The sequence below is a fragment of the Nyctibius grandis genome, chromosome 7, assembly GCF_013368605.1.
Source record: "Nyctibius grandis isolate bNycGra1 chromosome 7, bNycGra1.pri, whole genome shotgun sequence".
In the NCBI taxonomy this organism is placed as follows: domain Eukaryota; kingdom Metazoa; phylum Chordata; class Aves; order Nyctibiiformes; family Nyctibiidae; genus Nyctibius; species Nyctibius grandis.
The window spans coordinates 8,857,576-8,974,603 of NC_090664.1; the positions used below are offsets into that span (position 1 = coordinate 8,857,576).

The following is a 117,028-nucleotide window of genomic DNA, read 5'->3' on the forward strand; positions in this document are numbered from 1 at the left end:
ACAATAATAGCAACAAAGAACTCCCAGCATCCAGAAAGCATGGCAGAGCTTAGGCTCTGCCACCAAGGCAGTTGTTCTGGAGAGATTTAAATGTTTTGAAAGAAAGCTCAGCAGGGCAATTGCGCAGGGAGCTACTAACAGGCTCTGTTTCAGCCACAGCCTGCGGGTGCTGGGCGCTGGCTGGGGATGCTGCTTCAGGGCACGACCTCCTCAGCACTTCTCCATGTGTTCCCAAGCATGCACATCCCATAGTCCACCGCTCTGTTGCAGGTGGTTCAGCCCATACTGGCAGGCTGTGAAAACTGAAGCCCGTGCCTTAGCAGCCTGTTAAAAGGTGTCTCCAGCAACCTGCACTCTGGCCAGCTCCTGCTCCCCTCTCCGGCAGCCACCTCAGCCATTTTGAGCTCAGTGATGGCTCCTTGTCCTATGGAAATTCAAGCTGGGAGCTGGAAGCTGTCACCATCCAACCTCACCCTCCATACTGCCGTTGCAGCATGTTGCCAAACCCCAGCCATGTTCGCACTGGCCACTGCATTCCCAGCAAATTCTCCCTGCATCCTTTCAGGGAAGTCTTAGGGGGACACATTACCACAGCTATCTTCACTGTGCACTGGCTCTTTGGAGTCTGGACAGACTGCAATATTCTCAAATGTGTCTGTTCTTCAATGGATTATTTGTGAATTTCTTCAACAATTAATTCTTGGTCTGTACCCTGACTCACTGAGTGCTGTACCTCTCAAGTAATGCATGCTAATGATCATCTGCTCTGAATTTTGTAGCTAGTAGTAGTGAAAAATGAAAGCCCAATATTGCCTATTATACTGAGGCTACAGTCAGATATTAAAAAAAAAAACGCCAAAATGACATCTGTTGTAGCCAAAGTTCATATATTCCTTCATGAAAATTCAACTACATTAAAAAAAAAAGAGACTTTGCAATAGATGGAGGATGATTCATGCTTAAATATACAGCTGAATGCCACTCAAAATTCTCTCTTTTCCCTTGTTCTCGCTGTTTTGTGAGTCCAGCCAGGGAGGAACTATGATCAGTGCTAACAAATCTCTGTTTTCTCACCTTGCCCTTCAACATTTCATCAGAGATAACGGTAAAATCTGGTGTTCTTTTGACGTCATGCTAATAGCATTCCCTGGCTCTCTTCTCCTCTCTCCAGCCTGCTTTATCTTTCACTGCTCACCAAATCTTCACATGAAGCTAATGTTTAGCTGCAAAAATGAAGTGTATGGAGGATATGCATGAATACAGAAAGTAGCAAGACTGTCACAGAGTGGCCCTTTTTGGAGAAATTGGCCCCATTTCAGTGGTTAGTGAACAGCTGCCTCCCAGCTGAGATTTATCAGCTAAAGACAAGGTGATACAAAATCTAGCAAAAGCGATAGAGAGCTGTGAAAACTGGAGGGCTTCTTTCTGGCTGTACTCTGGAAGTGCCTGAGCCTGGGCATTTACATCCCAGTGAAGGATGCCCGGGTGTGTATGAGTAGCAGACTTGCTCCCAGCAGCTTCCACTGGGAAGAAAGGGGCCTCTGCAGTGATGGGATGATGCTGCTGAGTGCCAACTGGTAGAATACAGCAAAGCTGAAGCCCTGAGACAAACACCCAGACTGATGTCTGGCACAGTCTCCCATATCCCTGAGCTGCAGAAGTAGGTCAGAAAATTAAGAGAGAGATTGTAGCGTTTCTATCTGAGTAGCAAGTGCTTCCTTGGATGATCCCCAATTTACAGCTGCTGAGTGTCTTCCCATTTCTCTTGGTCACTTCAGTTCCTTGGTCGCTTTGGCTAACATCCAAAGCCAAACTGGGTGTCCTGCTCCACCTGTGCAATGATGCAGGCTGAGCTGGAAGCTGGAAAGATGTGCTGGACCACAGGAGGAGGGAGGGTCCCACTGCAGCCATTGCTATCTTCCTTTTTGAATGCCTGCAGCAGCAAAATGAGGTGGGACCATCCTTCCACGGACTCACGTCTCCATTACGCGTTTCTGAGGACTATAATTTGCTGTAGTTCAGAATTAAGCTATTGCAGTTTTGTGGGGGAAGCTTAGCTTGCTAAGACGCCTGCACACCTCCAAGGCAGCCACAGCTGGATTGTCAATGAGTTGGCGGCATGTGAAACCAGGTTGCAGGAATGAGACGGGGAATGTGACACCCATGTAGGTATCCTACAGAAACCGTGGGAGAAAAACAATGGGGCTGGGACCCCACAGACACGGAGAGAAGCACGCAGACATGAAAACCATCCCTTGTTGCCCAGGGGAGTCTGGGGCTGAGCTGCGTTTTGTATGAGCTTTTTAAGATCTCACTTATATTACCACTTAAACCGGGAGGTTTTGTCTGGCAGAAACAAAGCAGCACTACAAAATACCTAGTTTTTTCTTCTTATTATGTCATCCAAATTTCATGTACCTGTGAGTTTCACAGCAGAGCCAGATCCTCGGGGAGGATGCCTGAGCAGGATCCTGCGAGGCTCCAGCCTGGGACCACGGTGGTGAGGGAGGCCATGCCAAACATGTGGTACTGGGCAAGGCAAGCAGGATGCCAGCCAGGAACTGTGAAGACTGCTTTGAAGTTAAGTCCATTTTTTTTTGTCCTTCTTTCATGTCTCAGGATGTTCTGACTTCTGAGGTTTTTATGGTTGCTCTGGTAATTGAATGATTCTCTGTGGGAATGAAAATGTTATTTACAAAAATTCCTTGTGAAAAAGTGACAATTAACTGCCAGCAATTTTTGTAATGCACACTGCAATCATAGGTACCAGAGAACTGATTAAAACCAAGGGCCACTCCTGCAGATCCACGGGGAAAATCACTCATGGCCTGTTGCAAATTGCAATTTCGCATGCTGGCAGCCCACCAAAGCGCTCGGGCTCACTCCTGGCCAATAAAAGCACTGGAACAGGTTATTCATGTGTTTCTGCACTAAGGTTTGGTGTTAATGGGACAGGATGTTCCAATAACCTTTTAAAAGGTTAGACTAATTCAGTTGTTTGGGTTTGCAAGAGCCAAGCTACATTAGTCCAGTTATTGGGTGATAAGGGAAAGGAGGCAGCATAGAGGGGAGTGGGGCGGTGTTTTAAGGTGTTTTCATGAGGCAGTGGGTATAAAAAGACATATGAGCTGACCAGTGGGGTATTCAGCTTTCTGACAAGGGACCAAGGGGACAGACACCCGCAAGGCTGTTGTCTCTCCTTGGCATTGCCAGTCCCTGAGCCAGGCTGCACCTGCTCAGCGCCAGTACTATCATCCTGGGATGAGAGGGATACGTGGGGATGATAATTCAGCTGCAAATTAGATCTTCGACTGCACAGCATTTTTTTCTGGGTTGCTATTTTTAATTTAGATACTCCCACATGTGTGTTTGGTGGATTAGAGACATATGAGAAATAGGAGAAGGTGGCTGACGCAGGCAGGTAGCAGAGCCTGGGGGTGGTGGAGGTAGAACCAGTGCTGGCCTTGAGCAGGACTGGTACCTCCTTCCTGCCGAGGGCAGCATGGGGCTGAGCACCTCTGAGTCCTGCTTACTTTGGTGGGAGCTGAAAGTGCCCAGCACTATTTACTTGGATTTACACCCCTATGTTGTCAATCACAAAGAAACAGCAGAGGTGCCCATACAGTTATAGTCAGGGCTGAATGTCAGGGGATCTGGGTTCAGTTTTGAGGTCTGCTACTTATGTCCTCTACGCAAACCTTGTAAGTCCTCTCTCTTGTAGTTCCAGATTCATTAGTGGGAAAAACACTACCTCTGCTTCCTTCGGTCTGCCTCACCTAGTTATAATCTCTGGGGAAGAAACCATCGCTGCTTGTTTATTGCTATACAGGATAACTCACAGGGGAGCCTCTTCTGTTGTAAGGCAGCATCTTCCTATCATATTTTTTAATCATGAACATCAGGAGGAGAGAGTCATCAAAATGGTTTAAGAGGAGAAAGGTTTTAGCTGCAGCAGCTCAATGAGGAGATGAGGGACTGTAGGAAACAATGGGACAGAAAAGCTGCCAATTCGGGCAAGAGCAAAACTATCATTATGTGTTCATCTCTGTGAGAATCCAGATCTCCAGAAGAGACTGGCTGGCATTTTGATTTGTACACTAGTTCCCACAGATTACAAAACCAAAGATCAAAGCATAAAGGAAATCCTGTCATGTCTGAGAATCTTTTTCCCCTTGCTGTGTATACAGTGTTTTCCAATAAATTACTTTAGATGAGAACTAATACTAGTAATAACTGCTTTTACAAAGTCTAGACTGCTTTTGCAAATCCCTGGCTGGTAAAGGCATTCATGTGTTTCTGCGGACCCAAGGAAAGCTTTGAAATTTAGAGTAGTTTACTCTCTTCTTGCTAAGTTATATGGAGTCTCAACTCTTCAGCTGTAAGTCACTGGATATGGCGAACCTCTTAAAAATGAGATAAGAGGGAAGCAAGTATTTGAAACCCAAAAGTGAAATAACTAATGTGAGATCATCCTGTAGACTACTGCCCGGGCTGGGGAAAGCATCCATGTTTCTGAGGCATGGTGGACTGTGCTACCCCTTCTCAGCATCTAAATGAAGAGCTTTACGTAAAAAAAGCCATTTAATTCTTTCTCTATTTCTTGAACTTTGTGATCAAGAAAATCCTGGACTATTGCTTAATTGCTTGATTCCAGATCAGGAAAATCTGCTGCTGCTCCCAAACTTTGGGGGAAAGGAACGGAAATAGAAAAAGAATCTGTATGAAGAAGCCAGTATCCTTCGCAACAGAAATTTGATGACTGATGTTTCACAAAGCCTGGTGGTCATTTTAACCATGTGATATCCAGGAGATCAGAACAAAAAGCACTCTCAGTTACCCTCAGTTCAGAAAGTAGGTCATTAGCCAACCAGCTAAATGTCTAATAAGCTCCTTTTATCATGCACCTTTGGCCTCCCAACTTCTGGGATAACATTGCGCGCCAACAAGTACACACCACATGCTGGCTTCTCACACCAACATTTTACCAAGCTACAATTTTAAAACACAAAACAACATGCCAGGCATACAAAGGTTTCTCTCTCTTTCCTAAAACATGAATTTAATCTCCAAAACTACACTTGTCTGCAGCCCCCAAACAGCAAGTCTACAGCACTGAAACGAAATTGGCTCAAGATAGGAACCCTTGGAGGCATTAAGGCAGGAATGGATTGCTTTATATCATTAGAAAGCCAAGACTGTCTACTTTCCTAGGGGATATAAAGCACTCAGTTTGCAGCTGGTACTTCACAAGATACTGAGCCATAGCACTGCCCCAGAATTAGCTTTTGCATATGCATTGCAGAACAATTTAGAGATTCTAAACTTTTATCAAAAATTGAATTCCTTTTCTTCTCTCTAATAACATGTCTAAAGGCATGATGAAGACTTCTTATACACCTTTTTACCTACCTAATTCTCTGTCACTCCTTCCATATTTTTGGAAAGTTGTTGATATGTAAGTTTTTCTTTCTAGTTGGTCTTCTCCAGTTTTGTCGAAGCTGAGATGGATAGAGAAGCAGCCATTAACTGCCTTTCAACCTGTAAATAAGCTGTAGTATAGTCACTTGGTAGACTTCTATCAGGAAAGCATTGACGTTTGATTTCCCACCAGCAATTTGGTAAGTCATAGACTTACAGCAGCCTCTGGTAATCATCTCTCAACACATCTGTGCAGCCAGTGTCTCTGCTGACTCCTAGCTCCAGGCTTCCTCAGCACACAGAGAAGCTCCCTGAAACTCCATTGCATTAGGAAGACATTTTGGAGACATCACTCAACACCCTTCGTCAGCATCACTCCAGGTCGTGGAACACTCTCAGTGCGCTAATGTACATTTTTGACACTGGATGCATGGGGGTGCCACCACTCGCGCAGGCAGTGTCACTGCTCCCCAGTATGCTGTGAGTCCCAGCGTGTCCTGCAGTCCAGAAGCTGCTGCTGAATGATTGTCTCCAGTGTCCTGCGGGAAGAGTCCTGTGTTGGATTAACACCTCAGCTCCAAGCAGGCAAGCGTGGGAGAAGCCCTTGGTTAAGGACGAAGAGAAGTGAGGAGTACTTCAACGGAAGCCTGAAAGCGAGTGAGAAGTACTCCTCAATTTTTCTATCTTTCTTCATACAAATGATTTTTTCTCCACATCAGCAAAGCACTTAATAAAGAAAAGGTACTAAAAATGCTGGATAGGCCTTAAGAAATCTTAGCATTGGGTTCACATAAAAGCAGTGCTAATGTGGGCTGGGATTCTAGGTGTCAAGCTACTTTCTAATCTTAACTCCTTTAGTGGACTTTTGAATGTTAAAGAGTAGAAAACAATATTTAAATTAGCATAATGTTAACAGTATAAGTATTTGGTTTGCAAAACATACATAAAAACTGCAAACATTAAATGCTCTGCTTAGACTTGGGAATGTTAACAGGAAAAAATACGACCAAAAAAACCTTTAGAAGTAAGAATCAAAAGTAGGAATCTGACTGTATGGGCTGTATGTACAGAGTACCTGAATGGTGTTTTGGTATTTTGTCCACTTCATGCAAATTCTTTTTCACAAGTTCAAGCTGAACTAAAAAAAAGTGGAATTTGTCTCCTGAAGCAACCCTGTACTTCTCACGTAGGACACGACACCAGGACACACAGACAGGTCACCTCAGCATCCCTGTGGGTCTGCATAGCTGGAAGCAAAACTTGCCTTGAATTCCAGAATATAACTTGGCATTGTTGAGTTTATTTGTGGCAACAGAATCTAAAATGAACTGTACTCTCTGAAGAGACTTCTAACTGTTGAAGTTGCACTCATGTAAAAAGTCTTATATTGTTGAAATAAAACTACTTAACATTTAAAATATACTTTCTTTTTTTTAGATATATCAGATAAATCTCAAACATCTTCTATTAAGAAGCAATATACTCCACTTTCTTATACAGTTTTTGTGACATATTTTCCTATAATTTTAGGTACAAAGAGAAAATGAGTGGCAGGTTTTATAATATCAAATCCTGAAAATGAGGTGTTAATTGGTATTTAGGAATTGCAGTCCAGAGCATTCAGTCATCCTATTAGTTATCTAATCATTGGGAAGCAAGAGGATTTCTATCTGCTACCAATGGATTTGAATATGCATAAAGCATATGCATTGTAGCTAACAACCAAGACCATTCTATGTAATAGACTTAATATCTCCGTAGTCTATGTGGCGTTAAATATATCTGTTTGATAGTTGCATTAATAAACTAACAAAAATAGCAAAAAAGGACAAAAGTTAAATCATAGTAGATGATCATGAGGAAAGACTGCCAGACTTCAAATAGCATCCACAATGCTTTACCAATCCTATTTTGCTTCCTTTCCAAAGAACATTAAATTAAAAAGTCCTTTAACAGAACTCAGAGCTGCAGATAGTGCTAATGAAGAATATAAGTTATCTGCAATTGCATGAGACAGCAGAGGTTCGTAATAGCCTGATAACTTTCCCAGATGTAATATATGCAATATCCTAAAGCAGCACAGTAGTCTCTCTGCTGGACTGTGAGCAGGCGTCTTCTCTCCCCTGTGCACAACCTCCGGTAGCTAGTTGTGCTTGTGCTGGTCCAGCTTGGGCTCCCCCAGCTAAATACCCTTCCCCATTCTCAGATATGGTCTGAACCCTTTCTGGGACTTGGAGCTCCCAGCCCAACTTGTTTCCCCCCTCTGCTTTGCTATTGGGCTGAGAGTCTGACTTCTGACAGCAGGTTATTAGCAACTTCACTTCTCCTAGGACTTCCCATTTGCCATCTCTTGTGTTTGTTGATGATGGAGTCCTTACTGTATCAGTAGAGTGCAGCACACAGATTTGGACAAAACATCACACTCAATCTTTTGTGAAATCTCTCACACTCAATTTATCATGCTGTTCTTATGCACTGTTGGCTTTTCTGCAGATTTTCCTCCCTGTCCCAGCATCACAAGAAGCAGCAGATTGGTAAAGGACCATAAAATATTAATTTTAAAATGCAGAGATGTCCTGCAGCCTTCACATCTTTACAACAGTCCCCCATGCCCAGAGGGCACAGCTGAGCAAGGTGTTGACAAAAGCTGTCCTAAGGGAGGCCAGCTCCCTTTCTTCGGCTCCTTCCCTAGCCAACAGAGAGAGCAGGGGTCTGACTTAGGTATCTTGCATTGCCAATGGATGAACTTTCCCCCTTATTGATAAGCCTTCCTCAGCTAAAATAGTCCCTGGTGAACACTGTCCCCAGCCCCATGTCCGAGGTGGGCTCCACAGGGCCCTAAGTGGGGCTCCCACATGTAGCTCCTCACTGGCCCGGGGACAAAGTGACCCACACAATCTGGCTACCTTAGGTATAAAATGGGCATGATGTCCTGGCACAAGAAAATCATCTGTTTGTCCTTTGCTGCACTACCTGCTTTATCACCCCAAGAGTAAGGAGCTCCCACAGCTCAGTTGTAAAAAAATGCTGATAGGGAACAGCATTGAGTCACCATCCATGACCTTCATTCCTGGGCTTAGGTCATTCTTGAGTGAACAAGTGATTTTCTTACATCAGTAGAGTATGAATCAAGGTATACCCCGTGCTGAAGTTGCATCTCCTTTGCTTGAATCTGCTTTTTGCGCCAGGAAGGCACGGAACGTCCTCTCTTGCCTCTCTCTAGCGAGTCATTTCAATGGGAGTAAGGAATGCTGAGTGAGCTTATCCGGTACATCTGGTACGCCTGCAAGCTGTGCAGGCAGTTCTGCTGAAAAATGTGCAAAAGAACCTTTCCTCTGTTGAAACTTAAATTTTCATTTTTATTAAAGCATAATGAGTTTTGAAGGGGGAGCAGAAAGTGATTTACAGAAATGCCAACTTTGCGTACATCTATGAGACCTTCAGGTTTCCTGCTGTACTGTAAGATGGATAGCACACCTGTATCTGCCTTACTTCGTGATTCCAAGCTAATTGCTAGTGAGCAAGGCTCCCATTTTAAATGTTACTTCACAAGGTAACTGAGAATTTTTCTGGGGAAATAAGGACTTGAGTGACCAGTTACAGTATTTCAAGAGGCCACCTGCAGGCCCTGGCTCTCCACAGAGATCATGCCACATCATCTTTTCTGTTAATGGGTTGAATTTTGTCCTAAATGTTGCTAGAGTTATTGGAGAGGGGAGGCTGTTTCCATTCCTTCGGAAGGTTGTTAGAGGACCTCTCTGATTCAATAGTGAGAACCTGCTCTTGCTTTCCAGTCTAAATGTAATACAGTTACTTGGGTTTTTTTTATTCTTTTCCTTAAATAGCTCTTCTCTGTTCCTGGTATTAGGCCAACCAATATATCCTTAGAAAGAAATCAGTATCCTAACATAGCCTTTATTTTTTAGACTAAGCAGCACTTTATGTCATCTCTCATATGACATGCTTTGTGGTACCTCTCTGCACTGGTTGCAAATTAATTCATCTTCCCTACAGGAATGTGACAGCAGTTGTGTTGCAGATGTGCATTCATCCGTGCCTTGTACAATGAAACTTTCTCTTCTGCTACAAATGCCTTGTCTGATGTATGCTATGAGCATGTACACCTTCTTCATGGCTTCATCCCATGGTCACCCTGTGATCATCTACAACACCCAGAGTTCTCTCTGCTTGAGTCATCTTTGTCTCCCTTAGAGAAGAAATTCCTCGTTAACCCTGAAGTGCATGACCTGACATTCTGTTCTAATCAAACAATTCTTCCCATCTACCTGTCAGAGTCAGAAAAGTTTTAATATATGATAGTCTTCTTCCCTTCATCTTCAGATTTCAAGAGCACACTGACCTCATATGCAAATGTAGTTAACAAAAATATTACCAGCACTGGTCCTAAAATTGATCCTTGAGGAACTCTTGCAGTAACGTGCTTCCTGACTCTTCTCTTTTCTTCCTTTTCCTCTTCCCTTTTCCGTCAGTCAGTTCTTCCCCACCTTTTGTGTTCTTTGTTAACCTCCATCTTCTTTTGCTTCATTAATATTTTCCCATTTAGGAGTGTATCAAGTGCTTTGCTAAGGTACAAATGAGATTTAGCACATTTTCTATTTTGGAAAATCCATTACCTCATTTAAGGAACGCTATCAGATTATCCTTGCACCATGTTCCCTTGGTAAACCCAGGCTCCTTCTATCTTGTTTTCTGTTTAACTAGAAAGAATAATTTAATCATTCTTTCTCTTTCGTAATTATACTATGTATAGAAATACAGGAAAAAAATGAGGCAAATGACATTTACTTTCATCTGGGGCATAGTTGTATGTATATACGTATAAAACATGCTTATACTTCTGTGTATGTGCATATGGATGTTATGTGTTTATATATATACAGAGACAACACATATGCATACATGTAAATATGTCTATACAACAGTTTCCAAGCTGCACTGAGCTTTTTAGTAAATACTAGCATTTTAACTTTTCCATACAGTAAAGATCAATTAATACTCATTAATTTTAAGACTTCTGGATAATTTCCTCCTATTGTACTCCAGTTTTCCTTCTGGAGCCAGCTGACAGCCAACAAGACAGACCCAGTGTGCAGGATGATTTCACCCAGTACTCAGACTGTTTCCTGCCGTCAGATATCATTACGAAGTTTAAGTGCAATCTAATTGTTGGATGAAGTTTGGCTGTCAATGTAAAAAGTTGTTTTAATAGTCACAGTGCACAGAAAATGTCCATTCACCGCCAACTTTAAATATGAGGGCCTGGCTTTTAATGAAAGAAACGTCATCACACGACAAGATTTTAACTAATGGGTGTCTGTCTTGTTATTCTTTCTTGTCTGACATGGTAGCATGTGCTTTTGCAAGACACAAATTTACTGTGAAAGAAGGGGGGGGAAGAGGGGCACGGTGCCTCTCTATAAGGTGTCTGTCCAGACAGATGAACTTCTCCGCAACATATATACAGAAGTTATGTACCATATCAGCATGGCAGCCTTCCCTAATGACTTCAAGCAGCTGGAATTGCCTGCCTCTTGGTGCACAACTAACTTGCCATCTCAAATGGCAGACTTCAAAAAAGAGAGAATGAAAACCCAGGTTTCCAAAATTTGCATTCCCATCTATATCTATATATCTATATACAAGGAGACATAAAGTTCCCAGATGCATCTGAGTTGCGGATAAGTTAATGACAATATGGTATCACCATAACCAGAGTCTTCCAGCTTATGAGGATTGGGCTCTTAGCCCCATGACTGTAAATTCAAAACTTTGAACAGTCTTACAAACAGCTTTTTGCCAGATTAAAAGCAAGAAACATAGAGCTTTGAATGCTGCAAAGGGGTAATTTTGCTCACCACTGTGTATAACTAGCTCCAAACAATAGCAAAATTGTGCTAAAGTATTACAAGATGGCAAAGACTAAAATACAGCACAGATTACTTTGCTTGAAAACTGGACTTTTGATGAAAGGCAAAAAAGCAAAAGTGCATTGATTTGGATATTTTCTCCCCACCTACATGCACATACCTACTCACAAGCTTTAGCCTGAATCAGTAAGAAGCTGCAAACTGTCACAGACTCTGGTCTGATACCTTCACGTGGAACAGCGAGGATGTGCATTTTGAGTTCTCTACAAACACCCAGCACAATACACGTGCTGCACAAAATCCCCTCAGAATACGGCTCACCTAGGACTCAAAATGGACTCAGTCCCATGTCCTAGCTCCGGGCCTAGGGGCCAACATCAGCCTGCTAAAACAACGCTGGTAAATACAATTCCACTAAGTCTGGTTCTTGCATATTTTCAAAATCCTTCCGTATCATTCATGGTTTAATGAGTGACACAGGGACAGGCACAGGTTCATGGATTTTCCAACCGGATGGGATCATCCTGGTCACCGAGCACACACCCCTGCATGGCAGGGCAGGGTGGGGGGGCGCACGGAGGTTGTTGACTTCTTATTTAGCTGATGTCTTCTTCCATTGACGCATAGTGTAAGTTCTTCTTCATTTTGCAAAACAAAAGAATGACTAACCTGTGTTGGTTTGGATGACAAGAACCTCCTCTGTCATCAAGGCCAGTCCCTGGCTGGAGCGGGCATCAACTGTATCATGTAATACCTGCTCATGAGCAGGTTAAGCTCCACTCCTAGTAACGTGACCGGTCTTGCCCAAATCCGTTTCTTCCTATCCCAAAAGTATAAGTCTATCTCTTCTATCTGTTTCAAGAGTTTATTCTTCCATTACACACAGCACAATATTTGAGTGCTTTTTAAATAAAATCTATTGCAAAAAAGAAGCTTCTATTGATCTTCATGGGGTCATTCAGAATTCTTCCATTTGAGATCTAGGCCCAGATGGTGGACATGGCTTTGAGAGGTTATTTTTTTAATTTAGTCTATTAATTTCTTGCTTTTTTATATTCTCAAGTGCTATTCTTTACATCCCTGCAATCCAATCACCTGGATTTTTGATGTGACCTTGCGTTTTAAAGCAAAAACACTAAATACATGTATATGTAAACAAAGGTAAAATGAAACTCAGAAGCAAAAGCCACTCTCAAGGAGTTTAATGTAAAAAAACAAGCAAACTCTTGAATTACATGAAATGGGGCTGGGATTTGAAGAATGCAGGCAATAAAAACTATTTTGTATTCCAAACGCTGGGTTTTAATCCTCTTTTTGTAGGAGGCTGGAAAAATACTAGTCATGTTGTTGATGTAGGAGCGAAAGAATAAATGCCAGGAAACACAAGCATCAATTCTGGTAACTATCAGCAAAGGCAAAATTATATTTGTATGGAAATCTGGGAAGCATGCCTATTTAAGTGACAGACAACTGTGGCACTTCTGCACATTTCTCATACAGGAACTAATGAATTACCTAACTACTTAATCATCTCCAGGCTTTGTGTTGATTAACAAAAATGCTAACAAACAAGTTAGTGTAAAGGCTAAAAAAGAAAACAGGGGAATATTAGCCTTATGGAAAATAGTTTACTCCCAAGGTTATTATTAAGGCAAATGCAAATATCATTATATCATTAATTTCCCAGAATGAAAGGAGACTGAGCAAACAGCCCAGGTTGACAAGCAAAACCCACATGGGGAAGGCGGGGATCATGAGAGAGCGGGGTAGGTCCTCTGTTTGGAAAAGTCTGAGGTTCTCTTGTATTCATCCTTTTACAATATACCCCACCATTTGTGGGGTTCATAGTTTGATGTTTTGGCTTAAGTCCCTGGCACATCTGGACACTCTTGAATGTAGAAATTAAAGAACAAAGCAGAAACATAGTAGCCTCTAAGCTTTCTGTAATTTTCAGTGATATCTCAAGCTCCTTCTCATTTAAAAAGAGCGTAATTGACCCTGGTCATTTTCTCCAACTCTTTTTCTGTTTGTCATACATATAGCAGGTGAATCACCCTCCTTTCACACTTGGCCAACCTTCCACCCATCCAAACATGCGGACAGGGCACCACAGGCAAGAAAATCTGGCCTCCTGTTGCTGGATGAGGAAAATATCTTGGAGAGATTAGCAGACTTGGATGAGACCACAGAAAAAAGTCAGTATCAGATTTTGGAGGAAAGCTTTGGTGTGCTTTTGGCTGTCTTCTTCACACCAAGGATTCATTGCCATTTCTAGGACTCACTGCTGACATGGGATCTTGATGTTTTTAAAACAGAGATGCCAAAAAATTAGTGCTTAATAGACAGGCAACTCACTACTGCTCTTACCATGAGCAAGCCAATAAACAAGCCCAAATGCCAAATAACAGTGTATATCTGCATGTTTTTTGATCTTCATGGATTATCATACTACCCAAAATACCTCCTTTCTTTCTGAGTATGTTTCTAGTTGGTCTCAGATTTTCTTACCTAGTTTTAATTTCTGTTTACAGATAATCTTCCACCTTGTTTAGCTTCATCTGATATTGGCTGCCTTCCTCACTATCAGAATCCAGACAGCACAATAAGCTTCAATAAAATCAATGGGAAAGTGACACAAATTAAGAGTTCAATATATTCTCAGAGTAAATTTCCAGTAGTATCTTGACAGAAGTGATCTTCTACATGTCCTGAAGTAAGACACGATTCAAACATGTGTCGAATGTTCTTGGCGTGTTTTTGTTAGCAGCTCATCAAAATCATACCAGCAAGTCCTCCCAGAAGAAAATAAGGAATAACAGAAAATTATAGTTTTTGTTTTTTAATTTTTCTCCAGTTTATTTTTGGAAATTGTGGGTGTAAAGTGGCACCTATATCCAAGACTTGGCACAATACTGTGCCTCCACCCACTTATAAACCCCTCTGGCAGTACCCATTTCAGCAGCATCACAAGCTACGTCTGACTTTAACCAAGACCAGTTTGGGTCGTTGCATAATATGGCGCACAGAGAAGTGCTGGAGGCTCCACATGGGCCCAAACTCAAGTGCTCCTGAGCTATGGCAGGTCTGCATTTGTGAATAGCATCCATCTAACTTCTTTGGAGGCATTTAAGATTGCGAATAATTTAGTATTAATCTAAACAGATTATCCTCAGCTTCAAGCAAATGAAATACATAAGTAGATTGTCAGGATGAGAAAGCAGTATTTTAGTGAAATAAACAGATTAAAAAGATAAGACAAAGGTCTGACTACTAAATCAGCTATAATCTTGATGGCAGGCCTTGAGAAATATAGGTCAATATGTTTAACGTTAGATACTTCAACAGCCCAGAGATTTAAATGTATTTTAAAATCATAATTCTAAATTTGAGACAGTGATTGGACTTTCAAAATGTCTTCAAGACAACATAAAGTAATCCTCTCGTTATTTTGCTACCTCCACTCACTCTGAGCTCTACCATGTTGTCCCCGGTTGAGGTGAAAGGCATTACACACACAAAGTAAAGAGGTTTTCATTTGCAAACAAGGACAGCCAGTTCTTCCATGTGAGGTCCTGTCTCTTTGGAAGTGGGAACCTCTCTGGTGCCTGAGCTGAATCCAACAAGGATCACGAATCAGAGCTGAGAGCTGTCATAGCTCACAGCCCACCATACGAATGAAAATTAAATTCAACAAGGGTTCATCTTAATAAGCCAGGCAGGAATTGGATACACTGCTCGCTCATCTGTCTCTCTTTACCAGGCAGTAACCCCCGCGGAGGGCAGGGAGACAGCAGGGTCACAAGCCCTCAAATGGCTCCACTTGAATCAGGAGAGCTCAGGGATCAGGGCTGTTGTGAGGAAAATCATCCTTCAACATGAAAACACATCCCAGCTGGTCACAAGCTCTCGTTTATCCTGGGGCAGGGTCTCAGCCGAGGACCACACTGCCTGTTCCCCCAGTCCAGGAACTCACACAGCAGCAAATTCATAGAGAGATTTGGGATGGGGAGGTCTGTTAGACCAAAGTCACCATGGCTTGCTGAAAGGGAGATCAACAGGAAAGCAAAGCAAAATTATGCACAGTCCTGGTGAAACTCTATCAGTTTATAAGCAGGGTAAGCATTATTGCTGCTCTCAGTTCATTTTTGCGGTGAAAAGGTTATAATTTAAGCATACTTGACAGGTACACACAACCAAGCAGAAAGCTTATAGTCAGTAAATACTTATTTTTAGTCATATACGAAGCCCCTATCTCTAGAGTACAAAAAGGTTCACTTTACTGTAGGCATTGCATTGCATAAACAGAGTGTGTTGGCTTAAGCTCTGATGGAAACACAACAGTGAAGCAAAAGGTTTGAAAAGGAAAAGAATCAACAGTTGCCAGTAGCAAAGGGGCACAATCAACAGGATAAAAAAAATGTATCTCTTTTTCCTTGGAGGCTACCACAAACTGCTTGCAGTAATTAAAAACAACTCTGAACTGTACAGTGTTGACAACAGGGTAAGATGTTGTTTTCCAGACAGAAGTAGAATTAATTACGCTGCTCTACATTGTCTTTATTGACTTCTGCTTTTTTTTCTCATTAGTCAAAAAGACATCACAAAACAACTATTGGCTTTATTTCAGAATCTGCCTCTTAAAAAAATTACAGAAGGGAAATAAAATTATTGTAGACAAAATGCTACTGAAATTTAGCCCTAAACTATATGGTCACCTCGCAGAGTTTCTGTATATGCTGTGGAGGCAAGCAAAGTTAATAAAACACTGTGCAACTTATATAGAGATTCAATCCCAGTTCATTTAATCTTTTTATTTACTGTTGATCTTCCATGTTTACACGTTAAATATCTGAAATACAAAGATATAGTCACAAATTATTGCCTTACATTCCCCAGCACAAGATCCTTCAGACCCTAAGGAGTGCTCTTATGTGTTACGCAGGTAACCAGCCTGCTTTCGTCCTCTGTCCTCCTCAGCAAACACCTATCGAAATGTTTGCAGGACTGAGGGGGTTTCAGAGCTACCAGGCAGCCATTCCCAAGGCGAGGACTGCCATCTTGGTCAGCCCTTCTAGCATGTAACAAGGTCTACAACATACTGTCCAGACTGATATTCGCGTCTTGAAGTAGGAGAATTAGAATTGACTCTAGATAAAGGTCCTCATTTTCCAGACAAAGTGACACCATCAGATCCTGTTCTCCTGCCACCTTCTCTAACTTCCTCTGTGTAAAATCCATCAACGGGAATGCCTGAGGATTTTAGAGCTTGAGTGACTTTCTGGATCAAAGCAGTCTTTCCAGCCCCTGGGGGTCCCGTGAGAAAAACGTGCTTGGACATGGCGGGGGGCTGCAGACCCTATAAATGGAGAGCACGTGCTCTGTCTGAGGTGGGGTGCTGTTTGCCCTTCTAAAATGCATAACTGTACCTACAGCCATGAATTAAACCGGTTGCTACCTACCTCTAGTAGGTTAGTAACTGTCTATCACTGTTGAAATACAACTTTTGCCCTAGATTCTGCAGGGCAAGTCTCCAAGGCAGGCTCCGAGGGGATCCCGGAGCCCTTCGGAAAGGCTGCTGTTTCGGAGGGCCGCCCTTCCCTCCTGTCCTGCCTACTGTGAGGCTCCGGGCTTAGAAACACGGGACATTGCCTGCAGGTTTGTCGGCTTTCACACCGTTTGGTCCCGGCAAACCAGGCACCCAACTCTCCAGGGCATCGGCTCGGCTCAACCTTCCCGCGCCGAGAACTGAACCCGCGACCCGCCCCTCCGCACGGCCCCGCCCCCGTCAGGGCCGGCTCCACTCGGCGCATGCGCGGGAGGCCGTGCAGAAGCGGTGCATGCGCCGTACGCCGGCCCGCGCCAGTAACGAGACCAAGATGGCGGCTCCCAGGGCGCGGAAGGGGAGCTGAGGGGGTGTGAGACGCAGCAGCGGGCTCCCGCGCGCAGGTAACAGTCCCCCGGCGGCGGGCGCGGGGCTCGCCTCCTGTCAGCCCAAGGGCTCTAAGTGCCGCCTGCCTCTGCTTCTCCTCACGCTCACGCCCGGGCGGCCTTTTCCTCCGGTGCCTGCAGCCGTGCGCCCCTCGGCGCTTGCTCTCGCCGCTCTGTGAGCCTCGCTGCCTCCGCCGTGCCGCTGCCAGCGGGGCAGCCCCTCGCAGCCGGCTCTGCCAGCGGCCCTGGCCCCGCAGCACCCCTACTCGCGTCTCCCGCCTCGCCGTGGCTGCTCTCCCGCTCGCTCTTTCCCGCTGAGGGAGCTGCCTGCTGCTGTGCCTGCTTTTCCAGCAGCCGGCACCCGCACAGGGCTTTTGCTAACGAACTGCAAGGAGGAAAAAGTGTAGGGAGATTTTTGTTTTCTTTTTTTTAATTCAAATTTGAGCCGCAGGGGGAAAAAAAAAAGAATTTTAACTGTCTGCCTAACTTGCAAGGTGAGTGAATGTGCTGGCCATTACCAAGCAATTTTCAGTACATTAATTTAGTAAAGGCTCTCTCCTGTGTGCTCATTGCATCTTTCCAAAGCAGGGTCTCAACCTTTGTTCCTCTGTCAGTCCAGCCCACTCTCCCCCAAGAACAGAGGTTCTTGGTACACGCTGTAGAGGTGGGCAGTTTGGGCTTGTAGTGTGCTCCTTCAAAGACCCACACAGCACTGGGCTGGGATGCGCATAAGAGGGGTGGGAAGGGGCACCCTTCTTGCCTGCTCCCATGCACGCAAGCCTGGAAAGGCAAAAGCACTTAGGGCTGCATCTCTTGCATGTGCTACGTGTCCTCACTTGGCCCAAGGTGTGACTTCTGATCATCGCATCTTGTGCATGAGAGGGACTGGGAGCAGGAAGGAGACCACAGATCTCTGTCTCATCCTGGAACTCCATGTGTTTAAATGAGCTTTGCTCTAACACTGTGTGACACAGGCTGTAGCCCCTTTCCCACTCACACCCACTGCTCTGACCGCTGCTCGTGTGACCTGTAGGGACTGAGGTCACCCAGATGTGCCATGGCAGGCGTGACGTTGGCAGATGGGCTTCTTTTGAGCTGTACACAGGCGTGGGGTCTAGCTTGTGTCTTTCCTTTCTGTCTTCAGTGAAGGATTTGCATGTATGTAACATTCATGTTTTAAAATATATATATTTTGTAAATCAGCAATGCTGAAATTGGCCAGCAGTAAGAAAGGGAAGTGCTTCTTTCTGTTGTAAAATAAATTGAAATAATAGTAATAAGTAAGAAGGAAATAATTCATAACAATAAGCAAAACAGTAAAGTACTGAAATGTTCTTGCTAATTTTGAGCTAAGTGAAGAAGTGAAAGGTTATGGAGGAGGAGAAATTAGGTGTCTCCTGAATAACTCACATGCAGCTGCACTGGGAAGCCTGAGTTCAGCCCTGGATTTATTATTTTTACAAATGAGAGAGATTTTAGAGATTAGCAACAAAAAATTCAAAGTACTGGTGTGACATGTAAATGAAAAAGTGTTTAAAACAACCTATTTGATAAGTAAGAGAGAAAACGTGCAGTTCTGTAGATATGTAATGATACAGGCAATGAGGGCTTGTGTATGCGTATGTGGTGAGTGTTAAAGAAGTGTAACTCCCACTAGCTATATTGGGGACCTAATTTAGGTGGTACAGCAATTATTTCTACTGATAATGTTGCTATCATATGGGAAATAAATAAATAAAACTGTTTCTTATACAGAGTTTCTCTACACCGAGATTGTATTGATGTAACTCGGCAAGAAAATTATGAACTGACTGAAATTGGTAGCTTGGTAGAGCAGTCAAGTTTATAGGCCAAAATTTGAAATAAAAACCCAGCCACAGAGGATAAGAAATATTGATGTAAATAAAGAAACCAGTATTTTAAAAAAGGAATTGGGGATGAAGGTGAGGAAGAAATCTCAGAGTAGGTTTTTTTTTTTAATGCCATATTCCCTACTGTAGGAAGTAAAATTGGTAAATATCTTACTGAGACTGATTCTGAACTTGTGGGCTATTGATCTTTTTCACATCTGAGTAGTTTTATTTTAGAAGCCTCACGCTAAAGCATACGAGGAGTTCTTTTTACCGTATTTCTAGTTGAAAGAGAACTGGATTGCTTTACTTGCTTGACTTGTTAAATTATATCTTGTCTGAACAGTGTAAGTTTCTCACGTAGCTCTTGCAGGAAACTATACTGATGAGGAAGCCCTTAGCAAAATAGTCAATTTAGAATATCTAGTTGAAATCTACTAATTATAGTCCTCCTCGCCCATCTCTTTTCAGTGATTACAAGTTCAGTAGTTTTACAGGATAATTTCATCCAACTTCCTCTTCTCCCTATTTCATTCTAAATTTTTACTAACACCCTGTTAGCCATCTTCTTCTGTTCAGGCAGCCAAGTTTCTTGAACCTTCTGTTGACTGATCCTGCTTTTATGGGAGATTGAATACAAGAATTGTATCTTATCAGAAAAGAAACCTAACAGAACGGTTTTGTCCATGGCAAGGGCCACAGTTGGTTCTCTTGGCTAACAAATAAATGCTTTTATAATTCAAACTCATGGGAATAAAATGCAAGTACCATGGAAAATGGCCAAGTAATCTAAATCAAGCTAAAATATGTTTCATAGCTACCAAATTTCTCTATAATCATAATAACCACTGAATTCCTGTTATATATTGTAGACTGAAATACGTATTTTTCTCTTTTTCAGATATCATAACCTTAAGAATGCAGTCGGTTTGTCAGAGAGTTGGAACTTGTTCCTTATGTTTGAAGAGACAGTTAAATGGCTTCCTTGGATTAATTAAATGGCAGAGAAGACTGGTTCCAGCCTGCGTCAGAACTATTTACAGTGAGACGGGGAAATGGGAAAAAAGCTATGGGTTGGAGACAAGAAAAAGAGTTGAAAATTGGTGGCTCCCAAGAATAAAGGATCAGTTCTGCAAAATTTCAGAAACTGATGTAAGCATTATGAGAAATTTGGAAATTACATATTTGATATTTTTGTTTTCTCAGAGTGAAATTAATTGAAAATTACTTAGTACAGTTGGCTTATAATGACGAGATGTATATTACATTTCAGGGGAAAATACTTTTCTATAATAGCAGATTATTAGAAACAGTTGATGAAATAGATGGGAAAATAATTTTAAAATCTTGAGGAAAAACACAATCGGCAAAGTATGAGCTTGTAATTTTAGAGTGTTTAAGTAATCCTTTCTTCATATATTATACCACATCTAGGAATTAATGATTTAAAATATTAAAAGAAACATCTTCTACGTTTATAACTTTTGTAAACAATTTTCTAAAGATCTTGTTCCCAATGGTTATGACAAATCTACTACACTGTACACTGTGACTCGTTAAAATCTGTGTTAAAGGAAGGTGATTTTTTAAGAATATTTTTTGTTTTACAGTGTCTTAGGAATAATAAGTGACTTGCAGAAAAAAAAGTTTTCCCATGCAATAAAAGATCTTGAAAACAATTGTAATCTCGGTCTCTGACTCTTTTTGTCTTCACAGGTATGCTCAGTCACATAGGTATAAAAACATTTTTGTGCCCCTTAGTGTTAGTTTGTTCTTTTTTCCTAAAATGTTACCCCCTCTCCAACAAAAAATTGTTTCTGTCAAAGAGAGAAAAGGGGCTTGCTTTCTCTGAGGAAGAAAACCGAGATGAAAATGGTGTGTATGCATACATGTAGCAGGGAAAGCATTAATTTAGGCTTGTGTCTTTAATATCTGACAATACATGTATACATAGGTATCATATATGTATCATACATATGCTAAGTTCTAAACTGTATTTTTAATGATAATTTCTTTTTATCCTTATAGTTGAAGTAAGTTTAATAACATCTCATATTAAAAGGCAAATAGTGTATAGCGCTGCAAGGAAGTATTCAGATTATTTCTAATTTTGCTATTATTGGACAAAAGTGATAAGAAGTAATATTTGATAAATATGAATAGAGTTTGGTTCAGAATAGTAAAAGTTGCCCAGCATTATTAACATAGGAAAGATAATGTAGGAACTTATCAAGCATGTATCAGTGATAAATTCAATGGTGAACAAGATGTATTAGGAATCATTGATGTGAGAGAGATAATGTTTGATTTCTTTGCAACTTTTGTCAATTTACTCAAACCTAACTAAATGAAATTTTTACTTTCTTTTCACTATGCAAGATACTGCTTGTAAGATGTCTTTGGGTCTGAGCATACGTAGTGGAACTGAACAGTTTTGCTTCAGTGGATGTTCATGCAGTTGGCAAATGATTGAGTTAGTCACTCTGTGAGTTACCGCAGTTCACCTGACAAAAAAGCAACTGGCCCTGAGTGAGCTCCATGTTTGTTGTAAATACAAAGTAAAATGCTTATTTAACTGTTAAGAGGATAATTTAATCTGTCATGTTTTCATTTTTTGGTGGGACAGATTAGGAGCACTTAGATAATCAGTGACACATGCTGTGGTAGGGAATGGTGATTTGTTAAGCTGCAGTTAATATATCTTTTATTGAGTAAAAGTTGATTGAAAACAATTTTCAAGTGTCATATAAATACCAATATAAATTGATGGTATGGCAGCAAAGTCTGGTATAACATCTCTGTTTACAGCCCCAAAGAATTTGATCCTGGGAACTTTGTCAGTGCTCACTTGGATCAGTTCTGGCAGAACCTTGTGTCTTTTCATGGTGCTGTGTAGTTTATAATGTGTGCATGTATTTATTTAAGTGAAATGCTAAGTCGTGTAGTTATAACTTTCTAAAAATTTCTTTCTAGAAATCAAGACCAAAATTTTATGTGCTTTCTATGTTCCCATATCCTTCTGGAAAGCTTCATATGGGCCATGTTCGTGTCTACACCATCAGTGATGCAGTAGCTCGGTTCCAGAAAATGAGAGGGATGCAGGTAAGAAAAGATTGGCAGTAGGACTGGGTGGGTTTTTATGTTTTAATATCACAGTTGGTCAGGAAATTAGTATTTTCGAAAATCCATGAAGGTGAAGGCTTGGTCAGAATATATGCTACAAATGCATAGATAATGACCTGTAGAACTTTGAATATTGAAATTTGAGACTTTTTTTAAAACAGAGTCACAGAATTGTCTTGTCTTGGTTGGAAAGGACCCTTAAGATCATCGACAGGTGGTGTTCAGAACTCACGGTTGATAACACAGTGTTAGAGGCTATGTCAAATGATACAGCTGATGCTATATCAGCCACCTGAATCTATTGATGTACTTAGGCCTCGCTCATATGTACAAAACATTGTCTTCTGAGGGTGCAAGTCTATGAAGTAGGCTAAGACTAACTGCTTGCCACATCTGCAAGGAGAAATCACACTTTCTGTTCTGTGTTCCTTTGTTTCCCAGTCTACCCCATGCCTGCCATCCTTTATCCCTTGCTTCCTTCTCTCTCTGGTAGGTAGAAGGTGTAGCTGAGAGCCTAGTCCCTGCGGTCTACGGGTGGGATCCTAAGTGGTGTTCCGCAGTAAAGACTGGCGGGAAAAATCTGAAGGATGTGAGGAAGGTGTGGGAGAATCGTGGCCTGAGTGACAATCGTATATTAAGGGGAAAGAAGACATTTGGTAGGGGGAAAATGCTAAGAATCTGGGAAACAGTAGGAAGGATAAATATGGAAAGAGAATACCCAACTTTAGAGTAGGGAACAAAAGGAAAGAAATAGCCGTAGACAAGAATCCAGACTCAGAAAGGAATCCTCTCTAATGTATGAGAGAAGGAGCAGTTCAAGAATATAGGAATCAGACCCTCAAAAAGAGTACAGAGAAGATGAAATGGAGAAATAAATGTTACTTGCTGGTTGTGGTACTAAGTGCAATTTTGTTGCTACAAGTGCTGCAGAAACTAGTGTTTCCTGGATTTATCACCATCCGTGAGACTCTTAAAGGTATTGTCACTGAATTATTCAGTGTGCTGCCTTTCCAAATACTATGTATTCTATGCCAATGATGAACGTACCGTGCACTGAATATGTGCTCTTGCTTCACAGAAATGCATTCTTATGCTTTTAAAATTACAGGAAAAAGAAATAACTACCTTAGACTTTAAATGAGGAAAAAAAAAAAACCCCAGTGTCTGTTGTAATGCTAATCTTTCCTAACTCCTCTGAATGACCAGAACTTAGATCTCATTAAAAAAATTGAGCCAACTGGGCTCTTGAAGGGTCTTTTGATTCTTGCTTGATGTTAAGACCGCTGGAGATGTTATTTCAGGCCATAGCTCGTCTCTCATCAATAACAGTAGAGATATCCACTAAATTTCTATTCAGAGAGGTAAAAACATGCTTCCTCTTCTACTAGCTAAAATAAAGTGAAAATAATTGTCTACATCCAGTAGGATGCTGTAGGTGTTAGCTTGAATACAAGGAAAGTAAGCACCTTTAGTAGAAACCTTTGGAGAAAATGAAAAGATAATATAATTGCAGTGAAATATAAGAGCCACTATGAAAGCAAGTTTTTATTTCCACAATTGCCTGTTTTTTCCAGAAAAGTTTTGAAAGTCTTTTAAAGTTTTTAAATCTTGCACTTCAGCTTATTTTTACATTCCATGTAAAAATGACTTTGATCTATTTATGACTAAAGGTGGGCAGCCAAAGAATTTAACCTTCATGTACAATTAAGAGACATTAGAGATTTCTCAAATGATTTTCTGAGTATGTCAGACTAAGAGCTATTGTGTTAGTGATGTACATTAACTTGCTGGAACTTATATATACCTTAAAAAACCTTTTCTTTATTAGCCATGCTAATTTCTCCATCACTTAGAATTAAAGTCTATATAATTTATTTTCTCCTTGCAATTAATTTATCAGCCTCTAGATGTTTTCTCTGGCCATTGTCACAGTTGTCCAATCTGTTAAAGATTTCTTTATTGTGATGGTTATATGCTATGACATGGTTATGTCTTATCATACATAAAATTTGATATACACAAGAAAAATGTTTTTCCCTGTATTCAGGGACTTACTGGAATTCTTCAGTACATAAAAAGAAAGAATGCTTTAGAAACAAAAAATATTAGTATGCATAATTTTGAAGTTATTCTATTGATTTTTTTTTTTTTTAAAATTTTCCTTTTCTTTCTGGAAATTCAGCTTTAATATTGCATGTTTGAAAGTTCAGGGACTGCTAATTTTTCCCAAGTCAAAATTCTAAGTAGAAGTGAATGCATTTCAGGTATTCAATGCAAGTTTAGGATAAGATTTTTGAGTGGTAATTGCTTCCATCATTTCCAAACTAACAAAAAGGAAGAGTCATTGAAAATAATCTTGGGATCTATATCTCTACATATGGATGTAGAACTGACCTTGGTTAGCAAGTCATAAAACTGTGCTAGAAGCAATACAGGTAGGTTGAAAGTGTTTGTAAGGCAATGAGGAATTATGGGCTGTTACCATGAAAAATACAGCAAAAACATTCAGACTTACAGTTCCCAGGGAGAACTTCAGACTATAATGTATATTTGTTACCTAGTAAAAGGTGAGGGAAAATATCAGGGAAAATATATATGGCGTGCACATAGTTGGCTGGTGTATATGGTTGAGTAAGAGAGTAATGTATGTTGAATAAGGTGGAGATGTTTTTCTTAGAGAATGCATTCATGAGAAAATAGTAAATTAGTTTCACATTGATTTAATCTAGACAGGCAAGAGTTGTCTTATTTGTTATAATACTTAAGTAAGGATAATCTTGAATGCCTTTACAAAGGGATTAGAGCTCCTGTAGTAAATTGGGACTGTTCTTTGGAGTGCATTCGTGTAATTTCTTCATATTGGAGGTAGTTTGAAGTCTTAAGTGGGAAAGTGTTAAATCATTTGTATGCTGGTTGTTTTTCTAAAATGGAACATTAGTATTTCATTTTTCTAGCTGGATAGGATCTGATTTTGTTTCAATTAAAATATTCTAGAGAGGTAATACTAACTGAAATCTACTGATATTTGGCAGAAACCTGTACTTCAGCAGCATTTTAAGTGGGAAAATAAATACTTGTTGCTCTTTTTTTTTCCCCTTGTTTTTGGAAGAAATACTGCTTCAACATAAAGCTGTAGATGATATTGGTGACTAATGACACTGAAAATGGGCAATTAAACAGACTACCTAATGAGCAGCAGCCTTTTCTGCAGTACCTGACTGGCTGGTCATTTATTAAATGGTGTGTAGGGGTGGGATTTAATGCCAGTATAACATTGATCGCAATAGGCAGTCACTTTTTCAATGAACTGATGAGTGATAAGCTTTGCAGAGTTTTCAGTAGGAGGTGGGTGAATGTGTGTATTACAAAAGAGAGGTAGTCACCAGAGTTGTATACGTTGCTTGTGCCCATGGGTGATGAAGTCCTGTTTGTTTTACCTGAAGATCTGACTAGCGAAGCATTGTCTTGTTCCAACACTCCTCAAGTACCTGTAGGCAGTGGATGGGAAACAAATTCCGTCATGCGCTGGGATTAGGTTGCTGGGTAAATGGTTTGTAGAGTACATCTGTTGTAAGATAAGTTGTTTACATTCTAATTACCGAAGATGAAGTCTTTGTGTGGGAACTGTAAACCATATAGATTACTTAGCATGAATGCAGTGAGCTAGTCTCTTTCACAAATGTGTTAAGGATAACATTTTTCTTGAAGTGCAATTAAAACAATTATTGTGTATGGAGAGTTCTAGTCACAGATCTTATTACAAACATATTTCTTTTAAAATGCTATGAAAAAGTAATTTATATATTTTAAATTATGGTTTTGTATCTATTAGTAAACCAATCCAGAACTAAACTGTGAAGTTTCTGGTTGGGTTTTCTCAATAAATTTACATGCATGTTGTGAATTCAAATGTACAATTTTGTAAGAAGTTAAGAGATTTCCTATTCGAGAGTGCCTTGTACAAATTAGAGATATTCATGGTGATTTTCATCATGGCAGATTTCCAGTCTGCTGCTGCTTGGGGAAAAAGTATTTACCATTGCTTTATCATGCTGTCATTATCATGTCTTTGATAAATTCCAAAGTGGATAATTTGTGCCTCTCTGAGGACTGAGAATAATTCCCTTAGCAATCAGTAAACAGAGAGTGATTCAGTTCAGTAGTTCCTGTGATATCTTTATAATAAAATTTTGAATTGTAATTGATACCACAGTGAGACTGTCATATGCAAGTTGTGCAGAAATGAGAAGGATCATTGGACGATTCAGGGTGAAATTCCTGTACACTAGGATCAGATTTCTTAATTTGTACTTAAACTGCTTCTGATGGATGGGATTGGAATATTGTCAATGATGTTTCCACAATATCCCAAAATGACTTAAAGCGTTTTTGTTTTATCCAGAATGTCTTTTTTTTAAATTGGATGTATTTTCATTAATTGTTTTCCCTTTCAGCAGTGAATCTTAATATTCTTGAAATTGCAAAAATGAATGGTATTGAAGAAAGACAGGCAAGTTTAATTAAAACTTTAGATGAATTCATCAGTAGGTTGAATTATTTCAATATAGTTCCATTTTCTGATCTTTATTAGCTGCTATACTCCACCATTTTTTTGTGTGAGGCTATTGTGTCCTTCTGCCAGGTTATTTTCTGTGGTATAGTCCAAATGGAAAGTATTACAAGTATCCCGTGTGAACTGAATCTTATTTAAATTCAGTTTTCCAGGAGCAAGTACTGAAAGTGTTAATTAGCTCACTCTGTTTCATTTTGAAAGAAAGAACAGAAAATGAGGTATTATTTAAATGCAATTGTGTTATACAAGAATGTGAGATTAAGGAGAAAAGTGACACTTTTGTTTTCTATATGTTTCTTGTAAAGTGTGGGTGTAGAATAATTTCTTATATTTTATATCTTGTGAGAACAAGAAATAAATGAGAGCATTTTATAAACAGTTGTGTTTTGATAGAAATCTGTGTGGGCTGATTATGTTTTAATTTGAAACTGCCTTATCAGAATGCAAATGCAGCATTCTGTTGTGGAGGATCATTGAAATAGTCCTTGCTAGAATGTACACACCAGTCAAAAACTAATTATTTGAATCTATTTCCAGGTGTGCCTTGTCTGCTTGGGGTCTTTTTATTTGGTGGTAGTGGTGGAAATTTTTAGCTGTTGCGTAATGGTGTTTATTATCTAGTACACTTAAAAGACAATCCAGGCTGCATTCAGGTGGAGGTCTTGTATTTAAAATGTGTTGTATCTGTTATCTGTCAATTCACAAATCGCCTTTTGAACATGTTCAGCCTAATTGTAGGCAGCCAGTGGAAGGAGCAGCCGTCCTTTCCTTTCCGCTCTCCAAACCTGTGTTCTTACTGTCTCACTTGTGTGTGGTTGCAAGATCGTGAGATCAAGTGCAAGGAGGATGACAGAAATTTGCTGCCTGGAGCCAGGGGTGATTTCTGGTAGCTGGAACTCGTGACTACAGATCTCCTATTTTGTCAGCCTTTTTTGGTTAGTTCACATCAAATGTGTCATGGGGCTATAACTAGAGACAGGAATGTAGACTTTGCTGTATTGATTCAAATCACTAATCTGTCAGCAAACCTCTTTGTTTTCATTTTTGGTTCTCATCACACATTCTCTGAAATAAATATATTTATTTATAGGCAATTTTGACACTGATTCTGCTGTCTTCGTTAAACTTTGGAATGCACTGATCTAGATGTAAGAAAGATATGTCAGCTCCCTGGTCATAGTTTTGAGACCTCCTGAGTTTATCAGGAGAGCAAACAAATTCTTTTATTTCCTTACAAACATTAAGAAAAATTCACTGAATCGTCTGTCCTAGTTATGTTGATGGAGGCAGAGAACTGAGTGTTATGAGATCATTATCAGTTTTGTGTTACGTAGTACCTGCTGATCTCGCCTACTAATGTCAGTGTGATGGGCTGATTGTTACAGCAGTGAATAGATGAAAATGCTCTGAAAGGAGGAGCTGAGATCTCAGAAATGAATTAATGGAATTACTGTGTCTTCCTCTGCTTCACATTAAGAGCTCTAGCTATCAACGACAGATTTTTGACCATGCTGTGAAATGATTCTTAGAGTAATGCTTCGAGCTAATGTGAAGTCAGAGTCTTTGGGATCTGAAATGTGTCAAGATGCAACTGTTTTCCTTTTTAGTAATCTGCTTCTGAAAAGACTGCTCAGTGTGGTAGTTACCAAGCACTTTGTTTTCCACGCACTAATAAATCGCTTCCTCGCAACTTCGTGTTCCTGTGCAAAACATGGTATGTTGAGTGGTGGAAAATGCCAGTCTTTCATAGTTGATCCTGCGAGATCATGTGAACTGAGAATCTTAAGCCTTCTGTGTTTCAGACTAACCTAGTAGTTTTAACCAGGAAGAGTTTACCTGTCTGCTTCATCGTGAAGACCAGAAACACGCAGCTGCCTTTGGAGATAGTACTGGCTTCTGCTGTCTTAAAATGACTGAAACTGTAGCCTGCCTTCTTTTACCAGGTATAGACATCCTCAGACGTATATAGGCCTCCTCTGTCTACAAGATATATTCGTTATTTGTTTTTCTTTCTCCTTGCGGCTTAGAGAAAATAGTGTCTGTATAGAGAAGTGATGCTTGGAGGAATGGTCACTCTAGTGAGCAGAATGGATCCCTTAGTTGCATAAGGTTTAGAGGCTGCTGTCAGAAGCAATCAAATCAGCATTCAAAAAAATGAAAGGCTTTTTTACCTTTTTGTGTGCTCATCTGTAATGCTAGAGAGAGCAGACATATTTTCTGCTAGTTAGAGCCCATGACCAACCCATCAAGGAGCTACAAGGAATACCCTTTGGCCTTCAAAATTGCTTTCTTCCTATTTTTTCTTTTTTTTTTTTTTTTGAACAGTTGAACCGTTCCTTTATTCTTTATGCCAATTTCTGACATGTTAGTAGTATATTTTCTTTTCTCCTTCCATGTCTCTGGAGATTTTTTGATGCTTTTCAGAACTATATAGTTAATCTGAGCCTTGTGTTTGATGTTGGCTAAGTAGAGTTAAGATGTAACACCAAGTGCTGCGTGGAGACCGTGGCATTTTAACTGTAGATACGTAACATACATTTCAGCCAGAAGCAGCTGACTTATTGTTTAGACAAATACCTTTCACAAACCTTTCAAATCCATTCACGGTAGAAGAGTGAAAGAGACAATAAACTTGAAATCATTTTCTAAACCGCTGTGCGTGTTACATTCATCTCTATAGCAACTACATAAATAGATCTATCCTGGAGATTAATTTGAGGATATTCTTAATGTCTCTTTAAATTCAGGTTTCTGATTGAAACTTGAATTAGCGTATTTCTTCAGCCCTTTAACTTGAGGAATGCTATTGGTTGTTAAATTGAACTGTCTTTTGAATGTGCTAAGTGAATACACTGTATGATATTTTTAATATACATGCTAGAATTGGGAAGATCTGTGTGAGCAGATAACTCCTGCTAGCGCTGATGGTATAGCGATAAAATGTCTGCACATTAGCTGTCTGGAGCATCAGTCAGCCCTTTTGGGGAGCCTGTAGCCGGTAGTGAAGCTGTTCTTCCCATATCCTCTTGCTCATGAGCAGGAGGAATGAGATTGTGCCTTGCGTTTGGCACAGTCTCCTGCCCCTCTATATGCAGGAGATCTTCAGAAGCCAGATTTTACAAAAATTAATAAAGAGTAATTTTCTTAATCTCACTTAATGTGCATGAGCTTGTAGTGAAAGAAGGCATTTGTAGAGGTGCAAATATAGGGCATTTGTCTAAACAAAGGGGGTTTAAATAAGAGAAAATATGTATTATACATGAAAAAAGAAATCTGATTTATTTCATAATTTCTCTCCAGAGACAGGTGGTCAGCAATAGTAGTGGTCAAAAAGAGCTGAGCTGCAGAAACTAATATTTTAGTGTGTCCTTAAAAATTTCTATTGAGAATCGTAGTTTATGTAAAGTTTACCTTTCTTTTTTTCTCTTTTATACCAATAGTTTTGCTTACTGGTGGGAGGAGGGAAAGGATAAGGTCTGGGGAGAGGTGTGCTTCAGTGGGGTGTTGACAAGTGGTTTAGGCTCCAAATGAGATTTTCCGTGTAACGCTTATAATGTGAGGAAGTGGGGAGTTAGGAAATCTGACTCTTATATTTTCTGACACTGTGATATGAGGAACAATAATCCATCTTATTATAGTGAAAATTTGTAACACAGCATGGCATTCCAATTTCTGTTAGATTGATACATAAAAAAATGTGCTGTGCATGGACCCTTACTGTACTGGCTTGAATCACAGTTGATCACAGGTTAATACCTTTGGTTTTGTTGCTGCACCAGCAGAGTAATGATGTACAGCAGGCTTAGTTTTAGCTCAGTATTGAAAACAAGAATGCCGAGGAGTCACATCTGTTAAATTCTGTTTATTTTACACTGAGTTGGTACCTAGGGCACCTTTATAAATATGTCTATAAAGTATTTTTTATGAAAGAATCCATTGAAGTCAGAGGATTGGAAGGTTGTGGCAAAGAAGAATAAAAAATAGTTCAAACCAGCGACGAAAGTAGCTCTTATGCTTTGGAAACGAACAGATCTTTTGCATGGAGATAGCTTATGAGATTAGTATTGCTGGGCTTGCTTTCTTATTGCTTGTTTGCTTACATGTCACTAAAGAACAAGTTCTTTATATTTTTAGCGGTAACAATTTTGATTTCTTATAACCTGTAAAGTGTTACTCGATTATGTTTTGCTATTGATAAACCTGTGTAACTTTAATCGTAATTACTGAATTTATAGTACATTTGCAGGGGTAAGAAATGGGTTTGGTTTTATCAAGTATCCAGTATGTAAGTGTTTTTAATGACAGCATCTTAAGTAGTGGCCTTTCTTTCCCTGGTTATTAAACAGGTTTTTTGAATACATTTTTGAATATTGCTAGATTATTTTCCTAAATAATTTGCATGTTAATAGGAAAGAGAATAGATTATTTCTGTTGAAATAGATATGTCTGTTTTGTAGTAAACATTTTTTTCCACCTTTATTTATTTGTGGTCATGAAATACAATTTGTCAGTCTGCAGTCTGTATTTGCAAAAGATGTTTTAGTAGAATTTGACTAAAACAGTTTTCCCCATCCTCTTCATTTTATCTGTTGGATTTAAGGTTATCATAAGGTATTTTTCTTCTTTTTTCTAAAACAAAAAGAAAAAAAAAGTAAGCCACACATCAGGTACAGTTCTAAAATCATTGGTTCAATTAGTTTTTCTTGCTGCTTCTCCTTCTGTAGGATGAATATTTGATTCTGTTTAGCAGTAGCATCAACTGCTAATTTTTACCATCAAACAAATTTATAAAGCATTGATTTTTGTCATTGTTAACCTGGCATTGACATAGTCACGAGGGTTTATTATATAATACTTTAAGATCTCTCTAACATCATGTTGTAGATAGCAAGTATGCTTCATATTCATCTTTTAAAACAGACCTAGCCATAGTGGGCATATTTTGAAGAGGTTCAGTTCAGACAAAGCAAATGCTGAAATGCAAAACACCATTCATTATTTGGATGCAAAATACCGTTCATTATTTAGAGGCCTGTGTGTGTTGTCAATCCCATTCCAGAAAGTTACTTAAGATTGTGTTTTTCCTTTTTCCTTACAGGTGATAAATCCAATGGGATGGGACGCGTTTGGTTTACCAGCAGAAAATGCTGCAGTTGAACATGGGCTTCACCCTGCAAGCTGGACACGAAGGTAGCTTTTAATGAATTTAAGTAATATGACATTTCCACTGTGAATACCTGTACTGTGGCCCCCATAAAGCAATAAAACAGAGCAAAACCAGTGTACAAGAAAGATGGTACAGAAAGAACCAGGCTTATTTGCCAGTGTTTTATGGGACTATGCAGATGATTCAGTTTTGAAAAACAGATATATCAAGATGATTTTCAAGGTTTTCATCTCAGTTACGTTTAGCTTGTAAAAAGGTAGAATATTGAAAGAGTGACATTTCCCAAACACCCAAATCAGTGAGTACAAAATAAATCAGAATTTCATTATGGTGAGTTAAATCTGTCTCATCTAAGCTATTTGTCTGAGTTGCATCAAAAAGCATGTGACAGGGCACAGCCTGAGCTGATTCTCTTCTGCTGCTTTCTGTGCTCTTCAGATTTTTCTCTGTTCTTGTAGATAGGTGCATGCTGTCCCATACACTTAAAGCACTTCAGCTAGTACTTACAAGTAGAAGATGTTTTATACTGGAATTAAATATTGCTTTGAAAATTTCCTTAGTACTGAAAAGAGTGATAGTCTAGTTTTAAGAATTAAACAATCATATTATAACAACAAACAGAGACAAGTTAGCACATCATCATTGAGACTGATTATAACAACAACCAAATAGGAAAATTATTTACATACCCATTTTTTTTTATTATGCTAAGGAAGGGAGTTGGTTCATCATACAGGCAGTTTAAATTCTGACCACTGAAGTAATTGCTGTCTCCTGTCTTCTTGACTGTCCCTGTCTTGAATGTTTCTCATGCCTGCAGCAGGGATGACTGAACAGAACGTGAAGCTGTGATGGTGTAATAGCAACCTGATGTGTTTTAGTCATCCCTGGAGCAGAGCCAGCCACCCATGTGAAAGGGGGCACACTGTAAGCATTTCAACTTACTTGATTCAGGAGTGAACAACCAAATTTCAGAGCATCACAATTTTCTGAAGGGGTGATTTAAAATGAGCTCCAAGTGACTATTACTTCTTATATTCTCAAAGTTAGGAAAAAAACCATAAAACAAATTGAAGACAGAGTTACTTATACAAAACACAGACATGTTTGTTAGAATGAGTTAGTATAGTGGCAGAAGCTTTGTGAAAATGCACTCAAATTTGAAATTTTTTTTATTGGTACAGTTCATTTTGAGTGGAGCTTTAATCTAAGCAGTACTACTGAAAGTATAGTTTCTCCCAATGGAAGCTGTGAGTCCGTAAGAGGATTTCCTGGTGTACCCATACTGATATGACCCTGCTGGGGGGCCTTTTCTGGTGTAACTGGGGCTCTGCAACTGTTAGTACGGGATACTTACATTCCTCAGTTACTGAGCAGTGCAAGTTTGTTCTGGATCAGGATTACATGCTTGGTTTCATGACTGTCAAATTAGCTACTGTGGGAGGATAGATGATACTTTATCTGACATAATGTATTTTAGTAGAAAGTTGAAAGTCCATAAGAAATTTTAAAGTACGTGAATGAATTCACAGTGGGTCACTAGTTAATATTGTGTAGTTGTGAGTATTTTAGTAAACTGTATTTAGTACATTTTCAAGCTAAAGCTCCATTGTATATTCTGGTGTATCTTATTTTACATTTTGAATATAATCCATCTAGGGCAAGGCCTAGCCCTAGTTTCACATTTTACTTAAGTTTATCTGTGGCTGTGCTGCCACCAGAAGTTTAGGGGTTCTTTGTTACCTCTCAGGATGTATGTTCCCACCACCTCCTTTGTGTTGGCTCAGCTGTTTTTGTTGTCACAGTATTGGTGTGATCAGCATGTTGATCAGAGGGAAGCAAGAAAACTGGTGGGGCATTTTTGGAGAACTTTTTGTAGGCCATGTCTTCAGTTGAATGGGTGAGCTGATTCAACTCATCCTATAGCCACACGATCACCAGAGCCAAAGCAAAATAGAGCCAGGATAGCATTGCCAGGACAGAGCAGGATTAAGCTGATTGTGGAAGTACATCCTAGTGCATTGTGAAGATGTCAGAGTGCTCTTTGGCTCAACTGCAGTAAAGATAAATAAAAATAGTGAGAAGTGATACTTCAAACTGCAGTGCCATATTTGCTTTTCAGTTATGCTCAAATCAAGAGAACAAAAATCATTGTCTTGCACACACAGCCATTGAAATTGAACCAGAATACACTATGGACTTTTAAAATTATTATTTAAGATGAGTATTCTGACAGTTCCTTGAGTTTCACTGTTAGTGAGATAATAGTGTTTAGAGGTTAACTAGTGCTTTTGATTTATCAGAACTTTATAAACACCTGATTTTAAATATCATCTCATGATAGAAATACTTTTAAGTTAATAAATGTTTTAATTTTCTATTTTGCAGTAATATTCAACACATGAGGGAACAGTTTGATGCACTAGGTCTGTCTTTTACATGGGAAAGGGTAAGATTTTCTTTTTTCAGGGATGCTGCTTTATTGTATGATGGAACATTGAAAAACATGGAATTTCACTGTTTTATTTATGACAATATAGAAGTCTGAAAGTGACCAGTTGTCTTCGTTTAGCCCGCACCTGGGGCTAAGGAATAACCAGTTGTTCTATCACCCAATGTCCCTTCCCTGACTGAGAAAGGGAATTGGGAAAAGGAGGGAGACTCGTGGGTTAAAATTTAAACAGATTTAATAAAATAAGGAAACCAATATCAATGCTAATACAAAAGACACAAAATTATACTTAGCCCACAGAGTTATGGCAAGTAGCAATCATTAAGAAGGAGAAAGAGGGAAAGGAGAGCAGAGTAAAAAGCACCCCCATCCCCAAGCTTTCCCATTTATAGTGACCCTGACACTAATGTTACAGAATATACCTGTGGGCCAGCCTGGGGCAGCTGCCCTGGCTTTCACTGCTGATGGCTTTGATCACCATACCACAGCTGGCCACAAACTGAAACAAAATGTAACAGAAAAGTGATTCTATAAATTTTATCCCCATGAAAGTTTAAGTTGTTAAACTGTAAAACTATGCTTGAAAAAAGTGGGAAATTGAGCTTCTCTCAAGCTTCTGATCAAACTTCTCTTTTGACATACTGACATCTGATCATCTTAAAGTTTAGGAGAACCTTTAAAGTAATTTCAGTTTTGCATTTCAATTTTTCTCTCTGCTTTTTTGACTCTTTCAAAGTAGCAATTTTCTGTGTTAGAAGTTAGGCGATGCTCTAAATAGATATTTATGAAGCAGCATGCCTTTGTGTTAAGGTATATATATTTTGAGGAGTGCTTTTTTCAATGTGTGTGTTTTTATAATACACTCAAGGGTTTAAAGCTAGTAAATTGAAATGGTGGTTTGGTTATCTTATTCTAAATTTGAAGCGTAAGTCTGCATTTTTGTAGGTGTTCATATCATGACTGTTTTGGAAAATAGAAATTTTATATAAAACACTAATGCTTGATAATCAGGTGTTCACCTTAAAAACCTTACCAACATGATCAGACATAAGCTAATGTCATTTTCAAGATAAAACGAAATTAAGTTTTGAAGCAATTGTGAGGTTATTGCATTTACCAGTGAAGCAAAGTCAGTCACTACCTTTATATTCTCAGCAATAACCATTGCTTATCACCTTAATATGATTCTGAATAGAGTGATGGTGATGCTAATCTTGGATTTTTATAGCAGTGTGGTAGATCTGAAAAGGAAAAGGATTAGTTTTCTGGCAGTCTGAGACCTGCCATCTGTTTTCTTTAATCTTGAAGGTGAAGTTGTTTATTTGTATGTCTTACATCTAAAAACCATATTTCATTGTGTCATATATATGGCAAGATTTTCAGCATAAGCCTTTCTAGTAAGATGCTCGTTTTCTTGATAGCCAAAAAGTAGCTCTGAAAATAAAAGGTTTGTGTGGAAGGTTTACTGCACACATTCTTGACAATTATTTTCTTATATTTAAAACTGTCAGTATCTCAGAGATTTTCTATGTGTAATATAACAATACTTCAAAGCAGTGAAATCATATGTCTAGGCTGTGTTATGGAACACACCAGAGTTGAATGTTGCAGAGTACCTTTCAAGAAAATAGAGAAAATTCACTTCTGTATATGGACTTTTGTTTAACTCTTCTATTCTGAAGAAAAAATGGAGAACAGGCAGTACTGAAAACCATGGCAGGAGTATAAGTATACAGGGGAAAGTATTTTCTTATCTCTCTGCCTGTTCTTTGAGACTTACCTTCACTTTTGTAGTAGACCATGTTTTGGTTAATGAACTTTCAGAATTCTCTGAATACTTGTGGAAGGGGCTTTGATACTGTACAACTAAGTTAATTTGAACAGTTGTGTAATTAAAATAATTTAGAATGCTCTAGGGGCACATAGTTTGTGGTTTTGAAAGGTGAGATTTTAAAATAGCTGAAAACTATTCCTTGAAGTACAATGGATTTTGGAGTTTTCACTCCTTAGCTTGTTGGTTAAGTTTTATTTTACCTAGAAAGCCTGCCTTATTAACCAGAGTAAGAGTGAGCTGAATGGTAACCATTAGAAATAGATATGTTTATTCATTGCAAAAAATGTGTGATGCCTGAAATATATCTGTATTACGTGATCTCCAAATGCACGGATATTTGAGCTAGCCATGAAAGAGCTACCTTCGGAAGCAGAACAGCTAAGCTGTGGCAGAGTATATTTTCCAGGCTGATAAAGCCTGCTTCTCTGCAAGGCTAATTAGGCTGGGCAGAGCATCTTGCTGCCTCAGCTGCACTGCTTCTGGGCTAAGTCAAGTATCTTTGCACAGCAATGCACTGCACTGTGTGGGTACTTATCTTAAAAGTGAACTCCTTGAGGTAAGGAATATTTTTTTGATTATTCTGTACTTGTATGGCACTAAATCAGTGGCTTACAAAATACTGTGACAATGCAAACACACCCACTAGCGTTAGTGACTCCTATGAAAAGATGCAAGAAAAACTTTTTATATGGGTTAGTCTAATTAACCAAGACTATTGTACAAAACAGGAGTTTGTTTTTAGTTTAATTTCGTTGGTGTTGCTTAAATGTGCTCCTTCATTGTGCTAGAGCATAGTACCTAGCAAATATATGGTGGAGGGAACCCATTCCCCTACCTTAGCGTGTGGTGAATTGCCTTTTTAAAGTACAAACCTTTTATGTTAACTGTCTCTGTCCTCTGTGGCCAGCTTAGAGTATAGGCCTAGATGATGTGAAGGAAACTTAAGTAAATTTTACCATTTTACAAACATAAAGGGAAAAAAAAAAGTGGGAAAATAAGTACATTTTGAATGCCTTGTGCACGTAGCTGTGCTGAAGAAGCTGACTGCTTATAAAGTCATGTCTGGTGTTCAAGAAGGTCCTGTCCAGGAATATGAAGATTTGTCGTAGTTTTATTGCTTGGTAAAATTATTATGAACAAATCCCAGTGTACCTGGGATACTAGAAGTTTCCTTTTATTTATCTGGGTGTTTTTCATTGTTCTCTGTGTCTTACAAATCAAAATGCAAAAGTATTTTTATGTTTTAGCAGTCAGTGAAATTACTTAACCAGTAAGGCACCACAAATAAGGCATTATTGAAAGCTAATTAGATTTCAGAAAGCCAGGTTACAAAGACACTTGAAAATTATCCTCCTGATCAGAAAATGTAAGCAAACTAAAAATGTTATTAAATGCATACAATAGCTCTGTAAGTACTTTGTTTTAGAGTAGTTTTGAATACTAATAGTTATCTGATATTTTTTCCATGAATCATGTAGGTATTTTAAGTGCCTCAAGTGATAAATGTTATATTTTATATCACTTTGAAAATGGTGTGATTTGGGGGAGAGATTTTTTAAAAATAATAAATGAGAGAGACTGTTTCTATTCTGAATATTTGTTTGTCAGATGCAGGGTTAAAAAGCTGCAGTTTGAGGATGGAAGAAATCTCTCTGAGACATTAAAAATAACTGGAAAATAAAAAACATTGTGGTTATGTTTTGTTTTTAAGATGACAATAATTTGGGCATTCCTAGTGATCAGATTTCTCAAAAATACCATCCCAGACAGCATAGCAAACTGCCTGCCACTTCTAACATGATTTTCAGGGGAATTAGGCAATACAATTTTCAAAGATTCATATCATCGGCAAGAAGGGATGGAGAGCATATAACATTTTTCCTTTCTCTTGCTCAGGAGTGCCGTCAGACTGAATGTGTGTTCCCAGTAAGCCATCAGTTCACCACTGTATTATCAATCAGTAACTTTATTCTAGAAGGCAGCTTGTACTGCCAACATTTTTTAGTCTTTTCAATTCATGCATGCCAAGTGACATAATTTTTTACATAAGAATAATGTTCCCCTTCTGCTCTGTACATTAAAAAAAGATTATCTTTGGTAGATTTTCTTTGTGCAGATCTCTTTCTGTTTGGTTTTGAAGTTGTCATTCTTGTGCATTGCCTGAGCATGCATAAAACTGTAACAGTAGATAGAGCATTATGTATTAAATTTTCTTTTTATCCACGTACCACTGATAATCAGTCACCTTACTTGTAATTAAATAAAAAAGGAAACTGTTGATAACAAGGCTACTTTTTTGCAGGAAAGATATTCATGGTCTATAATGTAGGCACTACGTGACGTTTGCATTTGTAGCTAATAAAGCATGAAACTAAGGGCCTTTGAAATACAAATATTCAAATGAATTTAGAAATGTAGTTAGTTTGGTGTAGCTCTAAACCTCTGAAAATCAAATAATTATACTTCCAGATGAGGTGGTACGTACCCTTTAACACCAAAATAGGCAAATAATAGATTAAAGATTGTTTAGTCTTCCCAAATAGACTTTGAAACAATCCATTCAGACTTTTTCTCCTTATCACCTTTTTAATAAGTATCAAGTGCAACATGGCTGTCTTCAGGATAGCATAAGACTGTGCTAGAAATAAAATTATTATTAATAAAGTAGGAAATTACTTCTCTCTAGTCTAGTTATGTTATTCACAAAGCCTGCTGGATCTTACAACAAATAAACACTTTTACGCAGCCTGTAAATGTTACTTTTATTTAAAAAAAAAAAAGCCGTGAAAGTAGCTTGAAGATGTAACTTTAAAAAACAGTTTTAGGTTCAGAGCTACCCAATAGAAATTTGTAAGAACAGAACAGATTTAGAACAAATGATGAAATATAAAACAAGGCATTTGAAAATCAGCTTTTCATTCATTAATGACCAGAATCTTCCATCAGGTTTGGGTTTTTTTTGTTTATCCAGAGTTCTTTACTGTTGGTTTTCCCACATTTTTGGTAGCTGAAGTTTTTTTTATCAGATTTTTTAATGATGAACGGCCCTTTAAGCTTAACATGAACTGGTTGCTTCCCAAGTTGCGCTGCTGTCAAATCTAAATTTTAATGCCACTATTTAGTCTGTAACTGAGAATTTGTTTGCATAAATAAGATACTAACCCCCCATGATGCTATTTGTTAGTAGCAGATTGCTGTGCTGCAATAAAGGGATTAAGCAAGGTAGTTTTTGGTAAGGGTAGGGATCTTTCTGTTATATACCTTGGTAATATCTGCTCTTTTTAAAAGCAGATGGCTTTTAAAGGTGGTTTGTTTTAATTGTTTTAATGAATGAGTGTCATTCCTGTAGGAATAAGGAGCAGTAACAGTAAACAATGATAAAGATGCATTTTGGTGACAGTATCAGATACTCTTTTTAACTAGCAAGCTGACAAAAGGAAAAGGGAAAAGGTTGAGGGGGAAGAGGGAGATGCTGTCCCTGCCATTCCATAGTACCTTCTGAAATGCTGGCCTGATGAGTTAGCACTAAATCTGTCACAGAACACGTGCAGTGGACAGCTGAGCAGCATATTTGATATTTGTAAAAAGGGTTCTGATTTTTAGTATATATTTTATCTTTGGAGAAAATATGCTAGTATCCTGTTTATATATATTCACTGAACTGCTTTATGATACAGGGTTCTGTATGTATGCTGTTATGCTAGTGCTCAGCTCACAAATGAGAAGCAGAAAGTTACATTTTTTGGCAGGGTGGAAGGGCTCCATTGTGCTATTTTCCAAACCCTTGTCTGTATTTCTGAGTTAAGTCAGTTCTGTTAACGCACTGCAAATCTTTGCCGTGTTTAGAAAGTATAAATAGAAATGTTAATGTTCACCTTAATTTAAGCATGATAGCAGCCTAATGGAAACTTTTTACCAAACATTATTTATTTAATCAAGATCAGTAACTGGCATACATGGAAAATTATTTTTCACTGTAAGTCTAAAGTGCTAAACAGTAGGGAAAAAAACAAAACACATTTTGAGATTGACAAGAGGTTGCTGGCTTGTCGTCAGCAGCTCATTTCACTTCGTAGTGATGTAATTGCTCTTTCTTCATTAACTTCAAATGCTACTTCAGACTTTCACGGTTATAAAGTTAAATGATGAGCTTGAGTGATCTTTTTGCAGCTCGATGACCACACAAGAGATTTTCTTCAGTGATAAGTCTGCTGCATTTATTTCTAAACAATGTCAGTTCATAACTTGTGAGAGAACGTGGACATGAGGCTCTGTTCCCAGGAGTTAGCTTGTACCATGTCGTGAACATGCCTGTTTAGACTGAGAAACGTCATCTCTTTTTATTTCAGTTAACACTCATCTGCCATTCAGGACCAAAAGGACAAATCTCAGTCCATTTTACTATTTTCATTTGACAACTCACTTCAGTTGTCTTACCTATTTGCCTGTTGCTCACGTAATCTTATATTGTACCAAAAGGGATTGTCTCTCTTTTGTGTCTCTGACATTACAGTGAGGAAGCTCTGTTGCCTGTAGTGGCATCACACTGGCAGAAGAACTCTACTGCGTGGAGAAGCGGGGCGGGGGGGGGGAAATTAAATGGATAGTGTTTAGTTGGAGAGATAGAAATCAGACTTTTATCAAGTGGGTTTTTTTCAGTGCAGAGCACAGGGTTTTAATCAAGCAACTGTTTTTCATGACTAAGTCTTCACATGCTGTGCTGAAAACTTGCCATTAAATGTCTCTTTCTGGTCTTGAAACCTCTTATACACACTTCTGAGGCGTATCTATTCAAAGGTCAAATTAATTGTTCAAAGCAACGTTTCAGCACTGGAGTATGAACTTGTAGAAAAAGAACAAAATTTTTGTGCTGGAGTGTTTCAGATGTCATTTGAGTAGCACGTGATACTGCTGATGTCGTCTGTAGTGAGAAGCTTAGATGACAGGAAAGCCTGGGTGAAAGACATTTCACATTTGGAGCTATTTCAGGTAGTTGATAAGTATTTGCAAACAATAAATTTTCAGTGGCTTGCTGTCAACCCTGTAACTCTAAAATCAAGAAGTTCATGTTGATTTTAAAGTTCAGTGTAGGAGTCCTCTTCCACTTTAATAAGTGCAAACATGGTCAAACAGAAATTTTGTATGAATGTTTCTTCTTTAAATAAGTGCAAGTTAAACAGGAAAGCAGTTGAGGAGGGAAATGCAATCTGTTTATTGTTACATATTTATTATGTAATTAGAGCTTAAATACTGAGTTACACAGTTGTTTTCACTTTGGCCAAACTTTAAAATATGTGGGTGAAGGCGTATGTGTAGCCATTGTGCTTGTAAAACACTGTGTGCAGAGAAAATTGGGATTCTATAATCATATGATCCTATAGTCGTCTTTACATATTGAGATGTTTATTTGAAATGCAGTTTGTTTTTTTTAAGAACAAACACCTAAAATATGGAACTTTGTAAGCAGGTGGTAAGTAGGTTGGTTTTTAATTATTAGAGTTCAGTAAAAACTTATAAAATGTTTGCAAGTTTAAAAAAAGCTATCGATTATATTGTTACCTGCTGTTTTCTTAACTCCCCTTCCTTCTTCTTATGTTGTTTTTTATTTTTAATCTGTCTGTATTTCCCTCTTAACAATCCCCCTCATTTGTGACTTCTTTCACAACTCTATCTTTTTCTCCACATGTCCTGGTTTGGCCTAAACCAGGCCAATTTTCCTTTCAGTGATTTTTACTTTCAGCTAAGTCTCTTCTAAGTAACTGCACTTTCTGAAACTAACTGCGTGTTTTGCAGACAGTGTCTGCTTCCAGGACTGATAACGCTCAAAGTTTGTAGTTATCGCTGAGGCACTGGTAGGGATGTTATGCAGAAAGGCTCTTGCTTGTACTTATTCTTGGAGAAACCAAGGTCACTGCTAAATTCCTCACTGCTTACTAGTGAAGAGCTGAAGGGGGGTTGCACCTGCAGGGAGGAGCGGACAGGGCAGGTGACCCAAAACTGACCAACGAAGGTATTCCATCCCATACACATCATTGTCAGTATAAAGAGGGGGGGATCACGAGGGTCTCAGCCTTCTTCTCTCTTCTCGCCCCTTCTTCTCTCTTCTCGCCCCTTCTTCTCTCTTCTCGCCCCTTCTTCTCTCTTCTCGCCCCTTCTTCTCTCTTCTCGCCCCTTCTGCTATGGCCGGTGTCCGAAGAGGACTCTGTCCGTTTTCCTGCTGCCCCTGATCCCAATCCATGCATCCCTGAATCCAGCTCTCGACCGTCGCTGGGCCCAGCCTGGGCCTTCCCAGAGCCTGCCCTGCAGTGCCGGGGGTGACGTGGCTGACATCGGGGGAGCTCGATTTTGGTTTTGTATATATTTGTATATATTTATATATATATTTGATTATTTCTATTATTATTATTATACTCTTTTTCATTATTATAGTTTATTAAAACTGTTTTAACTTTCCAACCCGTCAAGTCTCTCTCCCTTTTGCCTTTCCCTTCTGGGGTGGGGGGGGAGGGTTAACAGAGAGCGTCTGCCACAGGTTTAATAGCCGGCCCAGCTTTAAACTGTGACACCACATGTTAACCCAGAGCATTCTCCTACCTTGAGCTGGCTTGTCTTTTAAAGTGGTCACTTATTTGACCTTTGATGGTGAGATATCCTTTGCAAGTCTTTCATCTTGAAGTTTAGAGTCTTACCCCATATTCCTTCCTGTCTGCCCCACACGCTCTATCTGTCAGCAGCCTCGGTTCCTCAGTGCTGTTCTGCTGTCCTTCTGTATCTCCTGCTTCAGCTGTAGGCTCCTCCAGCCTCCTTGCTTCTCTGCAGCCAGCTCCCCGCTGCCTCTGAACAGTCGGCCGTCTCTGCTCCTGTTTTTCATTGCTGAGCAACAGAAGAAAAGGCAACACAGCTAAGATGACTTCTTTGACAGAGTTGTATTTTCTTCTAGTTTTGCCGTTTCCCTGGTCAGGCAGCTGTGGTCATTACCATTCATCTTCTGTTCTTAGATCTATCAGCATTGATTATACAGGGTTCTTGTATTCCGTGTTAACAGGGAAACTTTTCTTTGCAAATCAAACCCACACAAAGCCCATGTTCTCTGGTTTTGTGTACAGGTGACTATCACTCATTATAAAAATTACCCAAAATTGCATTTATGTTTTCTCTGTGGCATATATTGTACACTCCTGAGTTAATTGTTTAAGTTAAAACGCTGTCGGAAAATACCAAGAATAGCTTCAGGAATTTTTATTTTATTTCATTTCTGCAGGAAATAACCACTTGCTTACCAGAGTACTACAAATGGACACAATATCTCTTTCTTAAGCTTTTTGAAGCTGGGATAGTGTATCAAAAAGAGGTAGGTACAAACTTTGACCTTTAATACTTTGCAGGTGCACTAACTCAAGACACTTGTTATGTAAGTGGCACATTTCTGGATCGTCCATTCATATTCTTTAAGTGGATAGGTATTTATTGTGCTCTATTGGTTTTAAATCACTGCAAAATATAATGAATTTTATATATAACTGAATTTTATATATAGGTAAATTTTATATGTAACTAACATGAATGGGTATTGTAGCAAGTCAAATCAGAAATGTTTATTATCAGTGATTTACATTGAAATGCAGGATCAGAATATAGCTACTATTAGTTTATTTCATGGCTTTAATATAGAATTTTCTAAGTCTTATCTTCCCTCTCGTGAAAATATATAAGATAATATGATCACGAGGAGTCTCTTCAGCAGCAAGATTATTTAACTGTATAACATTACGGCGATGCTGTCTCAGAACTGATAGGATTGGATAGGATAGGATAGTTGGAGATTATGTGCCTAGCCGTCCAATTCCTGGACCCTATTTGTGATCTCTAAAATATTACAGAAATATTAGGTGCTATAAGACTATCATCACAGCTATTTTTCTGTTAGAGTACATGAAGAAAATATTGACCTTATAATATTTTGTAAATAATATATATCAGGCTATCTGAAAAGGGTTCAGTTAACTTCTTAAGCAGGAGCTGAAACAAAGTTAACTGAGCATTCCAAAGAATTCTCTGTCTAGCCAAGGCAATGCAGTTCCAAAATACCTGAACAGCTGCAACTAGACAAAGCTGCAATTTAGTGAATGTTTCTAACTTAAAATGGAAACTAAGGTTTCTTAAATGTGCTTTAACATTTCCTTTGTATTCTATAGAAACCAGGAAACCCTACAGGATATAATTAGGGATGTACTGTAATTATTCTCTGAACCCAGAGAAAGAGGTTGATAGTGAAAGGTAGCATTTGGAATGGCAGGGTGTTACTGAGCTACTTCTCCTGTTTCCATAGGGAAGATGTCTTCAGAGATCTTAAATGACAACCATCAAAAAGATTCAATATTTGATATGTCCTAACATGCTGGGTTTGGGGAGTGGGGAGGTTATTTTATTTTTTTTTTTGCCTGTAATTATTTTCCATGTTTGTAATAAATTAAACCCCTAGCTTTGCTATAACAAAGTTATTTTTTTCTGTAAATTTGTTTGCTTGAGGAGTGATCCCACATGAATCTGAAAAGCACAAGGCTTGCTGCTTCGTTAGAAGCAGTGATATACAAAACAAACTCTGCATGCAGGCTCCCAGTACTGTGACATCCTGGAGGTGTTTGGGTACCAGTGATTGGATCTCCTTCCCTCTTAAGAGTCAAGGATCAGTTTGAGGACTTAAAGCAGCATCTGTCAACCATGTAGGGGATGTAATCTCTGGTGGATATAAACCATTTGCTTTTTGGCAGGAAACAGATGGCAGAGATAGCCTGTAACCCTAAGTCCCTTCAAACAGTCATAGATACTTAAAGCATATATTTATCCCCTGTCTTCAGCCTCCCTGCAATATATGTTAGGCAGTACTTTTGCACAGCTTGAAGTCTCCTGTCCTACAATTTCATTTTGGGTACAAGGAGATAATTCATAGCCTTACTGTGGTGATAAGAATAATATATGTAGAGTGTTAGTCTAGTTAATGCTCTGTTCCAGGAGTATGCGTGTCTGGCCAGAAAATACCCTGGTAGGGAGACACAGACACAGTATGTCCAGGAGCTGGAATTAGTGAGAATTAACAATGTCTGTCTGGGTGCTGCAGCATCATAGAGGGCATCTTTATTCAACATAGCAAAATCCTCTCTCTTCTTCCTGTAATACTGATCCAGTCAATGTACTGTAGAGGTTATTGAGCTGGCCAGATGTTGGTGTCTTATTTAGGTTGAGATTAATTTCTGCCTGATTAGGCATCTGTAGACTGTAGTGGAACCATAGACACCAAACCTGGAGAATAGATACTTATGCTATAGATACCTGAAGTTAGATGAGATTAATTCTGTCTTAAAAGCATATGATCTGCATTGGTGTAGTGAGAAGATCTAAATAATTTGTGGTCTCTATACACTTTTGCAGTGTGCTGTCTTTGTGTAGGTGACATTTAGCGGCTTCCTGGGGCCATAGTTTCAGAGGCTGTCATTGTCAAGATGCCTGCATGAGGTACAAGTAGGAACTAAGGATTTAATTTAATATCCAGGTTCTGGATAAAAGGTTGTGAGAGATGGAAGGAACAAAATGCAACTCTAAAAATTCAGTCAAGACCTTTCAGCTACAGATTTCTTAAATGTGTATTTGCTTTGTTTTGCATGATTTATTTAAATTTTCCTGTTATGAATCATGAGAATGTTATGCTAAATAATTATACTCATATAAATCAGTTCAGTTACCTTCTAAAATTTTCATCATAAGTTTGATCCAATATCATCAAAACAGAAACAGTATTTTTTCTCAACTTTGAGTCATAGCCAATTTAATACAAGCATATGCTAGTACTGCTTTATGCAACTGGTATTTTATTACTTCTTAATATTATCTGATTTATCTCTCTTTAGCTGCTATTTTAACTTTGTAGTGGTGTGGGGTTTTTTTCAGAACTTATAAATTAAAAGATCATTACTTTATAGCCAACGTCATAATGTGTTTGTATCATTAATGAAGAAGTTGTGTGTTCTGAAAGTCTGGAAAATAGATTTGCAATAGTGGAATACATTGATTGCTTTTAATTTCCCAATTACTTTTCTGAAACCTTTTATAAAAAACAGTATGGTATTATTGGTAGCTAACAGATAAAAGGTAGGCAAACTGTAAAAAGTTTAAATTCCAGTGACATATGGAATTCACACAAGCTTCCTTAGAAGGTGAGGTTTTTTTTTATCAAATAATGGATTTCATTCATTTCATTATAATAAATTTTGTATAATTCGATGTAGGTAATCAGACTTTATGTGCACACATATACCACACACTGATAAAAAAAACAGCAATAGTATTCCTAAGGAAGAGGATCCATGTATCTGTCTTTCCGCTGTCCTCACTATAAGATTTATAAAATGGTTGTGAGCTTTACTATTTCTAAGAATATGTAGCATATTTAAAACTAAGCGGTATCAATTGTTTGGAAATTGGGGCATTTCAGAAAGTGATCAGTGATAGATAAAATGTAAAGTGAGTACTATGAGGGCAGTGATTAGTTTTAAGATTGAGATACTAAGTCCTCCCCATACGCAAAGGATGCATTTGAAATTTTCAAATAATGTTTCATGTATTAGCATGCTATGGAGCTGGAGCTACTGTTTTTCAGTCAGGCTGATTTAACTTTGATTTACCTCAGATTCTGAATAACACTCAAAATAATGGATTACTCTTCTTTATCGCTTTGATTTTTTTTTTTTTCTTTCTTTCATTTTTTCAAGTTAATGTCTAGCATTGAATACAACTTGTGGAATGACTGCTAGTATTCTTTTGTGGTCTTAGATCCTTTGTGATAAATGATCAGCTAAATTGTTCAGCACTGGGGGGGGCGACTTGATTTTTGCTCCCTCTTCAGTACGTGATGTCTGGTATTTCAGTTAGCCCTCAAAAAACAAGGTTTGTAGAGTTGAACACCAACATTTATTTCACTTTAAATTTTCTTTAATATGTTTGTATTGATAAGGAAAGATCATTCCAAAAGTAATTCACACAGTTGACAGGAGTTATGTGCAGAAAATACCAAGTCTTTCACTTGAAATATAGTTGGCCACTATAATACTTCTTTGTGATTCTGTCCTCTCAAGTTGGAGATCCTTGGTTATTCATCCCCCTCAGTCTGACTCAATGCTTTTGGATTAGTGGTGGACAGCTTTTAAGCATCAGACTATGTAGTTTCCAGTCTAGTCAATTGGAACACTTACATATTTAATATTCAAGTGTCAGCCTATCCCGCTAGCATGATCAATCAAGGCAAATGCTGCCAACTGCATTCTTGGGGTTTTTTTGAGTTCTGAGAAGATGAATATTCAAAACATCTTCAGTTGAGTCCATGTGGCTGATTCAAATGGATGTTATAAAAATTTAGAAAACTCAGGGGCCCAAGGAATGTTTCTGGATAATTCTTTCAGTGTCTGAAAAGTAAGATTCTGGTTTTGAAATAGCTGCTGAAAATACTTTTTCTTTGTACAACTTTTTTTTAGGCCTTGGTTAATTGGGATCCAGTGGATCAGACTGTTCTAGCTAATGAACAGGTGGATGACAATGGTTGCTCATGGCGTTCAGGAGCCAAAGTGGAACAGAAATACCTCAAACAGTGGTTTATCAAAACTACTGCTTATGCAAAGGTATGAGAATACAGTTTTTGGAAATTATGGTAGCACTTAAAAGAGGTGACTTTTCATCCAGAAGTATTCATCAAGCTGAATGTGGTCTTTTATATATGCATGTTTGTGTAATATATAATTATATAATGATATACATGATCTATCCCTATGTATGCATGTATATAAAAATTATTATCCCTGAAGTCTTTCTGTTCACGTCTTTAAGAATTCTAAGTAATTGGTGTGGGATTAAGTTTTGAAGAAATCAAAAAGCATAGATTAGAGGTGAATGAATGAACCTGCATTCACACATTGTCGTCCCATTTTTACCATCAAGTGCTTTTCTGCATATTTTGAGTGTACAGCTGTGCAATCTTTTGAACTAGAAACTTGTTCGCCTAGTCAACCTGTTTCCATGTGTGTCTGAACCATAAAGAACTATGATTAACTGCTCTTATTGAAGATCATCTGCACTTTCTGTTATGCTTTCCTTCATACTCTATTTGATTATCTGTAGCTAAAAAATATTTTCAAGTTATTTACACATCCTTTTTTATTATGAGCTCAAATTTTGGTTGTGATGGGACAGCATAGCTTCCACACCTAGGAATTCTTCAACAAAATTTTTGGCTTTATGCTCTCTGAGATGAAAGAATAGACTTCCTGTTTTGTCTAAGTGAAGTTTGCATTCCATCCAAGTGCTCTGTGTATTGACTCTTCAAGTACAGATTGAGAAAGTTATTCCCAAGAAGATATTAAAAGTTCATCTTTGACCCTTTTTCTGAGCCTCAGATTTAAGAGACCAAATTTCCACCATCATCCAGGGAGAAGAAATCCAGGTCTCAATCTAGGTCCATTCATAATAAAGAGAAAAATCCTTAGATATCCTGCCTGATGCTTTGATTCATCAGAGAGGGTACTTGAGATGCATGTTTTCTGATTGTGCTGCCTGTTCTGGCAGTAAGGAGGGAACATTTGCTATAGCTGAAGTAAAAATGGAGCGTGTCTGCACAATCACAAAATGATCACAACGTTGAGCTTTTTCGTCGTGATCCTTTCACCAGATTTCATTATCACCTTTGTGATATTTCAGGGTCAGCCTCAACTCACTGTTTTCCTCAGTTTGAGGCTGGAGCTTCACTAGAGTTTCTGTCTTTACTGATACATCTTTTGTCTATAGTCTTTATAGAGGTTGTAGGAAATAATGGCTGGTATTTCTGGGCTATATCCATGCTTGCACCAAATCACTGTTTACTTTTCTCCCTCTAAGAGGAGTGAATCAGCCTTAAATTTTTACTCATAAAGACCAAAACACAAGACGGAGGAGCTTTTCAGTAACCTTCAAAACACCCTTGGTTTATGGGATTATTACCTCTTGCTCAATATCCACCCTCCTCTAGGGAGGAGAACTTATCTTTTGTCTTTAGTCTCCAACCTAAGAAATGTTGTTACAGGAAAGGCATCAGCTCTTGGGCTGATCACATCTCCCACATGTTATTTTCCAGTAAGCAGGCTCAGCTGATGCCAAGAAGGAACTTGTGCCTCCACAGCATGCTGCCATCTTCCTGCCGAAGATGTCACCTTAGGAGACTCCCATATCCCCTACGTACATGAAGGTAAAAAGTGCAGACCCCTTGTTCTTGAACATCTTAGTGGCATCATGAATGAGAGCTGCTTCTCCTTTTCATTTGGAGATGAACATTTATATCAACCTCTACAAAACCTTTAAGCATTACTACAGAGGACAGTTGAGTACTCCACAGATCTGTGTAAAGGTTTCCCAAAATTTTGTTCTGTGCATGATTGATATTCTGTAGGGTCTATGCTAGCTGATACAACCAGCTCTGTGAATGATGCCATGTTGCTTCCAGCTCAAGTGCTTTGGCAAGCATTGCCTTCATGTGCTCCCACTTCTTGTACAGTGACAGATGCTACCAAGTATCAGCGAGTGGTTTGGATTTTCCTTTTTACTCACCCTCCAGACTCCCATTTTTGTTGCTGTGGTTCTGGCACATTTTGAACAGTCTCTCTGCTTCTTTTGGCAAGGGCTTTAAACATTTGGTTGTAGAGGTGGAAAAAAAATACTTTTTATTTTTTTCCCAAAACCTTCAAATAAAAATAGCAGATTACCAGGCTCTGGTATTCTAAGTTCACTATCTGATATTATATGGATTTCGTACTTTGGAAGTTTAAGATAAATAAATTCCCTTTTTCAGTACTTAAATTTTTTTCTTTCAAGTTGCAAGAGGCTAGATAACATAGCATGTTGTGTCTTACTTTCTGAAGAAGAATGTTTTGGCTGTACAGCTCTGAATGGCCCATGAACTGCAAGCCACAATTGAACATTGTCAGTCGGAAGGAGACTGTGTCTGAGCTAACACTGGACAAGTACTTCAATCTCTTAGAGACTCTGTGCCCATACTGACATAACCAGGAAGCTTTACAACAGCATTTTGACAGAAGCCAAATTACAGATCTTAAATGCTACAAGTTTGGCTCCTCTTCCTGAATATCTTGACTAGTTATCCTCAAAACTCAACTTTGCACACATTTCTTCATTCCTCACAGTAGTCATCCCAGTACTTCTCAAGGAGGGGTAAGAGGCATGAGTCCTTCCTTCTAAATCTGTTTATTTTGTATACTTTTTCTTTGGATTCAGGCTATTGATAGTTGATCTGAATCCATATCAACCTAAATAGCAGTGTTGAAACACCATGGTTACAGCAATCACTCTTCTAGCCTATTCCTCAAGCCTTCTTCCCCACCTCTTTTCAAAAGCCCTTGCCAGGAGACCAGACTTTATTGAGAGATGTTCATTTACCTTTATCATTTACAGAGCCTTTCATCTTGGAGCGGAAGGTCCAGATTTTACAGAGCTAGTCCTAATAGGAGTGGAGGATAGAGACGTTTCTTTAAGAAGCTAAAGATCTTTAATCACTAATATTATTTTAGGATAACGTTAGTGGTCATAATACCTTCACTTCAGCAGGGGGGATTATTTCATGTCTCTTGGTCTTGAAGACACTCATTTCTCTCATAGAGAGATTTTCGTGGCTTACATCATGGACCAGAACCACTACCAGTACAACTTCCTTTTCTTGAAAGTCTTTGCTGTTCAGAGACTTCATATATTTGTGCTTCTAATGATAAATGAGTACAATAATTAGGCTTTTTTTATCCTTACCTGACAGTTTGCCAATGTACATACTTCTCTAGAATAATACGAGGTTCTTCATGGATCTGACTTCCCTTTTTCTTCAGTTGTTTGGGGCTCACCATGAATATGTATATAGTACCTTCTCTGCAGTTGCTTTCAGGCGCCTGAGGGCTCAGGATGCTACAGTAGTAGAGAGTATTTTTATTCAAGCTGGGCTTAGATGGTGAAGGTTACTTATGGTACTCCATATGCCAGACCCCCTGTAAATGGGAAATCTGAGAGGACATTATAAAGATTATCTTTAATTGGACTGGGGATATCAAATCTATGGTCAACATTTTTGCATTCAGAAAACCCAATAGAAATAAATTTCCAAAACTTGCCTGCCCCTGAGATCTTTATTCCCCATTTGAGTCAATTGCCTCTTCAACATCTTTTGTTCAGTTCTGCTTCTTGTGAAGGTGTCCAGAAGGCTGAGGCAAGATGGTGCCAGATTAGTGTGGTCAAAATCATTCTGAACCAAAGACCTACATTTTCTGTCAGTATAGAGTAGCTTTTGAGTCTTTGAGCCACACTGCCAGAGTTTGTATCAGAACTCAACCTGGCCTTCTATTTCTTGTATCTCACAGCTTGGACAAGTTTATGGGCACAGAGCAGATTTATTGCTTTCTTGTGCCAGATGTTCTTACTAGGTTTGCAAAAAGGTAGAGAGCTAAGTGGATCAGGCTTTCAGTGAGTTGTATGGCTAGATTTCTGTTATCCAGTGAAGTTTCACTACTTTTTATCTTGAGATTAAAAAATGGGAAACACTAAGAGATTATTTTAAAGTAATTTAATCCTTGCACCTTTGGGGGAAGTTTTGTATCTTTTTTTCCCCACCTTGGCTACTTTTAGACTTAGAGGGCTAGTATTCTTCAAGTTTGTTCTACTGATCCCACTTATCTTTCTCCAGTGAGGCCTTAACCTGGTTTTGGTATCTCATGGGGAGAACCATTTGATTCTGGTCACCTTTTGCTTGCACCTTCCATGGTGACTATTATTTCTTCTGAAAAGTTTATGGAAATTCAAGACCAAATGTCAGAAAGCTCCACCTTCCTTGCCCTTTTTCTGCAACAAGGCTCTCTGCAAATCTGTTCCCTATTCCTTCCAGAAGTTATCCCTGAGTTTTCTTTAAGCTGACATAGTGGGAAAGCATGTTGGAAAAAAGCTTTATATCTGGTAAGTAACTCCTTTCCTATGTAGCTTAGAGGAAAATGTAAGTATTTCAAAACCATGTTTCATAGACAAGGTTCCATTTAAAATACATTTAATGACTCTGCTACCCCTTAGTTCTTCATGCAAGTTACCAGCTAGCAATAATGGCTGAATATGTATGCATACAACTTATTTTCTACTTGGAGCATCCACAAATTATTTTGTTGTAACTATTCAGCCTATTTATACTGCATATTGATGATCTTTCTAGTCATCTGTGTTCCTCTCTTTCACCCATTTATCATTTTGTTTTCTGCTGTATCTCACAACCTTAATAAAAATAAATACTAGTAAGGGTAATCTTCATCTGCAATGCTTAAATTGCTAGTCAAATAGCAACAGGGAGTTACAAGATCAGTAATGGGCTGTGAAGCCATCTCGTGTGTTACAGGAGTCTGTGTTTCATTCCTACACATACTGTTCTTTAGATTTCTGTTGTGTCCAGCGGAATCATCTTCTGTGGATTTGCTTTGATTTCTTTATTGTTACTGCACCAGCTCGTAGTCCTTTCTTGAAAGAAAAAAATGCAAACAAACAAAACAGTGTTTGCTCACGTGGTAGTTTACCATTGGCAATGAATTTTTTTCAAAGGGCAAAAATATTGACCATACTTTAAAAGCTTGGCAGAAAGCATTTTGATTATGTAAAGTAGTAAAGTAATCATGACCCATTTTTTAAACTGTGAAGTACATATGAAATGGTCTAGCAGCTTTTATGGATTTTTAAAGAACATTTTAATTGTCATTTTTCTTTTGACAGATTTCTTTGATAAAAGTATAATGCCTTAACTGATGGCATTATTATTCAAATTGTTGTCTGTGCATTTAAGATGTTTAAGCTAAAACATTTAGTTGCTATGGTTACCCAGCTAAATCTGTAGGCAGATTCATTGGAAAAATCTATCTGTAAATGTTAGTACTTCTATGCGTACCTGTAAATTGCTATTATGGTTTTTTATGCACAGTCGACTGAGTCTTCAAATAAGAATCTGTAGGGCTAGTCTTTGCATAGTCCCTGTTCTTCCTAAATTAATTTTATACAATATTTTTTCATATTTTCATATTTAGCCAAATAGCCAGAAAATAATCTTTTTTTGAACAAAATAAAATAGAAGCAACTTTGAAACTTCAAGTTTTGCCTTAAATCATCTCCCTTTTTTGCACAGCAATAAGATAGTATATGTATATTTAATTTAAATACTGGGGAAAGTGGCAGGACCTACAAAATTCTGGCACTCTAATTTACATTGCCATACAGATAAGTAGTACTCTCTGTTTTTTTTGTTTTGTTTTTTTTTTCGTACAGACATGTAGAGACAAATCCTTCTCGCATTCTGTGAAGTGCGGGAACGTAAATGTTTAGCGTGGTGCTAACTCTGTGAAGGGAAAACAACAAAAGATCTACCAGTTCTTCTCCAGCTTATCTCTGGGTTTGCGCTGCATCTGACAGCCCCTTTGTCTGGTCTGAATAGAATTGGAATTGGTTTATGTAATCGTGTTTTGCCTGACTTTTTATTTTCTATTTTATTTCTGAGATATTAAGCAGAACGGTAATAAAATGTAATGAAACTGAAGTACTGCATTTTAGGATGTTAAGAGCCTTGACAGTACTTAGGATTTCATAGCATGAGGTAATGCCTCATCATTGAGGAGGACGGAAATGCTGGCTCTTTAGTTTTTCATGCTCTATATGTTATTTTTTCACTTCCCACACTTAGGGTCTAGCTCATAGTTGTCGTCTTCCAACAGAATGGGCCTGATAAACTTTGCTTTGAAACTCTTCCTCTCGAGTCAGGCTGAGAGCTCTCTCCTGGACAGGGACCAAGAGCACTGTCTCCACAGCTTGCTTAGCACTTCATTAATAAGAAAATGACACCTCTTTTGTCAGCTTGGTGAGACAGAAAATTGTTTGTGGATATCCAGACCAGGCTGGTCTTTTCACCTTAATTTAAACAGAGCATCTCATTTGATGCTGCAGCAATATAAATTTAAGTTCCTGTTCGTGTAAGGTTAGTCAAAACAGTGAATGCTCAGTACTACTAAAAATTATAACATATGTTTTAAAGAGCTTTTGTATCTATGGAATCAATTACTCATTTATCCCAAAGATACACTTCATTATATTGGAAAGGGAGTATCTTCTCTTTGGTAATTGCTGCAACGAGAACAACTCTGGAGAGCAAATCTGGAGAATGCTGGCTTTACTTCTTGCTTTTGAGGAATCATTTCTTTGCCTCAGTTCTACATAGTCAAACCATAGGTGTTTGGCCATAAATTTATATGATAAAGAAAGGGAAAAAACCTCTGACAGTTCAGACATTTACAAGAGAGAGTTTTAAACACACACAGTATCTGTGGTGTTGCTCCTTTTTAATGTATGTTTTCAGTGTACTCTACACATGGAAAATAAGAGTCAAGAGTGACCTATGATAGTACAAGCAGAAACTACTGAAGGTAAAAAAAGCCAAACCAAACAAAAAAACAAAACAGGAAGAGATTAAATACCAGAAGAAGCTGTACTGCATAATCACAGTTGGAACTGTGCAATAGAGTGCAAAATAAAACAGTGGGCAGCCTAACTTTAATTTCCTGTACTTTAGTAAATATATTAAGTTGTATTAAATGATTTTGTGTAATCTCTAGTTTATATTTGGTTACTCTTTTGGGAGCATGATCAAATAATGTGAAGAATTTAATTTTAATGCAAACAGATCTTGAATGCTTCTGAGGAGGAGTCAAAGAAATAAAGCAAATAAGACAATTTGATTTTGCTAATGAATTGAATGCTTTTGAAACCTTTGAAACCTTTTGCTGACCTTTTTATTTTAGTCTTGTTGTTATGTTGCAAATTTGTGAAACTTCATTAAAGTGTCTTCATGGAAAAAAGAGTAAACAATTGGCTTTATAGCTTATATTTAGATTTTTCATGGCATTTCATTTACTGTCATGGAGGAGTTGAAATTCTCTCACTAAGTGTGAAATTAGTGGCAGGGATTGATCCTACTAAAAATTTTAGTTCCTGAAGTCAGAGGCTGAATTTTTAGGGGCTCAATAGAATCTTCCCTCTTTGAACTGCAAGCAGGAAGGGGGACTTTTGGAGTTGAGATACTCTTGGGAAATTATAAAGCACTTCTGTTCTTTGATTTTATGTACTTTTTTCTGTCTGAAGATTGCTAAACTGAAGTTCTGTTTCTTGGTGAATCTTCAACAGACTAAACAGCTGGATATGTGAGATCGGTTTTCCACTTTGAGATGCTTTACTTCCAGTTTCTGACTTGGTCATTGTTGTGTGTGATGAATTTTCAGCAAACTCATCTTGATCATCTTGATCAGAGGATCATCTGAACTGGCTGACTTTAATCTTCTAGCTATGCCAGAATTTTGCAGGTGTTCTGAAAGAGTAAAGCAGTCCTGTGAAACATTAGTTTATCCTGAATCTTCAGCTTCTCCAGCACTTAAGTCAAACTTTCCTAAAGGTGTAAGACCCTTGAAGTCTTTCTCATCCCTGCATGTGGCTTTGATTTCTTCAGCTTTTTCCTGAGTCTGTCTATCTTTAGATCTGAAAGACTGCCAAAATGCTTTACCTTGACTTGTGTTTAATTAAGATGGGAGTCATTTCTCCCATAATTAGACGTTTGCATTTTAAGTTGTGTCATCTCTTCCTGAGCCATGAAAAAATGAAAGCAGAAAGACTGCTACGTAATGTTTTCAAGTTTCTCACTATTAAGTCATCATCAGAAATTTGAAAATGGAATTTTTTAAAGTTTATTACTCTCTGCTTATTGGATTGTAATGCTGCTGTTGTTCTTTGACCCTTGCAGAATCCAACAGGTTTTACTTTTGTTTGTATGCCTGTGTGCTGGGAATCTTCCTGTTGATTCTTTTCTGTGTTACATAGTTAATGAACTGGTGGCACAGATGACTAGGAGTTATGTACATGCCCTTAAGGGTCAGAATTTTTGTTTAAGGAATCATATTAGTAATTGCAAAATAATAATTGGAGCAGAATTCATGGGACTACTTTAATGATTCATAATACGTTTTACCAAACTTGGCAGTGATTTTAAAAAAGAATGTGGAAGCAGAATTCATGGAGTTAATATTTAACATTTCAAACACTAGCTTATAATATTCAGAAATTTCTATGCTAGCCTTAGTCAGCTTCAGGAGTTTTCGTATACCCAAACAGGCTACATATAACATTTTAAAATTAATAGAAGTTTTAACATATATTTATATTTATGTTTTTGCAGGTTGTAGTGCAATTGGATTTGAAAATGAAAAGTTTTTTAAAAGGGTTTCCCTTAAACAGTTTTTTAAAAATTCCTAATTTGCATGGATGAATTTTGAATGTACAATGCATTAATGTGTGTAAGAATTAATATGCTTTTCTACTTTCGTTTTAGTGAGTATCCTAGGTTAATTTACCATCCAGAAACACTTATTGACATGCTAGCAGTATACATACTGTATATTTTTTGCCTCTGTAACACTATGTAAAGTGTTTGTGTTTTACATATTGTTCATTTTCTGCTTCACCTGCCATTCATAGCCTTGACAAGAAACCAAAGTAGTGTGTTGAGTACAAAGAACGGAGAATCATAATTCCGTATTGAGAATTTTTTAAGGTTTTTTTGGTTGGGTTCTTTTTTTATCACGTTATACTGCTGTTCATGTGTATATTAACCTGTGAAGGGTTTGTGTTTGCAAACTCTGCTAGGCTGTGTCATCATGCAGAATAAGTTTTCTCTTCGTTCAGGGGAAGCTAAGTTGGCTCTTTCTGTATTTAGCAGCATGAAGCAATTGCATTATCAAGAGAAGAATTGGGCTAAGTCAAAATGTAGCCTATAGTGCCTAGTAAGGCCAATTAACTAGAGTTAAAATCATTATCACACTGATATTAAGGATCTTGATGTATTAATCCTGCAGTGAAAAAACATCTAGAAAGTTTTGCTGGCAAGCAATTACAGACTGTACAGTTTCAGTAGAGCACATGCACATTTAGCTGCTTCTGCCAGCAAAATGTAATGTAGATTAGGATGGATAACTAGGCAGGAGAATTTATAAAAATCTGCTAATGTGTCCAGCCAGTTCTGTGTGTATTGGCACAATTTCATTCTTTCTAAAATGCATAACATCCGTACAAAAAATGTATCCAAGTATTGTGTGCATATATATCTCTATATCTATATATATCTCCAGTTATTCACTAGTCTTCAGTAGGTATATATGTACATGGATTATTCATGGCAGATAAAGCTCAGTAGTTTCTGGAACACTAAAATTAATGAGAATAATGAGAATTTGCAATTCTCTGTGATACACTATACTTGCAATTGTGAGCTACAACTGATTAAAGTTACAGTATGATTAAAAACCTTCCAAACCCTTACCATTCTTTTACTTATAAATCATAAGAAAATTAATTTGATTCTTAAGGATGCAGCAAGCAATAATAATGCCACATGGCAGTGTAATATTATGATTTATGAAGGACATGCCCTTTGTTGTATTTTGAATGATAGATATACAACAGGGCAGTAACTAGAAGGTAATCCTTATAATATTTTTTTATGCATCTCACTCTGAAAATATTTAAGAATGTAGTTAAAACACAACAGTTGAAAAAGAACGAGTTGTGTATTCACTAATTATCTAACTACCCACTATTTAATTTGAGCAGCATGTAATAGCTACTGTCCATCCTTGCAGGTTGTTAGCAATTAATGAGATAATAAAGAGTTTGCACATTTGATGTTGGGAGTCACAGCTGAAGTAAAAATTATTCAACATGTTGCCTTATTCTTAAATTTTAACTGTAATTGTTCAGCATATCCACCATCTGTCTGAGTGACTCATGCCTCTGGCTGTACTTTTGCCAAAGTAAAGACTTTGGACAGTCATGGAGTATTCATAACACAAATGTGAAGTGTTACAAAGTGAAAAATGAGATGAGTTTTGAGTTATCCATCCCTTTGTATGTCTTCTCTTTTACTTTTTTATAGATTTATTAAAAACAAACTGACTGCCATCTCCAGGCTGTTGTCTGGAGGCTTCATACCTGCAAGCACATCTCTTATGTGTCAGTGGTCTTGTTCAGCTCGTTAGGTCACTTACACTTCCCACAATTTACACCCATTGGGAATGTTTTCTGTGTTTGTTTTTGTTTAAGGGTTTTGTTCTGTGTTTAAGGTTTAGTCCATTCAGAAGGATGGCCTCTTTTAATAACAATAAGATCTCTGTTGGAGATGTCATACGTCTGGCTTGTGCCATGTTAATTCTGTTCTCAAAGAGATGAATTTGGGGCAGCAGCAGTATAAAAACACCTCTTCCTGTGTTTTTACCAGCACCTTATCATTTTGCTGTTAGTTATAATTAACCCCATAGTCTTAATTTTTATGCTTACAAAAGCTGAATGTTCTAATTCTTTCTTTTATTGCATCAGGCTATGTTTGATGCTTTGTCTGATCTCCCTGAGTGGTATGGTATAAAAGAAATGCAAGCAAATTGGATAGGTGACTGTGTTGGATGCTCTCTTGACTTCTTGCTAAAGGTAAGTCAGAAATTTCAATGCTACTATCTTGGTTGGGCTAACCACAACCCCTGAAATGCATGATGGGAATGGATATTCAGATCTAAAAAGCTTCAAACCTACTAAAAGAGATTATTAAGTGTTCATTCCCAGACCAGCACAGATTCTGAAGAACACCATTTGTGGGTTGAAGAGATACTCCCTGCTGTCCTCCTTAGGAAAGGGTTTATGTGTTCAAGTGCAACATTGGATGCAAATTGGCTGTGTGTGTTTGTGCCAAAATAAACGCCAGCTAATAAGCGTTCCTGAAAGCCAGGACGTTTAGGGGAGCAGTTCCAAGTGGCACTGCACAAGTGAGCTGGCAGCTAGCTGGGCTTCAGCTCTGCTCTGCACAGCACCTTCTCTGTCAGACCCAAGCTGACCTCAGGCAAGCCACTTCATTGATGTTTGTCCATTATTTCATTTATTACGTACAGTAATTAAAATAACGAAAACCAGACAGTTAGGTAGTGATGGAGCTACAGAGAAGTCTGGATAGAAAGAAAGGTGAGGAAAGAAAAAGAAATCTTAAGAGAATTATAATTATCTAGAGAAAAATGGTAAAATCTGAAGTCCTTCTGAAGAGATGCAAAAGGCTTTTTGAATATGATAATGACAGAAGAGATTTTCAGAGACCCTGATGGATTTCAGCCCTTGGGCTTCAAAGCTTTATTGTGCTCATTTACTCTGGTCTAACATTTTAAAAGTGACTTCTTATTTTAAAATACTGAATTTTTGGGAACCTCAAATTGAGACAGCTTAAACTTTCTCCATACCTCTGAATTGCACACTGCTGGAAGGTGCATTTAAGGTGTTTTTAAGTTGTTTTTGTCGATTGTTTCTGAAAATGTATATCAATACCTGTTGTAGAAAAATCTCCTTCTAAGACCCCTGTACGCTCCACAGTTAATTGACCTAAAATATAAAGCCTGTTGATAGTTCTGGGTGATAATTCTTAAGCAGTCTTCTGGGTTTATTACTCTTTTTTTATGTCCAGTTCTTTTAATGTTGTGCCACCTTTTATGATTTTATTCCTGTACGTAAGTTGCAGTATTGACTTCATCAGAGAAGTGTGGGGAAAACCTGATAGCTGAGAACATCTTAAATTCTCTTTAGATTTCAGAGGTAGCATCTCATTTCTGTTTCTTGGAAACAGGGCATGCATATTAAAAGGGAATAGAAGGATTCCAGGTTACTTGGCCAGGGATAGAATCTAGCTCAGTAGCACAATGTAATATTAAATATGTTTTTAGAATATAAATATTTTTATATATATTTGGATAAACTGAGGCAAGATTGTAAAGCAACTTTCTCAAGGTCTTGGAAGTAAATTTTGTCAAGATTTGATTCTGGAAACTCCCTATAGTGGGAATGCATCTGGCTTTGATATTCAGAATTGGATATTTCTACAGGGTGATGTATATTTGTTGGTTGCATAAAAAGGAAGGGAGATCTAAAACCACTACACTTCCAATGGAGAAAAAAATAAATTCATCAGGGTTGTTTTTTGCTCTTTTTCAGGTTAATGGTAAAGTAACAGAAGAGAAGCTAGCAGCTTACACCTATACACCTGAAGCCATTTATGGAGCTTCCCATTTATATATCTTACCGACTCACAGACTGCTGCATGGGAATAGCAGTCTCAAGGAAGTCTTTCGGAGGGAGTTCATCCCGGGGAAAGGTGATATTTTTCTCATACTGCATTTTGTTGTAGAAGAGTAACAATTTTAGAGAATGATCTTCAGAGAATGTGTCAAGCTGAGCATGTGCTGTTCCTGTTGAGAGGGAACAGGTCTTCTGATTCTTTGTGCCTGTCAAACAGTATCACATCAGCCTGCCCTGGCTTCAGATACAGTAGCAGCAGATACATTAGAATTCTTCCTTTTATAATGGGTGTAAAACTTCATAGTACATAAAAGCAATGGAACAGATTCTTGTTTCCTCATGTACCAGGATTGAATAGTCCAACTCTGACTATGTCAGCCCATTAGAAAATCTCGTGGCTATATGGTAATTTCTTGTTAGCACAAAGACAGCAGAACCAACTCTTGCACCAGCGATGATCTCTTCCTGTCATAGGGAATATAAGGAGGGCAAGAGATCATTAATACATAGCAAAGTGGATCATTGATAGATAGCAAAACAATACTCCGCTGTGCAGATCCTCAGTTAATACAAGATTCTAATAGAGTAAATTCAGAGTAACCCTATGGCAGGTCTTGACTTGTACAGAGGATACAAATAAGAGGTAATTCTTTAATTGGTGTTGATTGGTTTCCTGAAGGTTCCTACCATCAATTCTACCATTATTTAGCATCCCTGGCCTACTGTTTTTTTGTTGTTTGGAAAACCTGAAAATTGTAGGAGTAAATACAAAGTATACTGAATATTTTTTGTTTCCACTTCAGGCTGGTGTTCAATATTTACTTTTTCCTTTCTGGTAAACATGTGGCTTCATTGTCTATATAATGTCTGATGTCAACAACAATGAAGCAGGAATCTTGTGGGAAATTGTGATGGTTGAGCAGAACCTGCTTTATTTTTGAGTGCTTCATTTCTATTTTCTTAATAAAGTTCATTTGCTAGCAGGAAAAAAATGGAGTCTGATTGTGTTGAGTACGTAGAGCCCTTGTCTCAGAGCTCAGCAAAGCTTGGAGAATTTTTATTAATGAAGAAAGAAATTTGCAGTTCTTACAATTCAGCCAAATCAAAGCACTAAAACCAGAAACACATATCCATGTACATGCCTGTATCTTTGTTGGATCTTGTGCTTTAAGCTAAACTACACAGGTGCAACACTTGTTTTTAATAAGGACTACAATGTATTTTTTTATATTTTTTTAATGTGAAAGTACTTGAAAGGCTTTTTTTGTGTCTGTTAACTATAAACTTCACCTTTTGGTTAAGCTAAATTAAGAAACTTTCATCTATATGATGACAGCCATAAGACCTTGAAAAAGAGGCTTTAAAGTGGACACAGTTCCAGAATTGTAACTCTATTGTTGTTGTACTCCTGCTACTCATAAATATACTTATATGCATTCTTCAGTTGAAATTGGCTTATATTTCTTACTATTTCTTGAGCATTTTAAAGGCACAGACTGGCATTTTCCAAAGAAGAGAACATAAAGGACAAGAATTTCTACATAGACTTTCTGATTTGCATTTCAGCTGTGGGTACACATGAAGGGCCAGCAATGGCATTTAAGTAAAAAGAAATTTTTGATGGCCTTGGATAGACCATATTTTCACATTAAGCAATTTTTTTTAAAACATTCACCAGTAACATTAAAATTTTAATTGTTTTCTTTTCAGCAGAGATAGTCTTGTAACCCCCTTTCTTCACTGTGTTCTCATTTAAATAATTAGGAGAGTATGTTTTTATTTTTTCTGGGAGAGGGAAAATAAGATGTATGGCAAAGTAACTTAAAGTTCTAATACCTTTACTCTTGGAGTACATCTCTGTATTATTTAAATAATAATAGGCTATTATTATTTAAATAGAGGTGAGCAACCGGTTTTCAAACATTCTTTTTTTTTAGCTGAGCAAAATTTATGTTGATTTAGAATCTGGTAAGTCTTCTAGTTTTGTCAGTGTGAGGTATCTGAGATAAAGATTTGATCCTTACATTGTTCATTATCTCATTATAATACTATGCATACATTCTTTTACATTCGTAACTGTAATAGCATCTTTACGGCTATTATAATAATGATGTGAGCAAATGAGCAAAAGAAAAGTGTGCCTTCGTAAACTGGAGTTGAGTTATTATTTTGGGTTCTAGCATAAAATCGAAATTACTGCTGGGTGGAAGAGAGCAGTTATTTTTAAAAGCAGACTGTCCTACCCACTCAACATCCTGTTGATGAGGCTTTTTGCTTAGTTGCTTTTAAAGAGTGAAATGATTCCCTTTGTACATTTTTTAAACAGAAGAGGAAAGCTATGTGCAGTGGTTTGAACGTGAGAAATTTTATCTAGAATATGAGTATCTCAGAGACCTGAAATTTGAAAACGTAGTAATCAGAAATAAAGAACTATGTTTGTTGTGTTAACAAGACTGATGAGATTATAGTAGTCCTATTCTCTAAAACGCTGTTATTTTATTTCAAGCAGATTTTATGTGTAGCAATACAAGACTGAGACGTTCCTCAGCTTAGCTATGACGACAGGTGAAAAGAAGCTTTTAGCAGTCTGTATTTTAATTATGATAATTATTTAATTATTTTAATTATCATCAACTTAAAGGCACTGAAAAAGCTAGAAACAGGTCCAAATTGAGATGTGGGGTTTGAATCCTCAAAACTTGGAGTATTCAGGTTTGATTTTCTTCTTACGCAGCAACCAAAGCTACACATTGTAAATCAATTTCAGTTTATCACCCTTGATTCTCTCCTCTCTCCCCTTCCCTGTGGACATTAGGTTCCTCATCTGTAATACAAATATGAATATTCTGTTTGGAAATCAATTGGTTATTTAGGTTTCTTTTTTCACACTGGTCAGTATTTCTCATGCTTTGTAGTTCTTCTGTAAGAAAGCAAATCATAAGTGTAGTATATATGCTCCCCTTCAGTTTCTTCTCAGTAACTAGATTTTTTTTTTCCTTAATTTTGTAATGTCTGCTAGTGTATAATTCAGGGCTTACTAGAGCCAATTCATACAACTCTGCAGCACACAAATAGTGGTCAAAGACTCACTGTTTGGTGTTTTTTTTTTTTTTTATTGTAGTCCAAATCTCACTCTGTTTTTGTTCAGGTGTTTGTTATAAGTCTGATTTCTAATAATGAGAATTTATCAGTCAGACTTACTGAAGAGTTTAATACATCTGAACTTTTTAGAAATGTGATTAGGCTTTTCATTTTCTTTCTTATTTAAACAAAATTCTAATTTAAATTTCATGCATGTTTAAGGTAAACTTGAGTTTTAATAGTAAGTAATATTCTTATTGTATTTTCTGTTCTATTTTACTTACTGTGATCATTACATTTGTTTTCAGACTCGCTTACTTCAGTGACAGCTGTGAATTTGCTTACCAATCAGGAGATTCCTGTAGTCATCTCTGCAAAAAACAATTTTGAGAATTTTCTTGATACTAAAATAGGTATGTGTTGTTTAATGTGTTAGTGAAATAATATAGTTTTCAGTTGCTGTGTTGGAGCATCAGATACTGTTGCGGCCAATCTTTGAACACGGTGGCTCTCTTGTGGACTTTGGAATCCTGTTCTTCATTATATGTTCTTCATTAATGAAGAAGGAAGGGAAAAGTAGCTGTGTGTACAGTTCTGTGTGTACAGAACTGTACCATTGTTTGACATAAACATTTTGCAAACAACTAAACGTTTAGCTTGTTTTTTGTCTTACGTTTATGTAAGTTATGTGCATCCTTATAGAGAAATGTTTCAGACAGTAAATGTATGAAACTTCAAAGTTTCACTTTTATCTGATAATATTTGTCTTGAGATCAGTAAAATAAATCAGAATAGCTAATAATTCTGTTCAGGTAGTCTTGGACCCCTTATCTCTAAAGGAAGTGTTCCCATAATTTAGGCAGCTAATTTAGGATTGAGCATCCATAAATGGAGGGGGAAGGGCATTGCTAGAGGATACTCTGAATCGCCTGAAGTGGGCTTCTCTTCTCAAAGTCATCCTATGAAGCAGCTTGTCTTACTCTTTTCCTGCATAGGGAGCCTTGCCTCTCAGCTTAGGCAGTTGAGTACTTTTGGTTAGATGATGTGACTGTCCTTCTAAGTAAAATTAGAAATTGTACTAACTTTTAAAAATTTTAATCTGCAAAGTGTATCTTCCATCAGTAACACCCACCGAGCTTTTTGTTACTGTTGTGTTTTGCTGTGGTCTCATCTCAGCTGCAATGAGTAGGCAATGTTCTGTGCCAGTCCTAATAGGACATAGTTGTTTATCTCTTCTTCCCCCTTTCCACTATATCCTTATCCCTTAAGTCCCTTTTGTTGCCTCCCTGTTGTTGATACTTCTTTCCTGCCCTGGAGCTACTCTTCTCTACACCACTGCCAACGTTGGCTGTTCCTGTACAACAACTGGACTGAATATGAATGAACCAGCTGACACTGCAAAAACGTCTTGGATGACCCTCACAAGGCTGATAGAAATTATTCACTTGGGCTGTATACCTTACTTACAACATGCCTGCATCTTACACTTTAGGAATGAACCTATTTTTGAGAGCTAGAACCTCTGCTCATGTAAGAGAAGCCAAATAATTGAGATACCTAATCATATTTTTCATTAAAAGGTTCCAGCTTGCTCACTGGCACATACCTTGGCCTTATGTCTGTTGGAAACAGCCCAGCTCTTCCTGGGAAGTTCTGGATGCCAGCTGTTGAGCTGTGCAAATGCACTTCAATAGCATCATATTTTCAAAAGAAGACCAAAAAGTGGGGTCTGCTTTTTTTCCATTTGTAGAGCATATTGTGAAGCCACCTGTTGCAGGCTGCAGGGCTCTCTGACAAATTAAGATACATACATTATTCTATAATAGGGCCTTGAAATGGCAAGAGCATACATCCGCTGGAAAGATAAAATAGCGATTCCGTATTTTGCTAGTTAGGGATTTATCTCTCACAGGACAGTTTGGCTTCGTTTTCTTTAGTTATCTGCTACCAAACTTCCGTATATTGACAGAGTTAATGTATAGCAAGCATTTCATTGCCTGAACAAAGACGATTGTTATACTGGTTTTGAATGAAGTAGTTTGTATTTTAATAATTCTAACGTGCTCAGCAATATTTTGAGAGTTTTTATCTGTGGTTTTCACAACCTAATGTTGGCATTGGCTTGTTGAAATAAGTTTCTTTGCCTTTTGAAGATGACAGCAATTGTGCAAGATTGTTCAAAATATTAAATAAGTTATTGCTGAAATGAAAAAAAAAATGTAAAAGGGTGTATCTCCCTGTGGAAATAATAAATCTCTTAGTATCTCAATGTTATTTCAGAATACATGCGACAATAAAGTTAACAAATTTCATAACTCACCCTGAAAGATAGTCCTCCAAAGTAGAACAAAGTATCTTTCAAGTTACATGCAGCAAAATCAGAGGGAAGATGTCATCATCTATCAATATGAGTAAGAAATATTTAAAGATAATGTGTCATTTTATAGTGCTGGGAAATTGCTATAATAAAAAGAAGTCTATGTGGCTTAGAAGAGGAACTTGTATTCAAGATGTATGACTGACCAAAATAATATGTAAAGGGAAAGATGCATCAGGGGCCTTAAATACTGTGATTTCTGTAACTGACTTGAACAGCAGTAGGAAGTGCTCTCAGTAGTTATATTCCAAATAGAAAATTGATGTTATTTGAATTGTTTTCCTGACATTATAAACAAATCATGTCTTTCATAATAAGTTAAAGGGATAGTAATGTTAGAGACTGTTGTGTCATGGTACATTTTAATAAACTATGAAATTAGAAAGAGATTAAATTTACTATTGAAACAAGAGGACTATTTAGGCTGTTTGTTTAGTATTTGTTTCTCATATTAGCAAATAGAATTTAAATGTCTATTATTTAAATGTATTATAATTAGATAATTGTATTGAAAATTTTATTATTTATCCAAATTTTGCAGCTTTACTTTTAGGCTTTTTCTGAACCATCTAATTTTCAGCCTTTTCTGCGGTGGGACATTGATTAATACTTGGATTACAGAGAAACTGAGCAAATGTGTTTGTAATTATTGCTGCTTGAATTCCACTGCCTAAAGAACATTAAAACATCTTATTGTTCTTAGATTTTTAAACTCGTTTGGGCAAACATAAGTCATTATAAAGAGAATGTCATAGAAAAAAATATTTTGTCCTCAAATTGATGACTGATATCCATGTTAGTCAATCCCAGAACTAAATTTTTTTTTGATTCCCCCCCACCGCCCCAGGAATACCTAGTACAAGTGCAGAAGATGCTGCAGTAGCTAAGAATCTGGGCATTTCATTCACTGAAGTCACTGAAACGTTGCCAAATGGTTTGGAGAAAGTCATTAATTCTGGGGAGGTGCGTATACAAGTATGGAGTTCTTTCCAACTTACAATAACAATGCAAACTAAATCTGTTTTCTCAAGAGTGCCAAATAATTTGTATGTTTAAAGGCTTTTTTTTTAAGCATTAAGCCAGGCTTATGCTACCAAATTTCTAGGAATAATTTAATGAAGAAGTATGTTGGCTCTTCTGTAGCAGTAAAACAAGGATTTTTTTTCCTTTTGTGAAGGTGAAGCTACAGTATTGGTCTGAGTTTTATAATGGAAAATCAATAATTGATCCTATGTTAAAAGCCGATTCTTATTTCATCATCTCAATACATTTTTAAGCTAAATATTAATATATTAGTCCTTTTTCCACATATTCATTGAAATATGGTGTAAGCCTTTCTGGTAATGCATCTGCCTGAAGTGACACAGAAATCTTACATTTAAGTATAAAATATATATGGTATTATAGCTCTTTAAAAAATGAGCTCTGTGTCTGCTACAAAGGCATATTCTGTTACATGACAGGTAGGGTCTAAGTGGTTAAGATGTATCTGAAAGCAAGAATAGAAAAACCCGCAATGAACGCAGGAGAAAGCAAGCTGTTTCACCATCCACATTTCCTTGTGTTGGTGATATTCTGGAAGTTTCGGAATACGGCAGTTGATTAAAATATCAGCAGTAAAAGCAAGTATCTGCCAATAAAGGCTGAAGGGGTCTACAGGGCTCTTTCTCAGCCTTGTTCTATTCAGGCCATCAAGAACATTACCCTTTGATTAAGAGGGTTAAAAAGAATCAGGTAATTGGTATGTGAATAGTTTCTTGGATAGAAGGATGTTAAGCAGTGGGAAGGGGAAAATTAATATGAAGCTCATAAACTTTAACTGTCAGAAGTTGCATTTTTGAGTTTTTTGTCTCTTCTTGCATTTTCACTGACAGCATGCACACATTTTTCTTTCTTCTTCTGCTTTTTTTTTTTAATCAGATCACAGGCATGACTCGGCAGGAGGCTTTAAAAGCTATTACCCAGCAGGCCAAAAATAAAGGAATAGGTGGAGACCTAACGAGTGACAAATTAAGAGACTGGCTAATCTCTCGACAGCGGTACTGGGGAACACCTATTCCTGTCATTCACTGCCAGACGTGTGGCACTGTCCCCGTACCTTATGAAGACTTACCTGTGGTATTGCCCAGTGTAACCACCTTCACAGGAAAGGGAGCCTCACCTTTAGAAACTGCTCCAGAATGGGTGAACTGCTCCTGTCCGAGGTAAGCCAATGCTGCATTTACTGCAGACTGGGAGAGATCGCTTTGTACCTGCCTGTTTCTTGTGCTCTTCCCATAAGTATTGACAACTGACCACTCTAAACCAGGATACTACTCCAGAATGATGTTTAGTCTGACCCAGCATAGGGGTTTTTTTTCTTATGTACTCTGTAAAACTCCTTTTTTGCAACACAGACACCCACTGCTATTTCTTCATAGAACTGAAGCAAAGCTCACTGGTTTTAAGTTGGAGGAAAAAGAAAAGGGAAAAGAGAATTATTCTCTCGCTGCCCTCTGTTTCTTAACAGTATTTCTCCATTTACTACAAGAATTCATTATCTTTTATCAGCAGAGTCCATATAAAGCTTATAATGATTATTGAATTATTTCCTTTTGTTAAGGAAACTAGCATCGTGTTCATTTTCTTAGCAATAGTCCAACAATAAAGTGTTTCCTCAGCTATATAATTATTTATCATGAAGAATCACATTCACTGTGTATCAGAGATCACAGCTTGTAATTCAGATTGAAGGAGATTGTAAGTATATGCATCTTGTCAGTGTTGTAATCTTCATTGTTTGTGGTCCAGCTGTTTAAGAAATAATACAGCCTAAATTAATTAGTGAGAGATACAGGTCATGAAAATCAGTTGTCTAATCTTGAGGGCTGCTTAGGTACTCTGTACACTGGAGTTTGCATACAGGTTCTGCAGAAGGACTGGTAGAACATGAGTTATCCCAGAAAAGTTTTTCATCAGCAGCACAATGCAATGCTGCTGCTAACAGACTGACCAAATAGGAGGTACGTTATAAGGCTGCCAGGCAGGGGAATCGGGCATATAAATGGCATTAGAGCTCCTATTGATCATGCAGCAGTTTCATAACATCTCATTGTGTTTTAATATTTGCGGGGTAGAATATCGGTGTGGTTTTTGTTTCTAATTAGGTAGCTTATGCACAGCGGTTCTGTGGTTCTCGGAGAACATGTATTTTGACCTTTGTTGATAACATGTATTTTATGTAAAACACACATTTACTTCCATGTTTCTGCATAGAAAATTTCTTCTCAGATATGCCTGTTTAAATTACATATAGTTAGTGTATTTTAAAGTGTGATGCTTGCAGGGAAGCTTTACTAAACAAGATCCACAGGTTTAGTAAAATCCCTAGAAATGCCTTGGTCTAAAATTCCTCATTTCAACTAAAAATTCTCCTGATGTTACTGAAAGTCACCGTCTGCACTCCTGGCTTCCTCCTGACCTTAATTCAAAAATGATTTTGTTGTTTACTAGGCAACAAGGTACTTTTGATATATACCAAATCCTTATGGTTTCTGGATAGTTATTGTGGCTGCCCTACTTAGAAGTTAATCAAGGGCTTTTGTTTAGTCAGAAATAAAGGCATACATGATTAGTTTCTTAGCCTAAAATGTGGTAGTTTGCTGAAATTAAGGGTTTTTCTTTTAATTCTCACCTTTGTTTGGCTGCTTAATTCTTAGCTGTTTGACAGCTGTCTTTAGTATTGCTCATCCATATGTCTGCTACGGTGTCAAATCGTTTGAGCTGTTGCCTTTGTGTGTGCTGTCTTCCTCGGTTTTCCTTGCTCTTAGAAATTACATCATCCCTTCCTTTAGTCCTCCTCTCCAGTAATTGGGTTTTTCTTATTAGGTGCATTTAATATCTAGAATTAATAAGGAAAGCAAGATGGAAAGATACAAAAGCCTGTATTTGAGTGACAATAATGTAAGCAATCATCAATGGGAGGAGATGGACAAGTTATTCATTGTTATACAAGTCCAGGTGATTGTGTTAGTTGGCTGGAGATCATCTAATGAGATTACAGTATTGTGCCTGTTGTATAAATTTTGAAAGATGCCCATGCTGTCTGTATCTTACTGAGCCATGTCCATGTAGAGTACAGGCAACACCAGAGTCATGAAGCAGATATAATTACGGTTCAATGATGTGAAGTATTCTTGCTTTTGACTGAAAAGCCGTTCTGTTTCAATAGAATACAATATTATTTTACATTGGCCAAGTCTCTGCTTATATATACAATTTAATAAAATGTTTATTCTATATTAAAAAGCAGTTAGAAGTAAAATTTTATTACTACATTATTCCCATTGAAAGAAAAACTTGCTGGTAGAGAAGGACATGGGGCAGAGACAGAGAGAAGGAAAATGTTAATTGGTGATACTCTTCTAAACTTGCCTCGGCAAGCCAAGCTGAAGTATTGGGCAGACAGGCAAGTACATGTTGCAGCTCAGTTATCAAGACTGATCACAGACTAAACATGCAGTTGGAAGATATTAAATAGCCATAGCCAGTGCCCATTTATTACGTATGTTTATTACACATATACATACATTTATTAATTGCATACATTTGTTACATATAGCCAGTGGTATTTATGTGCAAGTTCGTCACAGGTTGCAATATTTTATTTATGTTAGACTAATCTCATTGTTTTAACACTAAGAGTTTTAAAGAGAGATCATTTACAACAAGTAGAAGTTTATTGAATGTGATTATTGGCTCCTACAAACAAATAATTTATATTCAGGGAGAAACTGGCAGAAAGTAACCTGAGCTTCTAAAATTTATTTTAACACTGTTTCTCAGGACTGCCAATATAACTCCTAGCAAAAATTGATTTGGAGTAATTGCAAATTAAAATTGTGCTACAAGGTCTAGAAGAGATTTGTTACATCTCAGTGAAACCTGGTATTAAACTAAGTTCATTTTTTCTAGAGATGATAAATGGAATCTGCAAAGACCTTTTTGTACGGACAATCAGAGAGACAACCACCTGCTCCATTGCCTGAATGTTTATAAATAAATGTTTATAAATAAATGTTATAAATGTTTATATTTGTCTGCTGGTATCTAATGAGTGTGATATATATTGAGTTCCCATTAACTTTATGGCAAAGTACGCTTGTCTGTGCTTTAAGGCTTGCTTCGTTTCTTTTAAAATGGTAATTCTAAAAAATTCCAAGAACATACAATGGAGAGGGCTGTCCAGTGCGGTGCCATCTTCCCCTGTTGCTGGCTGTTATAGCTGTACAGGCTTCTGTTTGGTTTGCTTTTTGTTTGGTTTGGGGAGGGAGAGGGAAGGAGAGTGGGCCCTGTTACTTGTGTTGGGCTGCTTCTGAACATACCGCTCCACAGACTGTCCAGACCCATTCAGTTTTCAATCTAAATGTCTTCATGGCCACTCCGTACATACACGGTCGGGTTTTTTTCCAAGCTTGTAGCTTATCTAAAACCAGCTTTATTTTCCTTCTCTCTTGCTCAGGTGTAAGGCAGCAGCACGGCGGGAAGTTGATACCATGGATACATTTGTGGATTCTGCTTGGTACTACCTGAGGTACACGGACCCTCACAACAGGGACAGGTGAGGGCTGCAGGCGCAGGGCCATCGGGTGGGCCAGCCCACTTCACCGAACAGAAGGGAAGGAAGAGGCCAGACACTCTGGTGCTTCTGTCTTCTAACTACCTTTGCAGAAGGCAGCATAAACCCCTGGGCTGCCTTGATTTTTGTGCCCATGCTCTGGCCTGAGTGCAGCACAGGGTAGACTAGGAATTGCTCTAAAAATGTGGCATTTGGTTGCTCCCGTGCCAGAATATCTACAAGAGCAGGATGTGTAGACACAACTGTCTAAGCAGAGGAGCTACGAGGCAAGGGGCAGAAGTTGGTGTGAAAGGGCATTATGGGGCAGGGCACAGAGGAGATGTTCAGCTGAGGAGCTGAAGATAGTTCTTAGTGGAGGATGCCATCGAGGCTGACAGCCTACCACGGCTCTGTCTGAGACTGTGGTAAGTTGCATGAAGTGTAGATTCCTGGCAATATACTGAGTATTTCAGTGTGTGGACAGACAGTGCTTTTCCACCAGTAAGAAGAGGAGTAGTCTGGTGTAACATCCAGCTGCTGAGAACAGCACCCTCATTTCTCTCCTTCTGAATTCTGGTAACTCTTGCTACTTCCTCATGCACAGACCTAAAATGAAGTGGCATCGCAGCAAGCTCCTGCTGTGTCGGCTCTTCGACTATATGCAATATTAATGAAAGGAGATTTTTCATGTGCTGTCTATTAGTGGCCGCAGCATGGAGAGTGTGGGAAGACATGTAGTTATTTAGCTGGTTTTCTGCTTCATAGTCTGCCTGTAGTAGTGCTGCTGATAGCACTGTTTTTTTCCAAAGAGGAATTAGTGGAACAGCTCTACTGTGTAGTCTGAGGAAGATAAAGAGTTGCATTTTTTAGGTATTGATATGATGTGTAGGGCTGTTTGGGGATTTATTTATTTGTTGTCCAGAGCAGTGTCTGGGTACATAATACATACCAAGTGATTTAGTATTGCTGGGCCAATTATGTGTGGGGTTTTTTTTTTATATTGGCAGCACCAGTTTAGTTAAACTAAAGAAATATCTTCTGTGAACACTTTTCTTTCACATTAATTTTAATTATTTTCTAGTGACACTGTGAGTTTATTATTAATATTATTAAGTTATGCAGGCTGCTTCCTCTCCAGTGACAGTTTAAAATATTCTTTTGTGCATGGACAAGAGGGACTTTTCCAGAAGCTGAAGATTAAATAGTCAGATGTAACATCCAGCTGTCGAAGTAATGGCTTAGTGTAGCTAAATCTGTTTTATATTGAAATAACATCTTTATGGACTTGTGCACTAGATCACTACCTCCATTTGATTTATTTATTTGGGTTTTTTAGCTAAGCTGGGTATACGTAAACCCTTTATTTTCCACAGGTCATATTTCACAGGTCTAGAATCTGGGAGAATTACTTGGTTGATTTTGGAACACTGTGAACATGTTAGTTTTGATTTGTTCCACTAAAGAGATGAATCCCAGATCCACAATTTGCTTCTGAGCTCATCTGTGAGGAAAGAAGTGTTGCTATTAGAAAAATTACAGATGGAATAATCAAACAAGCTGACAGAAGAAGTAAATTTTGTAGAACAGGGCCATAAAGCATATACTAAAGAAGAACATACATACAAATGGTATTTTGAAGGCAGGAGCCCGTTACAGGAGACATAACAATATTTAACGAAGCAGTAAGCAATGCTACGAAGCAATGCAGGTGACCTCCAATGACATAGTAATATGCTCTGACAAATTTACTGTGAATTCATAGAGCATCCTTCAGTTGGAGTACAATGACCCATCTGACTCTTCAAAATGTTTTGCAACCTTATAGTAAACTACTTCATTGCCCCCTAATGGCAACAATGCAAACCTCCAATTAAAAAAAAAAATCAACTGTTTTTGAGTGGGCATGTTTTTTGTCTTTCTCTGTAATATATTTGTATGTAAAACTTGATAAATACTAAAAAATCTAAAGGCTAGCCACAGCGTATTTATGAAAAAATCATTTAAAGAGCAAGCAACTATTTTCATCACTTTCTTAGGGTAACGTACGTGAAATCTTAGTTGCTTCCCTGAAATATATGAAAATAATCACAGAATCACAGAATCAGCCAGGTTGGAAGAGACCTCTGGGATCATCGAGTCCAACCGTTGCCCTGATTGGATGTTTTTGTGGATCTGCTTTTCAGAGGCAATTAAAATTTTGTCTCTAATTTAATAAACTTATCACTTCTTAAAAATTAAAGATATCTGATATCAAAATAAAAGTTTTATTACACATGTATAGGTCTCAGTAAATAGTGGTGTCTAGTCAAGTATAATGAGCTACTTTAGTAGAGCTGATCTTTCTTTTCCTTATTGTATTTTTTTTCTATAATTGTGGTTTTTTTCAGGCCCTTTAATAATGACTTAGCAGACTATTGGATGCCTGTGGACTTGTACATCGGAGGAAAGGAGCATGCAGTTATGCACTTATTCTATGCGAGGTTTTTCAGCCATTTTTGCCATGACCTAAAGATGACAAAACACAAGTAAGCCTTGTATATATCTAGAAAAATCTGTCATATTTCATTTGAGCAGCAAGAGTGTTAGTGGACATTGTTATAATGATAGAACATTGCATTGAATAAGTCTGAATTTTCCTGCTTGTCAGTCTTGGCTAACTAGTTGGTTTTTCAGTCAGTTGCATTTTCTGTATGCATACATGCATAGCATTTTCATTACATGAGTATTAACTGGCTCAGAGCAAGTGACAAGATGTTGCTGTAGATTTTCAGCCTGCAAAAGCTTGCATAAACTAGTAACTTCAGGCATTCTGAGTAGTGCTATTATTTCAAATTAGGTAACTTCATGCACAGTAATACCATTAATTTCAGTGGAACCATGCGTATGTAGAAAAAAAAGGCACTACTATAATTCACTGCAGTATTGGAGCTGAACAGCACAAAACAGTTCTTGATGAGTAAAAGCAGTATATGTATCTGCTGTCAGTTTGTTTTTTATTTAATGACTTTCATATAATTACTTTTAACTACTCTTGTTGCTGATGCTGCTATAGCCTAATTCATTATCCTCTGTTTTGGCTAGAGGTAAAGTTTGACGCAGGGAGGTGAGTCATCTGATGTTCTATTCTTTGTCCTCTCGGGTTCCCAGCTTGATGTCCTCATTTCCACTGAAATTCTCCCATTTTTTTTTACCCTAAAATGCCATCACAGGAATGCCTCAACAGGGAGGATACTAGTGTCAGAACAGTGAAATACTGCCACGTGCTCTGTCCAGTTCTCCCATCAGTAGAGACGTTTGAATAGATTGAGTCAAAATGATTGATCCCATGGGAGCAACTGCTCAGTAATTTCTCAGCTGGCAACTCATATGCATTCATTCTTTGCTAGTATCCACTCTAAAAACTTGATGTAAAAGAGGAACCTGCGTATACATAGCACTGATCTCTCTTGAATGCAGCGGTTTTGCTACAAAACTAGAACTTAAGTAGCTGTAGGGTTTTGGTGAACACCAATTTAGATGTGAGTCAGCAGTAGGCCTGGGAGTATACTGTGCTGCATTAGCAAAAGCATGTCCAGCTTTGGTTATCTCTGCTCATCACTTAGGAGTCACATCTGGAATACTGTGTCCAGTTTTGAGGCCCCCCAGTGTGTGGGACTTTATCAAACTGGGGAGTGTCCAGTGGAGGGGCACTAAGATGGTCAGGGGCTGAAGCATGTGTCATACAAGGAGAGGCTAAGGGAGTTGAGCATGTTCACTCTGGAGAAGAGAAGGCTAAGGAGAGAGTCTAATTGGAGTCTACTATAGGAGGATTATAGAGAAGACAGAACCAGACTTTTCAGAGATGTACAGAGAAAGGAAAAGAGTAACAGTCACAGCTTGCAGCAAAGTCCAGCTGGATTGAAGGAAAACAATTTTGACAGTGAAGATGGTCAGACTGGAACAGTTTGACTAGAGAGGTTGTGGTATCTCCATCATTGGGTATTTTCAAAACTAGCTGGATGAGCCCTGAGCAACCTGAAGTTAGGTCTGCTGTGAGAAAGGGGTTGGACTGAATGACCTCCAAAGGTCCCTTCCAACCTACATTATTTTAAGAGTCTGTGATTCTGTAGCTGTATGAATTTGGAATGTGTTTTGTTCATACTCTGCTGTGACAGAGCAGTAGCACCAAAGCACTCTGCCTAGAGTGGTCTACATATGGTAAATTGCAGAAGAAACCTCTTAACTTCAATTAAAAAAATGCTCAAGAAGCATTGACTATGTCTAGTGACAATAGCAGAGAAAATCAGAATTGCTTTCTGTAGAAGTAGTTTGCAAGACTGGAGAATTCCTTAGAGGCCATATACAATTTCAGGAACTGTTGCACATGTGAAGATACGTTACAGCATTGCCCCTAGGATCTGTTGTACGTACTGCTTATACGCATGTTCGGAATGCAAGATGACTGTAACAAATTCATCATCATGTGCAAAATTGTTTGCTTGCTTTAGCTTTATGCACTTAAAGCATGAGGTGCTTTTAAGCCATGAAGTCAAATTAGGATTTTGTTTTGATATGGAAATCTCAACTCCTTTGAAATATTGCCAGGTGTCTTAAATATGTTTTAGCATTGATTAGAAGCCACTTTGCTCAGTCTTGTGTTAGGACTGCTCAAGGGCTGGTCTGAGAGATCTGGAAAGGGTGATTAGAAACAACAAGCTTATTGTTAGGAAGCTTAAAGTCATGGTGTCGAAGCCCACAGCTCCAGGGGAAAACTCTAAAATGTTGAAAAACACTGCCCTCTTGTGCATTTTCAGTCTTTCTCTACTAGCTCCGATCTTGTTCACTGATTAAATTAGTAAAATTCTGCTACATCTCAGTTAGAGAGCTGCCGTCATTTAAAGTGTTACCTAGTATCCCGACAAATTTTTATTGTTTTTGTATTAATCTGTAGTAATTTTTCATTTTGATAGGTTTTCTTCATGGAAATTTTCATTGTTTGGCTCCTATCCACTGCCTTTCAAATCCATTGAAATATTTCCTGGTAGTCTTCAATTCTGTACTAATGGCTATTAATATAGTAATGAGGTTGAAAACAAAAGTTTAAAAATTCATAGCTTAGATTTTCAAAGCAATGTCTTCATGTATGATGTACATCACTACAATAGAAATATTATAGGCCATTCATTTACAGATATCACACATACTTTCATAGAAGATGCAGTGTTTATAGGCATCTAAAATTGTAAAGCTGTCAATACATTTTAAATATCCCCTGAAGATGGGGCATGATCTTTTATTTTTTTTTTAATGCATTGAACTGGAGATGATGGGAAGTGCTGCTCGTTTCCTCAGTAATGACAAGGCAGAATAAATAGCACCCTCTGGGTATTAGTACATGTGACAACAGATTAAGCCCAAATTGATGTAATTTTGTTTTAGCAATCTGATCTGTAAAGTGCATCAGTTCTGCAATTAATTCACGAGCCAGTCAGCCCTCCCAGCTGTGACCACCGCTGGGAGAGGGGCCAGGTAGGCAGCTGGGGCCAGCAACCTCCTCATCTCTTCCAGCTTTATCCACCATGGTGAGTGTGTGCTGACACCCTCAGTTACACCTGCTCAACTATATTATTGCAAGTACAAGTGACACAGAATTTGGCTCTTCCCTAGACTTTAGTAATCAGTTCTGTCTGATGAATAATTGTAAATGGAATCTAGCACACTCTCTCTGAAGAATTATGAAGCAATAAAAAAGTTTATTGTTGCCATTAAGTCAGCAGATTTGCCTGTAATAGAGAGCAAATCTGTTAAGTAAGAAGGCACTATTTTTACATAGCTGCATTACAGAACAAAAGATACATGTGTGACAGAAATAGCTTATTCTGTAAAGGAAGGATGTTAGAGCTTCTGTGTGTCCATTAGGGACTTTATCGCTAGCGTTGATTTTTAAGTGAAAGCACTCAGCTATTGACTGTATAAAATCTGAACGTTGAACATTGTTTTTGATCTTTTTTCTGCCTAAAATGATCAGCTCCCACATCCCCCAGTCACTTCTGGCCTTCTACAGGATTGCTGGATTGTTGCAGATAGATCTAACTGCAGGTTTCACAAGCACCTGAATTCAGCTGCCAGTGACAGACCAAGGTCTTGTCTTGACTCTAGGGCACAGCGTTGGGTTCTCTCAGCCCCTCTAGAAGTGTGGGATGCAAATATATACAGTGAGCTCCCTTGCTAGGGCTATCCCTTCTTCTGAGTCCACTGTTTATCACTGTTGAAGGCTCCACAGAGTCCTTCCAGCCGGGTCATCTTGCATGGAGCAGAGTGAGGAGCCTGAGGATGTGGCACTGAGCAGGAGTTCCTGATCTGTCAGTCACACTTGCCCCTCCGTCCATTGTGTGCTCCTATATAGAGAGATTGGTCTGTCATAGAAGTGAACCTGTATATCAACGTTACTGAAAGGAAAAGCATGGATTACACACTTCATGGCTAGCACAGCTGATCCTTCTCGAAGGTGTCAAGCTGACTTCACAGGTGGGGTCCCATCTGATGTACAAAACGATCAAAAGCTGCACACAACTGAGGCCACAGTGCCCATACTCCAGCACGGGCACAGAGAGACTTATGGGCAGGTGAAGGCATATCCCGTTCCAGCATCCTTATAACTTGAAATGTGATCGAGCATCCAAAGAAACTCAAGCCACCTCTTTGCTTACTGTGCCAGAAGTGTCTGTCTGTCCAAACATAGCTGAGTTTCAGTGGTTCCCAGCAGTGTGGTTCAGGAGGTGTTCATGATGCCAGGCAATGAGTGGGTGCTGCAGTACTTAGATCAGAATTGCATCACACCTGATGTGCTGAGGCATCTTGGCAGTCCCCTTCCGCAGCCAAGAAACACATCGCTTTCTTCAAAGGGGAAGGTTTTATTAATGTAAATTAAAGTGTAACTTTGCATGTGACCATGTGATGGAGCCACCACAACACTGGCAAAATCATTGTGCACTTCAGAAGAAATTCAGTACGGGCTCAATTTGTTTCTGAGCCCTGTGTGTGTTAGGCTCTGGCTTTCTCATTTTGGGCATGTCTCCATGCTCCTGCTGTCTCCCACTAGGAACACGTGGGGTTTTTTTCCCCATACTTGGTAATGTATTTTGTATTGCATTTTTGTAGCCTCTGTCAGCATAAACAAAAATAAGAAATGCTCATTCCTGCATTCAGCTTTTAGTAACTTGGCGTATGATCTGAACTAACTCTGTTATTAAAATAAGTGTTCCTTGAAAAATCACTTCCAGTGGAGAGACCCAATTTGGATGTTCTGGCTACCTCGTTAGCTTTATTTTAGATAGCAGCAAGTGTAGCTATTTTAATAACTGTTTGAGATCTTAACCAGACTGAAGTCTGAATGGTAGCAGGGGGGAAAGTCTTTTTATTTTTTCCTTGGTGTAATGTCTTACATTACTTATCCTGAGCTGTTATCTCCTGAAGCGTTTTTACACCATTTGTTGATAGGATTACAAGGTTTTTGTTCCTGATTTTCATCTTCTAATTCACTTGGATAATTTGAAATAATTATTTGAGATTTAAGATAATTATTACCTCCTATTTTCAAAATACTTTTTCTTGTTTGTACTGTCTAAATTTTACTTCAGTTGTCATCTCCTTAAGCTCCTTTAATTTATTTCTAAACAACAGGATTTTTCAGGCAACCTATGTAATATTGCTTAGAAAAATATAGGTATGCTTGAATTGCTACTCTTAACTTAGCATTGTTGATAAAACCAGGTAGCATGGTAGAGACTAGTGCTGCTTGGTGACTGAATGATACAGTATGTGCTGGTACTTGCACAATATTTAGAAGTATACAAAATATGCAAGGAAGGAAACTCGTGTTCAGATACAAATATGTTGAAGATAAAGTATGAAGCCTGTTGCTTTCTCTCTCCCAGTTTAAAGCTTTTCTTTCAAATATCTCCTTACTTCTGAGTCGCCAGAAGGGTTTAAAGAGTAGTAGTTGGAAGATATGTGCTTTAATACAGTTAAAACATGCATAATTGTTATATAATATAATAATACTTTAACTATATTATTAAATAAATCAGTGGTTTAAATAATGAGATAAATTGTCATATAATTTATATTGCCTAGTAATGTAAAATACTACTGACTTCATAAAAGTGAGTAGTGTTTTGGATTCTGACTTTTTTGTACATGTGAAATAAAATGTGGAAGCCTATTTTTACTGCTTTAGATGGATGGATTTATTCTAGCTTTTGAAAAATATGTAAATATAAGTGATGCATCCTTTTTATATAATTTGTTTTGGTAAATATGTGGGGCTTTGTTAGGTGGAAGTGGAGAGGATTCAGATTGCTTAATGTTGAGCACACATGTTAGCATTAGGAGGTGCAAGCCAGTAGTAACCAGCACTGATTAGCATGTCCTCCAAAATGATGGTCACCAGTGTCTTTGTGTCAGAGGATTCCATGAGAAGACTCCCCAGACTGTGTATGCCTTCTGGGCTCCACACCTCCCTGGCCCCAAGCATTCTTGGGGTTCCTGTTAGTACTGCCTTGCTTTCCTGACCTGTCAAGTGGGGACCAAACCTCTAGAGATTAATTTTCTTTTCTTTTTTTCAGTGAAAACAATGACAGACATCTGACCCGATGAATTAGAAATGCAAGATCATTAAAGGAGGTGGCAGCAATAATGTATCCATCAACCATGGCAGTGTTTACTTAGAGTTTATTTCTTGCTGAGTACACCCCTGCCCTTAGCTTTGGTCCTTTCAGGGCTCTTTTTAGCTCTATCATACACACATTTGATGTGAGATTACTCTCCCTGATATAGATTTTGATAGAAAAGTAAAATTTTAATGTTCAAGATGCTAAAAAATTGATCCACTGATGTGAACTTTCCAGCATTGCCATTTTTCTAGTGTACTTTTTTCTTACACCTAGATCTTCATGGCAAGTTCTATAAAGGGACAAGGCATGTAAGTGCTTATGTTAGAGAAACTGTCTTCTCTGTTTATAGAAAGAAACATGCAGCGAGATTTTGATTTGTTCAAAAAGCTAGAACTAAATATTTGTAAGACAGTGAGGCCAGGTACTTGAATGCTTTTACAAATGGGGATTTAGCTTGAAGTTAGCGAAGTTGCACAGTTGGCCAAGAAACTTTTGTGTATTATCCATATGCTAATTTGAAAAGTGACATTAGAATAACTCAGTACTAAATCAGGATGCAAGAATGTGTGCAGAATACAAATAATTACTTATACTTGCCAGCCAGCCACCATGAATAAATGCACAAAGTACTCTTTCTAAGGTGACACCCATTTATGTATAGTCAACTTGAAATTCTTGTTTCATTAAATAATTGTGCCTGATTGGCTCAACACCTGAGGCTTATCATAAAGTATGCTTTTGACAGCTCTTTTCAACAGACAAGTTTCTTTTTCCTTCCATCCTTAGGGAGCCTTTCCATAAGCTCTTGGTTCAAGGTCTTATCAAGAATCAGACTTTCAGACTAACAACAACAGGCCAGTGTTTGAAGAGAGAGGCGGTTGATCTCACTGGTAAGAGAGACTGCATGGGAAAACCAGCACAGATGCATCCAGAAAGTCAGGGACTGCTTTGGTGTACAAGTCTCAGTGCTGGGAAAATTTGGAAGAGAAAATGAATCCTTGTAATATTTAAACTTGAGAGCAACTTCTGTGAATTTTGGATTCATATCCACTCTAATTGCACAGAGACCCTATTAATCCAGCAGCTTTTATTTGCATCCAAGCACAGAAACAGTGCTATGGTGTTATTTTAGCTCCAGTGTAGTCCAAAGGACCAGAAGTCACTTTGTTAAGACAGTGCTCAGCAACTTGCTGAATGGAACTGGTAGTCCCAGCAAACAGAAAACACGGAAACACCACGGCAAAGCTAACACACACGTTGGTGTATTCAGTAGCTATTCGGAATGTAACACAGATATAGAAAAAAGTGCTGTTTCTCAAGCTCTTTCCAGTGCCTTCACCGCAGAAGCTGGAGCAGCAGCCCTTGTTTGGGGAGCTGTAGCAACAAGAGCGTCTTGGTTGTATTTGCCTCCCTTATGCATTCCTCTCATGCAACCTTATTTTCACTGTTTTTCTCCTTCACACAAACCAGTTAAAATGTACATTTACCACTGTCTGCTATCCTGTTTTCTTCCAGAAAAGTTAGGGCTTTTCCATAGCAGGTGTTTTCGCTCGGTTGCCCCTTTATCGGTATAAATGCCCCTTTCCATCTGTAAGTTCATGCAGCAGAAGGCAGGTTCTTGTCACGGTAACTTACTGGAACTGAAACCTAGGAATTGAAATCTGGTGTTTCTAAAAGCTAACAATTGTCAAAATTGTACCAAATCAGTGCACCGATCTAGGAGGTTTTAAATATAATGGTTATAATAACACTTAAAGCTCAGGGGCTGTCAAGGGAGCACAGAGGATGAGTGCCAGATACAGCTTCCAAACAGTAGAAAGAGACTTTGTCATGATGCAATGAAAGCGTTGGGATATTAATTGTGATAAAACAGAAAGTAGGAAAAATTTGGGGAGGGAAAAGGGTTATTACATATACAATGGGTTTTCCTCTTTAAACTGTTTGGAAACCAGAAAAACAAAAGCCACTAGAAATAGTTGTTTCTTCTTGTGCTTACGGAACAAAATTAATTGCTATTACAAGTGAGCAAAATTTGTTTTAATATTTTGTGTATGTCTTAATATTTAGGAACTGAACCAGTTTACCTAAAAACTGGTGAGAAGCTCCAAGTTGCTTGGGAAAAAATGAGCAAATCTAAGCACAATGGAATAGACCCTGAAGAATTAGTGAGAGAGTATGGCATTGACACCCTACGTCTTTACATTCTGTTTGCTGCTCCTCCAGAACAAGATATTTTGTGGGATGCTAAAAGTAAGTCAAATTGTTTCTGTTGTTTGGTTTGTTTGGTTTGTTGGTTTGTTTTTTTTTTTTTAGTGTGTTACATATTAAACACAAAATTAATACAGTTCTTGATGCCCAAATTTTGGAACAATTGAATCAAATAAGTATAATGAGCAGGTTTTATTGTTTGCTTCTTTCAAAAGAGAGGGGGTCACAAAGCTGTCACTGAGAGGCAGGCTTGCAAGATTACTGCAAGCAGCTTACCTCTTTCAAGCTAAAAGCGTGTATGAAAAGTACTTCTCAAGTGGTATTTTCTTCCGAAATAATAGTGCAAACCTGGACCTCATTCTCTTATTGTTTTATTAGCTATGATTAATTAACTGAAAAAGATTTTTAAAGATTTTTTTCTTCATTTAAGATTTTTTTTTTTAATCATACCAGATTACAGCTAAAACTTTGCAATTATTTATTATTTCCATTTATTTAGACATGTATGCAAGCGCTTTTGTAAGCTGGACCATGAAATACCTCTCAGAAGAATCTCATTAGAAGATAATCAGAGTTCCTAGTAACTAATATTTGTATACCCATGACATTTTTATGAGCTTAGTTGTTGAATAAGATAAGATTTACCCTCCTACACACTTATTTACTGCCATCATGCAATTTGTCATACTGACAGATACTGATTTCTTTTATCTACTGTGGTTCATACATTTTAATGTAGTCTTATGAATACATTTAAATCTAGCCCTCTTGTTGCATAAGGCTTTAATAAAACACTCCATGCCTGATTTAAAAAGGTGTATTTCTTCATTCTTTCTTGTGTTAGCTTCTTGCTACTTAGTTCAGCCTGCACTAAGCATTATTTCAGTTGCTATCTGTTACCCTTTACATTCGTATGTGTTTATTTACATGTTATTGCACTGTTGTATGTCCTGGAGGAATGTGCTTAAATGGCTTTTCTCAGTTGGCTTTCTGTCATCATCTGATCATAACAGTACAGCGCTAGGCATGTGAAGAGGTAATGTGTCTTAAAAAAAACAACCACTTGGAATCAAGCTGTAATTCCTGTGTCCCTAGCAGTACACAAGTACCTAATTCCCTCTGAAGCAGCTAATTCAGTGATACACAATCTTTTTGCTGTATTTTTCCATCTTGAAAATGGAATAACTAAATTAGTATGAGAATTGTGGGTACAAAATCTTAGTTGCAAAGTGTACTAGAGCTTGGTGGTTAAACATTCTTTAAGAAAGCTAAGCACGTGCAGGTATAATGCTAGCAAAAATGCATTTAATCATTCAAACCAACCTGTTTACCACTTGAGAAATACAAAGAAAGATTTCAGAGTCATGTAGTGTTAAGAGAGTTTTGGAAAACGTGAACAAAAGGAGATGTTAGGGCTTGACCTTGGCCAGCATTGGCTCTGTCGGACACGGGGGAAGCTTCTAGCAGCTTCTCGCAGAAGCCACCCCTATAGCTCCCTCCGGTACCAAAACTTTGCCGTGCAAACCCAATACAGAAAACTGTCTTACTCTGAGAATATTAAATACTGTTTCTCAGTTGCCATGATCCTTCTCTTCACTGGATGTGTTTTGATAGCCTTTTGAGGATTGCCCTCTAGACTAGATTCCTTGTCTTTTCAGTGGTGGACGTGTAGGCAGGGCCTGATGTCATTCTCTCCCCCTCTCCCCTGGTGTGGGCAAGCAATCTTCCAGACTATGCAGGACCAGATGTGATCAAACTTACCCAGCAGCTTATTACACCATTACTACAGTCTGGATAATGCCAAGCCTACCATGTCTAGATGATCTACATGCTTCTGGTATGAACAGGAGATGGAAAGTTTGGGGAGACCTTCAGACTCCCATTCCCACCTATGAGAGTTCATGAGGATCGTGCAGACATAGTCAATCAGGTTGTATTTTACTGTTCCCAGGTGTGCAGGAAGTCTTTCATCTAGTGCAGACAGATAATCCACTTGTATTAGTCACATGTCTTTTACTTCTCCCAGTTTAGTAGCAGCCCTGGCAGTCTTTTCAAGTGCAGTTGCCAGAGCAGAATTGGAATCTCTTGTGAGTGGGGACATCTTAGGATATGTTGATACTGTGCAATGCAGTGTGATGTAGTGCCGTGTAGCTTAGTAGAAACACAACACATCTGGAAGAGAGAGCTAAAGACCTATCAGTGCCATACCTCAAGCCATACCTTCACTAGTGACCCTGCACCACACCACATGGACGACCTGGCTCTGAGCGGCAGTAGCTTGGGGCCTCTCTGTAGCATGGTCCCTAGGTCGCAGAACCACATTCTTAGAGCAGCCGTGGAGCAGGGCTGATGCCTGCAGGGTCAGAGTGAGCAGCTTTATAATCTCCCCAAACTAAGTTGTGTCCAGAGATGGTACCAAGGATCAGAGCCTATACTCACTAGTGCGGTAGCATCTCTGTAGCAACAAAAGTATATGTAATTTCTAAAATGAAATTTTAAAAGAAACCTCTCAATTTAAAAAATATGTGTGTGTGCATATGTGTGTGTATATATGTATGTTTGTATACTTCCATGAGTTTGAAAAATGAGAGCATGTAGAACTGTTTTGTTGAGTCATTAAAACACAAGATGAGCATTCTAACATTGACGTAGCATTCGGTTATTTTACAGATTTAGCAAATATTCTTGCTGTACGTGTATTTTAACGTCATTGCAGAAAAATACTTTTGTTTTTTCTTACTGATTTTTTTCCATTAAGGCAACCCAACATTATTTGTAAAGGCATTTTTAATTGCATTGATGTTTTTAATGTAAAGTATAGGCTTTTTTTTAAAAAAAGCTTAACACTAGCATTCAGTTTCCTTTCTGCTTTTCTTTAAACTTTTGGATTCCATTCATTGTAACTGAAATTTGTTTCTGCAATCTTTCGTTAATCTCAGCTGATGCTATGCCAGGTGTTCAGAGATGGCAGACGCGCCTCTGGATGCTTGTAACCAAACTTATTGAAGCAAGGACTTCAGGAACCATGCCCAGTCCTGGGCTTCTGAATAAGAAAGAGAAGACGGAAGCCAGAAAGATCTGGGAGCAGAAGAATCTGGTGATATCTGAGGTTAAAAGAAACACACAGTTTGCATATGACTAAATAAGTTGCTGCTCATGCTAAAACCATATGCTTGACTTACAGAGCCAAAAGGTTTTTTTCCCCAGATGAGTAGCTCATAAAGTAATTTTAAAGTGAATTATTCTCTGTATAAGTAACTTTATTTACCTACAAATCTTATGGGACAGAACTCTTGAAAAATAGTAAGATTTGGATTGGCAAAATTTCCCTGCTGTGTGCCTCCTTTAAAGGATGAAGTGTTATGGCATTAAAATATTACCAATCTGGATTTGGAGTAACTCCATTTCCAGTAGCAAAGCTATAGGTGAGCTAGGCAGGTTATCCCTAAGAAGAGCTTTTGATCTGTTTGCTGCACACCTCATTATCATGCCTGCTGTTTCACATAGAATGAAAAAAAAAAAGTTGTTGGAGAAAATATATTAGCGTATCCTGAAAAAAAAATTACTGAAATGATTGTTCATCTCTTATGTGTTGTTTCATGCTGTGATTAGTGTCAATTCAATTAGCAGAAGGAGACATAAATACCTGCAAAATTAACTTAAAATATTTTCCTATGGATAAAAACTTTTCCTGATTTAAATCCTGTGGTGAGGGACCTTCCAAGTGTTTCAACAGACATTAGAATGACAGTCTTGGTGTGGATGGACAAGCTGTCAACAGTGTAACTGGATTTACAAGTATGAAGGCCTCTTGCAGGGCCAAGGGAAGATATTTTATTAAAGAAAATAAAGGGTGATTACTAATACACAGTTCTAATTGGCATTGAAGCTTTTAAAATCCTGAAACAGAGGGAGAGCTAGTCAACTGAATTTTTATGATTATTATTTCCCCATACACACGTGTGGTTGCATATATGATATTTGCATGCCAAAGTGATTTTCATGTAAGAGATAAAATTCTAAAACATGGAGTATCTTAAGTAATTAGTGATAGACTTTTTCTTTTAATACAAGGTAACAGAGTACTTCACAAAGGATCATTTGTTCAATGCAGCTATTTCTCGACTGATGAGCCTCACTAACGTACTCCATGTAAGTATGTGATATGAATGAAGGTTTTTTTTTCTGTCATACCCCGTTCCTGTAAGTTTTTATATAAAGCAGGAGCTACCCAAACTATAGGTCCAGCATTCCAAAAGTCATTTGTAGTCATTACCATTGCTACTAACTCGAGAGCCTCATGGACTTAGGTGAAATTATTTGGTTTAAAAGCAGCATGTTCTAGTCTCACTGTAACCCTGAAATATATTGTTTTGCAGGATGAGCTTGACGGTGTTAGAGCAACTCGGTTCTGATGTTTGCGCCTGCATCCTGTAATTTCAAAGGATACATTTTGTTTGGCTCTGTCCTTTCTTCTCTTTTGCTTTTAAACAAGTTGCATAGATAGCTAGGTATAGCAGTACATTGTAGAATTATCGAACATCCTGATTTAAAGAAAAGAGTTATTCTTTACAAGGAAAATCACACATAATCTTACATTCCTCAGAGACAGCTTTCACCACTGAACTGTCTGCTAGTTTGCAAATTCACCTTTTTAAAGCACGCATAAAAATAGCTTGTCTTTAGCATTTTTTTAGATTGTTGTTTATCAGCCAGTGATGATAGATCAAATATAATAAAATCTTACCTTCATTTTTGTTACTACTCTTAGATCTGGTTGAGCATTTTTTCAGACATATAATGGTAATGTGATCTAGACCAGAAATCAAATTGAAATTTGGGTTTTTCAGCTTCTTTGTTGAAATACCATTTTATAAGTTATGAATTCCAAGGAGATTATTGGCAAAATCAAGGAACTTAATGAAAAGTTAAGCAGGGCATGCACAAGTACTATACTGAAATAACATAAGTCTGGGATACTGTGTGGTGTTGGGAAGGTGACACACGGTTCTTTATCTCCAACTCAGTGATTCATATGCATTTTGGGCTGGTGGATGGTGAGAAGTGAATGTTAAAAAATAAATAAAGAAATAAAAATCAGTGTTCTATGGACAGCCAGATGTTCGACCACTGACATATTTCTTGACCAAAGAAGTCAGTGCAGTATCTTTCAAGAACAATTTCCATATAGCACAGTGACACTTCCTCTTTCGGTCCCATTTGAAAGGAGGAAGTGGGGAGGTGGGTGAAGATTAAATATAGAAAACAGGTAGTAGTTACTAAAACTTACTCAAATCTAGTTTGCACTGACCTCATTATCATCAGTGATAAGAAGATGCCATCTGATAATATTTGTGGTCTGTGTCAAACAAATCACTAGATTTGAACACTTTTCTAGTAGATGGGAATGGGTGTTCATCACACCCACCAAATAGTTCTCATAAGCTGACGTGTATCGACATTTTTCTGTGCTGTTTCATTAGAGAAGCAAATTAAAAAATAAATGCGGAAGCTGAACTTACCATGTGATGTAATTTCTCTGACTCAGAAAAAGCAAAGAAAAAGCTTCTCTGACTACTTTTAGTGCTATATCTTTTCTATTAATGTGCAATAAATAGAGGAATGAAGGTTCAAATTTCATCGATCTAGCACCTTTTGGAAGAAATGGAAAATTTTCTGTACTAGAGAAGCTGCACACTTTAGTAGAGCAATCTGAACATCAAACTGTAAAAGGCTGTGCTGAACTTTTCGTTCCCAAACCTTCCTTCATCTCTAAAACCTCACTTCACCACTAAATTCAGCTTTACTTAAGCCACTTTCAGATCCCATACAACTCAACCTTGTCCCAACAAAAGCCATGCTGCATTCAGCACAGTTTGGCTGATTCAGCACAGTACTTCTACACAAGTACTTCACCTCTTCTCAGATAATAGTGCTAATTTTATCGAAGATCGCACTTCTAGAAGTGGCAGTACACAAAATGGTTTTGAGGGCCACGGTTGTCCACACAGTCTGTGTTCTGACTCCTGTACCAGAGCAGATCCCCAAAGGATCAGCCTCTTTGGGATTAGCTTCCGAGTGTTAGAGAGGACTCTGTGACCAAGAGTTGCAACTTTAATTCTCCACAATTTTTCATCAGTTTCTAATTTACTATGAAATTACGCTGTCCTGAGCATAGACATTGATTTTAGGTTTTACTACTGCATTTTCTTCCTAATTAAACTACTTCCCCACCCCACCGCAGAATATATATATTAACAATTGATTTTCTTTTCCTTCTGTCTTTTTGCTTAGCAAGCTTCTCGGTCTCTTATTCTCCACAGCGCAGAATTTGAAGATGCTTTGGCTACACTGTGCATCATGGTTGCACCTATGGCTCCCCACATTGCATCAGAGATGTGGAAAGGTATTTCTTAGAAATACACTTTTTATTGCTATTGCAGGAAAAAAGGCAAAAAGTTAACATAATACGTGTCACTTGTCCCTCAATTCTGCATCTATCTTGTCACCTTCTGTCATAGTTCCTAAACAAACTTGAAACTTGTGGTGTTCCCAGATCTGACTGCTCTTAGTTTCTTTCCCTTTGCATACGAAGGTGGGTTTCTTGAGACTAGGCAGAGAAAGGAAGAAGAATTCAAGACAGGACTTGCATGAGGAATTCATATGTCAGCTGCTAGCAGCTCCTGTATGTAAAGTATTAAAAGCTGAACCTGACACTACAAACAGCCCTTTTTCAAACAAGTGTTTCAGAGTCTTTGGATTACAAATACCTTCTTTCAGGAATTCAGGCAGAGAGGAACATGTCAGAGGGCTGTATACTAAAAAGACTAAATAAATTTTTTCAATAAAAATCCTACTCTTGTAAAATTCTCCAGGGACTGAGGGACTTTATGCTGCATATTAACCTCTCGCGGAGAGTGGGAACAGTAGACAGGAAGTCTTTTTTAAGATCTGTCACAGCTGTAAACCTTGAGGTCTGAATCCCAAGTGGGCTAAGTTGCGTGGTGCTGCTACAGTTAAAGCCTTTGAAATAAGGGATGTGCATGCCAGAGTTCAGCAGTTGCCTTTAAGGTTTATTGGGAGAAGTCCCAAGACATATGTGGGAAGATAGGAATATATTCTGCATTAAGACTGGCCACAGATTGCTGTGTGGTTTTGGACCTAATGTTAGCTTTTGGATGCTGTTTTAACACTTCTATTCTCAACAGTCATCCTAAAACTTTCTGCATTCAAGTGTTTACAGAGCAGAGCTACTTAATAGCTTCTATTTCAGAGCTGTGCATGGCCCTGTAATAATGTTAACTGCCGAAGAAAGGCTGTTCTTGTTCAAAGCAATAACATAGGGGCAGAGACTCTGGAAACAGCAAGATACATTAGGGAGAGTGGTTTGTTTTTTTTCTGTGTTTTCGTTTCCAATGTTTTTAAGATGTCTTCATAAAAGCTTAATTGTTTAGCATAAAGAGTAGCATCAGACATGATCTATCTGGAAAAAGCTACTTCTGGTCAATATTATTTTGCAATATCAAGTACTACCATACTTAAATGGAAGTAATTGCCACGACTTTGTTTTCTGCGTTGGTTGAGATGGAGGCAGAAGAGGTCCAGGCTAATTACTTACACATACAGTGCCTTGTGAACTTGAGATTCGAGTACATTTTAGGGAATACATAATTATCAAGTATGTTTGATAAAATGACAAAGAACACTAGGATGTCTTAATTAACATAGCTTGTAAAACGTAAAGCTTAATTCTGTAACATTTTCAATGTCAGAGGAGGAAGTCTTTTCTTGCTACTAAAATAACTGGAGAATGAGAATGTTTCTCTGGACATTTTCTGGATCTTTGTCTGATGTGAGAATGAAAAGGAAGCATATAAAAATTGGGAGTGTATTGTCCTCAGCTTCTGTCTGCATTTAAAGATAAAATTTTGCTTGTGTGGTCCAAAGACTGTGCATTATAATTCAGTGCGACTAGCATACAAAAACATTGTGGGGTGGTTATTGCCTGAAGAATTTTGTGACTAAACATGAAAATTACAATCTCTTTTAGCATGATCATCATTACATTACATCAAAGTTATTAAATAATTTAATCAGGAGAATATATGTACATTTAACTACTGTATTATGGCAAGAAGACGATATTTTTGAAATAGCCAACATCTAGCAATTCTGTCCAGGGATTGGGATTTCTGGTGAAAAATGTCCAACTATAGTCTAGGGAAAGATTTCCCAAGCTCATGTTTTGAATTGCACTCTGGTTCCACCAAGTCTTGTTGCTCTTGTGGTATAACCAATTTCTTAAACTTTAGTACATATGGGTGATGATGCTTTCTTAATTTAAATAATTTCAATATAAAAATTAAGCTTTCTAAATACTCTCTTTAGTTTCCTTTGTGCCTTAGTTCTTCATACACAGAGCAAGTCTCTCTTTTTGTACTTTGGCTTTGCATCTAAATGTAGGGATAGTGCTGCTTCCTCTCTTGTAAACCAGTCAGGAAAAGGACTTTGTATATTATTGGCTCTATAAATAGCACCTAGAGCAGTGGACCCCCACACTGATGGAAGCTTCTGTCTGCTATTGTAATGCCAATAATAAACACCACATCAGCAACATATTTATAATTAAATACTGACATTTCATTCTAAAATAACTTCTGCGCAGCCTTTACATCTTGTTTGGTTTAGTTGATTAAAACAATGAGCATTTTTCTTTCTACAGGGGAAAATGAAACTGGGAAATTTGAAAGCCCTGTAGTTAATATCAAACAGATAATTTTGCAGTTGAGTAGAATGCTGGTAGGAACAGTGACTTGTGTTAACTCTGAACCATATTACACTTCCTTATGTATTTAAGCTTTTTTTGAAGACAAAGGATTTTGCTTTCTTGTTGTTGTTTCTCATTAGAAAGTGTTTACTACATAATGAGATATGCCTAATATTAATTTTACTACAGCTTTAAAAGAGAGAGAAGAAAAGAGCATTCTCATTAATTTTGACTGTTTGCATTGTGCTTCACAGGATGAATTTTTTTTTACTGTTCCATTGTAATCTCTCCTTTTATGCTTTTCTGATCACTGATTATGGTCAAGAAACATTTAAGAAGAAATTACAATAGAATTTAAAACTAAATGTGAAATATGACAACCTACAATAAGACCTTGACTTAATGTATTGTATTTTAGTAAGTTAATTCTGCCAAAGATTTGTAGATAATTAAACCACAGAACTATAGAACTTTCTGGCGAAGCACCTGGAATGAGGCTTTGTGGAGGTAATAAAATTACTTTTGACAACTAGAAGCTCTTCTGCAGGTGCAAATAGTATTTTTTCACTTGAAATGACAGGTGTGTTGTAAAGTGAAAAAATCAACCAACCTTTTTTCCTTTTCTAGTTTTGGAATAAAAAGCTAGGCAAAAGAGGCTAGCGTCTGTAAATATTAAAATCTTGAAGGCTCAGATGTCTAAAAATACCTGATACTGTAAGTTTTATTCAGTAATTACATAAAATAGTCTCCTTTGCTTAAAAAAGTAACATTTAACTGCAAAACATGATACAATAAATTTTAAGTATCTAACAAATTTTCTTAAATACTTGAATTCTGAATGCATTTGTATTTAAATAACAAAAAATGCTTTTTTGCATTTTAATTTATTTCCATTTCAATCAAAAAGCTATTTATCACAGATTACAATGAAATGTAAAAAAAAAATTGCAAATCAGTGTTTTCTAATACAATAGCTTGTAAAAATCAAAGCTTGGCTAAGTGTATAAATTTGTATATAGTTGGCCACTTTGCTAGCAAAAAAGTTCTTTACAGCTGGATTTAACTGCAAATCAGTCCATCTTAATGATTACCAACTAAGGAAAATATTAGGAAAATTACAAAGATTATTTTAAGTGTTAATTAAGGATGCTTTGCCTGACATTAAATAATGACTAGCATCAGTGATATAAGTAATTTTGATTGTAATAACACTACCCTGCTTTGCAAGAGCTGCATCAGAGTTCATTTGAAATTTTGGCTTTTTAGTCCACTATGTTTTCTTGGTGAGTTTGTTGATAAACTTTGCAAACTTGTAACTGCAGTTTGATATCCCAAGGATGCTTCTGATGTAATGTGCAACAAGTATAATTAAAGTAAAATTAGAGAGATTCAAGGTACAGCAATTCTTGTGCTTCTGCAGCTGAAGAATTATTCTCCCATGGGATTTAGTTCATATGTGACCATCTTGTTTTCATGCATCAGGTAGAAAAAAGGAGTTTGGTCTCTTTGTGAGCTGGTTGAAGAGCGTACTTCGGTACTGGCAGTAAATATTTCCAGTTTGAGTGAAGGAAAAGCTGCTTGAATGCTGTTTAAGTGCCTCGCTTTTCAGCAACTGAACAATAGTGACCCGGTGCTTTGATATTTTGTGTGTGAATGAGTTCTTTCTCCTGCTTAGAGGAGGAACAGTTTTCAGTATTTTGGTGTGTGAACCCCATGGTCTTAATTGTGCCATGAATACACTGGTTTATCACTTAATAACATAAAAAGCAACTGTAGCCCCTCGGTGTGGGAAGAGTTCATGCGGCTGACATCTTGGCAGTTTGTGAACACTAACAGGATGAGGAAGTCTGTTTCCTTCCTGAAACCTTGTATCTGAGGAATATACAGACACCATTTGAGACTTTTTTTTTTGTCGTTTGTTTGTAGTAGTACAGTATTTTGCTGTCCAGACAAGGATATGAAACTGCTTATTGCAAGTTGTTAAATTTTTGTTAGAGATGGCACATGAAAGATATATACTGATTATAAACACATCTTAAGACATATTGAAATGAAACATAATTATTGGAATTTGTAATGCTATAACTCTGAGCAACATTTTAACTGTCACTGCAATAGCTCTTTTGCAAGAATTTCTTTGTCTGAATTCAGTCCTTGATCAAGGAGGCTTCTGTAAAGAATAGAGCTGAGTAGAAGCTAGTTGGATGTTGCAGATTTTAATTGAAAATCTGAATGTAGAAATCCCCTTTCACAAATCCAAGAAGAAACATGATTTGGAATAAAAAAAATATTTTTTTCATTGAAGAGTAAAAATGTAAAGTGAAGGATCGTAAGTCCATAAAAATAGAGGAAGGCAGATCATTTTCAGAAGGTTAAGAGGATTCACATGAAGTTTGCTGAATTGGAAACACATTCTAGAGTTAGCTTTTGGTAACCCAGGCTTTTCACAACCCTCCTTGGTGCTCCACATCTGTCACTAGTGAACGTATAAAATGGATCCCCTCGTACTGTACTGAGTATATGTAAATTTTCCTAACTTTACCCAGTTCTGTATTACCATACCAGCAGTACAATACAGGTTTTTTCAGAGCTGTCTGGAAACAGCTGTTACTGTATTGCTCTCATTTCTTTTGAGATTGCAGACCATTTCACATATTATTGACAGACACATTCCTCCTGGGCTGCAGAAAGGTATTTCGGACACACGACTTGCCTGAATCTGTCAAATAGGAAGATTCATTAAATAGTAAAAAAGCATATCAAGAACAAAGTAACATGGTAACAACCTTGTCCTTGGAAGACACTGCAGAGGCCAGTAAGATACTGACCCAGAATGCATCTCCTTTACACATTCCTGCTCTGAGCTTTTCAAAAACTTTTATCTGTGGGTCTGCTAATGTGGTGGATTTTTACTTAACGCAGATTTCTATTGTTTTGAGTTAGCAAAATCCAAAAGTTATCAGCATTTGGATAATGCACCCTCACAGTCACCTTATACTGCTGCCTCTGATTTTCTCATATCTCCTGTTAGAAAATCGTGAGTCCTAAATTCTGTTACTGGTGTTGCCTCAGATGCCTTCGTTAACTTCCTTCTATCGCCCATTAAGACTTCCGTCCTCCTTGCCTTTTCTGCTTTGTTAACCTCTCTGTGCTGGCCCTTGTCCCGTGCCAGCTTTTACTCGGTGTACTCCACAATCACATCTTTTTGTCTTGCCTACATAATTTTGTGCCAAACTAGCTGCACTATTGCTGAAATTTTACAGTTAATTTTTTCTAGTGCTTTTTTTCTGTAAGACTAGAGTTACCTTGCTGCCCTAGTTTACCTTGCTGATACACAATTGCTTCCACATCTTCCTTCTTAAATCTCTTTAAGATGAGAATCTGCTTTTCCCCCCTAAATAGCACCTTAGGGGAAGTATTATGCTTATGAAATACTCATGTAATGCTAATAAAACACTGTCATGTGCTGAAACATTGTTAGACTTGTCCTGTCCCCTCCTTCTCTCAACTCATTTACAGTAATATAATACGCGTTTAACTCAGTGTTTTAACTTGGGCTCCAGTGCTGAGAGTTACTCGTTAGGGAAACCTTGTTTTAGTATTAGCTTCCTAGTCAGTGAAAGTCCATTGATGCAGATCCAATTGCAGGATCAGGGCTTTGGATTGAGCACAAGTGTTGTCCTTGATCTGTCCTGTATGGATGTACAGGTGTGTACATATAAGTAAATGGCTTACAGTAAGTAAAAATGCATTCAGGTGGCTTTCTGTCCTGTGTCTGCAAGGGAATCTATAGCCATAAAAGCAAAACATGTCAAAAAATGTAAAGCAAAATGCACAGTGCTTCATAATGTGCACTCCACTAGGCGCTTTCCAGTATGATAAGACGGTAAAACAGGCTTTTAATGTTTTCACAAGAAAAGTCTGTGAAACGGTCAGTTCTTAACTTCTGAAACAGCACTTTTGTGTAACTTTTCAGAATCGAATGGGAAGGCTGGAGGGAGGGTTCAGCCTAGGTCCTGACAAGTGGACCATCACCATTCTGGATCATTGCGATGAAGTTTCTGGTTTTATGTGTGTTGCATTTTGAAAATGCAAACTAAATTATTGCCTTTTCTGTGTTCTACAGCTCACAAAATGTGAATTAAGGCAGGAAGCCAAACAGGCAACATAACTAAAACTTTCATTTTGGTTTCCTGTCAAACTCTGTTTTCTGAAACTAGTTCTCTTGACTTCTGCACCTTTTTTTTTTTTTTAATACGGATGAGCTCATAGCTCATTTTGTAGCAAGAAAACGAACCAAAAGATAGATATTGTGCTAGTCACGCTTTATCTGCTTCAGAATACATTTTGATTTTTTTTTTTTTATTAGTAGGTTTATTAGGACTGACATCCTTCACAGGGATTAGAAGTGACCCTGGTTTTGCTTTCATAGATAGAAGCTCTTGACTTCTAACAGAAGGTGATTTTTAAATAGGTTGAAGAATCCACTTCCAACAGGAAAATAAGGAGTGGCCAGTATGCATGCTTCTGCCACAAGGCATGTGATCAGTTGGAAAGAAATGAGCTCATCTGGGTGTTCAAAAGCCAAAAAGGGAAGAATCTAGCAGCTGTTGTCTTTAAAGCCAATGTGATAATGAATCACCAGTGTGAAGATTTTTTTTTTTTCCTGCTTGAGTTCCTATCTTTTGCTCTTTCAGTTTCTGAGCTACTGTTGCAAAAGTAAAAAAATACACAAAACCAGAGCCATTGAAGACTTTTAATCAATTATTTACCTAATAAGATTGTGGCTTAATTGTTATTCTTAGAAAATGTGCACGTTCTTGCTTGCCATTAGTAATAGCTCCCACTGGTCCACCTCACTGCCCCTTTCTGAATCATTCAGCAAATAGCAAGGCTGTGTGTCATTTCACCAAAGTGCTCTGTCTGAAAAAGCGCTGACAAAAATCTGGCGGATTTTTCTGGAGGAAGTTGCATTCTCTTTATGTCTCTCTTTGCTGTTATTCACTGTATTTAGACTAAACAATCCAGCTAGCTAAATTCATGTATGTATTATGTATAGGTTGGTTTTGCTCCATTATCTGCCATTGTGCTGTGTTTTGAATAGCTTCAGATACCTCAGTCTCAATAGTGAATCTTGTGTTGATGGGTTTTCTTTATGCTCTTGCTGGAGTTTCCCTAAACCAGATGAGATTTCAAATACATTTTGCAGTTCTGGATGAAGCATGTGCTTATAAAAAGTTGTAGTCTGTAGTCTTATTCATACACAGAGAATGTTTTTAATTTAAAAATCCCCTGGTTTTGTGAGAATCACAAGAGTAATCATCATCAATATTGATCATATTTGACAGCCTCTTGTTAAGTGAAATCTTTATTTTGTCCTACAGCTGGAGTAAACAGCAACATAAGTCCCACTTGGAAGCTCTGATTCAGTTAAAGAATGCAGCTTCAGAATGAATTGCATACTATTCTCCTATTACTTAAATCAGGAATGAGTTGTCTTGGGGAGAGCAAAGTCTGTTTAATGAAAGGAGATAATTTATAGCCATTTTAGGAGTTTTTTAAAATAAAATCAAAGGATAAAGCATTTCATAATGTACATATCATGAGAAGGAGAGCAAGCTGTGCAAGGTGTTCTTATGTAGCACCTTTAATTTGCCAGAAAATAGATACTTCACAAAATATGAGAAAATCTTGCAAGTAGCTTGACTTGCAAGTTTAGAAACTACCCAGCATATTACAGATGGTAAAATAATAAGCCGTACTTGTGTATGATTTTGTTTGAGCTGTTAGTAAAATTTTAATCAAACTGGTGGTGTTATTGAAAAAAACACAGTATTATGATTGACTTCTAGAAGTCAGCTTGTGATGCAGTATTACAATTTAAAATAATAAACAGTGGTCTTCTGTGCTTTTGGCAAAGTGCTCATCCAAATCTAAAATGTGCCCACGTTGTTCATGTTAGCATCCCTACACATGGTATGAAACGAGCACTTCAAAGTTGTGTATCTTTCTGTTTATAACGTGCTGTATCCTAATCTAAACAATGTTATTTTCTCATAAGGGACTTGCTTTTAAAGCCAGCTTTATTCTGATCTTATTCATCAAACAAATTCCAAAGATCGAATGTTCTGGTTACAGTACAGCTGAATGTTTGACTGGTTTAATTTTCCAGGTTTGGCACATATGCAGAATAAACTTTGTACTCATCATCACTGGGATGCTGATGTGCTGCTCCAGTCCTGGCCCAAAGTAGACCCAGAGTATCTTCAGCCATCAGATGTTGTGGAGATGTCTGTTCTGGTAAGAGCATTTAGTTTATTTTCAGTGGTGGCCAAGAATGCATTACAAGCTCAGAGGATGACAAAATTTCTGCTCTTGTGGAAGTCAGTTCTCTTCTTAGGTGGCTCAGCGAAAGGTCAGATAGAACAGAAGCTGCAATTACCATTGTGCTGAGTAATTAAAATGGTTCCTAAATGAAAAAAATGTAGCAAGTCTGGAAGGGAGATGATCTAAATACAAATTTTCTTGAGTGACTGCATGTTAGTACCCATGGAGATTTGGCCAATGAACAGCTGTGGGCAAGGATGGTACAGTCAAAACTGTGATCAAAATACAGGTCCCTCCAGACTTTTTGCATGACAGTGCATTTATGATCTTGGCCCTGAACAAAAATGTATAATTACGTGACATTCCTTGTGCTACCTGTAGTGCTATGGTTGCCTAATACAAGCTATCATAAACTGAGTTACGTTGCTCTGATTTTTGTGAAACGATGTTTCCACTCTGCCTTGGGCTGAACTTCTGGCACGTTTCAGCAGCGTGTATTTGCAGGAGTGAGGCTGAGGAAAAACAGGTATCTTTGCTAATGTTATAACTGTGTTCCAGTTTCTCTTTGAGCTTTAACACCTTTGTGGTCTAGGGAAAGAGCTGGCAGTTCAGTAGAAGAGTGGACATAGAACTACATTTAGTTAACCTGTAATTTTCCAAAAACGTGTATGTGCACATGCACCGTGTAGTTTACTGTCTTTTTTCCTGCGTCTCTAATTAACCAGTCTGTATTCAGCATGCTCCCAGGCATCGTACAGCTTTATCGTTAGATGGAGCACAGTAGCAGCAAGTGCCACTGCAGACCATAGAGGGACTGCCTGGAGCCAAGGGGGTGGGATCCATGAGTAGTGTCTCAGCTCTTCCATCGACTGGCTCCTGGTCAACTTGCATTCAAGGTCTTCATGCGCAAGCATTATGATAGGCTGTAATTATGTAGTTGAATACTATTAGATCTGCAGGACTCCTGCCTTTTTCACTGCTTACCAAAGAATAACCTTTAATATACCATGCAGACATTCTCAACTTAAATCTTTTAAATTAAATTAAATGTTTCAACTTAAACACTTTTTGTGTTCCTGGACATTGAATGAGATGGAGCCTCTAGAAGAAATGTCATTTGGTCATGTGAAACTGCATGTTCTCTGTGTGTGTAAGAGAAACAGAAGCAATGCATTTTATCTGTATTTTATTCTGTTAGCTCCTTTGGGTAGAAGGAGTAAGGCAGTTGGGTTATTTTTGTTCAGCTGGGTTTTTTGAGGAGGGAAGATATTGGTTGGATTTAGGGGAAGTTGTGTTGCTGTAGATTTCCTTAATCAAAGTATCTTTGCAAATAGTTTCATATCTTTCCAGATCTCTGTCAGTCCACTTGAACAGAATGAGAAACGCTGCTAAAACACTTAATTTTTCTAACATTCAACATACATCCTTAGCAGAGGCCACAGAGTATGTATTTTTGGAGGAAATTTTCAATTGGCATCTTTTCCCAAACCAAGGAGGACTTAAGTGCCAGCTGGGGTTAATAGCAGACAGCCTAATATTCACTGTGTGTTTATTGCTTGCTTCCCTTCTTTCTTTCTTTTTCTTTGATAAGCTTCTATTTATACCAGTAAAGAGGTCATATATCCACATAAATCTTCACTGAGGTATAATCACTTTGCTCAAGCTTAAAATAAACCTTCACCTTCAAGCACAGCTAGCAAACATCTTAAATTCCAATGTTCAGTTTATAAGGAAGTCACGAATGAGAAATCGTGTAATTATAGAAACTTCTTTGCAATTGTGGTTAAAGCAAACATGTTATTAAATGTATCTTTAAAATAAAAACTTCAGCAATACAAAGAAAACTCTGAATTCAATGTTTTTAAGACTATACAACTGAACATGAACATGCCTAAACATTTCACTGATATTTTTCTGCTGATGTTAAAACTTCCTTCTCAAAAAAAGAAACCGGAAAAATAAAAATTAATTTTGCTTTAAACAACCATTATGAAAATTATTTTTGTTTCTTTTGCTGGTTGACTTTGTCAAAGCCATAGTCTTGTGTAGAAGTCTTGTAATAAGAGAAAAAGCACCTGTGTTCTCAGTCATATATTCATGGAAGAATATGATGTATGTAAATCCCTTCCTTAGTTCTGAGAAAGCAAGCGAGTGGAAGACCAGAGAGACAAGTTCCTTTTCCAAACTGGGAATAATTCTTAAAAATAGTGCCTAGGGGATGTGCCTGGCTTTCTACTGTAAGAGTAAGGCAAAAGGGAAATACAGAGGAGCAGGGAGAAATCATCATAATGTGAATATTTTAAAGTCTTGTGGACACTGTAGGTTTTTGTATAGTTGTAAAAATAAATTGCCCTCATTAAACCAAGACACACTCGACATACGGAGGAATTGGTTAGTTGCAAAGAGGCAGTGTCTCTTCACAAGGCTGCACAGTCACACTGAGTCTTTGGGCCACAACCCTATTCTTCTCAAGTCATCAAACTGCCTCAGGCTGCCAGGGATTTGCCTGCTGAGACATGATGGTTTTATTTCTCTTGACACAAAATACTTCATTATTTCCTGTCTGTGCTGGAGTTATGTCTTTCCATATTTAACCCAAAGCAACAAAAGCAACCAACTGGCTGCATCCTTGGCTGATACAATATAGATTGTCTACAAGACACTTAAATTCACTGGATATGCATGGTATCTGTTATTCTAAATGTTATGGCAAAGTTGAATATTTTTAATCATACTGTATTGGTAAATGCTGTGAAAAATCTGACCTGAAAGTAGTGTGCGTTTCATCCTATGAACACACTTCTGACCAGCATTCCTCACATTTTCTAGGTGGTGAAGAACTGTTAGCAGCTGTGGTCTTATAACTGATGTTTTTATAAAATAAAAAAAAGTTGGTGTCATTTTTCTTGCTTTGGCATATGAGGAAAGCCTAAAAGTGCACAGATATTTATTTTGCTTTTTACTTCTCAGAAGGATTATGCACCAATGATAAAAAAATATTTGAGTTGAACTAAAAATTCCTCTCTGCTGCCTCCAGGTGCTTATGTTTCAGTCTTTTGTGATTTCATTTCATCCTTTCATAACCTCTCTAGTTACCTCTAGCTCCCTCTAGATCCAAAGTAGTCTAAAATGTCAAATGTTTTTTTTTTTAAAAAAAAAAAACGAAAAGAAAAAGCAACAGCTTCCTTCCTCAGGCAAAGACAAGACCCAAGCCTCATTTATTTCTCCTCTTGCAGCTTGCTGTGGTTTTTCAGAGAAACAAGGCTGCCAGCACCCAGGTTTCTTGTGCTGGGACTTTTACCTGGAGCTGTTGGTCTAGTGAGATACAGAGAGAGAGATGGAGGCATAGCAGAAGATATTTGCCCTGCTGAGCATCTAACCCCTTGACTAAAAGAAAATGTGAATAGGATGCTTGTTACGCACAGTGTGTGATTAAATCTGCAGGTGCTTATTTTAAGAATGGCGTTAATAAGTTTGACTTTGCATCATGATACTTACGATACAATGAAAGCTATGCTGCAAACATGCAGAAATCGTAACCAGTCTGCTGTTTGATAGGATTTGTGGTCTCAGCTCGCAGCGGGGTGTGGGAAGATCGGGAGGGATGCTGTGGGAAGGTACGCAGTGCCAGGTCCCCTAGACTTCCCGACCTTTCTAGGAAAACACAGCCGCTAGCAGTCATTTATTTACTAAGCTGATTTAGACCGCTTGGCTTTTCTGTTGAGAACAGCACCAAATAGGCTAGTTGTGGCAAGTTTCCCCCATGGATGTGCCAACATCCATCCACTGGGACGTATTCATTTGCATCACGGAGGACAGCGAATGACATTTTAACTAAGCAGGCATAGTTCTGAACTGCAGGCTGTGTGTCCTAGCAGCAAGCTCACAAGCTTGCTTTGTATTCTCACTAAAACTGTATCCGTTTGGATTTTACCGTTTTCTTTTTCCTGTGGAATGTATTTCTTCTCCGAAGTGCCCTGTCAAAAAGAACTGCTTGTATCTATCTTTCACAAAAGCTTTAAAAATGAACTCTTGTGTGTTTTTCAAGGGATTTACTTTGCATGAGGTGCTAAAGGCAAAGTTTAACACAGCCAGCCTTTTATGATGGCATGTTACGGATGCATGTAGGAATAGTTAAAAGCCTGCCTACATTATCACTGCAAATTGATGTCAAGGCTAATCAAAAAACAGAAATGACTCATCCCAGCTACGTTTGAGACTTCATCTTGTTCCTTAAAAATCTGTCCCAACTTCCTCGCTCTGAGAACTGCACAGATTATTTTATTTTCAATAAAATACAAACTAGGTAAGTGAAGTAGGTCTCTCTCATTCGTGGTATGTTGCATACATGTATCCTGGATAACATCCAGGTGAAAACCAAGCTGTGTGCATTTTTATGTCCAAGCTGTATGAAGCAACATATGTTCCTTTTAGATGATTGAAAACTCGTTACAATGATGTCTAAAGGTCAAAGATCTGTAGTACCTGCAGCAGATTTTTATGCAAGTAATTTGATTTAACTGGATTTAAAAATTCAAATTATTTAATTCGCTAAAATGCGTGATTGCTATTCTTTTCATTAATCCACTGAAAGTAGTCCATATAAATCTGAAAGCTTTTGTAATAATGAATTTTATGCCAATTCCAGAAGGGTGCTCAGTAAGGCTCTGTAGTCTCTGTTCGTTATCTACTCTTACTGAATGACAGAAAAGATTTGTAAGACCATTTTATAAATTAAAGTGATTCCTACTGAAGGCCTTAACTCAGTTTTACTTACATGATTCTGCCCTGCTGATGCAAAACCAGTATGGAAGCTGCTCTGAAAAGCAGCCACACATAGGAAAGCATTACCTCGTGAGTGGTTGTCATCTTTGTGGTCGGTGTTGGCTTAATGAGTCATGCATTTAGTACAAAGGCAACATATAATGAGTTAAAGCCTATTTTTCTAAAAATGAGGGATGATGAATCTTTCAGATATCTTTTAAGCCACAAAGATTTTTATTTTAATAAATCACAGAATCACAGAATGTTAGGGATTGGAAGGGACCTCGAAAGATCATCTAGTCCAATACCCCTGCCGGAGCAGGATTGCCTAGACCATATCACACAGGAACGCGTCCAGGCGGGTTTTGAATGTCTCCAGAGAAGGAGACTTCACAACCTCTCTGGGCAGCCTGTTCCAGTGTTCGGTCACCCTCACCGTAAAGAAGTTTTTCCTCATATTTAAGTGGAACCTCCTGTGTTCTAGCTTGCACCCATTGCCCCTTGTCCTGTCAAGGAATGTCACTGAGAAGAGCCTGGCTCCATCCTCATGACACTTGCCCTTTACATATTTATAAACATTAATGAGGTCACCCCTCAGTCTCCTCTTCTCCAAGCTAAAGAGACCCAGCTCCCTCAGCCTCTCCTCATAAGGGAGATGTTCCACTCCCTTAATCATCTTCGTGGCTCTGCGCTGGACTCTCTCTAGCAGTTCCCTGTCCTTCTTGAACTGAGGGGCCCAGAACTGGACACAATATTCTAGATGTGGCCTCACGAGGGCAGAGTAGAGGGGGAGGAGAACCTCTCTTGACCTGCTAACCACACCCCTTCTAATACACCCCAGGATGCCATTGGCCTTCTTGGCCACAAGGGCACACTGCTGGCTCATGGTCATCCTGCTGTCCACTAGGACCCCCAGGTCCCTTTCCCCTACGCTGGTCTCCAACAGGTCTGCCCCCAACTTGTACTGGTACATGGGGTTATTCTTGCCCAGATGCAGGACTCTACACTTGCCCTTGTTATATTTCATTAAATTTCTCCCCGCCCAACTCTCCAGCCTGTCCAGGTCTCTCTGAATGGCTGCGCAGCCTTCCGTTGTGTCAGCCACTCCTCCCAGTTTTGTGTCATCAGCGAACTTGCTGACAGCGCACTCTAATCCCTCATCCAAGTCATTAATGAATATATTGAATAGTACTGGTCCCAGTACTGACCCTTGAGGGACTCCGCTAGACACAGGCCTCCAACTGGACTCTGTCCCTTTGACCACCACTCTCTGGCTTCTTTCCTTCAGCCAGTTCACAATCCACCTCACTACCCGATCATCCAGACCACACTTCCTCAGTTTAGCTGCGAGGATGCTGTGGGAGACAGTGTCAAACGCTTTACTGAAATCGAGATAGACCACATCCACAGCTTTACCATCATCTGTCCACTGGGTTACATCCTCATAAAAGGCTATCAAGTTGGTTGAGCATGACTTCCCTTTGGTGAAGCCATGTTGAGTGCCCCTAATAATCCCCCTATCCTTGATGTGCCTAGAGACAGCATCAAGAACAAGTTGTTCCATCACCTTTCCGGGGATGGAGGTGAGGCTGACCAGTCTATAGTTACCCGGGTCCTCCTTCTTGCCCGTTTTGAAGACTGGAGTGACATTCGCTTTCCTCCAGTCCTCAGGCACCTCTCCCGTTGCCCACGACTTAGCAAAGATGATGGAGAGTGGCCTAGCAATGACTTCCGCCAGGTCCCTCAGCACCCGCGGGTGCATCCCATCAGGGCCCATGGATTTATGGACGTCCAGATTGTTTAATTGGTCCCTGACCCAGCCCTCATCTACCAAGACAGATTCCTCCTCTATCCTGACTTCTTCTGAGGCCTCAGGGGTCCAGGGCTCCTCAGGACAGCCTCCAACAGTATAGACGGAGGCAAAGAAGGCATTCAGTAACTCCACCTTCTTTTTATCCTCTGTCTCCAGGGCCCCCACCTCATTCATCAGTGGGCCTACATTGCCTCTAGTGTTGGCTTTACCTGCAATGTATTTGAAGAAGCCCTTTCTGTTGTCCTTGATGCTCTCTTGCAAGGTTTAATTCCAAGGAGGCCTTAGCTTTCCTAGTTGCCTCCCTACATCCTCTGACAACAGACTTATATTCCTCCCAAGTGGCCAGCCCCTCCTTCCATGATCTGTACACCCTCTTCTTCCACTTGAGTTTGCCCAGCAGTTCCCTGTTCAACCATGCAGGTCTCCTGGTACCCTTCCTTGACTTCCTACCTGCTGGGATGCTCTGATCTTGAGCTCGGAAGAAGCAGTCCTTGAATGCTAACCAACTATCTTGGGCCCCCTTACCTTCTAGTACCCTGTCCCATGGGATTTCCCCCAGCAATTGCTTGAAAAGGCCAAAGTTGGCCCTACTGAAGTCCAGGGTTGCAATTCTGCTAGCTATCTGTTCCTGCCACATGAGATCCTGAACTCTACCATCTCATGGTCGCTACAACCAAGGCTGCCCTCAACCTTCACCGCTTCAACCAGACCCTCCTTGTTAGTGAGGATAAGATCCAGCAGCGCTCCTCTCCTAGTTGGCTCATCCACCATTTGCATCAGAAAGTTATCATCAATGCACTGGAGGAACCTCCTGGACTGAGGCTGGCTGGCTGAGTAGGCCTCCCAGCAAATATCAGGGTAGTTGAAATCTCCCATGACAACCAGGCCCTGTAATTGCGAGACTGCTCTCAGCTGCCTGTAGAAGGCCTCATCACCCTCCTCATCCTGATCCAGTGGCCTGTAATAGACACCCACAACAGTATCACCCCTGCCAGCCTGCCCCTTAATTTGCACCCACAAACTCTCAACTCGCTCCTGATCCGCCCCTGGACAGAACTCAATACATTCTAGCTGCTCACTCACATAAAGAGCAACTTCACCACCTCTCCTTAGCGGCCTGTCTTTCCTGAACAAGACATAGCCATCCATGACCACATTCCAGTCATGCGAGGCGTCCCACCAAGTCTCTGTGATTGCCACTAGATCATAGACCCCCGACCGAACACGGATTTCTAACTCCTCTTGTTTATTCCCCATGTTGCGTGCATTGGTGTACAGGCATTTCAAATCTTGCATTTGAATCTCTGTAAGGAATCACTTAGCTGTGAAGAACCCAAATTGCAGCCTAGAAGCGTGTACGAACCAAGATGCCCACCTGAGAAACTGCTATGTTCACTCTCGTGATTCAGCCTGTGTAACTCTCATGTTTTTAAACTTAAAAGGTCGCTGCATTGCATAGTCACATGCTGCTTGCTGTCTTCAAAACTAAGGCTTACTATGGCCACTTCTTCAGTTTTCCTTGGGTATCATGAGTCAGAGTTTCATTCTCTTATTTTATGATAGAGGGACAGGAGGTATGGAGATTTTGGCTTCTACTTAGAAAGTTTGGTGTTGGAGAAAAGAGTTTGTGTTGGAGAAAAGAGTTTGATCCACGTTTTTTCCCCACGTATAATGAGATGTATTGGATTCAGGAAATGAAATTGTGTAAATCAGTCTAGTAACTTCTGTTTTTCTTGTTTTTATGGCTCTCTTTTTCAGATCAATAACAAAGCTTGTGGCAAAGTTTTTGTGCCTCAGCAAGCAGCCCGCAATTCTGAAGAAATCCAGGAACTGGTTCTTCAAAGTGAACTTGGAGTCAAGCATCTCCAGGGACGAACCATTAAAAAGGCCTTTCTGTCTCCTAGAACTGCCCTTATCAACTTCTTAGTGCAAGAATAGCAAAGGCTCTGCTGGGCTGTAAAAGGGAACTGGAATCTTTCGAGATGAAACCAATTCAAAAATACCAGTTATGGTTATTTAAATCTCATGTAACAGTGGGGAAGAAATGTTATTAAAATCAGGTTGCTGCTAAATCTTCATTTCAGCGTGGAGAAATGCGTGGAATTAAAGTTTCTTATCAGGTCACGGTGGGATGCTGTTTGTCCGTCTTCTCTGGGAGAATGAGAAGGAAGCACAGAAGAACTAAATGATTGTAACAGAATGTAAATGATATAAAGCACAGGGGTTTTAGCATCAGCCTCGGGAATATATCGTATTGGAAAGTTGGCTTGGCTAAATGCAGAGGCATAAATATGATTCCAGGACTAAACAACTGCCCTGAGTATGTGCTACACCAAATGTTAGGTGCGCTGCAGTTAGTCTTTGCTCCCTATATCTCATGGTTGGGCACCCTACCGTTAACTAACATTTTAAGTTGTAAGAAAATGTTACTGTAGAGTGTTCATTTTAAAAAGGATTTGTTTAGCACTGGCCTTGAGCACAGCAGGTAGCCAGAAGGGGGTGGTTTGATACATTTCACATGTGTTTCAGAGCCAAGCCAAGAAAAAGGTCAGATTATTTAGCCAAGCTCTGCCTTAGCCAGGACCCTCCTTCCGCGCTGGCATATTTCTGTTGGCTCATACATGAGAGATTCGACTTCAGCAAAGTGCTGGTGGTTGTTTCTGCACAGACCAGAATCGAAGTTACTTCCTATGCATGAGCCATCTCAGAGACTTTCGGGGGGATTCAAGAAAGGGATGAGTCGGCTGCTAGAAATGCAGCAGTGGGGAAGGCAAACAGCATGCTTTTTCCTCTATTCCTAGTTCTTGTAGTGCCTAGATCGTAAAACTTGAATCGAAATTCTTTCTTTTTTTTCTGAGGGGCTCATTAAGTGGAAATAGCTGTCATGTTTGTAAAAATCAGTCAGACTTTCATAAAACACGGCCATTCTCATGCCTCATTTCAACCATTTTATTTGTACGCTGCATTGCTGTTATATCCACATGGAAATGTTCATTGTATTTAGCAAATGCTTGAAAAAGGGTTTCCAAAGAAACAATTACAGGGTTCATTGTGTAAGAATGTCTTTTCTTTAACAGCCATTAAACTAAGTAATCCAATAAGCCAGCCATTTATGAGCCATTCTGACAGTTAAGAAGGCAGCATGAAGAACCATCTAGGCAAATACAGAAGTCTCTATTAACCCTCCAGCCCAGCAGTCATCGGGACTGTGTATTAGATTGTTGTTGGTTTCCTTTTAATCACCCACGTAACAGTAAATAAGTCCAATAGATCCTAAGCAACTAGGATCAAGACAGATCACACTGCAGTGCGAGTACTGGCTAAGCAATACCGATCCTCATTGTGGTTTTGAGCATTTTTGGTACTGAAGATGTAGCTGCATAACAGAGATGCCAGGCTCAGCAAGCTCTACGTGTACCTACTTCTGCAACAAAACTCTTCTGATTTCTGCTTCCTTCTGGACCACGCTTATGCAGATTTTCTCTCCAGCAGTCCTTTGACACAAGAATGACTAAGAAATGGAATATTTATAATGAAGATACGGTCTTTGCAGTTTTAAGACTCCAAAAATCTCAGCCACAAAGGAATGCATTCAGACATTCAAACACAGGCCTTCAGTTGGAGTTAAAATAATTTGAATTCCAGTGTCTGCCTGACATATATGTTGTTATAAATTCATAAAACTCCTGTTCAGAAGCCCCTAAAAGGACTGTGGAAGAGATCCTTTAAAGTAAAATCTGTAGCACTGCACAGTCCTGCTTTTTTTTTTCCTGTGTAAAAGCTCAACACACCCTCTGGAACCATTTTAACAGAGTTTTTCTTTGGGGGAAAGGTGACATGTTTGGTGTAAATTGTAAAAGTTTTTATTTAACAAGGATGAAAAAAGATGTTGTCAGCCCAGCAGCCCTACGGTGCCTTTAAACAAAAGCTGCAGTCACTGCAGGGCTGAGCAGCAGCCCACAGTGTTTATTGCTGTTAGCACTGGCGGGTATTTGCTCTTGCCGGAGGAAGTGAATTGTAGATGTCACTTGGTGATTCAAGCAAAAATCAAAATAAGGAATGGACTTCTGCAGGCTAAAAAAGGAAAGGTAGTGGTGAACAGCAATTGCACAAAACGTGTACGGTCAGAAGTCGCGCCAGCGTGTTTACAGTAAGTTGAAATTCAGTGTGGTCTGGTGGATATGAAAAAGGCAGTGAAAAAGTGAGTGAGAGATGATGCAGAAAGTCTGACAGAGCCTAATCCCCTGGTGAGTGTCTGTTTGAAAGGTGGCAGAGGTGCCAGCTGTGGAGTTGTGCAGTTGTCCTGACAGCTGCTGACATTTCTCATGAGCTTGTCCTGCTCTGAAGCACGATGGCCATTTGTCTTACGATGGTTGCGACTCACGGGTTTAGTCTGTGCCTAGATGGGACTGATACTGATACACCGGCTGTAGTCTGTTACCAAGCCTTTTTAAAATAACTTATCGCAGGTGCCTCTCATTTATTTAACAGTCGTTACTTGTGTCACAGTACAGAGGCGTCTTTGTGCTGAAGGTGGTATAAAGCATTGTCACAGATTGTGTGCTCTTGAAGAGTTCAGTGGCCAAATAGTACGGGAGGTTTAAGTCTGGGCAGGGATACTTGAGGAGGGAGAAGGAAAAGTGCTGATGGGCGATCGATCAAATTGCGCTGCGTTCGTCACACACATTAAAACGGATATAGTGCTACTGTCCTTATTCCACAAAGTGATGAGCCAAAGAAGATGTGGGAGATTTGCTAAAATCCAGTGGGACAGACCCAGGACAAGCTACTCCAAAAAATAGATCCATGACATGGAAGGGGCATTCACTGCATCCTGTCGCTCACAGTGATAGAAGACTGGTCACGGCACTGATCCAGTCTGTGTCAAGTTCCAATTTTAAATAATATAAAATTTTAAAATTATTGGTACACTTTCTACCCCAAAATCGTTCATGTAACTAATTTCCAAATTGTCCAGCCTTCAAACACTGATTCTGGAAAAAATAAAAATTGGCAAAGTCCTGAAAGGTCACTAAGTACTTTTCTGATGCTGTTGATTTCATGCGCAGGATCTCAGATGCTGGGGAGATGGAGGCAGTGTAATATGCTGGAAGAAACCACAGTGTAGAAAGATGTGTTATTAGGCGTGGGTGTTTCGTAGCCGTCTCCGGAGGCTGAGATGACATGGACACACCAATACTGCTTTGCAGCAAGGCAATAGGGCTTTTTACATCCCGTTAAGGAACAATGTTGCAGCTCAGGTCACTAGCTAAGGCAGTTCTCTAGCCAGGTTGTCCCACCTATGCTTCAAACAAAAACCTGCACAAGAGCATTGCTGAACATGCGTGTGTTTTTCCATGCCCTTCACCAGAATCCAAACGTGGAGATTTGGTGCAAAATAAAATCTGTGCTCGCTCTCTCTGTGATTTACCGGATTAAAGTAATGCCTCAGAACCTACATCTGGTTAATGATGGCTTTTTCTGATCTGACTTTTCAAAAGCCTGCTTGTTTCTTGTGGAGGGAGAAATTCCACAGATAGTGCAGGTCGTGCAACTTCTCTTCTTTGTCTCTCCTTCTTCAGGGTAAAGCCTCACAAAAAGCTATTCCTTTTCCCTAAACTTTTTACAATCAACATGAACTAGAAAGAATGTTAATTAGCACTTTGCTGGTTGTTCCTTCCTAGGGAAGTTTGCAATATGTAAGATTTTTCTAAAAGCTTGGCTATAAATGAAGATGGGGAGAAATCACTGGGGTTTTTTTCTAGTTTTGCACTACTTACTGCAGTTTACAGAGAGGGGATTGGCTTTAATTATGTATATTTACTGACTTGGAACAGTACCTACGCTGGTTTTGCTGCATGTTTTTTCTGCTGCTTTATTTCTTCAGTTCCCTCCTGTTAGGATCTGAGCTAATTTTGTATCAAAGGACTGTGCTGCAAAAGAACTCTTGCGTGTGAAGCCAGGTCTATCACCAGAACCTGAGTGGTCAATATACTTATTAGCCCACTGATTTCTATCAGTCCAGGTAACATCTACTTTTGACTTTAAAAAATGTTGTTGCAACTGCAGCCGTGTTATTTTTTTTTATGGAAATGGGGTTTATGTCTCAAAGAAGCAGCATGAAGCTGATCAGTAGATCAGAGGCAGTTTTTAGCATGTCCCAGCCATAACAAGAGAAGAGCTGAGCTGGAAAATTATCTCTGTGCAAGAGGGAAGAGGATCAGAGCTCTCATCTGCAGCCTAGATGATAAAAGAGATCTTGCCTGACACACTGAGGAAAGGTAGGATTTTTTTTTTTCCCTTTTCTGATTAAAGTGACTTTCCGGTACCACCAAGCATTCTGCAAGTCACTAACCCCATCTGTCCCAGGAGGCCCCGAGTCCCACACAACCTTTGTGTCTTGTGGCACTTCTCTCACTCAAGTAACCCTTGGGTTGGATAAGTTCAGGTCTGGTTTTGACCCTGGAGAGTTGTAAGCCAGCATCATCTTCCATATAAAATTAGCCCTAGTTTTATGTGTAGTCAGAGAGTTTGAATAGGTTTTCCTGGGTTTATAAGTTGTTGGTGTCTCTGAATGGGAGTATTTTTGCCTGGGTGTAGCGACATGGCAGAGAGGAGTCCTGACGGGTCTTGTTCTATCTGTGAGCCTTTATGTTGGCAGTGAGAGACTGCAAATGCAGTCAAGGTCAAGCAGATGCTTGTATTTGTTGTCAGGTGAACATGGCCCAAACCCATGAGAGATTTTGATCACAGGAATCTCATCAAAAATACCCCGCGATATTGAACATCCAGGACACTTCCTTGGATGCTCATCTGCCTGTGCCACACCAACTTGCTCTCCATTTTAGGCTGCTGCATTGTTCCCTCGGCAAAGGAACAAGTAAATGGGAAAGGCTTAAGTATAATGAGCTAAATATTCATATTCTTTCTGCTTACACTTGTAACACTCAGCCCGGGACATTTGGGGCATAAGAAGTTCTTTTATTTGAAGAGCCTGATCTTCAGTATAACTCTAAGCAGAACATATACATTCACGTGAACAGAAACGTGTGCCTTTGTGCTTGCTCTCTTGGATACAAGCACGCTCTCTGGGCTGGTTGCAAGGGGAAGGCCCACAGTCACATCTAAGGCTCTGAACTTCTTTATCTACCAGTAGTTTTTCACACGTGCCAAAACCAAGCATAAAAGTTCCAAGGTTCTCCCAGTACACCCACCTCCCGCTGCCAGAAGAGATGCACGAGCTGCCGAGCAAGGGGAGTTGCTCTCCATTAACTCTGTTTGGTGCCAACAATATGTGAAGCGAAAAACGTATACTCGAAACAGCTGTAGGTGATCCAGTGCACTGATCAGGAATAACAAACACAGGACACACAACCGGGGCAGAAAAGAGAGCGATTTAATAAAGGAACGTGACAAGTTGCTGGCATTGGCAGCCTAGGTTTGTTTCTGATGAAGATTAAGAGAATCGGTATACAGGAAATTGTTTTCTGCTACAAAGGGAATTCAATTGTCTTTAAATACACAGTAGTGTAATTAGCAAATCTTACTAACTGCCGCAGAATGGAAATGTGAGCATGTGTTGTCAGGCTGGCTAAGCCAAGAAAGCATTGTGAAAAAAATTGTGGAAGCTTTTAGAAATGAATATTTTTCCTAAGTATGTCTTCATCCCTGGAGATCCACGTGGCTGGATGAAATAGCAAGGGTGCAATAAAAATATATACTTCCCAATTTTCCCATGTGAAAGAGCATTTAAAAACAAGTCAGAGAGCTTCTCCTAGGACATGCACGGAAGAACGGGGTGGGTGCGCTGACTGCATCTGGCAAGTCCACTCGAGTCCACCAAGCCATGTGAGAATGATTGATGGCAGGATGCCGTCTGACCTGCGGAGCGCTTCCAGCTGAGGATTACTAAAGGCCACGTATGTTAGTTAAAGAGGTCACGGTGCTGTTTGTGTTAATGTGCTGATAAAGAGGCAGAGAAATGGAGCTGGAAAAATTCTCCAGGCAAGTTCTTGTCCCGATAAAAGGCTCTTTTTAGTAGAAAACAGAAAAAACAAACTATTCCATATTCTTTCGAGCAGGGGTAGGAAAACCACCAAAGCCACCTGCATTATTTTGGTGCAATCCTGATGCCACGAAAACTGAGTGTTTGGCCCAGTGGACTGATGGCAAAGGGAGAGCAGGGTCTCCGCCACCGCTGATGGCACCTGGATATACTGAAGATGATAGGAAGGCGAAGGGTGTTCTCCAACCTGGAGTGGCAGCTGAGTGGTTGGCACCCAGCTCTAGCCTTCCTCAAGGAGACCGAATCGCTGCAGCTCGGGGATTTGCAGCCTTTTCTCTCTCTGCTGCTGCCTGGGCTCCTGTTTGGATCTCTGTCATTCCCTGTGGCTTCTCTCACCTCCCCACGGTGTGCCCTGCCAGGGAACCCTTCCCTGCCTCAGTTTACCCACCTGTGAACAGGGCCCAAAGCATCCCCACTGAACTGATGCTGCAGGGTGTAGGCATTTAAGGAACGTGACCCTGAAAGCTTTTCTGTGAAGCATCTGTACCACACCAGAAAGGCAATTTGGAAAGCTGTCCCAGTGCTGCCCTGGCCTTTCTGTGCCATTAGTATTAATTAAATTACTCTTAGCGTAATTTACAGTGGAGATCATGCCCCATAGCAGGCAGTCGTACTATAGCAAAAGCAAACCATCCAAGTCTGGACCCATTTCTGCCCTGACCCTGGGGGCCTGGGACGCATGCACTGGGGCTGCACGGTGGGCAGCGCGCTCCCCAGCCTGCCCTGCAGCTTGGGGGTTAAATGTGTAGGCAGGCAGGGAGCAGGCAGCATGGCAGCAGGCAGGGCAGGCCTCCCAGAGGAATGCAGAGGCGCCTGGGGCATCGGTGGAGAGGAACAACATCTCCCAGCCCTGTCCTGTCACATTTCGGAAGGCAGAGGCTGAAGTTTGGCCTCTTCACCTCCACACACCCCTTCCAGCAGGGCCCACCTCCCGCTGCCAGCTCCCTCCATCCTTCCCTCCGCCACCCTCTTATTTACCCTAGAGCCCTGCGCATCATCCTCCTGGTATAAACCCCCCAGCTGGTGCAGATAAACGGCACGTTTATTGAAAAACTCTATTAGAAAGGCAGAGGGAGCGTTCACCATTTCCCGATTCACAGCCGAGAGTTCAGGGATGCTGCCGTGCTACCTTGCAAGAGCAGAGAGAGGCATTTGCTCCTGCAAGAACCAAGCCAGGCTCCATCCTGGAAATACTTCTGCCTTATAAATTGTCTTCTGTTTATATTCTAGCACTGAAGCCTTTATTGCTTTCCTGCTAAAAGACACCAGAGCACGTATCTCGGGTGTTTCAGTGGTGTTCGTAGTCCAGGCTCCTGGGGGAAGTGACCTGCCTGGGACAACTACAGCCCCAGGGGAGGCACAGGCACCAGGGATTAGACCTGGAAACGTCCTCAAAGAAACTGGTGTGCTGCCAGCCACTGGCTCCTCGCGCTGGTTTGCTTGCAAATAGTGAGTATACGATAGTTGCTTTTGGAGAGAGACCTAGCTATAAATTGTCACCCAGACACCTCCTAATCGTCTTTTTCCATAAGCTACACAGCCCCACGCTGTTGTCGTGCCTCAAAATCTGAGGGCGTTTTTCTCCCAGACAGAAAAATGATCTGGGATGGTGGGGGCGGGGGGGTGCTTTCTCCACATTTTCTCCAGCTCTCTGCAATGTGAGCCCAGAGCCAAACGTGGCAGCAAGAAATAAAGACAAGACGATCCCCTCCCTGCTCTCATTCACGACTTCCCTATTTACTGGGGCAGGCAGCGCTGTGCCCCAGCCTGCCAGCGGCCACGGCACCTCGCCGGCCCTGGAGGGCTGTGCCACCCCAGCACGAGGCCACGGTGATGTGCCTGGTGCTCCCACCAAGATGGGGCCGAAATCAGGGAACACCGCTCAGGGCTACTTCTCCCCACATCGCTGCCTCCCTCCGCCCCACGGGCAGCTGCGACTGCCACGTGGAGCAGGGCTGGGTTACAAGCTGTCAGCATTATTTTTCATGAGTAAATGCAGCCTGTAAACCTTGCCCACAGGAACAAAACCAGATTAAATGAGCAATGTTTTTTTTCTTCAAGGGACAGGTTTTAGAATAAGTTAATTCAAATAGGCACGTAGATTTTGGTCCTGTGCTATGACAGCGATCATGTACCCCTTCACTCCTTAATAGGCACGGGCTGTAAAACTGCCAGGAACTTAAGACTGCGGGACCATATCTAATTGTAGCGTAAAGGTCCGCAGGTCAGCGTAGTATTACATCTCCAGTCTGGTAGAAAGTTCAAGTTAATCATCTGCTCGCTTGGGAATACCCCCAGCCCAAGTCTCACAGAAAGAATAAATCCGAGCACGAAACTTCAAAGGTATTTTGCTGCCTAACGTTCACTGAAAGCGTTGCGAATTAAACACCAAAAATGCCTTTGAATTGCTTGGCTGCGATTCCCCCTTCGAAGGCGCTTGCCATCAAAGTGTCTGCTCATGCGTGCGGAGACTGGAAGGAGGCCAAGCCCAGCGCGACGGTTCCCGATCCGAAGGCTCCAGCAGCCTTTTCCACGTTGTCTGCGCGAGCATTGTTCTGCAGACAGCTGATTTGATCCTTTGGCGTAGGAAGGAAATGTACTTTACATGGCTGGTGAAGGTCAGTGGCATCCAGAGCGGCCATTCGGCAAGTAGGCTGCTTCCCCCCTGCCCCGAGGTTGTGAGCTCCTGCGGGTCCAACTGTGAAATGACTTACAGATGTTAGATAAAAAGTAATGGCAGAAAATGTACGTGACCCTTAAAAAAGAAAGTCAGAAAAAAGCCATGATCTGAGGGAAGTTACAGATTCCTCCTTGGTTGGTTTGTTGAAAGCTGAAAATAGGTATGTCTATTCCCAAATACTTCTGTTCCACTAAAGGGTTTGTTTCCTAGAGGTCTGAAGAGCCTCATCACAGTGTCTTTGCAGAAAAAAAAAACCCAACAGTCACCAGCTGAGTCCCTAATATGCCTTCCCTCGACTAACTTTACATCCTTTGGGGAGGAGGAGGGAAGAAGGTGTGAGCATGATGCATAATTTCCTTTTCGATTGCTCTTTGTCTGCTAACATCACAGATTCCTCCTGCGAGTGAAGCAGTGGTGGGGTTCATGCTCCCATCCTTACCTACCTGCTGCTCTGTTTCCTTTCTGCCATTCTCTTGGGCCATACAAACATGGACTCAAGCAATGCGTTGCTCATCAACTCTGGACGTTGTCAAAACCAGCCTTGCACTAGCTCTTTCCGGGGATGCTCTTTAGACATTGAAATTCAGTTTTGGCTTTTGCTGCCCCGGCTGAGCTTAACATCAGACTCAACAGTTTCGGTGAAGTCCCTCAAAAGAGGTAGTCACTCTCACTCTTGGTCACTGGTGGCCTGAGCCTACACCCACCTGGCACAAAGCAGCTGCTGGGGGCCACCGTGGCCTCTGCTGACCATGAAATGGGGAGCAAGCCCTTCCCGCTCCAGCCAAAAGGGCCTCTTTGGAGGCTCCAAACCAATTTGGAGGTTGCTTTGAGAGAAAACAGGCACCTTTTCCAGGGGCTCACAGTGCCACGATTTTTAAGCACATCAGGCCACATTTCACTGCAAGAGACAGGCTATGTCAGGTCTGGCCTCAGTTGCTCAGTAGTGCTTCTGTAAGGGAACTGGGCAAAAAGGGGAGGGGATTTTTTTTGATTTCTGGCACATTTTGATCACAGCCCAATTCACAATTATTAAAGGCAGTGAATTCCCATGTTCTTTAACATCTGGCCCTACCTCCTGGAGCCTGGGGGAGAATAAAATGACAAGTCCTGTGAACGCAGGACATGTGTCCAGGCACGTAGGATCAGCTGCATCAGTCAATTTACTCAGAGGCACCACAACTCCCTACAAACCCACCTCTCCCCCGAGCCTGGCAGAGATCCTGTGGCAGCCTCCCGACCTCCCGACACCCCCAGCTCGGTTTTGCCATGAAAATTTTGCAACTGGCCCGTGCCAACGGAGGAGAGAGGCTGGGATGCTAAGTATAGAGTCTGAAGTCAGTAAAAAGATTCTCAACGACTACCATCAGTTTTGGAACAAGCTTATACTGTGTGCATATGTACCAATAACACTCGTAGCAATACCCTGGACTGACTTACTTAGAAATTTGTCTTCCACAGATTGGGAAACACTTTGGCTGGCTGTTAAAAGCTTTAATTTACAAAAATTACAGAAATTATTTTATTTACACAAGAGGAGATACAGAGAATTAACAGTTTGTTCAAAGTCACACATGGAGTAAATGCCAAGAGGAGCATTAGAAAACAGACCTGCTGCATTGCCCGTCTTCAGCACAGGCTAAGTACACTAAAAAAACAAGATTATTTTCGTCTTTCTTCAGTTTTACATGGCTTAGAAGGGGAATTCCTTATTCATGCGCATTTGGTGTCCTGGTCAGATTGGGATACCCCGAACGCACTTGTACACACAGTTCTTACACCTTTCAAGGGCTCAGGTACAATGTGATTTGACCGATCACTACTTGACACACACACATGCCACTGTCTTGCAAAGCAACTATAATTTTATGACGTCATCATCCATCTGCTTCTTTCTTGATCTAGACATCGCCAGAGTGGGTCTTGCTACAGTTTCTTATCTATGATGCCAGATAAGGCCAGGGTTTCACAGATGTTTTGGATGGGTTGGGGGTGCTGGTGTTGTCTCGGGAGTCCAGGGGTGTCCTTTATTCTTCAGGGTGGGGGCTGTCCTTCTTGCAATGAGCTGGGGTCCTATGCAGCATACAAAGTAAAATACTTTTTTTTTTGTATGCAAAATATTTTACATTGTATGCTGCATAGGACCCCAGCTCATTGCAAGAAGGACAGCCCCCACCCTGAAGAATAAAGGAAAATATATATATAAAGGAAAACATATATATAAAGATATAT

The 117,028-nt window shown here is 39.0% G+C and overlaps 1 protein-coding gene across 2 annotated transcripts; it reads left to right on the forward strand.

The window, feature by feature from the left end:
• Window positions 1–17,162: 17,162 nt before the first annotated feature.
• On the forward strand, window positions 17,163–107,804 carry LARS2 (leucyl-tRNA synthetase 2, mitochondrial). 2 transcript variants are annotated; one of them, XM_068405284.1, is made up of 21 exons: window positions 17,163–17,252; window positions 19,986–20,236; window positions 22,058–22,186; window positions 31,879–31,970; window positions 34,336–34,396; window positions 43,495–43,584; window positions 47,759–47,902; window positions 58,737–58,844; window positions 60,384–60,543; window positions 63,857–63,961; window positions 66,773–66,888; window positions 67,846–68,129; window positions 71,426–71,524; window positions 73,909–74,046; window positions 80,962–81,065; window positions 82,243–82,425; window positions 85,323–85,492; window positions 86,458–86,535; window positions 88,678–88,789; window positions 97,323–97,450; window positions 105,813–107,804. In XM_068405284.1, exons 2-21 carry the CDS (start codon window positions 20,003–20,005, stop codon window positions 105,990–105,992), a joined length of 2,715 nt encoding a protein of 904 aa, XP_068261385.1. In that variant the 5' UTR covers window positions 17,163–17,252; window positions 19,986–20,002; the 3' UTR covers window positions 105,993–107,804. The 2 variants fall into 2 exon arrangements, 1 of the variants encoding a protein (XP_068261385.1); XR_011048550.1 differs by lacking the exon at window positions 105,813–107,804 and having other exon boundaries at window positions 88,707–88,789; window positions 97,323–97,411.
• The last annotated feature ends 9,224 nt before the right edge of the window (window positions 107,805–117,028 follow it).

Bases quoted from the DNA above. Each gene is read 5' to 3' on its own strand.
- LARS2 (XM_068405284.1), top strand. From the start codon at position 20,003: ATGCAGTCGGTTTGTCAGAGAGTTGGAACTTGTTCCTTATGTTTGAAG. The intron at 60,544-63,856 runs GTGATATTTTTC...ATTTGTTTTCAG, and splicing joins GGAGTTCATCCCGGGGAAAG to ACTCGCTTACTTCAGTGACA. The intron at 81,066-82,242 runs GTAAGAGAGACT...CTTAATATTTAG, and splicing joins AGAGGCGGTTGATCTCACTG to GAACTGAACCAGTTTACCTA.